This window comes from Rana temporaria, chromosome 9 (genome assembly GCF_905171775.1).
Source record: "Rana temporaria chromosome 9, aRanTem1.1, whole genome shotgun sequence".
Lineage (NCBI taxonomy): Eukaryota > Metazoa > Chordata > Amphibia > Anura > Ranidae > Rana > Rana temporaria.
The window spans coordinates 170,896,402-171,034,298 of record NC_053497.1 but is presented as its reverse complement, the minus strand read 5'-3'; the positions used below and the strand labels follow the sequence as shown (position 1 = coordinate 171,034,298).

General features: G+C 46.8%; 3 protein-coding genes across 4 annotated transcripts; 1 reads left to right on the top strand and 2 right to left on the bottom strand.

Moving 5' to 3' along the window:
• Positions 1–35,934: 35,934 nt before the first annotated feature.
• On the bottom strand, positions 35,935–53,496 carry PPP1R11 (protein phosphatase 1 regulatory inhibitor subunit 11). Its single transcript, XM_040325005.1, has 3 exons — positions 53,294–53,496; positions 47,617–47,725; positions 35,935–36,809 (listed from the first exon to the last, which is right to left on the bottom strand). Exons 1-3 carry the CDS (start codon positions 53,372–53,374, stop codon positions 36,640–36,642), a joined length of 360 nt encoding a protein of 119 aa, XP_040180939.1. The 5' UTR covers positions 53,375–53,496; the 3' UTR covers positions 35,935–36,639.
• Positions 53,497–54,223: 727 nt separating this feature from the next.
• MGAT1 (alpha-1,3-mannosyl-glycoprotein 2-beta-N-acetylglucosaminyltransferase) lies at positions 54,224–106,606 on the top strand. 2 transcript variants are annotated; one of them, XM_040325003.1, is made up of 4 exons: positions 54,224–54,329; positions 66,467–66,530; positions 100,951–101,774; positions 105,468–106,606. In XM_040325003.1, the coding sequence occupies exons 3-4, from the start codon at positions 101,181–101,183 to the stop codon at positions 106,218–106,220; spliced, it is 1,347 nt and encodes a 448-aa protein (XP_040180937.1). In that variant the 5' UTR covers positions 54,224–54,329; positions 66,467–66,530; positions 100,951–101,180; the 3' UTR covers positions 106,221–106,606. The 2 variants fall into 2 exon arrangements, with proteins under 2 accessions (XP_040180937.1, XP_040180938.1); XM_040325004.1 differs by lacking the exons at positions 54,224–54,329; positions 66,467–66,530 and adding an exon at positions 88,616–88,722.
• A 5,795-nt stretch (positions 106,607–112,401) lies between these two features.
• On the bottom strand, positions 112,402–113,691 carry LOC120914502 (carbohydrate sulfotransferase 6-like). Its single transcript, XM_040325178.1, has one exon. It carries the CDS (start codon positions 113,651–113,653, stop codon positions 112,520–112,522), a length of 1,134 nt encoding a protein of 377 aa, XP_040181112.1. The 5' UTR covers positions 113,654–113,691; the 3' UTR covers positions 112,402–112,519.
• Between the last annotated feature and the right edge of the window lie 24,206 nt (positions 113,692–137,897).

Below are 137,897 nucleotides of genomic sequence, written 5' to 3'. Positions count from 1 at the left end.
TTTATTTTATCACTATTCACAGTATTGTATACTGCTTAGAGGAGCAGCTGTCAAATTATATTCCTATATATATAGGTTGTGTATATACATTTTATATCTTAAATTTAATTTAATTTGGCGCGGAATTTACATTTTTTCACAGTGCCCATCAATGCATTCTCACCTGTGCCCATTAATGCAGCATGACCAGTGTCCATCAATGCAGCCTCACCTGTCCCCATCAATGCAGCCTCACCTGTGCCCATCAATGCAGTGTGAACAGTGCCCATCAATGCAGAATGACCAGTGCCCATCAATGCAATCTGACATGTGCCCATCAATTCAGCCTGACCTGTGCCCATTCTAGTTTGTTCTGTTTTATATTCTTTTCTATTCTATCCCTTTATTTTGTTTTATTTTCTTTCTATTATGTTCTGTTTTACTCTATTATATTCTATTGTTTGTTTTTTCTATTATATTCTATTCCTTTATTTTGTATTATATTTTATTCTGAAAATTCAAATTCGATGAAAAAATTATTCTAATTCGAAAAACGATTTGAATTAAAATTCCATAACCATTCAAATTCGATTTGAAAACAATCCCAATTGCAATTTCGCTCGAAATGTTGCCTCGTCATTTCGGATCTGTTTACATGCGTTACTATTGTGATTCGAAAAATTCGGAAACATCCAAATTTCCGAAAAACTAAAAATACATCCGAATTTCAATTTGGAAGGAAACGAACTGCACATGTCTAGAAACAAGTAGCCGGATTCAGGTACAGTTCCGACGGCGCATCAGTAGATACACCGTCGTAACTCCGAATCCGCGCCGTCGTAACATTAAGCGTATGCTCAAACTGAGATACGCTTAAATGTTGCTAAGATACGACCGGCGTAAGTCTCCTACGCCGTCGTATCTTTTTTTTTTTACAGTATAAGTACGCTGTCGTATCTTAGCTGCCTATTTACGCTGGCCGCTAGGGGCGTGTATGCTGATTTACGCCTAGAATATGTAAATCAGCGAGATACGCCTATTCACGAACGTACGCACGTCCGTCGCAGTAAAGATACGCTGTTTACGTAAGGCGTTTTCAGGCGTAAAGATAAACCACCAAAAAGATGGCGCAGCCAATGTTAAGTATGGACGTCGGAACCGCGTCAAATTTTTCACGTTTTACGTTGTTTGCGTAAGTCGTTCGTAATTGGGGCTGGGAGTAATTTACGTTCACGTCGATAGCATGAAGTGTTTGCGGCGTAATTTTGAGCGTGCGCACTGGGATCCGTCGACGTACGGCGCATGCGCCGTTCGGAAAGCGCGTCATTTACGCGGGGTCACAATTAATTTACATAAAACACGCCCACCTCTTCCACATTTGAATTAGGCGGCCTTACGCCGGCCAATTTAAGCTACGCCGCCGCAACTTACGGAGCAAGTGCTTTGTGAATACTGCACTTGCCTCTCTAACTTGCGGCGGCGTAACGTAAATAACATACGCTACGCTCCCGCACAAACTTACGCCGTACCTGAATCTGGCCATAGCATTTTCAGAGGGAGGTCACCAACAGCTGCTTATATATTTCTTTCCTCGTAACCTTCCATTGCACCAGGAATTAAAAGCTGTTTATACCTTTGGTATGATTGCTCTACTATGAGTAATATATTTAGCTTATTTTATCAACTTTGAACGCCCAACAAAAATAAGGTGACGGCTAGGTGATTTGTAATGTCTGTGACATGTAATTTACTCCACCCATTCTTTGGAAACCAGGCCAAGTCTTATCTAGGTAGATAAACAGTCTGCAATTTAGTGAAGAGGGGGACGGGATTTGGAGGTAAAAATGTTAGGGTGTTAGGGTGACATACTTTATTTACAAGGTTCAGGATCAGGGGGACACTTAGGATTAGGAAGGCTGGAAACTCTTGGGATGGGGTCAAGGGAACCCTAAGAGCAAAAACATGTGTAAGCTAAAGGATTTCGGGGCTAGGGACAGAGCAGGTTTTAGGACCAGGAGGTCATATAGCGACCAGACAAGAGATGGGGCTCAGACACTGATGTAGCATGGCCCCCTAGGGGACTGCTGAGAATTACTTGCATATCTGCATGGCCATGACCTGGTAAAACCTTCCATCCCACCTGACACTCTGGGTTCGGACATCCTTGTAGCACTGTGTGCTAATGATCACACGACTAAGTATAATTAGGTTCTGAAATACTTTACTTGAACCAATGAGGCCCCGTACACACGAGAGGATCCATCCGCTGGAATTGATCCGCGGACCGGCTCCAGCGGATAGATCCCCTGGTGTGTACAATCCAGCGGATCTGTTTCCGCGGATTTTTATCCCCTGGGATGGATTTCCAGCGGATAAAAATTTGAAGACATGCTTTCAAATCTATCCGCTTGAATCCATCCCAACGGATTGATCCGCTGGTCTGTACAGACTCACCGGATCAATCCGTCCGAAGGGATCCCCCGAATGCGTCGTAATGATTCGACGCATGCGTGGAATTTCTTATAATGACAGCGTCGCGCACGTCGCCGCGGCATCATCGCGGCGACGGCGCGACACGTCATCGCGATGGGATTTCGGTGCGGATTTCGATCCGATGGTGAGTACACTCCATCGGATCAAAATCCTCGCAAATCCTCAAGAGGATTTATCCGCGGAAACGGTCCGGTGGACCGTATCCGCGGATAAATCCTCTTGTGTGTACGGGGCCTGAGAGGAGGTTATTTAACCACTTAACCCTGAAACATATTGCTGGTCAAAGACCAGAGCACTTTTTGCGATCCGGTACTGCGTCGCTTTAACTGACAATTGCGCGGTCGTGCGACGTGGCTCCCAAACAAAATTGGCGTCCTTTTTTTCCCACAAATAGAGCTTTCTTTTGATCACCTCTGCGGTTTTTAGTTTTTGCGCTATAAACAAAAATAGAGCGACAATTTTGAAAAAAAATGAATATTTTTTACTTTTTGCTATAATAAATATCCCCCAAAAATATATTAAAAAAAACGATTTTTTTTCCCTCAGTTTAGGCCGATACGTATTCTTCTACATATTTTTCGTAAAAAAAAAAAAAAATCGCAATAATCGTTTATTGATTGGTTTGCGCAAAATTTATAGTGTTTACAAAATAGGGGGTAGTTTTATGGCATTTTTTTTTTATATTTTTTTTTACTAGTAATGGCGGCGATCATCGATTTTTTTTCGGTACTGTGACATTTTGGCGGACACTTTTGACACATTTTTGGGACCATTGGCATTTTTATAGCGATCAGTGCTATAAAAATGCATTGGATTACTATAAAAATGCCACTGGCAGTGAAGGGGTTAAGTATGTTCCCTGGGTGTGTTCTAATTGTAGGGTGGGTGGCCTCACTAGGGGAAATGACTGATCGCTGTTCATACATTGTATGAACAGACGGTCAGGCATTTCTCCCTCTGACAGGACCGGGAGCTGTAATGAGCGATCGCGGGTGCCCGGCGGCGATCGCGCCCGCGAGTCGGGGAGAACGGGGGCGCACGCTCCTATTGGCTGCTGAGCGAGGTGACGTATAGCTACGTGCTCTCGCCCAGCAGAGCCAACCTGCCGCCGTATAACTGCAAGCAGTTAAGAAAAGGAGGTAATAATCTGCTGAGCCAAGACAACAGCGCCAACTCAGCAAACCAGACCCTTCCAAAGACACAAAACAATGCTCAGCAACAACACTATTATATATATATATATATATATATATATATATACCCCCTGTTGGATGTTTCAGTTAACTTCTGCTGCCACACAGAGAAAGATGTAATCTGTCCAGTCTATACTAAGGGATAAAGAGGGTCTATCGCAGAGAAGTATAGGGGGTCCTCTAAGTAATGACAAAGAAAGTTCCACGTTGCAGATCTGATGTTCTTCGATAGCTCGTTGGAGCTTATTAACTTAATCCGTTTGGGTTTTGATGAAGAAGTATGTTCCTAGTAAAGAAGGTCTAAAGCAATGCAATAAAGTTTTCTTGGGGTAAAGATGTCTGTGCACAGTGGGCCAGATTCACATACATTTCCGCTACGCAGCGGCGGCGTAACGTAATCCATTTACGTTACACCGCCGCAAGTTTGTAGCGTAAGTGCCTGATTCACAAAGCACTTACCTGTAAACTTGCGGCGGTGTAACGTAAATGCGCTCGGCGCAAGCCCGCCCAATTCAAATGGGGCGGGCACCATTTAAATTAGGCGTGTTCCCGCTCCGAATGTACTGCGCATGCTCCGTCGGGAAAATTACCCGACGTGCATTGCGCTAAATGACGTCGCACAGACGTCATTTGTTTAGACGTTAACGTAAATGGCGTCCAGCGCCATTCACGGATGACTTACGCAAACAACGTGATTTTTTAAATTGCTTAGGACACCTAGGAGGTAGCCCTAATTTTACGCGGCGTATCTCAACGGAAACAACGTAAAGTTAGATCGACGGGCAATGGGGACGTTCGGGAATCGCCGTAACTAGTCATTTGCATATTCTACGCCGACCGCAATGGCCTCGCCACCTAGCGGCCGGCATAGCATTGCATCCTAAGATCCGACAGTGTAAGTCAATTACACCTGTCGGATCTTAGGGCTATCTATGCGGAACTGATTCTATGAATCAGCCGCATAGTTAGGACGGGCGGATCACAGAGATACGACGTTGTATCAGGAGATACGCCGTCGTATCTCTTTTGTGAATCTGGCCCAGTGTCTGTTATAATGGCAATGGAAAGATAAAGGTTAAACTATTTGCCCTCTCACCAACGACTAGATCACTCCGATGTCTTCGGGACTGGAACTCGTGTAGCGACACTTGTGAAGTGGGTCCGCTGTCTCGGTCTTCCAAAGTGAAGCTTGTCACAAGCACACACACCGACAGGCAGGTGATCCAAGTAGAGTTGATGATAGGATGTCCAACAGTGGGATAACAGAGCTAGGGCCTTTGGGCCTCAGGTTGGAAGTGAGGCTCATCGTGGTAGGCCGCAACCTCTCTCCCTGTTACATTGAGAGGTCCGTCTTGCGTCAGGCCCAGGAGGAAGAGACCTCCGTGTGCGCTTCCGGCTCCCTTTATTGTCACTCCCAGCAATTTTCATGTTACAGCAAGGATCCCTGGAATGTGTAGTCTTAGGGTACTGTGACCCGATCGCGGGACACCGGCGGACATTGAGTCCGCAGGTCCCGTGGGCACGGTCACGGAGCTCGCGGCAGCCCGCGTGGAGGGAATTTTAAAGTGACGTAAATATACGTCACTTTGCCCAGCCGTGCCATTCTGCCGACGTATATCGGCGTGAGCCGGTCGTTAACCGGTTAACTGACAATCGCGCGGTCCCAAATAAAACTGTTGTGTTTTTTTCCCCACAAATAGAGCTTTCTTTTGTGGTATTTAATCACCTCTGCTTATTTTTATTTTTTGCACTATAAATAAAAAGAGCGACAATTTTAATTAAAATATATATATATATATATATTTTTTTCCTGCTATAATACATATGCAAAAAAGAAATATAAAAAAATTAATTTCTTTACCAATTTAGGCCAATATGTATTCTTTCTACATATTTTTGGTATATATAAAAAAAAAAAAGCGTATATAGATTGGTTTGCGCAAAAGTTATAGAGTCTACAAACTATGTGATAGATTTAGGGACTCTTATTTTATTTTTATTTTTTTAATAGTAATGTCGGCGATCTGCGATTTTTAGCGGGACTGCGGCGGACAAATCTGACACTGAGTGCCACTTTTTGGAACCAGTGACACCAATACAGTGATCAGGGAGGTGTTTACTAACTATGTGGGGCAGTGTCACACTGAAGGAAAAGAGAGATCCATGTTTCAGCTTAGCTGAATCACAAGATCTCGGCGGGTCTCGCTGATTGGCTCCCGCTGTGTCCAAACCGCGTGCACGAAATAATGTACAGGCCTCCCTGCAGCAGTAAATGTACATTAAGCAGTTAAAGAAAAGTTATACAAAAAATAAAACTACGTACTTTGTTTTTTTACCCATATTATTCCTTTGCTTTTGAAATTTACAAATGCAGAAATTTTGAAATTGGATGAAAGGTTTAGCGCTAGTAAACACTATTTTAAAGATAAAAGGCTAATTTTATATACAACAATAAAGATCAGACCAAAATGAGGGACAAATGAGTAAGAAAAAGGGGACCTTATTCCAAATTAGGGACAGTTCATCGAAACCAGGGACAGTTGGCAGCTACGGGCAATGAGTAGGGCTGCCATCAGGAATTTTGGGGCCCCTTACAAAGTCTCAGGCATGGTGGAGCAGAGAACCGGGGAGGGGGGGGGGTGCCAACGCGAATTGAGAAGTGGGGGGCCCATGAATTAAGGGCTTTGAGTGCTGACGTACAGAAAAAAAAAAAGATTACAAAAAAAGGGGGGGTTGCCATCCAAGGCCCCTTACAGGTCGGGGGGGGGGGGCTTTGGGAGCTGAGAAAAAAAGGGGGGTTGCCATCCAGGCCCCTGGGGACCACCGGGCCCCTTACAGGTCGGGGGGGGGGGAGCTTTGGGTGCTGACGGAAAAAAAAAATTCGAAAAAATAAATAAAAATAGGGGGTTGCCATCTGGGCCCCTGGGGACCCCCGGGCCCCTTTCAGGTGTACTGCCTGTACCCCCCTGATGGTGGCCATGGCAATGAGATACATACAGGGGGTAATAAAAAGCACTGAAATTAGATTGACGTGTACAAGCAGGATACACTAGGGGTTACTAGTACAGACTGATTAACCAAGCCGGAATGCAGCGAGTGTAGCGACAGACATCGCACTGGGTGGAGCAAAGCAATCAGAATTTCAGAAACAAAAGCATGATTAGCGCTCAACAGAGATAAAGCTCGAGCAAACCTGCAAGATTTTTTTGGATTCCTAGTTTATAAGCCTGCAAAATGGCATGGCGACGTGCAGGATGCCAGACTGTGCCCTCCTGTTAGGGTCAGGGCACCCCCATCCCTGCAATAAACCATTGCACCCAGGACGGCCGTCCCTCCTGCCCACCCCTTGTCCAGGCCCTGGCAACAGGACACAAGGCAAAGATACTAATCATAAGCCCTTGTTCACATTTGGCATGTGATTCAACACGTGCGCTCCAGTTATCCTTCTTGCATGGACATGCCGCAGTATATCTGCGTGAGCTGGTCGGCTACTGGTTAAAGAAATACAGTCAAGATAAAAAGATAAATTCACTTATGGCCCGTACACACGACCCGAAAATTGGACGACAAATCATCCCTTTTTTTTGCATGCTAGTCGCATATCAAAAGTAGAGAGGCTAATAAAGTTACGAAAATTCTCATACGACAGAATAAAAAAATCGAAAGTGATGTCACGTGTTGTAGGGTATTTCTATTGTATTTTCGGACGTCAACTGTGCTGATTAACCACTTGCCTACCGAGGACGTCATATGACGTCCTCGACTTTGTGCGGTGATATCTGAATGATGGGTGCAGCTACAGGCATCATTCAGATATCACCGTCTTCTGCCGGCGATTCTCTGCACAATAAGAACGATCATAGCGGCAGTTCCGCCGCTTGATCGTTCTTATAGGCAGCGGGAAGGGACGTCCCCTCCTCCCGCTGCCATCCGGTGCTTCTCCGGGCTCTCCCGTGCCATCAGGGGCCCGGAGAACGAATCGGCCGGTGCTGGCTGGGAAGCATAGAGATGACTGGTGACCAGATGGTCACCAGTCATCTCTATGACCGTCGGAGGCCCGGGCGCGACGTTGTGACGTCATGCCCGGGTACCCGGAAGTAAACAAAGCTGGAGGAGAGATGTGGAGTCTTATTGACCCCGCCTCTCTCCATAAAGAGGACCTGTGATTCCTATTACAAGGGATGTTTACATCCCTTGTAATAGGAATAAAAGTGATCAAAAATATATATTTTTTTTAAAGTGTAAAAAATGTTTTTTTTTAACCACTTGCTTACTGGGCACATAAACCCCCTTCGTTCCCAGGCGAAATCTCAGCGTCCGGCACTGCGTCGCTTTAACTGACAATTGCGCGGTCGTGCGACGTGGCTCCCAAACAAAATTGGCGTCCTTTTTTCCCCACAAATAGAGCTTTCTTTTGGTGGTATTTGATCACCTCTGCGGTTTTTATTTTTGGCGCTATAAACAAAAAAAGAGCAACAATTTAAAAAAAATATATATTTTTTTTACTTGTTGCTATAATAAATATCCCAATTTTTTTTTAAAAAACTATTTTTTTTCTCAGTTAAGGCCGATACGTATTTTTCGACGTATTTTTGTAAAAAAAAAAAAAAAAATCGCAATAAGCGACTGGTTTGCGCAAAAGTTATAGCGCCTACAAAATGGGGAACAGAATTATGATTTTTTTTATTTTTTTTTTTTACTAGTAATCGCGGCGATCTGCGATTTTTATTGGGAATGGATTATTGCGGCGGACGTATCGGACACTTTTGACACAAATTTGGCGCCATTCACATTTATACAGCGATCAGTGCTATAAAAATGCACGAATTACTGTATAAATGTGACTGGCAGTGAAGGGGTTAACACTAGGGGGTGAGGAAGGGGTTAACTGTGTAGCCTGGGTGTGTTATAACTGTGTGGGGGGAGGGGGGTGACTGGGGGAGGGGACCGATGCTGTGTCCCTATGTACAAGAGACACAGATCGGTCTCCTCTCCTCTGACAGCACGTGGAGCTCTGTGTTTACACACAGAGCTCCACGTCCCTGCTGTCACCTGCCGTGTCACCGACGATCGCGTGTACCCGGCGGACATCGCGGCCGCCAGGTACACGCATCGGGTCTTCGGCGATGCGTCGGGACAGTTTTTACCCGCCGCGCGCCACCCAGTGGCGCGCGCGGGTAATGCACATAAAAGGCCGTTTTTAAACGGCCACTTGGCACTTGAGAGCCGCGCTGCGGACGTATTTCGTCTATAGCGCGGATCTCAAGTGGTTAAAACACCCCTGTCCCCGGTAGCTCGCGCTCAGAAGCGTACACGCATGTAAGTCCCGCCCACTTATGTAAACGCCGTTCAAACCCCACATGTGAGGTTTAGCCGCATGCGTTAGAGAGTGAGCAACAATTCTAGCACTAGAGCATTCAATGCATGAATCTATCTATTGGTGATAGAGGTGTGGCAAGAGAGAAGGGGCGGCGCCCGTGCATCCCCTAAAGGAACGCACCGCCACTGCCCCTTAGCGTAGTAAAAGGTGCCACTGGTCAGCTGATTCTGGCTTTTGAAGGTCAGATTTCTTTACCAGAGATTAATTTGCCTATAGGCAAAGTTGTTATGGTCAACTGAGCTAATTCAGGAGAACCCAACTCCAGAAGCACAATGCTGTTATGCCATGAGCATAAATACGAATCCCCCCTACCCTCATCTGCCTTTGCAGCCTTCACTCTTCAGCCTTCCACTATATTTTGAAGGCTGTGTGTTGGAATGTGTGCCCATTCCAAAAAAAAAAAAAATTGTAGGCTCGGGTACTGATTTTGGACCCGGCATTCAATAGGCATTCCAATTTGAAAGAGGGGAATACTACTGACCACCAACGGTGATGAAGGCTATTGTGAGATATGTAGTCTAGGCCCCCAGCGAAAAAAAGGAGCAGAAAACAACATATTCCTTTACAGACTGTAGAAAAGGACAATTGTTTTAATACCAGCAGAGCAGAGTGTGCAGAAGGCTGGGCAGGCTGGCAGAGAACTATATCAGCTGGGCAGAGTATATAAACAATTGTGCAATTGTAATATCAGATAGGCACCGTGTGCAATAGGCTGGGCTGAAAGTAAAATTATTGTTTTTTGAACAGCTGTGCTGTAACAGTTGATGCGTTTTTTTCCCGGTGCATTCTGCATTTTTGGATGCGTTTTTTGCTCTTCACTTTTTTTGGGGGGGGGGGGCTAGTGTGACAGTTATGTTCAAGGAGTGTGACTTTGATGTGACTTTGATTCTAGTTGAGTGCCAGAGAGTGTAAAGTCACATCAAAGCCACACTCCAATAACAGAACTGTCATACTTTCCTATAAGCAAAAAAAAACACAAAAAACAAAGTATGCATCAAAAACGCAATACTTGCGTTTTTGGTGCGGGTCCATTGAAGTCTAATACACATAAAATGCAGTCTGCTGCGGTGAAAAAAGTCCCTGACCCTTTCCAAAAATCGTGCAGGCTCAAAACTCACAGATGTGAACTAGATCCATAAGAAACCATGTTAAGTGGACTGTTAAATGTTAGGATTAGGATTAAATGTTAGGGTTAAAGGCTAGAGTTAGGGTTAAATGCTGGAGTTGGGCTTAGAGATAGAGTTAGAGTTAGAGATACACACGGTCGGTCCAAACCGATGAGAATGGTCCGACGGACCGCTTTCATCGGTTCACCGCTGAAGTGGCCTGACGGTCTGATGTGCGTACACACCATCAGTTCAAAATCCAATCGTGTCAGAACGCGGTGATGTAAAACACACGACGTGCTGAAAAAAACGAAGTTCAATTCTTCCAAGCATGCGCGGGTTTTAAACCGATGCTTTTGTGTACTAACCATCGGTTTGGACCTATCGGTCAGCGGTCCATCGGTTCGATTTTATAGCAAGTTCTAAAATTTTTGTCCGACGGACAACAGGCCGATGGGGCGTACACACGGTCGGTTTGGACCGATGAAACTGGACTTCAGGCCGTTTTCATCGGTTTAGACCGACAGTGTGTACGCGGCCTTAGGGATAAGGTTAGTGGAAATTCCGATTGTGTATGTATACAATTCTGACGCACAAAAATCCACGCATTCTCGGAATCAAGCAGAAGAGCCGCACTGCCTATTGAACTTCATTTTTCTTGGCTCGTCGTACGTGTTGACGTTCGAAATTTCCGACATTTGTGTGACCGTGTGTATGCAGGACAAGTTTGAGCCAACATTCCGTTGGAAAAAAATCCACGGTTTTGTTCTCGGAATGTCCAATCGTGTGTACGCGGCATAACTCTAAGGCCGCGTACACACGGTTGGTCCAAACTGATGAAAACGGACTGAAGGTCCGTTTCATCGGTCCAAACTGATGGTGTGTGGGCGCCATCAGTCAGTTATCCTTCGGTCAAAAAAAAGAGAACTTGCTTTAAAATTGAACTGATGGACTGATAACCGATAGGTCAAAACCGATGGTTAGTACGCAAAAGCATTGGTTAAAAACCCGCGCATGCTCACAATCAAGTCGACGCATGCTTGGAAGTATTGAACTTCGATTTTTTCAGCACGTCGTTGTGTTTTACGTCACCGCGTTCTGACATGATCGTTTTTATAACTGATGGTGTGTAAGCACATCAGACCATCAGTCAGCTTCATCGGTGAACCGATGAAACGGACCTTCAGTCCGTTTTACATCAGTTTTGACTGATCGTGTGTACAGGGCCTGACCCTAACATTTAACCCTAGCCCTTAACTCCAACCCTAACATGCAACTTTGGACACATAAAGGTTCTTTCACTACTTTGATGTGACTTTGATGCTACTTGAGTGCCAGAGAGTGTAAAGTCACATCAAAGTCGCACTCCATGAACAAAACTGTCATACTTCCCTATAAGCAAAAAATAAATAAAAAAAAAAAACGCATCAAAAACACAACACTTGTGTTATTGGTGCAGGTTCATTGAAGTCTATTACACGCAAAATGCAATCTGCTGCAGGGGAAAAAAGTCCCAACCCTTTCCAAAAAATGCACCAGCACAAAACGCACAGATATGAACTAGATCCATAGGAAACCATGTTAAATGGGCTGTTAAATGTCAGAGTTAGGGTTAAATGTTAGGTTTAGGGTTAGAGTAAGGGTTAAAGTTAGGGTTACAGATAGAGTTACGGTTAGCAGTAGGGATGTCCCGATACCGATACTAGTATCGGTATCGGTACTGATACCGAGCATTTTCCCGAGTACTTGTACTTGGGAAAATGCTCCGATGCTTCACCCAATACCTGGGCAGTCAGGGTGATCGGTGCGGCAGGGGGAGTTACAAGCACTGATCTGCCCCCTTTTTAGCTGTTTTGGTTAATACATCAGTGATCGGTGCTTGTAACTCCCCCCAAAGCCGGACCGATCACAGCTGACTGTCCCCCTCCGTGCTGTCTTCTCCCCTCCATGCTCTGTGCTGTCTTCCCCCCTCCGTGTGCTGTCTTCCCCCCTCCGTTCTCTGCACTGTCTTCCCCCCTTCGTGCTCCATGCTGTCTTCCCCCCTTCGTGCTCCGTGCTGTCTTCCCCCCTCCGTTCTCTGCGCTGTCTTCCCCCCTTCTTGCTCCGTGCTGTCTTCCCCCCTCCGTTCTCTGCGCTGTCTTCCCCCCTTCTTGCTCCGTGCTGTCTTCCCCCCTTCGTGCTCCGTGCTGTCTTCCCCCCTCCGTTCTCTGCGCTGTCTTCCCCCCTCCGTTCTCTGCGCTGTCTTCCCCCCTTCTTGCTCCGTGCTGTCTTCCCCCCTTAGTGCTGTCTTCACCCCTCCTTTCTCTGCGCTGTCTTCCCCCCTTCGTGCTCCGTGCTGTCTTCCCCTCTCCGTGCTCTGCGCTGTCTTCCCCCCTCCGTGCTCCGCGCTGTCTTCCCCCCCTCTGCGCTGTCTTCCCCCCTCTGTGCTCCGCGCTGTCTTCCCCTCTCCGTGCTCTGCGCTGTCTTCCCCCCTCCGTGCTCTGCGCTGTCTTCCCCCCCTCCGCGCTGTCTTCCCCCCTCCGTGCTCCGTGCTGTCTTCCCCTCTCCGTGCTCTGCGCTGTCTTCCCCCCTCCGTGCTCCGCGCTGTCTTCCCCCCCTCCGCGCTGTCTTCCCCCCTCCGTGCTCCGCGCTGTCTTCCCCCCTCTGTGCCCCTTTCCCTTCTCCGTGCTGCTCTCCCCCCTCAATTTGTCAGGACGGCTCCTACCTTTTCAGAATGAACAGAGTCCGTGACCACTGACTCTGTCCATTCACATAACTGAGCATCGTAACCTCCTGTGTTTACGATGCTTTGAATGGAGAGGAGCTTCCCTCCATTCATTTCAACTGAGGCTGCAGAGAAAGGGACTGGGGAATCTGTGTCCTTAGTCCCTTTCTCTGTCTTAAAGGGGAGATGTCAGAGGTATGTCAAGACCCCTGATATCTCTCCAAAGACCCCCAGGGCTGATTAAAAAAAAAAAAAAATTGCAATAAATATATATATATATATTTTAAATAATAAAAATGTAAATAAGAAAAACACACTCCACTCCACCCCCCCCCCAAAAAAAAATCACTGTAAAAAAAATATATACGGCCACTGTCACATGACATTAAAAAAAAGTATCGGTAATCGGTATCGGCGAGTACTTGAAAAAAAGTATCGGTACTTGTACTCGGTCTCAAAAAAGTGGTATCGGACAACCCTAGTTAGCAGTATTAAAGGGGTTGTAAAGGTACAATTTTTTTTCCTAAATAACTTCCTTTACCTTAGTGCAGTCCTCTTTCACTTACCTCATCCTTCCATTTTGCTTTTAACCACTTAAGGACCGCCTAACGCCGATATACGTCGGCAGAATGGCACGGCTGGGCACAATCACGGCACGGCTGGGCACAAGTCCCGTGACCGCGGGACCCGATCACCGCCGGAGTCCCGCGATCGGTCCTCGGAGCTGAAGAACGGGGAGAGGTGAGTGTAAACACACATTCCCCGTTCTTCACAGTGGCGCTGTCATTGATCATCTGTTCCCTGATATAGGGAAACACGATCAATGACGTCACACATCCAGCCCCACCCCCTACAGTTAGAAACACTTATGAGGTCACACTTAACCCCTTCAGCAGCCACTAGTGGTTAACTCCCAAACTGCAATTGTCATTTTCACAATAAACAATGCATTTTTATAGCATTTTTCGCTGTGAAAATGACAATGGTCCCAAAAATGTGTCAAAATTGTCCGATGTGTCCACCATAATGTCGCAGTCACGAAAAAAATCGCTGATCGCCGCCATTAGTAGTAAAAAAAAAAAAATTCAGGCAAAAATTTGGGCCTGATTCGCCCCTGAAACGGAGAACAGGGACGCACCGGACCCCCTGCTGTGAGCCGCATCTGTCAGCAGTGTGAATGCGGCTTCAAGGTGGATGATGGCACAGGGAGTCCTCAGCATTGGTGTATTGGATTAGAGTGCTCCGTAGACTATAGAACCTTGAAAGCCACCAGTCTACTCTACCATGTATGGTGCATCCCAGTATGTTATACAGTAAAACCTTGGTTTGAGAGCGTTTTGAAAGACAAGCAAAATGTTTTAATACATTTGCCTTAATATACAAGCGATGTCTTGATATAAGAGTAGCGTCATGTCACAACTGAGTATAAAAAAGAAGAGAGGCGCCTCTAAGTGTAGCAATATGGTTACATTTAACCACTTAAGGACCGCCTCCTGCACATATATGTCAGCAGAATGGCACGGATGGGCACATGTACGTACAGGTACGTCCTGTACATGTACCCAGCCGTGGGTCCGAAGCTCCGGGACCACGGACCCGATCGCTGCTGGGGTCCTGCGATCGGTCCCCGGAGCTGAAGAACGTGGAGAGCCGTATGTAAACACAGCTTCCCCGTGCTTCACTATGGCGGCGCATCGATCGTGTCATCCCCTTTATAGGGGAGACACAATCGATGACGTCACTCCTACAGCCACACCCCCCTACAGTTGTAAACACACATTAGGTGAAACATAACTCCTACAGCGCCCCCTGTGGTTAACTCCCAAACTGCAACTGTCATTTTCACAATAAACAATGCATTTTAAATGCATTTTTTGCTGTGAAAATGACAATGGTCCCAAAAATGTGTCAAAATTGTCCGATGTGTCCGCCATAATGTCGCAATCACGATAAAAATCACTGATTGCCGCCATTACTAGAAAAAAAAATATTAATAAAAATGCCATAAAAACTATCCACTATTTGGTAGATGCTATAAATTTTGCGCAAACCAATCAATATACGCTTATTGCGTGTAGAAGAATACGTATCGGCCTAAACTGAGGAAAAAAAATGTTTTTTTATATATTTTTTGGGGATATTTATTATAGCAAAAAGTAAAAAATATTTCTTTTTTTCCCCCCAAAATTGTCGCTCTATTCTATAAAATAAAAACCGCAGAGGGGATCAAATACCACCAAAAGAAAGCTCTATTTGTGGGGGGGGGGGGGGAAATAGGTAGAAGAATACGTATCGGCCTAAACTGAGGGAAAAAAACTTTTTTTATGTATTTTTGGGGGATATTTATTACAGCAAAAGGTAAAAAATATTCATTTTTTTCAAAATTGTCGCTCTATTTTTGTTTAAAAGCGCAAAAAATAAAAACCGCAGAGGTGATCAAATACCACCAAAAGAAAGCTCTATTTGTGGGGAAAAAAGGACGCCAATTTTGTTTGGGAGCCACGTCGCACGACCGCACAATTGTCAGTTAAAGCGACGCAGTACCGAATCGCAAAAAGTGCTCTGGTGTTTGGGCAGCAATATGGTTCGGGGGTTAAGTGGTTAAAGCGACGCAGTGCCGAATCGCAAAAAGGGGCCAGGTCCTTTAGCTGCATAATGGTCGGGGGCTTAAGTGGTTAATGAAAACCCCGAACCAAAATTAAAAAAAAAAAAAATTGTGTGGGTGTCCCCCCAAATTCCATATCAGGTCTAATTATTACACACAGTCCAGCATACTGCATACGTTTTTATGCAATGTACAGAAAGGTTCCCTGCAAGCAGAACTTTCCCTAACTTGGACTTTCAGAACAAAGGGCCAGATTCGGATACATTTACGTTGCTCCACGGCAGCGTAACGTATCCCATTTACGTTACACCGCCGCAGGTTTACAGCGTAAGTGCGTGATTCACAAAGCTCTTACCTGTAAACTTGCGGCAGTGTAACATAAATCCGCTCGGCGCAAGCCCGCCTAATTCAAATGGGGCGGGCACCATTTAAATTAGGCGCGTTCCCGCGCCGAACGTACTGCGCATGCTCCGTCGGGAAAATTACCCGACGTGCATTACGCTAAATGACGTCGCACGGACGTCATTTGTTTAGACGTTAACATAAATGGCGTCCAGCGCCATTCACGGACGACTTACGCAAACGACGTGATTTTTTTTAAATTTCGACGCGGGAACAACGGCCATACTTAACATTGCTTAGAACACCTAGGGCTCAGCCCTAATTTTACGACGCGTATCTCGACGGAAACAACGTAAAGTTAGAGCGACGGGTAACGCAGACGTTCGTGGATCGCCGTAACTAGTCATTTGCATATTCTACGCCGACCGCAATGGAATCGCCACCTAGCGGCCGGCCTAGAATTGCATCCTAAGATCCGACGGTGTAAGTCAATTACACCTGTCGGATCTTAGGGCTATCTATGCGGAACTGATTCTATGAATCAGGCGCATAGTTAGGACGGGCGGATCGCAGAGATACGACGGCGTATCAGGAGATACGCCGTCGTATCTCATTTGTGAATCTGGCCCAAACTTCCTCTCCATTGGTTGGGAGCCCATCGTGCCCAAATCCTTCTGGTGAAGACCCTCAAACAGACGCCATAAGAAAAATCCATAATACATCATAAATGACATTTTTACTTACTGGAGGAATCGTATAAATAAAACACTCCGAGAAGCAACAGACCTCCTCCGCAGGCGGCAGTTCCCCAGAACCCCATTGCGCTGTCATGAGATTCTCCTTGGCTGGGAAAATCGCACGGGTGGAAAAATAATCCTCAGATTTCCAGTACGAGGAAATGTATCAGTCTTTATAATTAAGACTCCATAAACCCCACCCTATCGCATATTACAGGTGTAATTTTAGGGAGGGATCCTTTGATAAGGGCATGGTATCGTCATTGAGTCAATACAATACAATGGCTTTGTATGTATAATCAGTGTTTATTAGGTATTTACAGATAGAGTTTTTTTTCCCCAACGGTGCAAAAGAGTAAAGAGGTAAGAGTAAAGTACATAAGAGATGATATACAATAGAAGGTATTACGAAATATACATGCACGAGTTACATTGCAACATCAAACATCATTATAATATGTAATAATATAACAAAATGACACACATTCTAAATATTGGTATAAAATAACCATTCTTCTGCGGTTTAGTAGATATGATTAGGTAAAACTCTACACTCCCAACATGGTAGTATCCAGGGGCGGACTGACAACTCATGGGGCCCCCGGGCAATAGGAGATTATGGGGCCCCCGGGCAATAGGAGATTATGGGGCCCCCGGGCAATAGAAGATTATGGGGCCCCCGAGCAATAGGAGATTATGGGGCCCCCGGGCAATATGAGATTATGGGGCTCCCGGGCAATAGGAGATTATGGGGCCCCCGGGCAATAGGAGATTATGGGGGCCCCCAGGCAATATGAGATTATGGGGCTCCCGGGCAATAGGAGATTATGGGGCCCCCGAGCAATAGGAGATTATGGGGGCCCCCAGGCAATATGAGATTATGGGGCTCCCGGGCAATAGGAGATTATGGGGCCCCCGGCAATAGGAGATTATGGGGCCCCCGGGCAATAGGAGATTATGGGACCCCCGGGCAATAGGAGATTATGAGCCCTCGGCCAATAGGAGATTATGGGGCCCCCGGCAATAGGAGATTATGGGGGCCCCCGGGCAATAGGAGATTATGGGACCCCCGGGCAATAGGAGATTATGAGCCCTCGGCCAATAGGAGATTATGGGGCCCCCGGGCAATAGGAGATTATGGGGCCCCCGGGCAATAGGAGATTATGGGGCTCCCGGGCAATAGGAGATTATGGGGCCCCCGGGCAATAGGAGATTATGGGGCCCCCGGGCAATAGGAGATTATGGGGCCCTCGGCCAATAGGGGATTATGGGGCCCCCGGGCAATAGGAGATTATGGGGCCCCCGGGCAATAGATTTTGGGGCCACACAGCACTATATACACACACACATACAGTATTCATACACTGTATACATACACAGACAACCAATATACACACACAGTATATATTCACACAGAATACACATACAGACACATACTATACATACACAGTACACACACAATATACATACACAGTACATACCTCCCAACTGTCCCTGATTTCGAGGGACTGTCCCTGATTTGGAGCAATGTCCCTCATTCTCCTCATTTGTCCCTCATTTTGGTCTGATCTATACAGTTGTATATAAAATGCATTTTTTATCTATCAAAAAGTGTTTCCCAACGCTAAACCTTTCATCTGATTTCTAAATTGCTGCATTTGTAAATTCCAAAAGCCAATATAAAGGAATAGTAGTGGTAAAAAAAGCACTTGTGGGTTTAACCAATCTTATTTTTTTGTACAATTCTCCTTTAAGGGGGCGTGGCAAGGGGTGTGTCTTATGCCTGCATACTTTTGCTGATAGGTGTCCCTCATTCCCATCTCAGAAAGTTGGGAGGTATGCACAGTATACACATACAGACACACACAGTATACACACACAGTATACACACACTAGGGTGACCACGTGTCCCGGATTGCCCGGGACAGTCCCTCATTTTGCAGGTCTGTCCCGGGCACCTTCATTCCAGGACAATACAGTGTCCCAGAATGAAACTGACACAGCTACCTCTCGGGCCAAACTAATGCCCCCAAAAAAGGCCGCCACATCACCGCTTTAGTCACTGACAGTACTCGTCCTGGCCGGGAATGCCTGGAGGAGCACAATCCTGCTTGTGATTGGAGAAATCATAAATCCCGTCTCTTGTGTCCAATCACTGTGCTGTGATTCGTTACACCACAAGCTGATTTTTGAGAAGGGAGGGTGTCCCTGAATGGTAGTTTGGAAATGTGGTCACCCTAACACACACACAGTATACACACACACAGTATAAATACACACAGAATACACACACACACACACAGTATAAATACACACAGAATACACACACACATACAGTATACACACACACAGTATACACACATACAGTATACACACACACAGTATAAACACACACAGTATACACACACAGTATAAACACACACAGTATACATACACACACAGTATACATACACACAGAATACACATACACACAGTATACACGCACACAGTATAAATACACACAGAATACACACACACAGTATACACACACAGTATAAACACACACAGTATACATACACACAGAACACACAGTATACACACACAGTATAAACACACACAGAATACACACACAGAATAAATACACACAGAATACAAACACACACAGTACACACACACACACACACACACACAGTATAAATACACACAGAATACACACACACACAGTATACACATACACACAGTATAAATACACACAGAATACACACACACACACACACACACAGTATAAATAAACACAAATACACACACACAGTATACACACACAGTATACATACACACAGAATACACATACACACAGTATACATACACAGTATACACACACACAGTACACACACACACACACACACACAGTATACATACACACATTATACATACACACAGTATACATACACAGTACACATACACACACTGAGAAGGTACTGGATAGGCGGAGCAGCTATAATCTTGGGATTTTTAGACCAAAAGGATGTCAGTAAGTAGGGGTGTAACGGATCGTCACCGATCCGTGATCCGAACGGGCCACCCCGTTCGGATCGGCACACCCCGCGATCCGCGGAGCGCTTCGGAGCCTAGGCCTAGGAAAGTCCCCGGCTTCGGCCTAGCTCCAGAGCGGCGGCCAGTCTGCTTGCCAGAGCCCAGCGTGACACGCCTCCCCGGGGAGGCGTGTCACGCTGTGCACTGGGCTCTAGCAAGCTGAATGGGAATGTTAGCAGTGAAGCACTGGTGTGAGAGGAGGGGGGGGAAAGGGGGAAAAAAGAGCACAATAGCAATTCACAGGGGTGGATTAAAGAGGAAGCAGGTGAGGCTGTTTGGGACTTAAAGTACAATCTTGATGTTTTTACAGCAAAAAAAAAAAAAAATATATATATATATATATATATATATATATATATATATATATATTTTGCTGTAAAAACATCAAGATTGTACTTTAAGTCCCAAACAGCCTCACCTGCTTCCTCTTTAATCCACCCCTGTGAATTGCTATTGTGCTATTTTTTCGGATCAGCAAAAAAAAAAAAAGGTTCCTTTTTTTAATTGGTCCAAAAAAATAAAATATATTTTATTATATATATATATATATATATATATATATATATATATATATATATATATATATATATAATATATATATATATATATATTTTTTTTTTTGGACCAATGAAAAAACGGACCCTTTTTTTTTTTTTTGCTGATCCGAAAATGATCCGATCCGTGACTCCTGATCCGAGGATCGATCCGATCCGTGAGTTTTTTGATCCGTTGCACCCCTATCAGTAAGGGACATTTCAGGGACAGATGTAAAAAAACACAGATTTTTACATGAATATTGGTGGGTGTAATGGCGCTAAAAACACTATAAAAACTTAAAAACAATAAGTGATCATCATCACTCGACCCATAAAATAATGGAGAAAGTTTCTTGGTAAATGCTCCAATGAATATGAATAAATGTGTCCCACTCTTGGCGAATCCTGGAATACCATCCAAACATCAACAAAAAATGTGGAGGGTATTAATAGTGGCAAATAATAACAATTGATAAGTGAACAAAATGTGCCAAGCCAATGCACAATGTTGCATCAATACAATCAAAAGTGAAATATTTGGGTAACCAAATAAACATCAATATTAGTGAAAAAAAGGGGGGGATCCAATATACAAAAACACCAAAAAACAATGGTCCAATAAAGTGCAACGTGCAATAATTATAGTGTAACAAATTCCAAAGTGATCCGAAGTATTTTAAAACAACATGCAAAAATTAAGCATGAAAATAAATCTAATTGTGAAAAAATGTCCAGTGAAATGAATAATGTTACATTAGTAACAATGTCTCTAAAATTCACCAATAAAAGTTAAAAATAAAAACACAGTGATATTAATAAGGTGTCACAGTGCATATATGAATGAAGAAAAAACAATCATAAAGAGATGTTCAGTGAAAAGGATAGTGCTCCAAATCGCAAAATCTTTAAAGTTCACGGCGTTCAGTGATCAATCCTGGATGTGCATGCAAGCTTAAAACTTCCACCATCAGGATTCCCAGAAGTGTCCAGCAAACTAAGTGTTCCAGCCTCTTACCTCAGAGCGGCTTGTAATTGAGCCTATATAGATGTCTCACAAGCAGTCAGCTGTTCATCCAGCTCCACAGTCCCACGACCCAGTCACGGATGGTTGCAGTCTCTCAGAGGGAACATAAAGCAAGGGGAGCCTCCATGGTGTAGTAACATCAATGCATTTTAATGAAAAAACAAATAGACACTCACATTTCTAGTAGTACAAAATCAGCGTGTGTAAATCTTTGTGTCTCCCGCTCTGCGGCCGCGAGCGGGTGACGTCACCAGCAGCTCCTCCACGTCCTCACGCGTATCGCAACTGATTCACGTTGCTTACTCATAGGATGGAGAGCGGCTGGCATACAGGTGACTTTTATAGCGCCGGGCGGCGCCCTAATACATACAAGTTACAGTAGTTTAATGCTCAAATTCCTGATGTGAAGTGCAAGGACTTCTAACAATAATGATAAACTACAAATACATATTAAATAAAATGAATACTAATGAAACCACGCTCAGAGTGCTCCCCCTGGTGGTCAATAAATAGTATTACAAGATATATTCAACACAAGCAGAAGATAAAGACAACCTCTGATTGAGCTTTAAAATAAACAATTCGCATCTGTAGCCAAGGAAGAAAAAACAAGGAGTTTGACCAATCTGTCCAGATAATATATTAAACATCATGTCTGAGCTAGTTTGGACACCATGTCTAAACAAATCCTGGTTGGTAGGAACAATAACCACGCATAGAAGTTACTGAAAACTAATGCTTGTGGACCAATGATCTAATATAATAAAAGGATAAATAATATACTGATGTATACAAAAATCCAATTAAAATCAGATAATAAAAATATGGAGAATGGGGATCGGAATCAGTGATGCTAAAATATATGTCAACTACTTCATTAAAATCGTTAAAAATGATAAAATGATCTAAAAAATGGAAATGGAGATAAATTTCTAATAATTGGATATAAAACAATTTAAGTCAAATTCCACATTATGTCCATGAGGTGTTAAAGTGCATAATTCGTGTATCCAGCGGGATTCTGCCTGGCTGATTTTTTGCACTTTATTGTCCCCTCTCCAGTGTGGTTTATATTTCTCAATGCCCCATACCATTAAAGAGGAGGGATCTTTATTATGGTAACGTTCATAGTGGCGGGACAAACTGTGTTTGGGGTACCCATTTTTTATGTTTTGTGTATGTTCACGTAATCTTTTCCATAAATTTCTTTTAGTTCTGCCAACATATTGTATTTTACATGGACATTCAAGGAGGTACACTACCCCTTCCGTGTCACAGGAAATAAAATCTTTAATTTTGTATTCTCTACCTGTGACACTGGATTTAAAACCTTCCTTTTTCTTTTTGCTCTCTTTCGTATGTTTGCATGTATAACATCTCTTGCAGGGGTAGTATCCCTTCTCATTAAAAAATGAGAAGCTCTTTTTCTCCGGTGGATCCAATACATTCTTAGCTATCATGTCTCTTAGAGTGGGGGCCCTTCTGTATGTAAATATTGGTTTTTCTGGTAAAATTGATGACAAATGTCGATCGGCTTTCACGATATGCCAATATTTTTTACAAATTGCTTCAAGCTGCTTATGCTGGACACTATAGTCCATTATCAGTGGTACTTTTCCGGCAAAGGCATTATTCTTTACAGAGTCCTGGATAAGGGTAACTCTGTCTAGGGCGGCGACATCTTTAATTTTTTTCTCAATATAGTCCTCTTTATAGCCCTTTTCAACAAATCTTTTGCCAATAAAGTTAGCTTGTTCCAGAAATACCTCAGTCTTTGTGCAATTTCTCCTTAATCTTAAAAACTGCCCCTTGGGGATGTTCTCCAACCAGGGGGTGTGGTGACAGCTATCCAAGGGTAAATAGCTATTTCGGTCCACAGTTTTAAAATGCGTTTTCGTTACTAGCTTATTCCCTTCTCTGGCTATTTCCAGGTCCAGAAAGCTAATTTTCTCGTCACTAATCTCCCAAGTTAACTTGATATTTTTGTCATTGGAGTTCAAATAAAAGCCGAAATCTAAAAGGCTCTCCCTATCTCCTGACCAAATAATTAAAATATCATCAATAAAACGCCGATATAAAAGTAGTTGTTCTGGTTTTCTGTTATATAAAACTTCTGCTTCCCACTCCGCCATATAGAGGTTTGCCACACTGGGAGCATACTTGGCTCCCATCGCTATCCCGCAGATTTGCTTAAAATAATCATCACAGTACCAGAAATAATTGTGATCAAGACTATATTCCAAGCACTTAAGTATAAAATTCTTTTGTGTATTTTTTAGGTCACTAAGACCAGTTAGCGCCCAGTTTGTGGCTTGGATTGCTTCTTCATGGTTGATGATGGTATACAGAGATGAAACATCAGCTGTAGCCATATAAATAGAACTTCCGTCAACAGAGATAGTGTCAAGCAGCTGGATCAAATGTTTTGTATCCCTAAGGTACGATTCAGTTTTCTTCACTAGGGGTTGCAAAAACCAGTCTATATATTCACCGATTCTTGCACCCACGGAGTTAATGCCATTCACAATCGGCCTACCAGGTGGGTCATCTCTAGATTTGTGAATTTTGGGAAGTGTATATAGAACTGGAATCTTACATCCTACTGGTTGTAGATATTTAGCTTCCTTTTTGTTTAAAAGTCCTTTTTTCGTACCCCTTTTAACCAGGTTTGCTAAATCGTCCTTATAACGTACAATAGGGTTTCCTGGAAGTTTTAGGTAAGTAGTGGTGTCATTAAGTTGGCGCTCAATTTCCTTCTTGTAGGCCACCTTAGATTGAATGACAATGGCCCCTCCCTTGTCAGCTTGCCTGACCACCACATCTTTCCTTTCTTCTAATTTGCGTATCCCATTCTTAAAATCTCCTGGATCAGATATTTTCTTTATCTTAAGATCATGTAAATCTTTCAGTACCATTCGCCTGAATGCTTCAATGTGTCCATCATTACTAATAGGTGGATTGAACACCGATTTATTTCTTAGATTACTATACACAATGTCATTTTCTTCAGTAGTTATTCTTGATATCCCATCTCCTGGTTTGTTCATCATGTACTTCTTGATATGTAGGTTCCTAGCAAATTTGTTGATGTCCACATATGCATCGAACTTATTAAAGTTTTTCTTTGGAGCATATTTTAAGCCTTTATCCAGTACTTTAATTTCCTCTTTGGTAAGTTCTACTCCGCTGATGTTAATAATTCCTTCTCCTATTGGTTTCATCTTCTTCTGCTTCTTCTTTCCCGCTCTGCATCCTCTCCTTGGTTTCCGTGCCTTCCAGATTGATTTTCCTGGGTTCTTTGTGGTGTTCTCCTCGTTTTCTCCTCTCTGTCCCGATTCTTCTGAGTATCCTGATTCCTGGGATCTCCTTTCCTCATTTCCCACGGTCTTGGTTCTGGACTCCAATTCCTGGATCTCTGTACCCCATTCTCTCGATGACGCCTCGGGGATTCTTGGCGTCTCTGCTCTAAAAAACGCCGGGGGGATGCATTTCTAATTTCTCTCCCATAGGAGAAATGCCGATTAGGTGATCTCCTATTTTCGTAATGTCTTGGAGTTCTTCCTCCTCCCCCATCTTCCCTTCTGAGCTGGTCATAATGGTTATGCACAGGTACATTATATGAATAATCATACCCTCTTCTGTCATCATATTGGTAATAATTTCCTTCCCGTCTCTGATTTCCATAATAATTACCATCTTGATGTATTTGGTTTCTCCATGGAGGTGTCCGTGATCTTCCCCTATTTGGTAAATGTTGGAAAGGTCTTGGGGCATTATGGGCGTTTTGGTTTTGCCCATTCTTCTTCCAAAAGGGTTTCCAACCATTATTCCCATTTTTTTGGGGTTTTTGATTTGGGGTGTTGGTCTCTTGATTTAACTCCACGGCTTTCGATTTCTGATTAATTTCTTTTCTACTATTTGGATTCTCTCCTGTATCCTGCTCGGGTGTGCTTCTATTTGAAACAGTCCCAGATTCATCCAATTTATTTTGCCATTTAAATACTAGGTCATCCTCATAGTCTTTCATGTCCCTTTGGTATTTTCTTTTTTTCCTAGCTACTGTCTCCTTGTCTTTTTGTTCCATATCGCGCTGCAATTGTTTTGACAGGGCTATAAACTCTGGTTTTTCCTCGCTACCCTTTAGATTATTTTTTATCTCAAGTAGCGTGCGATCTATTGCTCTGATTTTACGCTGTTTTCTTTTTATCAATAGTCCTAGTAGCTCCAGCCCTTTATCATTAAAAAACTTGAACCATTCATCAGTGGCTTCTTTATCTATTAGGCCATCATTGATGGGTACATCCCACCTGAGTCTCCTAGGGATCAATCTATCCTTAATATACTTTTCGTGGGTAGCAATATCCCACCAGGCATTGATCTTTTTCTCCATTAGATGTCCCATTTTTCTAAAAGAATGTTCAATATTTCCTAATGGATTCTCTTCAGGTTTCTCAAAAATATTTTCTAGGTTGATTTCTCTATCCTCAAGAAAACTAAAAACCTCCATGATTTGCTGCACAGGTAATGTAGATCTAAAAGCAAATATAATGAGAGGGGGAACCAATGCGCAAATCAACCTAATAAAGAATAATTCTGAACTAAAAGGAAACTAAAATAAAATTAAAATAAAATAGCAGCCACGACGAAAAGTGTTCTCACACTCAAAACAGATATGAATATTGGTGGGTGTAATGGCGCTAAAAACACTATAAAAACTTAAAAACAATAAGTGATCATCATCACTCGACCCATAAAATAATGGAGAAAGTTTCTTGGTAAATGCTCCAATGAATATGAATAAATGTGTCCCACTCTTGGCGAATCCTGGAATACCATCCAAACATCAACAAAAAATGTGGAGGGTATTAATAGTGGCAAATAATAACAATTGATAAGTGAACAAAATGTGCCAAGCCAATGCACAATGTTGCATCAATACAATCAAAAGTGAAATATTTGGGTAACCAAATAAACATCAATATTAGTGAAAAAAAGGGGGGGATCCAATATACAAAAACACCAAAAAACAATGGTCCAATAAAGTGCAACGTGCAATAATTATAGTGTAACAAATTCCAAAGTGATCCGAAGTATTTTAAAACAACATGCAAAAATTAAGCATGAAAATAAATCTAATTGTGAAAAAATGTCCAGTGAAATGAATAATGTTACATTAGTAACAATGTCTCTAAAATTCACCAATAAAAGTTAAAAATAAAAACACAGTGATATTAATAAGGTGTCACAGTGCATATATGAATGAAGAAAAAACAATCATAAAGAGATGTTCAGTGAAAAGGATAGTGCTCCAAATCGCAAAATCTTTAAAGTTCACGGCGTTCAGTGATCAATCCTGGATGTGCATGCAAGCTTAAAACTTCCACCATCAGGATTCCCAGAAGTGTCCAGCAAACTAAGTGTTCCAGCCTCTTACCTCAGAGCGGCTTGTAATTGAGCCTATATAGATGTCTCACAAGCAGTCAGCTGTTCATCCAGCTCCACAGTCCCACGACCCAGTCACGGATGGTTGCAGTCTCTCAGAGGGAACATAAAGCAAGGGGAGCCTCCATGGTGTAGTAACATCAATGCATTTTAATGAAAAAACAAATAGACACTCACATTTCTAGTAGTACAAAATCAGCGTGTGTAAATCTTTGTGTCTCCCGCTCTGCGGCCGCGAGCGGGTGACGTCACCAGCAGCTCCTCCACGTCCTCACGCGTATCGCAACTGATTCACGTTGCTTACTCATAGGATGGAGAGCGGCTGGCATACAGGTGACTTTTATAGCGCCGGGCGGCGCCCTAATACATACAAGTTACAGTAGTTTAATGCTCAAATTCCTGATGTGAAGTGCAAGGACTTCTAACAATAATGATAAACTACAAATACATATTAAATAAAATGAATACTAATGAAACCACCGTTTAATATATTATCTGGACAGATTGGTCAAACTCCTTGTTTTTTCTTCCTTGGCTACAGATGCGAATTGTTTATTTTAAAGCTCAATCAGAGGTTGTCTTTATCTTCTGCTTGTGTTGAATATATCTTGTAATACTATTTATTGACCACCAGGGGGAGCACTCTGAGCGTGGTTTCATTAGTATTCATTTTATTTAATATGTATTTGTAGTTTATCATTATTGTTAGAAGTCCTTGCACTTCACATCAGGAATTTGAGCATTAAACTACTGTAACTTGTATGTATTAGGGCGCCGCCCGGCGCTATAAAAGTCACCTGTATGCCAGCCGCTCTCCATCCTATGAGTAAGCAACGTGAATCAGTTGCGATACGCGTGAGGACGTGGAGGAGCTGCTGGTGACGTCACCCGCTCGCGGCCGCAGAGCGGGAGACACAAAGATTTACACACGCTGATTTTGTACTACTAGAAATGTGAGTGTCTATTTGTTTTTTCATTAAAATGCATTGATGTTACTACACCATGGAGGCTCCCCTTGCTTTATGTTCCCTCTGAGAGACTGCAACCATCCGTGACTGGGTCGTGGGACTGTGGAGCTGGATGAACAGCTGACTGCTTGTGAGACATCTATATAGGCTCAATTACAAGCCGCTCTGAGGTAAGAGGCTGGAACACTTAGTTTGCTGGACACTTCTGGGAATCCTGATGGTGGAAGTTTTAAGCTTGCATGCACATCCAGGATTGATCACTGAACGCCGTGAACTTTAAAGATTTTGCGATTTGGAGCACTATCCTTTTCACTGAACATCTCTTTATGATTGTTTTTTCTTCATTCATATATGCACTGTGACACCTTATTAATATCACTGTGTTTTTATTTTTAACTTTTATTGGTGAATTTTAGAGACATTGTTACTAATGTAACATTATTCATTTCACTGGACATTTTTTCACAATTAGATTTATTTTCATGCTTAATTTTTGCATGTTGTTTTAAAATACTTCGGATCACTTTGGAATTTGTTACACTATAATTATTGCACGTTGCACTTTATTGGACCATTGTTTTTTGGTGTTTTTGTATATTGGATCCCCCCCTTTTTTTCACTAATATTGATGTTTATTTGGTTACCCAAATATTTCACTTTTGATTGTATTGATGCAACATTGTGCATTGGCTTGGCACATTTTGTTCACTTATCAATTGTTATTATTTGCCACTATTAATACCCTCCACATTTTTTGTTGATGTTTGGATGGTATTCCAGGATTCGCCAAGAGTGGGACACATTTATTCATATTCATTGGAGCATTTACCAAGAAACTTTCTCCATTATTTTATGGGTCGAGTGATGATGATCACTTATTGTTTTTAAGTTTTTATAGTGTTTTTAGCGCCATTACACCCACCAATATTCATATCTGTTTTGAGTGTGAGAACACTTTTCGTCGTGGCTGCTATTTTATTTTAATTTTATTTTAGTTTCCTTTTAGTTCAGAATTATTCTTTATTAGGTTGATTTGCGCATTGGTTCCCCCTCTCATTACAGATTTTTACATACTGTCCCTGGTTTAACTGAGGCTGGCAACCCTGATGGGGCCCCCTAGTGGCATGGGGCCCTCGGGCAGTGCATTTTGGCATTTAGACGTGGTGAAGGTGACTTGCTGAAGTTCAAACCGAGTATCAGATGAGGAAGAAATTTAAGTGACTTTGACCGTGGTGTTCAGGTCAAATGCTTCCCTGCGGGCCATATCTCTGAGGGTGGTGATTCAGCCTGATCTCGGTATGCCCTGGTGATCATATGGACGCTCAAGGGCGTTCCAGCCGTGTGGCTGGACGCCCGATTTCCTGGCCGTTTAATGAACCTGCTCGCCGCTCTCCATCCCTCCTGAGAGGTCACCCTTTTTATATTGGGTGTTTTTTCCTTTTTCATCGCTAGAGGGCACTCTTGTGTAATTTTCTGCTGCTGTGTTCACCACACAGCGGAGAGACACGGAGTGACGTCAGCGGCGTCTTTCGCGCATGCGTGGTACAGCTTGCGTCCACTTCCAGTCTACGGACCGGATGGGGGGTATAAAAAGCCACTGGCTCAGGTGCTTAGACGCTGCTGAGCCCCTGGGACTACACACGCTGTCACAACTTTACAGGTAACCACAATTGACTTGATGCTGGTCTTTTTATCTTAAAGGGGTTGTAAAGGATTTTTTTCCCCCTAAATAGCTTCCTTTACCTTAGTGCAGTCCTCCTTCACTTACCTCATCCTTCCATTTTGCTTTTAAATGTCCTTATTTCTTCTGAGAAATCTTCACTTCCTGTTCTTCTGTCTGTAACTCCACACAGTAATGCAACACTTTCTCCCTGGTGTGGAGAAAGTCTCTTGAGGGGGGAGGGGGCAAGCAGGAGTGTCAGGACACTCTCTACTTTGCAGATAGAGAAAGGAGCTGTGTGTTAGTGGGCGTCCTGACACTCCTGCTCGCTACACACGATATCCGATCGTGTGTACAGGGCTTTAGAAATATGTTTTTGTGCCCTAATATCTACTTTAAATCACATTGCTGATTGTATATCATACTTATTTGTAGACTAAATACTGAAATTTGCACTTAAAACTTTATTTTTGTCATTTTTGGAAATTTCAGTAAAAACGTGGCTGTGCCAGTAAATTTTGGGTGTCAGTAAATGTCAATCTGGTAGGTTGGCAACACTGGTGGCGTGGTTGTTGGTGCCAGACAGGCTGGTCTGAGTGTTCCAAAAACTGCTGATTTACTGGGATTTTCACGCACAACCGTCTCTCTGGGTTTACAGAGAATGATCCGAAAAAGAGAAAATATCCAGTGTGGAGGAAAATGCCTTGCTGACATCAGATGAGAATGGGCAGACTAGTTCCAGATGATAGAAAGGCAACAGTAACTCGAATAACCACTTGTTACATCCAAGATACGTAGAATACCATCTCTGAATGCACAACACATCCAACCTTGAAGCAGATTGGCTACAGCAGCAGAAGACCACAGCGGGGTGCCACTCCTGTCAGCTAATCAGTCACATCTCATCCAATAGAACACGTTTGGGATGTGGTGGAACGTGAGATTCGCATCATGGATATGCAGCCGACAAATCTGCAGCAACTGTGTGATGTTATCGTGTCACTGTGGAGGGAAATCTCTGAGGAATGTTTCCAACACCTTGTTGAATCCAGTAGCGGCTGGCGGTAATGTTTTTTTTTTGGGGGGGGCAAACAGTGCACCTGCAGCCCATCCATGCTGGGCAATCACCGGTGGCTTCCCCTGCTCTCCTCCGCGTCCATCATCATGAGCAGCTTCTCCTTCCCTTGCTTGGTGGCTTCCGTCTCCTCCCTCCTCCTCGGCGGCCAATCAGAATGCTTCTCCTTTCGGCCAATCTGGAAACGGGTCTCAGACCCACTCCCTGGTTGGCGGGGAGATTCAGTGTAAGAATAGTGAATATTAATTTGCTATTCTCACACACCTGGGTGGGCTCTGAATGCATTCTCTGCGCCCCGAGCCCACCCTACTTCGAAGCCTATTAGAGCATCTGGCTCTAATTGGTGCTTCAAAAAACACCCCCCCCCCCCAATTGCAATCCATACCCTCCGAGGGCCTGGAAGGAGCAGGGTGCATGGCTGGGGGGGGGGGGGGGGCGATGCCCGTGCCGCCCCTGGTTGTATTTCTGCCACGAAGAATGAAGGAAGTTCTGAAGGCAAAAGGGGGTTCAACTAGGGTGACCACATTTCAAAACTACCATTCAGGGACACCCTCCCTGCGCCCAAACAAAATTGGCGTCCTTTTTTTCCCACAAATAGAGCTTTCTTTTGGTGGTTTTTGATCACCTCTGCGGTTTTTATTTTTTGCGTTATAAACAAAAATAGAGCGACAATTTTGGAAAAAGAGAGAAGGGGGGGGGGAGAGAAGGGGGGGAAAGGGGGCTTGAGAAAGGAGAAAAAAAAATAAGAGAAAGAGAGAAAAAGAATGAGATAGATAAATAAATAAATATATATATATATATATATATAAATATAATCAGGGCTCCATGTCTAAATAGACATGCAAAGCTACGGCTCGGGTGCCCCCATAGCAAGCTGCTTTCTCTAGGGGCACTGGCGAGGGACCCGAGAAGAGGAGGATCGGAGCTGCTCTGTGCAAAACCAACTACACAGAGCAGGCAAGTATAACATTTAATTTTTTTTTGTTAAAAATAACAAAGGAGACTTTAGTATCACTTTAATTGCAGCACAGAAGTAAGTTAACAGTCACATGATCTCTCATCAACTGCCACCTAAAAAATACAAATCCTGTGTAGTATAAAAAACAAATTTATAGACACAGATACCAAACAAAAATAGTTTAATTCTCAAAAGAAAAAACACACAATATACAGATTCTATAAAGAGCAAACTGAACAATCATATAGGACCCATGCGAATAGGGTCATTAAAGCCCAACTTTACGTTATCTGCCGTGCATCTCACAATATCTGCCCAATGACACTTGTACAGAGCGCGGGGAGGAGGAAAAGTGTCCAAATCAAAAGGATAATCATAAAACAAAGCCAATGAAATGGTTATTTGTATGCATTTTATGTGGTTATGATACAGAGCACACACTATGGCTTGCTAAAATATATTAAAGGCCCAGTGTTCAAAACAAATAGTATCTGCATTGCATCCAACACCCAGGATGCATTGGCTGAATCTGATTGGCTGCCACAGACAACTCACTTTTCATACAAGAGATCTACCCCACAGGTCCTTCACCCAGGTTTAGTTTTAGTATAAAAGGCATGGAAAGGGTTCCTATAAAATGATAATGTACCCCAAAAAGTAAGTCCCAGTTAGCTTAGGGTTAGGAGCTTTTCTCATTAACCGGTGCGGCTTTGAAATCATGCTATTGACATAATGAAAAAATAAAATAAAAAAATGGATAAAAAAAATGTACTACAAAACAAGCAGAAAACATCCTACGCGTTTCACACTCCGATTAGTCATGACTAAGCACTAATCGGAGTGTGAAACGCGTAAGCTGTTTTCCCTGTGTTCTGCTTGTTTTGTAGTGCATTTTTTTATCCATTTTTTTTACAATAAAGACAACCTTATTGTTTTTTCGAAGTGCGACTGTTCATCCCGTCTTTCCTTCTATCAATTGCTTTGTGCATTGCCAGCACCCTTGATTTCCTCAACCGTTGCTGATTTTTCCAACACACCCACCTGGAACGGTTACTCCCTTCCCGATTTCAAAGCTGTCCACCGGTGCGATCTGCGCTGCCAATTTCATTGCGGGTCGCGACCTCCACAGAACAGAACTTTATGCATGTCACAATGATATCGGCAAAACGTAGTGCATGAACCCGTTTCTGAGTTGCGGTCATTTGAACGGTTCGGCTTGTTATGCGATTTGGAACAGTCAAGTCGTATGACAAAATCACAGCAGTGTAAATGGGTGGGAGGTGGGGGGGGGGGTCTAAAGCAGAACTGCCATCAAAATCCAAGGTTCATTTACTCCTTACAGCCTGGCACCACGTTGAAAAATAAATCAGCATTCAGTGGAACCTCGGATTAGGAGCATAAACCGTTCCAGGAGAATGCTCGTAATCCAAAAGTACTTGCATATCAAAGCGAGTTTCCCCATAGAAGTCAATGGAAATGAAAATAATGTGTTCCGCATTGACTTCTATGGCATGCAATAGTGCATGCGGCCAGAGGCGGGGGGCGCTGGAGAGCCTTCGGAAACGGCCGAGGACACTTCGGCTGATCTCGGAAAGACTTTCTACCCGAGATTTGCAGAGGTCAGGCGTGCTGTCTTTGGGCCTTTTCAAACAGCTGCGATTGGCTACATTCGGCTCTGGCACCCCACCTCAGGCCAAAAGCGGTACTGCACACCACTTTGGCCTGAATCGTGATTGTTTTGGGAGACAACACTCGCAAACAGTCACAATTTTTTTTAAATACAGTGCTCGTATTGCGAAACGCTCGTTAACCGAAATCCGAGGTTCCACTGTATACACAAATATACCTTGCTCCTACCCTCTGTGCCTAGGCAAGAGTGGCATCATGGGCCCTCCAGATGGATTGGGAGAAAGCAGGGGATCCCAAATCTTGAAAGATGATAGATGTTCTATAGATGTAATACCACATTTTTACATAGGGGGGGCTGATTAAGCAGACTTTGCTTTTTGATGGAAAGCCCTCTTTAAAGCAAAACTCCAGGATTCCCCCCGCCAATTTTTTTTAGACCCTTATACATACTTCTATATATCTTAAAGACTTTTTGCCAGCCCCGTTACATCAACCCCTAGCTTATTCTGCTTTTCATCCGGTAACAGGGTAAGCATTCTTCCAGGACTGAGCAACACCTCTGTCCTGGAGTATTGTGAGCCTAAGCAGCGTGATGGTGCGCCCCCTAGGGGGGGGTAGTTGTGTTTAGCATAGGTTGGGCTCAATGAACAGAATGACAAAGGTGTTCTGCTCCAAAGAAGACCTCGGGCATTGGGCTAAGCAGGAAGTCTGGGTCATCGGTGGAGCGTAAAGAAGGTAAGTGAAGCTTGGCATTTTTTTTTTTTAAATACAGGAGGAGAGGGGGGTGGGGGATCTAATAATGGAGAATAGAAAAAAAAAACTCTGGGAGATAAACTTTAAAGAGGATCTTTACCCTCCATGACATGTTGACTCCCATCCTCCCTTCCTTCCTCTGCACACACTGGGCATTCATTTTTTCCCTTTATTTACATTTTTTAATAAAGCTCTGGCCAGCTTTCTCAATTATGAAGTCTGATTGGCTGAGCTGGAACCTATCTCCTTGTGCTGTACTGTCAACAACAGATTTCGTATGGTGATCAACCAATGGAACCATGTAGCAGGTGTAAGCACCTTATCCCATTCTGTGGGGAAGGTCGTCGTCCTATCCCTCCCCCCCCCCCCCCCCCAACATCAGAAAGTACATATGTATTCTTCACAGCTAATGTAAGGCTCCTCAGAGGGACTATGCTTTCACCTGGTTTACACTTTGAATCACATTAGAATCGCACAGGACACAGTGCACCACATTACTGTGGAATTCACATGCGATTCAGTATGGCGAAATTCAAATCGCATTGCATCAAAAGTAGTGCATGCAGTTAAAATGAGAAGTACAGCCAAAGCTCCTTTGGCTGTAATTCTCCTATGGATCACAGTGTGTTCTGCACTTATGTGACCCGTTTTCAGCCGACAGCGGGCGTAAGTCTGCTGCTCCCGGCTGACAGCACAGAGCCGGTCCAGGCTCGGGAAAAATGGCAACCATAGGATCCGCCCACATGCCTGGACCGGTGATCTGACGATATGGTTCCGGCTAACGGGAAAGTTCCTGCGCAGGCGCAATCTGATCTGCCGATATGGTTCCGGCTAACGAGAACATTCCTTTAAGGACTGCGCAGGCGCAAACTTGCTGATGGAAATCTCTGAACCTTGGCCGGCATCCAGGGCGACGTGGATTTTGAGGAAAGTGGCCAGTCGGTCGCTCCGTTCGCTCGGCCTCCTGGCTCTTTTTTTAACATCCTCCAATCCACGGGGATGTTAAAGAATGAGCCTGGATGCCGGGCGAGGTTCGGAGATTTCCGTCGGCAAGTTTGCGCCTGCGCAGTCCTTGAAGGATCTTTCACCTTAGGGGAACCTTAAGGACAAGTCACCGGCACCCGGCTCAGCTTTTCAGCAAGCTGCTAAGAGCCCGAGCCAACTGCTGCTGCCCCTTTCACAGCCTAGTGCTCCATTGAGCATGGGGAAGCAGAGCAGACAGGAGGCTGAAGTCTGCTGACAGCACAGAGCCAGTCCAAGCTTGGGAAAGATAGCAACCACAGTGGGGATCCGCCCACAAGCCTGGACCGACACTCGCCTCAGCCTCTCAGCAAGCCGCTAAGAGCCCGAGCCAACCGCTGCTGCCCCCGTCACACCCTAGCGCTCCATTGAGCACGGGGGAGCAGAGCAGACAGCTGGTGACTGACAGTCACTAGCTCTCTGAGCGATCGGCGGTGTTTGATTGCTCGGCTCTCAGTCGTAGAGCTGGTGGAGGACAGATGCTGCATCCACCTGGGGAAGTATGATGCCAAAGAATAAAAAAAATCATTCCCATACTTCTCTTTAATAGATCACACGGACAGGGCGATTTTGAACGCAGCGTGGGAAACGCACGGATCGTGGGTTTCCAGCACTGCATTCTAGTGTGAACCAGGGCTTACTAGGAGGCTACTCCAGATCCAAACCCAATACTAAAACTCAACCTGTGGGTGAAAAAACATTTGACCTCAACACGTGACAAACAGGCACAAAAAGATGGCATTGGTGGCCTTGCCCTTCGCATCCATGTTTGCCGTTTCCAATCGGACCTACAGAATTGGCAGCATCCATTCGAGTTCTACACTTCAACTTATTTATAGTTGCCAACATTCTCCTAAAAAATTATAGGGACACATTTGTCTGTAGGCGCAGTCTTATTATAATTAGGGGGCGTGGCATTCATTTGTAGGCATGGTGTAGCTGGGGGGGGGGGGGGGGATGCGGCATGTGAATCAGTGATTCATTCTCCGCACCATTTACAGAAAACCAGCTCTCGTGGAGGTTGAAAAAAAGAGGCGGCGCCCGAGTCGGCCGCCAATAGAAATGGAGTAGCCACCCGGGCTCCGCCTCTTCTTTCTTCCTCATTGGAGCTGGTCTTCTAGAAAATGGCGGCGGAGAAAATTCACTAGTGGGGAAGAAAGAAAAACAAAAAAGGGAAACCGACAATTTCCTGGGACAAGTGTCTAAATACCGGGAATGTCCCGGGAAATTCGGGACTGTTGCCAACCAGGTCTTATTCTGCACTATTTTTCATAGAATATATTACATTTTATTTATCTACAGGATACTGCACTTCCATACTGGCGATAATACAGTATGCAACACGAGCAAGCCTTTCACGCTTTAATAAATTATACTGATTCTGGTGCATACGCTAAATCAACAGGGCATTTCCCTCCCCCTGGGGAATCTCTTTGACAAAATACATTCATTAGATTATATCTTACGGGGAAGAGGAATGGTAATATCGAGGGGAAGACACGAGAGGTGGCTGGATGAGGTTTATCATGAGACTGGGAGGGCGGCCAGTGACTAGACAAGAGAAAGATAGCAGCATTGGAGGAAGAGGGGCTTCTATGCATGTACATTCATGGAGATACGGCTCCTGGTGGAGGAGGACATGTTAGGCCAGTACAGAAGAAGAGAGGACTGTGCATTAAACATGGAGTAGCGGTAAGCCTGAGCTCAACAGCGGTCGGCCCGCTAAGCAGAGAACAGAGTGAATATGAGCGCCATCTCATGAGGCGCTAGGATGAACGCACCATCTTCCCCCCTGGTGTCATAGCCCCGGTATTCCTCAATGGTGACCCCGATACAAAACACTTAACCGGAAACTCGCTGCTTTGACTCTCCCACCCTGGAAGAGATGGGAGTGGGCAGCTGAGATATTACAATGATGTTTCTGAGTGTTTAAGAGGCACGCCGTCACTCCTTCTCGGCCTTCTCAGTGCTGCATGGCGCCGGCGGTTTTGTGGCTTGGCGCCCCCTCTTCGGACCCGGGTGTCTTCTTCTTGTGGCCTCGGATGCAGTGGGAGCTGTTGCAGCCGTCATCGTCATCTTCGCTCTCTGTGGAGCTTTCCCCAAAAGCCCTCGGCTTCTCGTAGACGCAACAGCCTGTGGAATAAAAGGAGATATTTAGCCAGGGGTGTCAACGTCCAAGAACTCAACCAAGGACAGAAGGGGGAGTCACTCTGAAGAAGAACACCAGCATTCTCTTCAGGGAACGTATTACCCCCAACACTCTATATGCCTGATATGTGCCTGCTGTACCATGTATATGTGTGAAAAAGTCTGTTTTCTTTGTTTTGCTTCCTTTGTGTGAAATCCCCGGCGTTCCAGCCAGTCCCTCTGCTTTTCTATTAAAAACTGACCACGCTAGATACAAGAGTGCAGTGTGGTCCGTTCTATAGCTGATCTGGGAACTCAGCCTGCTCTCTTCTAATGATCAGACTTGTGCCAATTATCTGTGTACACGTCCCCTGTCAGGATTGTCAGTTACCGGCTCGGCTCTCGTCATGCTGTGACTGCCAATAACCGTCAATTCTGTTTACACTGCGATTGGATACAGCTGATCACATGGTAAAGGTCGGCTGTGACCCGCCATTTACCCCGACCTGTGATCTGGTGTGTCCGAAGCACACAACGTTCAAAGAGTGCGCTGTATGCATGCCCCAAGGGGACGTCCATGAACAGCAGAACCATGCTGTAGCCATCTTTCGGCTATGGCGCGGTAAGGAAGTTGTTACTTATGGAGGCTCAGCATCACGTGCGGGCAGGGCTGCCAACAGGGGGTACAGGCAGTACACCTGTAAGGGGCCCGGAGGTCCCCAGGGGCCCGGATGGCAACCCCCTTAATCTTTTTTTTATATATCTACCCCCCCCCCCATTTTTATATATATTTTTCTTTATTTCTTATTTTATTTGTAAAGGGCCCCCGCTTCTCAATTTCAGGCGGCAGCACCCGCCCCCCCCGGTTCTCTTCTCCAGGGGGCCCATGCCTGAAGCTGTGTAAGGGGCCCCATAATTAAATTCCTCATGGCGGCCCTGCATGCAGGCTTTACCTAGGGCAAACTACATGCCAATGCCTAGGAGCGCCCACTCTACCAGAGCGATATCCACTCATCAAGGAATTTCTGATATTTTGCATAACCCGCGAACCAGCTACATACAACACCCTGCTGGCCCCTCCTGCTAGCCATAATCTGCTTGCATTGCATAGAGAGGCACAAAGACAGAAAAATGTAACGCTTTGCCGCCGAGCGTACACAGATATGCGTCCTCTGCTTTTGAGGGTTATACCGGGATAATGCCCGCAGCTGCAGGCATCATCCCCAGGGCTGTGGAGTCGGTAGATAAATGTTCCGACTCCGACTCCTCAGTTTTATGTACTTCCGACTCCGACTCCTCTGTATTAATATGCGAATGTATTTTATACATTCCTTGAGGGAAAGAAACGCAACCTACCACAGGACTACTGGCTGGGAAGCCAACAGTCTACTGCAGGGGTCTCAAACTCAAATTACCTGAGGGCCACAAGACAAGTTTCCATATCCCATGGGGGGCCGCATGCAAACTTTCAAACTTCAAAAACAGTACTGGTGTCAGCGAACGCATTATTAACACTGACCACTACACTGCACACTGACCACTACACTACACACTGACTACTCACCATCAGGGTACAGCACATCAGGGCACAGGGCACAGCACACATGAGTGCACAGCGCACATCAGGGTACAAAGCCCAGCACATCAGGGTACAAAGCCCAGCACATCAGGGTACAGGGCACATCAGAGCACAGCACATAGGGGTACAGCACAACAGGCCACATCAGGGCAGGGCATATCAGGACAGGGCACATGGCACAGTGCAGGACATGGCACATCAGGGCACAGCACATCAGGACAGGGCACAGCACATCAGGACAGGGCACAGCACATCAGGACAGGGCACATGGCACATCAGGGTACAGGGCACATGAAACAGCACATCAGGGTACAAAGCCCAGCACATCAGGGTACATGGGGCACACCCGGGTACATGGGGCACATGGCACATCAGGGTACATGGGCCACATGGGGCATATCAGGGCACATGGGGCACATACGGGCACACCAGGGCACATGAGAGCATATCAGGGCACAATCAGGGAACATGGGGCACACCAGGGAACATGGGGCACATGAGAGCACATCAGGGCACAGCACATCAGGACAGGGCACATGGCACATCAGGGTACAGGACATGGCACATCAGGGCACAGCACATCAGGACAGGGCACATGGCACATCAGGGTACAGGGCACATGAAACAGCACATCAGGGTACAAAGCCCAGCACATCAGGGTACCCCATGTACCCTGATGTGCTGGGCTTTGTACCCTGATGTGCCGTTTCATGTGCCCTGTACCCTGATGTGCCATGTGCCCTGATGTGCTACTCCCCGGCAGCCCCCCTCTCTTCTTGTCCATCTCAGATGATGTCACAAGCAAATGGGGATGGACGAGAAGAGAGAAGGGGCCGCCGGGGAGTAGCAGTGTGACATGAGAGACAAGTGAACTTATGACAGACGCTTCCTGCGCTACTCTTCATGCACCTCGATCTACACTTCCGCGGTACACGCCCTGCATGCGGGCCATTTAAAACCGCTCCGCGGGCCGCAAATGGCCCACGGGCCGGTACTTTGAGACCCCTGGTCTACTGTATTGCACAGTTTAAGCAAAAGACAAACACAATGAAAACAAAGTTTTTTTATTCTAAAACATGATTTTCCTAGGAGAATCCCATAGTCATGTTTAAAGTTTAAGCTACCAATCGGAGTTTACAAGTTTTTATAGCCTTAGCTAAATGACAGCAGTTTTTCCAATGGTTTACAGCTTCAGTCTTGAACTATTGGCCCTCCATTCCCTTCACTTATACAAGTGTCTCACTCTCTAGTCCTGCAAAAAACATATTTATTTAAAGCGGATCTCCACTCTAAAGTGGAGTCCCGCTGATCGGAACCCTCCCCCCCTCCGGTGTCACATTTGACACCTTTCAGGGGGGAGGGGGGTGCAGATACCTGTCTACAGACAGGTATCTGCACCCACTTCTGGCCCTACGATACGGGCAAAGGACGGGTTTTTCCTCCGCTTCCCGTCGCCCCCCCCCCGTTGTATGCTGGGAACACTCGGCTCCCAGCACACAGCGGGAGCCAATCGGCGGGCGCAGTGCGACTCGCGCATGCGCCGTAGGGAACCGGGCAGTGAAGCCGGAGCGCTTCACTTCCTGGTTCCCTCACCGTGGATGGAGGGGGGAGCAGCAGGGTGACGAGCGATCGGCTCGTCATCTGCTGCGATCACCGCTGGACTCCAGGACAGGTAAGTGTCCTTATATTAAAAGTCAGCAGCTGCAGTATTTGTAGCTGCTTGCTTTTAATATAGTTTTTTAGTGGCACATCCGCTTTAATCCCTTATCAGTGAGAGGCTAGGTTACACATGGACGCTGCGTTCCCTGTAAAAGCAGAACACAACACTATGGAAAGTATAAGTATTGCAGCTCCTAAATGTGCGTTGCGTGCCATATAGTGAAGCACATGAAAAGCATGCTTCTTCACGGTCACCTAACGTGTTCGTTTTGCGGTTACGTGAGGCACTGCATGCATTGGTCTTTATTCTTACAGTAGAGAAGTCATTAATTATAACTTTTTGTGAATTGGGACATTTAAACTTGCTTTTTTTTTTTTTTATTCCAATCTAAATTTAGTAGGAGTCGGAGTCGGTGCATTGTTTGCCGACTCCGACTCCAGGTACCCAAAATTTCCCCCCGACTCCGACTCCTCGACTCCGACTCCACAGCCCTGATCATCCCGGTATAATTTTTTAGAGCCGGCGATGGACTTTCCAGGGATAACAACCAACGCAGCTAAAAGCCGCTCGGTTGTTATCCCAGAGGAGCGGGAGGGGGCATCCCCCCTTCCACCTCTCTGACCGGTCCTCCCATCCCACCGGAAAACCCGATCCATGATCCGTCGCCTCCAGTGCCCAGCTAGAAACTGAAATAAAGCCATGAACGGCTTTAAACCAGTCTCTTCAGTGTAAACACGGAAGCGACGTCACTTCCAGGTTACTTGGCTGCCAATGGCGCTGTTTAAAAAAAAAAAAAAAATACACATTATTCAAAACTCGCCGGTTTTGGCGATTCTGAATACTTTAAAGTGCAAAGGAGGGATTGGGGGTCTTTTAGACTGCCAATCTCTCCATAAAGAGTACCTGTCACCACCTATTACTGTCACAAGGGATGTTTACATTCATTGTGACTAGGGTTGTCCCGATACCAGTATCGGGGCCGATACAGAGTATTTGCGGGAGTACTTGTACTCCCGCAAATGCCCCCGATGCCTGAATAGAATACTTGCCCCGCCGCCGCATACCGCAAAGCCGCCGCTGCCGCGTTAATCAGTGTGCGGGGAACATTACAGGCAGCTTTCGTTTGAATAGCTGTATTCCCCGCCGTGTATAGACACTCCCCCTTGCTCGGGATTGGACAGATCCGTCCAATCCCGAGCAAGGGGGAGTGTCTATACACAGTGCGGCAAGGAATGGACAGCTATTCAAACGAAAGTTGCCTGTAATGTTCCCCGCACGCTGATTAATGCGGCAGCGGCATCATCTACTAGGTATGGGGGACATGGCTGCAATATATGGGGGGGGACACGGCTGCAATATATGGGGGGGGACACGGCTGCAATATATGGGGGGGGACACGGCTGCAATATATGGGGGGGGGACACGGCTGCAATATATGGGGGGGGACATTTAAAAAAAAAAAGTATCGGTATCGGCGAGTAAGGGCTCTTTCACACGTCCGTTCCGTTCGTCCGTTTTTTGGACGTCCGTTAACGGACCGCAATGCTTCCCTATGGGCTAGCGTCCGTTAGCAGATGAGCATCCGCTAACGTCCGTTAGCATCCGTCTGCGTTCAGTTCCGTTTTTTTGGACGGAAGAAAACCCTATTTTTCTTCCGTCTAAAAAACGGAACGGACAAAAAACGGATGTTAACGGATGATCCGTTTATCATCCGTTCCGCTAACATCCGTTTTTCTATGTAAAAAGCCCCCCAAAAAAAAAAAAAAAAAACGGATGCAAAAACTGATGCAAAAACTGATGCAAAAACTGATGCAAAAACTGATGGAAAAACGGATCAACTGATGAAAAAAAAACTGATCTGAAAAACTGAACGGACGTGTGAAAGAGCCCTTAATGGAAAAAAGTATCGGTACTTGTACTCAGTCCCTAAAAAAGTAGTATCGGGACAACCCTAATTGTGACAGCAGTAAAAGTGATCAAAAATGATATATATTTTTTTTTTTTAAAAAACACAATTTTATATTATAAAAAAAAAATAAGAAAAAATATCAAATGTTTAAAGCGCCCCCGTGAGCTCGCGCAGCAAAGAAACCGCAAACGGAAGTCGGGCCCGCATATGTAAACGGTGTACAAATCACACATGTGAGGTATGGTCAGAGCGAGAGCAATAATTCTACCACTAGACCTCCTCTGTAACTCTAACCTGGTAACCGTAAAAAAAAAAAAAAAATTTAAAGCGTCGCCTATGGAGATTTTTTAGGTACAGTAGTTTGTCGCCATTCCATAAGTGCGTGAAATTATAAAGTGTGACATGTTTGGCATCTACTCAGCGTAACATCTTTCACATTATACAAAAAAATTGGGCTAACTTTACTTTTTCATTTTTTTCCCCAAAAAGTTACGTTTAAAAACACTGCTGCACAAATACAATGTGACATAAAATATTGCAACAATCGCCATTTTATTCTCTAGATTCTCTGCTAAATTATATATATATATATATTACCATTTCTCCCCCCCCCCCCTAAATGGCTTCCTTTACCTTAGTGCCGTCCTCCTTCACTTACCTCATCCTTCCATTTTGCTTTTAAATGTCCTTATTTCTTCTGAGAAATCCTCACTTCCTGTTCTTCTGTCTGTAACTCCACACAGTAATGCAAGGCTTTCTTCCTGGTGTGGAGTGTCGTGCTCGCCCCCTCCCTTGGACTACAGGAGAGTCAGGACGCTCTCTACGTTGCAGATAGAGAAAGGAGCTGTGTGTTAGTGGGTGTCCTGACTCTCCTGTAGTCCAAGGGAGGGGGCAAGCACGATTTTAAATTTTTTAATGCATAAAATACCTTCTGCCTTTACAATCACTTTAAGGTTAGCCTTGTAAATCTGTATAAAGAAAGCCTAGAGCGCCACCTGCTGCTTTAAAGTTGTAAAGATGAAGTGATCCACTTACAATACTTTGACATTTTTAATAGGGTTGTCCCGATACCGATACCAGTATCGGTATCAGGACCGATACCCTGTATTAGCGGGAGTACTCGTACTCCCGCTAATACCCCCGATGCCAAAATAGAATACTTCCCCCCCTACCCCACGCCGCAACCGCCGCCGTCGTGTGTTGCAAAGCCGCCGCGTTTATCACCGCGGCACGGTACAGTCAGCTTTCGTTTGAATAGCTGTTTTCCCCGCCGCGTATAGACACTCCCCCTTGGACGGATCTGTCCAATCGCGAGCAAGGTGGAGTGTCTCTATACACAGCGCGGCGGGGAAAACAGCTATTCAAACGAAAGCTGACTGTAATGTTCCCCGCGCGGTGATTAACGCGGCGGCGGCATCATTTACAGTAGGTACGGGGGACATGGCTGGATATGTGGGGGACATGGCTGGATATGGGGGGGACATGGCTGGATATGGGGGGGACATGGCTGGATATGGGGGGGACATGGCTGGATATGGGGGGGACATGGCTGGATATGGGGGGGACATGGCGGGATATGGGGGGGACATGGCGGGATATGGGGGGGACATGGCTGCATATGGGGGGGACATGGCTGCATATGGGGGGGACATGGCTGCATATGTGGGGGGACATTTAAAAAAAAGTATCGGTATTCGGTATCGGCGAGTACATAAAAAAAAGTATCGGTACTCGTACTCAGTCCTAAAAAAGTGGTATCGGGACAACCCTAATTTTTAACACCATTTCTTCTGGTGGAAGCTGGTCCTTTAACCACTTCAGCCCCAGAAAATGTACCCCCCTTCATGACCAGGCCATTGTTTTGCAATACGGCACTGCGTTATTTTAACTGACAATTGCGCGATGTTGCAGCGCTGTACCCAAAAATAAAATTGAAGTTCTTTTTTCCCCCCCACAAATAGAGCTTTTGGTGGTATTCGATCACCTCTGCGGTTTTTATTTTTTGCGCTATAAACAAAAAAAAGAGCGACAATTTTAAAATGATTGCTATAAAACATCCAAAAAAACAACCCAATGACCGATTTGTGCAAAAGTTATTGTATCTACAAACTGGGATATTTGTAGGATTTTTCTTTTTTACTAGGAGTGGCGGCGATCAGCGACTTATAGCGGCAGACAAACCTGACACGGACACTATTTTTGGGGACCAGTGACACGAATACAGTAATCGGTGATAAAAAATATGCACAGTCACTGTACTAATGACACTTACAGGGAAGGGGTTAACATCAGGGGCAATTGAAGGGTTAAATGTGTCCCCAGGGCATGGGTGCTCAACCTGTGGCCCTCCAGCTGTTGCGGACCTACAAGTCCCATCATGCCTCTGCCTTCGAGAGTCATGCTTGTAACTGTCAGTGGCTTCCAATGCCTCATGGGAATTGTAGTTTCGCAACAGCTGGAGGGCCACAGGCTGAGCACCCATGCCCTAGGGGGTGCTTCCTGTATGGGGGTGCACGTACTGTAAGAAAACAGAGATCGGTCTTCCTGCTCAGCAGAAACACAGGATCTGTCTTCTTCTGTCAAAGAACGGCAATCTGTGGCTATGGATCCCGAGTGTATGACACAGGAGCGTGCCTGTAAAGTAGCCCTCTTGGGAGAGAGCTTCCCAGAGGGGGTTATCTAGTAGAGAAAGGGGAGTCACCGCACAAGGCAGAAATGAAGAACCTCCTCACCGGATCTGAAGCCACGGGTGCTGGCAATGCATGCAATAATGAAAGGGGATGTCTGGACAGCCGCACTCCAAAAAATATATTGCTTTATTGTAAAAGTAAAAACACAGGATACATGCCACAGCAAACAGGCTGACGAGTTTCACACTAGAACTTCGTGCTTAATCATGATCAAGCACCAAGTTCTAGTGTGAAACGCATCAGCCTGTATCCTGTGATTTTACTTTTACAATAAAGCAATATATTTTTTGGAGTGCAGCTGTCCAGACATCCCCTTTCATTTTTGGGGTTATCTAATACGGGGAGGAGCCGTGGGACCCCAGAACAGGAGGATCGGGGCCACTCTGTGCAAAAAAAACTGCACATTGGAGGCAAGCATGACATGTTTGTTATTTTAAAAAATAAAACTTGAAACTTTAGTGTCACTTTAAGGCTCGGTTCACCCTTGTGCGATTTGGGAACCAGCGCGATTCCTGTGCGGGTTCTCGCATCAAACCAACAAAGACGAATATCTTCCTCACATCCTATGAGAAGTGGAGATTTGATTCTCTGCACTGCGATATCAAGTCCTGGCCATGAAATGATAATCACCATGATGGCCTCAATACTTCTAATGAGCGCTGACAACCTAACACACGGAAGATCCAAGTCCGGTTACCATGGTAACGTTATGGAGATCTGTCACTACCACCCACTATCAGATGTCGCTCTGCGCTCCCAAATATCCACGTGCCCAATATAGCCCAGAGGAGTGAGTCATAGGGGATGAGCGACTAGGAGAGGAGAATTCAGGATGTTATTGCCATTTAAATGGCCCCTCTGACATATTTGGCAGGAGAAGAAAGGCAAGTTACCATAGCAACAGACCACGTGCTTAAAAAAAAGAAAAAAAAAAAAAAAAAAAGTGTCAGTCTTTGCTGTGTTCTCCTTAACCACTTGCCGACCGCCGCATGTATATGTACGTCCACAGAATGGCATGTACAGGCATATGGGCGTACATGTACGTCCCCGCCTTTCCGCGGGTCGGGGGTCCGATCGGGACCCCCCCAGTACATGCAGCGGTCGGAAACCGGCGGGGAGCAATCCGGGACGAGGGCGCAGCTATTCGTTTCTAGCCGCCCCATTGCGATCGCTCCCCGGGGCTGAAGAACGGGGAGAGCCGTATGTAAACACGGCTTCCCCGTGCTTCACTGTGGCGGCTGCATCGATCGAGTGATCCCCTTTATAGGGAGACTCGATCGATGACGTCACTCCTACAGCCACACCCCCCTACAGTTGTAACCACACACTAGGTGTACCCTAACTCCTACAGCGCCCCCTGTGGTTAACTCCCAAACTGCAACTGTCATTTTCACAATAAACAATGCAATTTAAATGCATTTTTTGCTGTGAAAATGACAATGGTCCCAAAAATGTGTCAAAATTGTCCGAAGTGTCCGCCATAATGTCGCAGTCACGGAAAAAAAAAAAAAAAATAGCTGATCGCCGCCATTAGTAGTAAAAAAAAAAAAAATTAATAAAAATGCAAAAAAAATATCCCCTATTTTGTAAACGCTATAAATTTTGCGCAAACCAATCGCCAAACGCTAATTGCCATTTTGTTTACCAAAAATATGTAGAAGAATACGTATCGGCCTAAACGGAGGAAATTTTTTTTTTTTTTATATATGTTTTTGGGGGATATTTATTATAGCAAAAAGTAAAAAATATTGCATTTTTTTCAAAATTGTCGCTCTATTTTTGTTTATAGCGTAAAAAATAAAAACCGCAGAGGTGATCAAATACCACCAAAAGAAAGCTCTATTTGTGGGGAAAAAAGGACGCCAATTTTGTTTGGGAGTCACGTCGCACGACCGCGCAATTGTCCGTTAAAGCGACGCAGTGCCAAATCTCAAAACCTGGCCTGGGCATTTAGCTGCCTAAAGGTCCGGGGCTTAACCAGTTAAAAATAAAAAAAATGAGATGGCCCCTATCCATCTATATACAATATGGATAAGTGATCGCCACTCGCTTCTGGGTCCGGTGCCAAGCAGCTGCCCTGCTTCGTTCTGAACACAGGGGCCATTCAGAGAAGGCTTTTCATTTTCTCAACTGATGCACTTTTCTCTGATTGGACGAGGTGGCGACCATGAGGTCACTGGCCCGCCTCTCCCCTTTCATCCAACCAGGCCTTGCATTCATTGGGAAAATGTAACATCCAAAACAGAGATAGCCATCCGGCTCGCAGCCGAGATCAGCAGGAAAAAAATAAATGGATTAGTGGTCGCACACTCCGGGAGACAGCAAAAACGTTATTGTTGCATAAAAAAAAAAAAAACAATAATAAAAACAGCACAAGGCGATAAAAAGTTATTCTATATGTTAATTTTTATCTCCTTGTGCTGTTTTTTTGTGATATGGAACAACAATGTTTTGACGTCCATCTGGAGAAAGTGGCCATTCATCCATCCCCCCCCCCCCTAGTGTTTATCATTGGATGGAGGATGCATGATGAGATCAGCAGCATATTCACAGGGAGGGGTGTGTGTGTGTGTGTGTATATATATATATATATATATATATATATCTCTCTCTCTCTCTCTCTCTCTATCTCCTCTCTGCCCCCTCCCCCCCCCAATAGCTCAGGTAAGCTTTATAAAAATTCTGCTGTAAAGAAAACAGCAGATAAACAGATACAACTTATGTTGGAGGATTTGTTTCATCTCAGCGTATCAGCGTTTACATCCACTTTAACCCATTGGCGCAGGCTGCGTGAATTGGATTGAATACAGCACTGCCGAGAGAGCGCGCTCCCAGCACAGTTACCTGCCCCTGGCTAATGGAATCACGACAGTCACACAATTATAAACCTCCCCCGTCTCCCGGCATCTGAAACCTCTTAAAGGAATCAATGAGGATCTTTAAAAAAATAAGATAAATAAAGCCAGGGTCCTCACATTTGGAAGAGCGCCTCCCCAGGTTCTCATTGTCCACGGTGTCACACGTCCACTCCACCTTCTTATCCGGCTTCCTCTTCCTGAGCTTCAGTGTCAGCGAGCGCGGCTCCTGCAACAACAACAACAAGCTGCAATCAGACATTGAATGAGACGCCATTTTCTTATGTCCTCTGCGACCGAGGATGAGAGGAGAACACACGGCTGAGACTGACCGGACAGAACCACCCGCCCACCAACCACAGAACCGCCCCCAAACTGCCCACCAACCACAGAACCGACCCCAAACCGCCCACCAACCACAGAACCGCCCCTAAACCACCCACAGAACCACCAATTATCTGCCCCACCACAGTTTTATTTATATATATATATCAGGGTTTGACAAATTTGCTTGGAATATAGGAGCCAGCTAAAAAAGTTCGGAGCCAGAAAACGCACCCCGTCCCGCCAAGCTCGCCCGCAGAAGCGAACACATACGTGAGCAGCGCCCGCATATATAAACGGTGTTCAAACCACACATGTGAGGTATCGCCGCGATCGTTAGAGCGAGAGCAATAATTCTAGCCCTAGACCTCCTCTGTAACTCAAAACATGCAACCTGTAGAATTTTTTTTAAACGTCGCCTATGAAGATTTTAAAGGGTAAAAGTTTGTCGGCATTCCACGAGCGGACGCAATTTTGAAGCGTTACATGTTGGGTATCAATTTACTCGGCGTAACATTATCTTTCATAATATTAAAAAAAATGGGGATAACTTTACTGTTGTCTTATTTTTTTATTAAAAAAAGTGTATTTTTTTCCCAAGAAAGTGCGCTTGTAAGACGGCTGCGCAAATACGGCGTGACAAAGTATTGCAACAATCGCCATTTTATTTTCTAGGGTGTTAGGATAAAAAATATATCTAATGTTTGGGGGTTCTAATTAGAGGGAAGAAGATGGCAGTGAAAATAGTGAAAAATTACATTAGAATTGCTGTTTAAAGCGGTCCTCCACCCTAAAGTGGAGTCCCGCTGATCGGAACCCTCCCCCCCTCCGATGTCACATTTGACACCTTTCAGGGGGGAGGGGGGTGCAGACACCTGTCTAAAGACAGGTATTTGCACCCACTTCCGGCCACACGCTACGGGCGAAAGACGGGCATTCCGTCACATCCCGTCTGTCGCCCGTTGTGTGCTGGGAACACTCGGCTCCCAGCACACAGCGTGTGAGCCAATCGGCGGGCGCAGCGCGACTCGCGCATGCGCCGTAGGGAACCGGGCAGTGAAGCCGCAGCGCTTCACTTCCTGGTTCCCTCAGCGTGGATGGAGGGGGGAGCAGCAGAGTGACGAGCGATCGCTTGTGCTCTGCTGCGATCGGCGCTGGACTCCAGGACAGGTAAGTGTCCTAATATTAAAAGTCAGCAGCTGCAGTATTTGTAGCTGCTGGCTTTTAATATTTTGTTCCCATGGCACATCCGCTTTAACTTGTAATGCTTAACTTGTAATACCAACGGCCACCACCAGATGGCGCCAGCTCACAAAGCCAAGTCGCCAGGACCCTATTTCTAGTCACCATGGCGACGTCGAGCCCCGATATAAATAACAGTAGGGTTGTCCCAATACCACTTGATTGAGAGAGTACAAGTACTGATACTTTTTTTTCAAGTCCCCGCCGATACCGATTTTTTTTTTTAATGTCATGTGACAGTATTTTTTTTTTTTTATTTATTTTTTTTACAGTGCTTTCTTCTTTTTTTTGGGGGGGGGGGGGGGGGATTGTCAGTGTGTTTGTTTTATTTACATTTTTATTATTTTTTTAAACATTTTTTTTTATTTATTGCATTTTTTTCCCCTTTTTATCAGCCCTGTTGGGGGTCTTTGTTGAGATATCAGGGGTCTTAACAGACCTCTGACATCTCCCCTTTAAGACAGAGAAAGAAACTAAGCAAACAGATTCCCCAGTCCCTTTCTCTGCAGCCTCAGCTGAAATGAATGGAGGGAAGACAGAAGCTCCTCTCCATTCATAAACTGAAGCATCCTAAACACAGGTTACGATGCTCAGCTATGTGAATGGACAGAGTCAGTGATCACGGACTCTGTATATTCTGAAAAGGTAGGAGCCGGGTTTACTACCTCCACTCTCCATCCTGACAGATTGAGGGGGGAGAGGAGCACGGAGGGGGACAGCCAGCGGTGATCGGTGCGGCTTTGGGGGGAGTTACAAGCACCGATCACTGATGTATAACTTTAACTAAAATAGCGGAAAAGGGGCCAGATCAGTGCTTGTATCTCCCCTGCCGCACCGATCACCCCTGACTACCCAGGTATCGGATGAAACATCGGAGCATCCCCCCCCCCATCCGGAGAGATATAGATAGATATATACACACACACACACACACACACACACACACACACACAGTGGGGTGTACTGGGATGGGAGGGGTGTACTGGAATTGAGATGTACAGGTCAGTGGGGTGTACTGGGATGGGGGAGGGGTGTACTGGGATGTGTATGTTAGTGGGGTGTACTGGGATGGGGGAGGGGTGTACAGGTCAGTGGGGTGTACTGGGATGGGTGGACTGGGATTGGGGTGTATATGCCAGTGGGGTGTACTGGGATTGGGGGATGAATGTATAGGTCAGTGGGGTGTACTGGGATGTGTATGTTAGTGGGGTGGACTGGGATGGGGGAGGCTTGTACTGGGATTGGGGTGTATATGCCAGTGGGGTGTACTGCTGGGATGGGTGGATTGGGGTGGGGGGGGGGGGTTGTACCAGGATTGGGGGAGGAGCGTATAGGTCAGGGGGGTGTACTTGGATATATATGTCAGTGGGATGTACTGGGATTGGGGGAGGAGTGTATATGTCAGTGGGATGTACTGGGATGGGGGGGGAGGAGTGTATATGTCAGTGGGATGTACTGGGATGTACTGGGATGGGGGGGGAGGAGTGTATATGTCAGTGGGATGTACTGGGATGGGGGGGGGGAGGAGTGTATATGTCAGTGGGATGTACTGGGATGGGGGGGAGGAGTGTATATGTCAGTGGGATGTACTGGGATGGGGGGGGAGGAGTGTATATGTCAGTGGGATGTACTGGGATGTACTGGGATGGGGGGGGGGGGGAGGAGTGTATATGTCAGTGGGATGTACTGGGATGGGGGGGGAGGAGTGTATATGTCAGTGGGATGTATATGTCAGTGGGGTGTACTGGGATGGGGGGGAGGAGTGTATATGTCAGTGGGGTGTACTGGGACGGGGGGAGGAGTGTATATGTCAGTGGGGTGTACTGGGATGGGGGGGGGGGGGGGAGTGTATATGTCAGTGGGGTGTACTGGGATGGGGGGGGGGGGGGGGAGGAGTGTATATGTCAGTGGGGTGTACTGGGATGGGGGGGAGGAGTGTATATGTCAGTGGGGTGTACTGGGATGGGGGGGAGGAGTGTATATGTCAGTGGGGTGTACTGGGATGGGGGGGAGGAGTGTATATGTCAGTGGGGTGTACTGGGACGGGGGGGAGGAGTGTATATGTCAGTGGGGTGTACTGGGACGGGGGGGAGGAGTGTATATGTCAGTGGGGTGTACTGGGATGGGGGGGAGGAGTGTATATGTCAGTGGGGTGTACTGGGATGGGGGGGAGGAGTGTATATGTCAGTGGGGTGTACTGGGATGGGGGGAGGAGTGTATATGTCAGTGGGGTGTACTGGGATGGGGGGGAGGAGTGTATATGTCAGTGGGGTGTACTGGGATTGGGGGAGGGGTGTATATGTCAGTGGGGTGTACTGGGATGGGGGGGGAGGAGTGTATATGTCAGTGGGGTGTACTGGGATTGGGGGAGGGGTGTATATGTCAGTGGGGTGTACTGGGATGGGGGGGTGGAGGAGTGCATATGTCAGTGGGGTGTTCTGGAATGGGGGGAGGAGTGTATATGTCAGTGGGGTGTACTGGGATGGGGGAGGGGTGTATAGGTCAGTGGGTGTACTGGGATGGGGGAGGGGTGTACTGGGATGGGGGAGGGGTGTATATGTCAGTGGGGTGTACTGGGATGTATATGTCAGTGGGGTGTACTGGGATGAGGGAGGGGTGTACTGGGATGGGTGTATAGGTCAGTGGGTGTACTGGGATGTATATGTCAGTGGGGTGTACTGGGATGTATATGTCAGTGGGGTGTACTGGGATGAGGGAGGGGTGTACTGGGATGGGTGTATAGGTCAGTGGGTGTACTGGGATGTATATGTCAGTGGGGTGTACTGGGATGTATATGTCAGTGGGGTGTACTGGGATGAGGGAGGGGTGTACTGGGATGGGTGTATAGGTCAGTGGGTGTACTGGGATGTATATGTCAGTGGGGTGTACTGGGATGTATATGTCAGTGGGGTGTACTGGGATGAGGGAGGGGTGTACTGGGATGGGTGTATAGGTCAGTGGGTGTACTGGGATGTATATGTCAGTGGGGTGTACTGGGATGTATATGTCAGTGGGGTGTACTGGGATGTATATGTCAGTGGGGTGTACTGGGATGAGGGAGGGGTGTACTGGGATGGGTGTATAGGTCAGTGGGTGTACTGGGATGTATATGTCAGTGGGGTGTACTGGGATGTATATGTCAGTGGGGTGTACTGGGATGAGGGAGGGGTGTACTGGGATGGGTGTATAGGTCAGTGGGTGTACTGGGATGTATATGTCAGTGGGGTGTACTGGGATGTATATGTCAGTGGGGTGTACTGGGATGAGGGAGGGGTGTACTGGGATGGGTGTATAGGTCAGTGGGTGTACTGGGATGTATATGTCAGTGGGGTGTACTGGGATGTATATGTCAGTGGGGTGTACTGGGATGAGGGAGGGGTGTACTGGGATGGGTGTATAGGTCAGTGGGTGTACTGGGATGTATATGTCAGTGGGGTGTACTGGGATGTATATGTCAGTGGGGTGCACTGGGATGGGTGATTATGTCAGTGGGGTGTACTGGGATGGGTGATTATGTCAGTGGGGTGTACTGGGATGGGGGGGAGGAGTGTATATGTCAGTGGGGTGTACTGGGATGGGGGGAGGAGTGTATATGTCAGTGGGGTGTACTGGGATGGGGGGGAGGAGTGTATATGTCAGTGGGGTGTACTGGGATTGGGGGAGGGGTGTATATGTCAGTGGGGTGTACTGGGATGGGGGGGGGGAGGAGTGTATATGTCAGTGGGGTGTACTGGGATTGGGGGAGGGGTGTATATGTCAGTGGGGTGTACTGGGATGGGGGGGTGGAGGAGTGCATATGTCAGTGGGGTGTTCTGGAATGGGGGGAGGAGTGTATATGTCAGTGGGGTGTACTGGGATGGGGGAGGGGTGTATAGGTCAGTGGGTGTACTGGGATGGGGGAGGGGTGTACTGGGATGGGGGAGGGGTGTATATGTCAGTGGGGTGTACTGGGATGTATATGTCAGTGGGGTGTACTGGGATGAGGGAGGGGTGTACTGGGATGGGTGTATAGGTCAGTGGGTGTACTGGGATGTATATGTCAGTGGGGTGTACTGGGATGTATATGTCAGTGGGGTGTACTGGGATGAGGGAGGGGTGTACTGGGATGGGTGTATAGGTCAGTGGGTGTACTGGGATGTATATGTCAGTGGGGTGTACTGGGATGTATATGTCAGTGGGGTGCACTGGGATGGGTGATTATGTCAGTGGGGTGTCAGGTGACGTCACTCACCGGCTGGACCTCGCTCTCGGTGGTCACCGTACTGGACGCGGCTCCTCCCACCACTACCGCCGTCGCGGAAGATTCGGCCATGTCACGTGACGTTACGCTCCCCCCGGGGCACAGCACGACACCCAGGATCCGTCCGCTCTCCTGTGTGTGAGGACAGAGCGTCCAATCAACCGCTTCCGGCGCTCTATCCCACCACTTCCGCCCGCCTCTGTGATATAGATGAAGGAGTCTTCCGGTTATTGTTGAATTTAAAAATATATATATGTATTTTTATTGTGTCATTCTGACATAATATAAATAAATAATTAAAGAACGGTTCAACTGTTAAAACGAGAAAAGAGACTGGAAATTCTATTTACTTCCGCCATGAAGAAAAATGGACGCTACTATATAACTATATCAACCGATTGACAAATGTAAAAATATTGTTCTTATTTATTAATGGTACACGTTACCAACACTGTTGTAAGATTACATTTTATACAACGATAATACAATGTAGCATTGGTAGTCAGGCATTAGAGAAGAAATATATATGTCGTCAATTACTCTTTAGTAAGCGAGGAGTGTCAGCCATGTTATTAGAGACAAACAAGCAGTAAAATGACCAGTCAGACTCAGGGAAAATGTCCGCCTACAGAAGACACCCAGAGGATCGGAACTCGCGCTCTAGCGAACAGTCAGCGACAAAGGGACAGGCCAATGACGGGTCCCCGGCTTCTCACGTGACACCCCCTTCCACCAATCAGCGTCCCTTCGGCTCTTTCCCAGCAACATGTGTCTCCTGTGTTGATGAATTCGCGCCGAGTTGCCTGGAAGGTGGCGGAGGTGTCGGCGGCCGGTGCGGGGAGCCTGCCGGACTCTCTGTCAGAGAGTGCGGGTGTCAGTTGCTATGGCGACGGCGTCCCAATAGTGGCTTCCGGCGGAAGTGGAAGCGGGGAGGAAGAAGGGGGGGCGAGTAGAAAGAGAGGGGGAGGCAGAGGCTGCAGAGACCTGAGACAGGGAAGGAAGAGACTGACAGTCACGTGACGGCAGGGTAGGTGCTGTTGATGTCATTGACCGACGTGTTACGTCATCACCCGGTCCATGACACTCCTTGTGAGGCCATTCTGTGTTATGTGACGTCATCACCCCTCTGTCTGTTTGTCTGGAGTCCATCATCACCTGTCAGAGCATCCTTGTGTGTGAGACCGCTGTGTCCCCATCAAAGTGTCCCCAATATAATGGGCCCCTGATCTCAGGAGGCGTCCCCGTCATTGTATGTAGCCGTGTCCCCCAATATAATGGGCCCCTGATCTCAGGAGGTGTCATTGTATGTAGCCGGTGTCCCCCCAATATAATGGCCCCCTGATCTCAAGAGGTGTCCCCGTCATTGTATGTAGCCGTGTCCCCCAATATAATGGGCCCCTGATCTCAGGAGGTGTCCCCGTCATTGTATGTAGCCGTGTCCCCAATATAATGGGCCCCTGATCTCAGGAGGTGTCATTGTATGTAGCCGGTGTCCCCCAATATAATGGGCCCCTGATCTCAAGAGGTGTCCCCGTCATTGTATGTAGCCGTGTCCCCCAATATAATGGGCCCCTGATCTCAGGAGGTGTCCCCGTCATTGTATGTAGCCGTGTCCCCCAATATAATGGCCCCCTGATCTCAAGAGGTGTCCCCGTCATTGTATGTAGCCGTGTCCCCCAATATAATGGGCCCCTGATCTCAGGAGGTGTCATCATTGTATGCAGCTGGTGTCCCCCAATATAATGGGCCCCCGATCTCAGGAGGTGTCCCCGTCATTGTATGTAGCCAGTGTCCCCCAATATAATGGGCCCCTGATCTCAGGATGTGTCCCCGTCATTGTATGTAGCCGTGTCCCCCAATATAATGGGCCCCTGATCTCAGGATGTGTCCCCGTCATTGTATGTAGCCGTGTCCCCCAATATAATGGCACCCTGATCTCAAGAGGTGTCCCCGTCATTGTATGTAGCCGTGTCCCCCAATATAATGGGCCCCTGATCTCAGGATGTGTCCCCGTCATTGTATGTAGCCGTGTCCCCCAATATAATGGCCCCCTGATCTCAAGAGGTGTCCCCGTCATTGTATGTAGCCGTGTCCCCCAATATAATGGGCCCCTGATCTCAGGAGGTGTCATCATTGTATGCAGCTGGTGTCCCCCAATATAATGGGCCCCTGATCTCAGGAGGTGTCCCCGTCATTGTATGTAGCCGTGTCCCCCAATATAATGGCCCCCTGATCTCAAGAGGTGTCCCCGTCATTGTATGTAGCCGTGTCCCCCAATATAATGGGCCCCTGATCTCAGGAGGTGTCATCATTGTATGCAGCTGGTGTCCCCCAATATAATGGGCCCCCGATCTCAGGAGGTGTCCCCGTCATTGTATGTAGCCAGTGTCCCCCAATATAATGGGCCCCTGATCTCAGGATGTGTCCCCGTCATTGTATGTAGCCGTGTCCCCCAATATAATGGGCCCCTGATCTCAGGATGTGTCCCCGTCATTGTATGTAGCCGTGTCCCCCACTATAATGGCCCCCTGATCTCAAGAGGTGTCCCCGTCATTGTATGTAGCCGTGTCCCCCAATATAATGGGCCCCTGATCTCAGGATGTGTCCCCGTCATTGTATGTAGCCGTGTCCCCCAATATAATGGCCCCCTGATCTCAAGAGGTGTCCCCGTCATTGTATGTAGCCGTGTCCCCCAATATAATGGGCCCCTGATCTCAGGATGTGTCCCCGTCATTGTATGTAGCCGTGTCCCCCAATATAATGGCCCCCTGATCTCAAGAGGTGTCCCCGTCATTGTATGTAGCCGTGTCCCCCAATATAATGGGCCCCTGATCTCAGGAGGTGTCATCATTGTATGCAGCTGGTGTCCCCCAATATAATGGGCCCCCGATCTCAGGAGGTGTCCCCGTCATTGTATGTAGCCAGTGTCCCCCAATATAATGGGCCCCTGATCTCAGGATGTGTCCCCGTCATTGTATGTAGCCGTGTCCCCCAATATAATGGGCCCCTGATCTCAGGATGTGTCCCCGTCATTGTATGTAGCCGTGTCCCCCAATATAATGGCCCCCTGATCTCAAGAGGTGTCCCCGTCATTGTATGTAGCCGTGTCCCCCAATATAATGGGCCCCTGATCTCAGGAGGTGTCCCCGTCATTGTATGTAGCCGGTGTCCCCCAATATAATGGGCCCCTGATCCCAGGCGGTGTCCCCGTCATTTTATGTAGCCGTGTCCCCCAATATAATGGGCCCCTGATCTCAGGAGGTGTCCCCGTCATTGTATGTAGCCGTGTCCCCCAATATAATGGGCCCCTGATCTCAGGAGGTGTCCCCGTCATTGTATGTAGCCGTGTCCCCCAATATAATGGGCCCCTGATCTCAGGAGGTGTCCCCGTCATTGTATGTACCCGTGTCCCCCAATATAATGGGCCCCTGATCTCAGGAGGTGTCCCCGTCTTTGTATGTAGCCGTGTCCCCCAATATAATGGGTCCCTGATCTCAGGAGGTGTCCCCGTCATTGTATGCAGCCGGTGTCCCCCAATATAATGGGCCCCTGATCTCAGGAGGTGTCCCCGTCATTGTATGCAGCCGGTGTCACCCAATATAATGGGCCCCTGATCTCAAGAGGTGCCCCCGTCATTGTATGTAGCCGGTGTGTCCCACAATATAATGGGCCCCTGATCTCAGGAGGTGTCCCCGTCATTGTATGTAGCCGGTGTCCCCCAATATAATGGGCCCCTGATTTCAGGAGGTGTCCCCGTCATTGTATGTAGCCGGTGTCCCCCAATATATTGGGCCCCTGATCTCAAGGGGTGTACCCGTCATTGTATGTAGCCGTGTCCCCCAATATAATGGGCCCCTGATCTCAAGAGGTGTCCCCGTCATTGTATGTAGCTGGTGTCCCCCAATATAATGGGCCCCTGATCTCAGGAGGTGTCCCCGTCATTGTATGTAGCCGTGTCCCCCAATATAATGGGTCCCTGATCTCAGGATGTGTCCCCGTCATTGTATGTAGCCGTGTCCCCCAATATAATGGGCCCCTGATCTCAGGAGGTGTCCCCGTCATTGTATGTAGCCGTGTCCCCCAATATAATGGGCCCCTGATCTCAGGAGGTGTCCCCGTCATTGTATGTAGCCGTGTCCCCCAATATAATGGGTCCCTGATCTCAGGAGGTGTCCCCGTCATTGTATGTAGCCGTGTCCCCCAATATAATGGGTCCCTGATCTCAAGAGGTGTCCCTGTCATTGTATGCAGCCTTGTCCCCCAATATAATGGGCCCCTGATCTCAGGCGGTGTCCCTGCCATTGTATGCAGCTGGTGTCCCCCAATATAATGGGTCCCTGATCTCAGGCGGTGTCCCCGTCATTGTATGCACCCGGTCCCCCCGAATATAATGGGTCCCTGATTTCAGGAGTTGTCCCCGTCATTGTATGTAGCCGTGTCCCCCAATATAATGGGCCCCTGATCTCAAGAGGTGTCCCCGTCGTATGTAGCCGGTGTCCCCCAATATAATGAGCCCCTGATCTCAGGAGGTGTCACCGTCATTGTATGTAGCCGTGTCCCCCAATATAATGGGCCCCTGGTCTCAGGAGGTGTCCCCGTCATTGTATGTAGCCGTGTCCCCCAATATAATGGGCCCCTGATCTCAAGAGGTGTCCCCGTCATTGTATGTAGCCGGTGTCCCCCAATATAATGGGCCCCTGATTTCAGGAGGTGTCCCCGTCATTGTATGTAGCCGGTGTCCCCCAATATATTGGGCCCCTGATCTCAAGAGGTGTACCCGTCATTGTATGTAGCCGTGTCCCCCAATATAATGGGCCCCTGATCTCAAGAGGTGTCCCCGTCATTGTATGTAGCTGGTGTCCCCCAATATAATGGGCCCCTGATCTCAGGAGGTGTCCTCGTCATTGTATGTAGCCGGTGTCCCCCAATATAATGGGCCCCTGATCTCAGGAGGTGTCCCCGTCATTGTATGTAGCCGGTGTCCCCCAATATAATGGGCCCCTGATCTCAGGTGGTGTCCCTGTCATTGTATGCAGCCGGTGTCCCCCAATATAATGGGTCCCTGATCTCAGGAGGTGTCCTCGTCATTGTATGTTGCCGGTGTCCCCCAATATAATGGGCCCCTGATCTCTGGAGGTGTCTCCGTCGTATGTAGCCGGTCCCCGCAAATATAATGGTCCCCTGATCTCAGGAGGTGTCCCCCAATATATTGGGCCCCTGATCTCAGGAGGTGTCCCCGTCATTGTATGTAGCCGGTGTCCCCCAATATAATGGGCCCCTGATCTCAAGAGGTGATTTGTATACTCAACGCGGATTTCGACGGTAACGCCACCTAGCGGCCGTCGAAATATTGCACCTTAAGGTCCGACGGTGTACTAAGACGTACGCCTGTCGGATCCCTCCGAGATGCCGTCGTATCTTGTTTTGTAGATACAAAACAAAGATACGACGCGGGAATTTTAAAATTACGCCGGCGTATCAATAGATACGCCGGCATAATCCTTTTGTAGATCTGCCTCGTAACCTGTAAATAAATTGAGGATTTTTAATTTCTGAAGTTTGGCGCAATTTTGAAGCATGACATGTTAGGTATCTATTTACTCGGCATAACATCATCTTTCACATTATGCCAAAAAATTGGGCTAACTTTAATGTTTTGTTATTTTTTTAATTCATGAAACCGTTTTTTTTCCCCCCAAAAAAAAAGGCGTTTGAAAAATTATTGCGCAAATACCGTGCGAGATAAAAAGTTGCAATGACCGCCATTTTATTCCCTAGGGCAGTGATGGCGAAGCTTGGCACCCCACATGTTTTGGAACTACATTTCCCATGATGCTCATGCACTCTGCAGTGTAGGTGAGCATCATGGGAATGTAGTTCCAAAACATCTGGTGTGCCGAGGTTCTCCATCACTGCCCTAGGGTGTCTGCTAAAAAAGCATATATAGTGTTTGGGGGTTCTAAGTAGAGCTGGGCGATTAAAAAAAAAAAACTTGATTCACGTTTCGAATCAAGTTTTTTTTTTTTCTGATAGACACCACGCCGGTCCTAAGTTTTTAGGTGAGGTCGCGACTTCGGCCTAGTCCGCCGCGATCGTGAAAAAGGGCCGCGGACTAGGCTGAAGCCGTGGCCTCGCCTAAAAACTTAGGACCAGCACTCCGAGGACTAGGCCGAAGCCGCGGCCTCGCCTAAAACATCCTGCACGCAGCTCGCCACGATCCTGGGAAAAGGCCGCGAGTGGCGTCCGGCCTCGCGGCCTTTTCCTAGGATCCTAGCGAGCTGGGGGAAGGATGTCTTAGGCGAGGCCGCGGCTTCGGCCTAGTCCTCGGAGTGCTGGTCCTACGTTTTTAGGCGAGGCCACGGCTTCAGCCTAGACCGCGGAGCGCCGGTCCTATGGGAAAAAAATATAGATTTGGTCAAAATCTGTCTCGATTTGCCCTCGCAACTCGATTCAAGATTCAAATTCGATTTTCTTCTTCCCCAGCTTTAGTTTTGAGTAATTGTCTAGTAATTGTATTTTTGTAGGAGAGGAGTGCCAGAATAAGCCCGGCAAGGAAGTGGTTAATAACGCTGCTGAGCGGGTCGCAGGCCTCCATTGCTCTCACAGCTGCTCGGTTTGTCTGGCGAGGTGTCAGAAACTCATTGGAAAGCAGACAGTTGCTGATGCCAGCCGGTGTTTGCTGATCGAACTGAGGAGCGTCACCCAGGGAACTGCAAATCGGCACTGGGAATCGAGGACTTCCAGGCAAGCAACCTCTGATATCTAGTAGTCATTGGTCACATTCATTGTGAACATTGCAGAACAAGTCCAGTTCATTGTATATCTAGTAGTAGTTAGTGACAATGTCCCGGATCAATGAGAACCTTCACATACTATTGTCGTCCTACAAACACTGCAACTGTGCAAAAATTCTGGAAGGTCACCCAGGCTACCCTAATCTAAGGTTTGCTTAATTCACACATCATCTCACAGGGTCCCTGGGAGTGTACTTCCTGAAGATTACGCCGGGTTACTCCCTCTTTTTTCCTGGACACAGAGGGCTAGATTCAGCAAGAATTTACGCCGGCGTATCTATAGATACGCCGGCGTAAATTCAAAAATTCGAAATTAGGCTAAGATCCGACTGGCGTAAGTCTCTTATGCCGTCGTATCTTAGGGTGCATATTTACGCTGGCCGCTAGGTGGCACTGCCGTCGATTTCAGCGTAGAAGATGCAAATGACCTGAATACGCCGGTTCAGAAACGTACGTGCGCTCGGTGGATTTTTTTACGTCGTTTGCGTAAGGCTTTTTCCGGCGTAATGTTACTCCTGCTATATGAGGCATAGCCAATGTTAAGTATGGACGTCGTTCCCGCGTCGAATTTTGACATTTTTACGTCGTTTGCGTAAGTCGTTCGCGAATAGGGCTTTGCGTAAATTACGTTCACGTCCAAAGCATTGACTATTTGCAACGTGATTAGGAGCATGCGCACTGGGATACGTTCACGGCCGGCGCATGCGCCGTTTGTGAGAAACGTCATTTATGTGGGGGTCATGTTTTATTTACATAAAACACGCCCACCTCTTGACAATTTGAATTTGGCGCGCTTACGCCGGCAGATTTACGCTACGCCGCAACTTACGGAGCAAGTGCTTTGTGAATACTGCACTTGCCCCTCTAAGTTGTGGAGGCGTAGCGTAAATAGGATACGCTACGCCTGCACAAACTTGCGTTCCCCTACGTGAATCTAGTCCAGAGCCTCTTGGGGTTGCGGTTTGGAATGGCTGCCCTGCAGCATAAACTGGGGTTTTCATATCTTCCCACGGCGTGCGTTAGAAGCTGCAGCAAGTCGGCTAGAGCCCCCTCATCTGGCTGGAGGACACCTAGTCTAATGCCGCGTACACACAGCCGGAATTTCCGACAACAAATGTTCGATATGAGCTTTTGGTCGGATATTCCGACAGTGTGTACACTCCATTGGACATTTGTTGTCGGAATTTCCGACAACAAATGTTTGAGGGCTGGTTCTCAATTTTTCCGACAACAAAAATTCTTGTGGGAAATTCCGATCGTCTGTATGCAATTGCGACGCACAAAAATCCTACGCATGCTAGGAATCATTGAACTTCATTTTTCTCGGGTCGTCGTAGCGTTGTACGTCACCGCATTCTTGACGTTCGGAATTTCCGACAAAATTTGTGTGACCGTGTGTATGCAAGGCAAGTTTGAGCGAACGATCCGTCGGATAAAAATCCGCAGTTTTGTTGTCGGAATGTCCGATCGTGTGTACGCGGCATTACTGTCCATGGCCCACTGCTTTCATTCATTGGATTTCAGTTCTATTTATCACTGGCCGACCACCCGCTGCAGTTTTAGAGCTGGTCGAGACAACGTCATGTTGCGTCGCTTCGCCCTGTGGCTACTAGGGGCGCCGCCGGAGGCACACGCCCGCTGCTCGCCCCTGGAGCCGATGCGAGTGTCCGGCGCGATGAACACCGGGCACCCGCGATCGCTTGTGACACAGCGAGAACCGGGATCTGTGTGTGTGTAAACGCACAAATCCGAGTTCTCTAATGCCCCGTACACACGACCGGTTTTCCCGTCGGAAAAACTGCGATGAGAGCATTTGGTCGGGAATCCCGACGGCGTGGATGCTCCATCTGACTTTTACCTACAGGAAAACTGCTGGGGGGAAAAAAAAGGGAAGAATCTTTTTTCCTATTAGGAAATAATCCTTGCGGGAAAACCATTTGTATGGAATTCCTACAAGGAAAAAAAAACATGCATGCTCGGAAACAATTCAACGCATGCTCGGAAGCATCAAACTTATTTTTCTCACCTCGTCGTAGTGTTGTACGTCACTACGTTCTTAACGCTCGAAAGTTCCGATGAACTTTTGTGTGACTGTGTGTATGCAAAGCAGGCTTGAGAGGAATTCCGTTGGGAAAACCATTGTTTTTTTTTTTTTCGATGGGAAAACCGCTCGTGTGCACGGGGCATTAGGAGAGAAATTAATGATCATCTGTTCATAGAATGAACAACGATCGGTCATTTCCCCTAGTAAGTCCCATCTCCCCTTCAGTTAGAACATGCAGAGGAAACCCAGTTAACCCCTTGATCGCCCCCTAGTGTTAACTCCTTCCCTGACATTGAAATTTTGACAGTAATCAGAGCATATTTATAGCACTGATCGCTGTATAAATGTGAATGGTTCCAAAAATGTGTCAAAAGTGTCCGATGTGTCCGCCATAATTTCGCAGTCCGATAAAAATCACAGATCGCCGCCAGTACTAATAAAAAAAAAATAATAATAATAAAAATTGCATAATTCTATCCCCTATTTTGTAAACACTATAACTTTCGTGTAAACCAATCAATATATGTTAATTGCGTTTCTTTCTTTTTTTTTTCTTTACCAAAAACATGTAGAAGAATACATATCGGGCTAAACTGAGGAAAAAGTTATTTTTTTTTATTTTTATTTTTTTAAATTTGGGGATATTTAGTTAAGAAGAAAAGTTAAAGAGATTGTGTTTTTGTTTTTTCAAAATTGTCGCTGTTCTTTTGTTTATAGCGCAAAAATAAAAACCGCAGAGGTGATCAAATACCACCAAAAGAAAGCTCTACTTGTGGGGAAGACTCAAGACTCAAATTTTGTTTGGGTACAACGTCGCACGACCGCGCACTTGTCAGCAGTGGCGTATCTAGGGTATGGCATCCATGGCAAGTGCCATGAGGGGGGGGGGCAGACAAAAAAGCCCCATGATACTCTCCTGGTCCCCCCACAGTGTTCCCGTGTCCCCACACCCATAGGGTGCCCCCCGGTATCCCTGTTTCCTCTGTCTGCACTGCATCCCTCTCTGTCCTCCTCATCACACTGTGTCCCTCTGTCTGTCCCCAGTGTCCCTCCCTGTCCCTGGCATCCCTCTCTGTCTGTCCCCAGTGTCCCTCCCTGTCATCCCTCTCTGTACTCGTCACACTGCATCCCTCTCTGTCCTCCTCATCACACTGTGTCCCTCTGTCTGTCCCCAGTGTCCCTCCCTGTGATACCTCTCTGTACTCCCCGCGCTGCGTCCCTCTCTATCCTCATCACACTGTGTCCCTCCCTGGCATCCATCTCTGTCTGTCCCCAGTGTCCCTCCCTATCATCCCTCTCTGTACTTGTCGTGCTGCGTCCCTCTCTGTTCTCATCACACTGTGTCCCTCTGTTTGTTCGTAGGCGTCCCTCTCTGTTCTCATCACATTGCGTCCCTCTGTCTGTCCCCGGTGTCCCTCTCTGTTCTCATCACATTGCGTCCCTCTGTCTGTCCCCGGTGTCCCTCTCTGTCCTCATCACACTGCGTCCCTCTCTGTCCCCGGTGTCCCTCTCTGTCCTCATCACACTGCGTCCCTCTCTGTCCCCGGTGTCCCTCTCTGTTCTCATCACACTGTGTCCCTCTATCTGTCCCCAGCATCCCACTCTGTCCTCATCACACTGGTTCCCTCTCTGTCTGTCCCCAGTGTCCCTCCCTGGCATCCCTCTCTGTACTCGTCGCACTGCATGGCTCTCTGTCCCCAGTGTCCCTCCCTGTCCCTTGATTGTGTGTTAGTGTGTCATAGATTTTGTCTGAGTTACAGTGTGCACCAATGTATTTTGATGAGTGTGCCAGTGTGTTGGCATCATCAGTGATATATGTATCAGTGTGTGCCCGCGGGCCATTGTTAGCTGGTTTTTGTTAAGGTTATCTGAAAGATGGGTTTTGAATGTTTTGAAAGGGGCGTAATTTCAGTGCTTGCCATAGGCGCCATTTTCACTAGATACGCCTCTGCTTGTCAGTTAAAGCGACGCAGTGCCGAATTGTAAAAAGTGCTCTGGTCAGGAAGGGGGTACAATCTTCCGGGGCTAAAGCGGTTAATCATGGAGGTTCAGCATCATCACATGTAGGCAGGGCCGATCCGCCCTATAGGCTCACTATGCAAGCCGCTTAGGGCCCCTGCAAGGCTGCGGAGGGCCCCCCAAATTACTAGAGGCCCCGCCTGATGAGAACTCATTTTCGGCCCCTCACTCCGACAGCAGAACGCCCCCTCCCCCCGCTTCCCAACTATAATCTTTAATGTGACGTGTCACTGTCAGAAGCGCCCCCCCCCCCCGACTTCTCAACTTTAACCACTTAACGCCCGCTGCACGCCTATTTACGTCCACAGAATGGCACGTACAGGCAGATGGGCGTATATATACGTCCCTGCCTTCTAGCCGGTCGGGGGTCCAATCGGCACCCCCTCCGCTGCGTGCGGCTGTCGGATTCCCGCGGGGAGCGATCCGGGACGACTGCGCGGCTATTCGTTTCTAGCCGCCCCGACGCGATCGCTCCCCGGAGCTGAAGAACGGGGAGAGCCGTATGTAAACACGGCTTCCCCGTGCTTCACTGTGGCGGCGTATCGATCGAGTGATCCTTTTTATAGGGGAGACTCAATCGATGACATCAGACCTACAGCCACACCCCCCTACAGTTGTAAACACACACTAGGTGAACATTAAATCCTACAGTGCCCCATGTGGTTAACTCCCAAACTGCAACTGTCATTTTCACAATAAACAATGCAATTTAAATGCAGTTTTTGCTGTGAAAATGACAATGGTCCCAAAAATGTGTCAAAATTGTCCGAAGTGTCCGCCATAATGTCGCAGTCACGAAAAAAATCGCTGATCGCCGCCATTAGTAGTAAAAAAAAAATAATAAGAATGCAAAAAAAACTATCCCCTATTTTGTTAACGCTATAAATTTTGCGCAAACCAATCGATAAACACTTATTGCGATAGGTAGAAGAATACGTATCGGCCTAAACTGAGGAAAAAAATAAATGTTATATATGTTTTTGGGGGATATTTATTATAGCAAAAAGTAAAAAATATTCATTTTTTTTTTTCAAAATTGTCGCTCTATTTTTGTTTATAGTGCAAAAAATAAAAACCGCAGAGGTGATCAAATACCACCAAAAGAAAGCTCTATTTGTGGGGAAAAAAGGACGCCAATTTTGTTTGGGAGCCACGTCGCACGACCGCGCAATTGTCTGTTAAAGCGACGCAGTGCCGAATCGCAAAACCTGGCCTGGGCATTTAGCAACAAAATGGTCCGGGGCTTAAGTGGTTAATATGACATGTAATTTTGCTTAGGGCCCCAGGGAGGTCAGGATCGGCACTGCATGTAGGTGTTACCTCGGGTGGTCTGCATGAAAATACAGCCTGCCTAGGACCGTCCGCTCCTCCAAGACTGACACAAGCCCATCATGGCATTTTGGTATTTCCATAACTCCTCCCATAAGCCGGCCCACTGATGACATCAAAGCTGAGGGCTCCAGAGAGGACTACTGAGGACTGGGTGTAGTCACATCTTCATGAAGTCATATACAGCACTCTGTTGGCCCCTCCCACCAGCCATGATCTGCCTGCATTGCATAGAAACCTGAATCTGAATTAAGTTCTATAATAAAAACGGATTTTTAAAAATAAATGTACTGTATTTATTGCGGTATAACGCGCTCCCGCGTATACCGCGCACCCCTAAAGTGGCCACCAATCCTGTGGGGAAAAAAAGTTTTTTTGTTTTTTTTGTACTTACAGTTTTGGTGTCTTGCGCGGCGGCCTCGTCGGGTCCGGCGTCCTTCTGCGGCTTCGGGTGTCCTCTTCGGCGGGTCCGGGCTCCGTCTTCGCCGGGTCGTGTGTCCTCTTCCGCGGGTCCGGTGTCCTCTTCTGCGGCGTCCTCCCCGCTCGTTTCCCGCGCCGAGTTTGAATACTGCGCCGACATATACAGAGCGCAGTACACTCGTGTATTGTCGGCAATGCTCGGCTACCCGCGCTGACGTCCTGTACGTCCAGGACGTGAGCGCGGAAGGAGCCGAGACTGCCCGACTATACCCGAGTGTACTGCGCTCGGTATATGTCGGCGCAGTATTCAAAACTTGGCGCGGGAAAGCGGATATCGGCGTATACCGCGCACCCACGATTTTGCCCTGAAAAAGTGCACGCTATACGCCGATAAATACGGTATATAGCATGCGCATGCTGCTACATGGGCAATGGAGGAAGCGGGAAGGACAAAATATACACGGATTTAACGTCGGCTTTAATATCGCCCATTTTAATGCATCCGTATAATGGATGGACATCGCACAATGACGTCAAGCTTTCTTCTTTCTTGCACAGATATATGAAGGTGAAGTTCGAAATAAATTACACAGGCGGCTGTCAAGATGGAAGCCTGGAGCAAGTGAGTATTAGAATGGAAAGTGTGATATTGTGTAATGAATTATTCTATATATGTGTGTGTGTGTGTATATATATATATATATGTATGTATATATATATATATATATATATATATATATATATATATACAATCAGGGCTCGACAAATCCCGGTCGCCATGGCGACTAGAAATAGTGTCCTGGCGACTTGGCTTGAAAGGTGGGCGCCATCTGGTGGTGAGCTGTTGGTATTACAAGTTATTACCAACAGATGTGAGCTGGCGCCATCTGGTGGTGGCCGTTGGTATTACAAGTTAAGCATTACAAGTTAAACAGCAATTCTAATGTCATTTTTCACTATTTTCACTGCCATCTTCTTCCCTCTAATTAGAACCCCCAAACATTATATATATTTTTTATCCTAACACCCTAGAGAATAAAATGGCGATCGTTGCAATACTTTCTGTCGCCGCCGTATTTGCGCAGCGGTCTTACAAGCGCAGTTTTTTGGTAAAAAATTACACTTTTTTTTAATTAACCACTTAAGCCCCGGACCAATATGCAGCCTAAAGACCCAAGGTGTTTTTACAGTTCGGGACTGCGTCGCTTTAACAGACAATTGCGCGGTCGTGCGACGTGGCTCCCAAACAAAATTGGCGTCCTTTTTTCCCCACAAATAGAGCTTTCTTTTGGTGGTATTTGATCACATCTGCGGTTTTTAGTTTTTGCGCTATAAACAAAAATAGAGCGACAATTTTGAAAAAAAAGCAATATTTTTAACTTTTTGCTGTAATAAATATCCCCCAAAAACATATATAAAAACATTTTTTTTCCTCAGTTTAGGCCGATACGTATTCTTCTACCTATTTTTAGTAAAAAAAATCGCAATAAGCGTTTATCGGTTGGTTTGCGCAAAATTTATAGTGTTTACAAAATAGGGGATAGTTTTATTGCATTTTTATTTTTTATTTTTTTTTTACTACTAATGGCGGCGATCAGCAATTTTTTTCGTGACTGCGACATTATGGCGGACACTTCGGACAATTTTGACACATTTTTGGGACCATTGTCATTTTCACAGCAAAAAATGCATTTAAATTGCATTGTTTATTGTGAAAATGACAGTTGCCGTTTGGGAGTTAACCACAGGTGGCGCTGTAGGAGTTAGGGTGCACCTAGTATGTGTTTACAACTGTTTGGGGGTGTGGCTGTAGGAATGACGTCATCGATCGTGTCTTCCCTATAAAGGGAATGACGCGATCGATGCGCCGCCATAGTGAAGGACGGGGAAGCCGTGTTTACACACGGCTCTCCTCGTTCTTCAGCTCCGGGGAGCGATCGCGACGGAGCGGCTATAAACAAATAGCCGCGCCGTGGTCCCGGATCGCTCCCCGAGCGGACCCGACCTCCGCATGTAGCGGGGGGGTCCCGATCGGACCCCCCACCCGCTAATAGGCGAGGACGTACGTGTACGCCCATGTGCCTGTACGTGAAATATTGTGGACGTATATGTACATGCGGGGGTCGGGAACTGGTTAAAAAATAAGACGACAGTAAAGTTATCCCCATTTTTTTTAATATTATGAAAGATAATGTTACGCCGAGTAAATTGATACCCAACATGTCACGCTTCAAAATTGCGTCCGCTTGTGGAATGCCGACAAACTTTTACCCTTTAAAATCTTCATAGGCGACGTTTAAAAAATTCTACAGGTTGCATGTTTTGAGTTACAGAGGAGGTCTAGGGCTAGAATTATTGCTCTCGCTCTACCAATCGCGGCGATACCTCACATGTGTGGTTTGAACACTGTTTACATATGCGGGCGCTGTTCACGTATGTGTTCGCTTCTGCGCGCAAGCTCGTCGGGACGGGGTGCGTTTTCTGCCTCCTAACTTTTTTAGCTGGCTCCTAGATACCAAGCAAATTTGTCAAACCCTGCTGTAAAGGATATGGAGGGTTTATTTTCACTTTAAGCTGGAAAAACGCACACAGAAGTGCGCAAACACCTAGCACAATAGCACCATAGACATGTATTTAATCTCCTAGACAATTACATACTCGCAAATAAAAACAGGCATATCAAACAACATCTCCAGCCGTAGGCGATGTTATTTGCTCATATACCGCACGGTTGGAAGGCTTACATGTTTCGGGGGACAAGCCCCCTTCCTCTGATCTCAGAACTTTAGTGTTTTTTTTTTTTGACTTGTATTTTCCTTTGCGGTAATATCATGTGACATGGAACTACCTCTATTTTATTCTCTGGGTTTGACATGCTGGGTATCTATATACTCAGTGCAGCCTCGTCTTTTTTATATTTTGACCAAAAATGTTTGTAGTTGCATTTGTTTGCTCTAAAATTTACTTTACTGAGTTTTTTTGCTGAAATTTTGTGTTACCTAGACCAGGGGTCTCTAAACTGCGGCCTGGGGCCGGATGTGGCCCTCTGCTAGCTTTTATCCAGCCTTTGGGACACCATTCCTTCTACTGATACCAATGATGGGACACTATTCCTCCTACTGATACCAATGATGGGACACTATTCCTCCTACTGATACCAATGATGGCACACTATTCCTCCTACTGATACCAATGATGGGACACTATTCCTCCTCCTGACACCAATGATGGGACACTATTCCTCCTCCTGACACCAATGATGGGACACTATTCCTCCTCCTGACACCAATGATGGGACACTATTCCTCCTCCTGACACCAATGATGGGACACTATTCCTCCTACTGATACCAATGATGGGACACTTTTCCTCCTACTGATTTTAATGATGGGACACTTTTCCTCCTACTGATTTTAATGATGGGACACTATTCCTCCTCCTGATACCAATGATGGGGCACTATTCCTCCTACTGATACCAATGATGGGACACTATTCCTCCTACTGATACCAATGATGGGACACTATTCCTCCCACTGATTTCAATGATGGGACACTATTCCTCCTACTGATACCAATGATGGGACACTATTCCTTCCACTGACACCAATGATGGGGCACTATTCCTTCCACTGACACCAATGATGGGACACTATTTCTCCCTATGATACCAATGATGGAACACTATTCCTCCTACTGATTTCAATGACTGGACACTATTCCTCCTCCTGATACCAATGATGGGACACTATTCCTCCTCCTGATACCAATGATGGGACACTATTCCTCCCACTGACACCAATGATGGGACACTATTCTTCCCACTGATACCAATGATGGGACACTATTTCTCCCTATGATACCAATGATGGGACACTATTCCTCCTACTGATTTCAATAATGGGAAACTATTCCTCCTACTGATTTCAATGACGGGACACTATTCCTCCTCCTGATACCAATGATGGGACACTATTCCTCCTACTGATACCAATGATGGGACACTATTAATTTCACTGATACCAATGATGGGACACTTTTCCTTCTACTGATACCAATGATGGGACACTTTTCCTTCTACTGATACCAATGATGGGACACTAGTCCTCCTCATGATACCAATGATGGGACACTATTCCTCCTACTGATACCAATGATGGGACACTATTCTTCCAACTGATAGCAATGATGGGATACTATTCCTCCCACTGATACCAATGATTGGACACTTTTCCTTCTACTGATACCAATGATGGGACACTATTCCTCCTACTGATTTCAATGACGGGACACTATTCCTTCTCCTGATACCAATGATGGGACACTATTCCTCCTACTGATACCAATGATGGGACACTATTCCTCCTACTGATACCAATGATGGGACACTATTCCTCCTACTGATACCAATGATGGGACACTATTCCTCCTACTGATTTCAATGATGGGACACTATTCCTCCTCCTGATACCAATGATGGGACACTATTCCTCCCACTGATACCAATGATGGGACACTATTCCTCCCACTGATACCAATGATGGAACACTATTTCTCCCTATGATACCAATGATGGGACACTATTCCTCCTACTGATTTCAATGACGGGACACTATTCCTCCTCCTGATACCAATGATGGGACACTATTCATTTCACTGATACCAATGATGGGACACTATTCCTCCCACTGACACCAATGATGGGACACTTTTCCTTCTACTGATACCAATGATGGCACACTATTCCTCCTACTGATACCAATGATGGGACACTATTCCTCCTCCTGATACCAATGATGGCACACTATTCTTCCTACTGATACCAATGATGGCACACTATTCTTCCTACTGATACCAATGATGGGACACTATTCCTCCTACTGATACCAATGATGGGACACTATTCTTCCAACTGATAGCAATGATGGGATACTATTCCTCCCACTGATACCAATGATTGGACACTTTTCCTTCTACTGATACCAATGATGGGACACTATTCCTCCTACTGATTTCAATGACGGGACACTATTCCTCCTCCTGATACCAATGATGGGACACTATTCCTCCTACTGATACCAATGATGGGACACTATTCCTCCTACTGATACCAATGATGGGACACTATTCCTCCTACTGATACCAATGATGGGACACTATTCCTCCTACTGATTTCAATGATGGGACACTATTCCTCCTCCTGATACCAATGATGGGACACTATTCCTCCCACTGATACCAATGATGGGACACTATTCCTCCCACTGATACCAATGATGGAACACTATTTCTCCCTATGATACCAATGATGGGACACTATTCCTCCTACTGATTTCAATGACGGGACACTATTCCTCCTCCTGATACCAATGATGGGACACTATTCATTTCACTGATACCAATGATGGGACACTATTCCTCCCACTGACACCAATGATGGGACACTTTTCCTTCTACTGATACCAATGATGGGACACTATTCCTCCTCATGATACCAATGATGGGACACTATTCCTCCTACTGATACCAATGATGGGACACTATTCATTTCACTGATACCAATGATGGGACACTATTCCTCCCACTGACACCAATGATGGGACACTTTTCCTTCTACTGATACCAATGATGGCACACTATTCCTCCTACTGATACCAATGATGGGACACTATTCCTCCTCCTGATACCAATGATGGCACACTATTCTTCCTACTGATACCAATGATGGGACACTATTCCTCCTCCTGACACCAATGATGGGACACTATTCCTCCTCCTGACACCAATGATGGGACACTATTCCTCCTCCTGACACCAATGATGGGACACTATTCCTCCTCCTGACACCAATGATGGGACACTATTCCTCCTACTGATACCAATGATGGGACACTTTTCCTCCTACTGATTTTAATGATGGGACACTATTCCTTCTACTGATACCAATGATGGGACACTTGTCCTCCTAATGATACCAATGATGGGACACTTGTCCTCCTACTGATACCAATGATGGGACACTATTCCTCCCACTGACACCAATGATGGGACACTATTCCTCCCACTGATACCAATGATGGGACACTATTCCTCCTCCTGATACCAATGATGGGGCACTATTCCTCCTACTGATACCAATGATGGGACACTATTCCTCCCACTGACACCAATGATGGAGCGCTATTCCTCCTACTGATACCAATCATGGGGCACTATTCCTCCTACTGATACCAATGATGGGACACTGTTCCTCCAACTGATACCAATGATGGGACACTATTCCTCCTCCTGAAATCAATAATGGGACACTATTCCTCCTACTGATACCAATGATGGGGCACTGTTCTTCCCACTGATACCAATGATGGGACACTATTCCTCCCACTGACACCAATGATGGGACACTTTTCCTTCTACTGATACCAATGATGGGACACTATTCCTCCTCCTGATACCAATGATGGGACACTATTCCTCCTCCTGATACCAATGATGGGACACTATTCCTCTTCCTGATACCAATGATGGGACACTATTCCTCCTACTGATACCAATGAAGGGACACTATTCCTCCTCCTGATACCAATGATTGGACACTATTCCTCCTCCTGATACCAAGGACGGGACACTATTCCTCCTACTGATACCAATGATGGGACACTATTCCTCCTCCTGATACCAAGGATGGGACACTATTCCTCCTACTGATACCAATGATGGGACACTATTCCTCCCACTGATACCAATAATGGGACACTATTCCTCCTCCTGATACCAATGATGGGACACTATTCCTTCCACTGACACCAATGATGGGACACTATTCCTTCCACTGACACCAATGATGGGACACTTTTCCTCCTACTATTTTCAATGATGGGACACTATTCCACTGACAGAGTGTGTGGCAAGGAGAGCCGATCAGCGGCATCTCCTCATAGGGGGGCAACAAAACATGCAATCAGGTCACTGATCATCAGTGCCCTCATTCCAATATAGCGCCAACAATGCCAGCAATCGGTGCCCACAAGTGCCAGCAATCGGCACCCATTAGTGATGTCAGTCAGTGCTGGCTATCAGTCCTATCATCAATGCCCATCACTGCTGTCCATCAGAGCCACCCATCTGTACTGCCTATCCATACCCACCAGTGCTGCCTATCGATGCCCATCAGTGCCACTGCCACCTAACAGTGCCCAAAAGTGTGGCATATTAGTACCTCCTCATCAGTGCCCACCAGTTCAGACTATCAGTGCCGCCTAATCAACGCACATCTGTGAAGGAGAAAAATGACTTACCGTTTTTATCTTGCTATAACGCGCCCCAGCGTATAGTGCGCACCCCCGAACTTGAAGGAAAATTCCTGGAAAAATACTTACAGATTGGATGCCCCTCGTCGGTGTCTTGCCCGTCTTCCATCGCGTCCATCGGCGGCAAGCAGAGCCCAGAAAGCATGGCAGCGCGCCGGTACCGGGGGTGAGTGTGGATAATCCGGAGGCAGCGCAGTCGCCCAAATGCTTTCACCTGACCGGCAACAGTCTGCCTGTCAGTTTTACACACAATCCCGACAACTGCAGCCATCGAATTGTGTGTGAAAACCCCCAACTGTCAGGTCTGTACGATGTACCCTACATTTTTTTTTTTTTACAGAAACTTTGCATTTCCTAGACCTTTGCGGTAATAACGTTTGACATAAAAAAAATTGGAACTACCACTATTTTATTCTCTAGGGCAGGGGTGTGCAAACTTTTTTCAAAGAGGGCCAGATTTGATGAAGTGAACATGCGTGAGGGTCGCGTTGCCCTGAATGCAGCACCCCCCGTTGCCCTGAATGCAGCACCCCCCGTTGCCCTGAATGCAGCACCCCCCTTGCCCTGAATGCAGCACCCCCCTTGCCATGAATGCAGCACCCCCCTTGCCCTGAATGCAGCACCCCCCGTTGCCCTGAATGCAGCACCCCCCTTGCCCTGAATGCAGCACCCCCCTTGCCATGAATGCAGACTCACTATTACAGCCTGATTCATGGACATCTACAGCCTTGGAGGAGACGGGGAGGGGGCGGGACGAGCGCCGACAAACATACAGGAGAATTTCATGTTTTATCGGCTGCCTCTTTAATCAAAAGTCCTGCCTCCTGTGATGGACAGAAAAGTCGTCCAATGGCAGCGCAGGAGACAGGACTTCCTGTCGCTGTGTAAACAGGAAATGCTCCTGTATGCACGGCGCTCATTCCACCTCCTCCAAGGCAGCCAGCATGTATTTCTTTTGTGGTCCCCATCGCTCTGGGATTCGTTGGGGGCCACAAAAGACATGCATGTCAAAATGACTAGACGGGCCGTCCGAAACCGGAACGCGGGCCGGACTTTGGACATGCCTGCTCTAGGGTGTCTGCTTTCAGAAAATATATAGGCCCGGATTCACATACATCGGTGCATATTTATGCCGCCGTAGCGTATCTCCTTTACGCTACGCCGACGCAGCGCAGAGAGGCAAGCACTGGATTCACAAAGCCAGTGCTGCCAAATCTGCGCTGGGTTTCCTAGGTGTAAGCCGGCGTATGTGGGAGTGAGTCATGCAAATGAGGCGTGACCCCTTGCAAATGATGGGCTGAGTCTCAGACAGATACGTATAATGAACGGCGCATGCGCCGTCCCGTGGACGCATCCCAGTGCGCATGCTCAGAATCACGTCGGAACTACTCCCTAAGATACGACGGATCACTGCCTACGCCTAGTCATATTCACGTCCTACGTAAACGACGTAAAATATGCCGGCTTGTGTTCCCTGGTGCAGCTTTTTGCATGGATGCTGCTGAGTTACACCTCCTTTATGGGGCATAACTTTACGCCGGATGTATGACTTTACGCGCACTGCGACGGACGGACGTTCGTGAATCGGCGTATCTCCCTCATTTGCATATGTGAATAGAAAATCAATGGGTGCGCCAAATACGTCCAACGTACCGTATTTATCGGCGTATATCGCACACTATTTTCCCCTTAAAATAGGGGGAAAATCGTGGGTGCGCGATATACGCCGATAGCCGCTTCCCGCGCTCAGTTTGAAATCCTGCGCCGGCATATACCGAGTGCAGTACACTCGAGTACATTCGGCTAGTCTCGGCTTCTCTCGTGCTCACGCATAAACGTCACAGAGCGTGAGCGCGAGCGACGCCGAGCCTTGCCGAATGTACCCGAGTGTACTGCACTCGGTATATGTCAGCGGAGGCATTCGAACTGAGCGCGGGTAGCGGGGACTCCATTTGAGGCGCGCGCTGGAGAAGCCGGGAGGACACCATCGAGGCCGGAGACGGACGCCGGACCGGACGATGGACGCTGGGAAGACACCAAAACTGTAAGTAATAAAATCATATAAATTTTTTTTTTTACAGGAATTTCGGGGGGGAAACTTTAGGGGTGCGCGGTATACGCGGGAGCGCGGTATACCGCGATAAATACAGTAAATATGCGCCCACTCTACTCCGGCGTAGGAAAGTTACGTCAGTCAGATAAGGCCTATTTTCAGGCGTATCTTAGTTTCCGAGTCCGGCGCATAGATACGACGGCGCATATTTGCACTTACGCGGCGTATCTCGAGATACGTCAGCGCAAGTGCTTTGTGAATCCGGGCCATAATGTTTGCGGGTTTTGTGTCATTTTCAGGCCTAAAATTATTTTTTAAATGCGTGCAAAAAAAGCGCCAAAAAAGCCCTGGTAGCGAAAGGGTTAAAAACGATGGAGCTTCCAATGCTTTTTATTACGGAATTCATTAATAAGAGCTTGATTCATCGGCTTTTACATCATTTGTTTTGCAGGAAAACACTCACTCCTTATAAATACTTCTCTTCTATGCCGGCTTGTTAAGGATGTAGCTGGCCGGGTTATAAGGGGCGGGGTGAAGCACGGAACTCTTTATTGTCCTCTACGTTAATCATTGTACGAGATTCATGTCAGGGTCACCAGAACGGCAAATTAAAAGCAAACAATTCTTCCAGCTGAACTCGCAAAAACTTTCTGTTAACATACAGGTGCATCTCATAAAGTTAGAACGAGGAGAGCTGTGGGAGGGGCCCAACAGGCTCCACCCACTACATAAAAACTACAGGAGGGGGCGGAGACCAGACCAGTCACCCTGCACAAGGAGGGAGAGCAGCAGTGAGCGGTCTTTATTACAGGAAGTCTCACACTGGATGACTGCACAGATCTGGAGGAAATACACAAAGCACACCGAGATTCAGCAAGAATACACACGAGGAATGAATTTAGATATTGTCCCAGATTCAGGTACGACTTGCGCATTATTTTGCCCTACGCCCCCATCGATTTTGCCCTACGCCCCCGCAAATAATTTGCGCTGCCCTCGATTCACGGAGCAGTAGCTCCGTAAATTGCGAGGGCGCGCCGGCAAAATTGCCCGGCGTAAGCGCGCGCAATGTAAATGATCCCGCGGGGCGGGAATCATTTAAATTAGGCTCGCTCCCGCGCCGAGCGTACAGCGCATGCTCCGTCTGGAAACTTTCCCGACGTGCATTGCGGCAAATGACATCGCAAGGACGTCATTTGCTTCAAAGTGAACGTGAATGGCGTCCAGCGCCATTCACAAATCACTTACGCAAACGACGTCAAATTCGACCGACGCGACGCGGGAACGACGGGTATCCTTTAGCATTGGCTGCCCCTGCTTTTAGAAGGGGCAGCCTTACGCTAAAGACGACGTACGGAACCGACGTAACTTGCGTACGCAGGGGGCACGCAACATTGTGAATCGGCGTAAGTATGCAATTTGCATACTATACGCTGACCACAATGGGAGCGCCCCCTAGCGGTCATCGCAAGAATGCAGCCTAAAATCTGCGTGGCATAAGAGCCTTATGCCACGCAGATTTTAGGCTGCAGTCGGCGTTACGATGTTCCTGAATCAGGAGAACTCATTACGCCGGCGCAAGTCAGCAATTGCGCTGCGTAACTATGGTTATGCAGGCGCAATTGCTTACTGAATCTGGGCCAATATTTACTTATCCTGGAGTTCAACCTTCAAGTTTTGAGCATTGCTTACCCACTTGCCGGCCGTATACTGTATATATTAGGGGTCGGCCGATTATCGGTGCGGCCAATGTTTACTTATTTTTTCTTAAAGAATCGGCATCGGTTACAAATTTCCCAATGTTACCGATATTGATCTCCCCCTGCCGCGGCGGCCATCTTTTTTGGACCCACTATGTTATCGGCCCGGGTAGAAGAAGCCAGGTCTCTGAAGGTTTTGCACTGCAGGCCCAGTGTGCGGAGTCCACTGAGCCTGCAAACGTTCTGACAGTCTGACTGGCTTCTTCTACACGGATAGGGCAAAGGCCGCCGCCTACCTCCCCTCGGATACTGCACGCCACGGAAGAGACTGCCGACATGATACAAGAGATCAATGCAGCCTCACCAGTGTCCATCAAATATAGCAGCCTGCCTGTGCTGGTCATGCAGCCTCACCTATGCCCATCAGATGCGGCAGCCTGCCCGTGCCCATCAGATGCAACAGCCCGCCAGTGCCCATGACATGCAGCCCGCCAGTGCCCATGACATGCAGCCCGCCAGTGCCCATGACATGCAGCCCGCCAGTGCCCATGACATGCAGCCTGCCAGTGTCCATCATGTACAGCCTGCCAGTGCCCATGACATGCAGCCTGCCAGTGCCCATGACATGCAGCCTGCCAGTGCCCATGACATGCAGCCTGCCAGTGCCCATGACATGCAGCCTGCCAGTGTCCATCATGTACAGCCTGCCAGTGCCCATGACATGCAGCCTGCCAGTGCCCATGACATGCAGCCTGCCAGTGCCCATGACATGCAGCCTGCCAGTGCCCATGACATGCAGCCTGCCAGTGCCCATGACATGCAGCCTGCCAGTGCCCATGACATGCAGCCCGCCAGTGCCCATCATGTACAACCTGCCAGTGTCCATGACATGCAGCCTGCCGGTGCCCATGACATGCAGCCCGCCAGTGCCCATCATGTACAACCTGCCAGTGTCCATGACATGCAGCCTGCCGGTGCCCATGACATGCAGCCTGCCAGTGCCCATCACCTACAGCCTGCCAGTGCCCATCATGTACAGCCTGCCAGTGCCCATCATGTACAGCCTTCCAGTGTCCATGACATGCAGCCTGCCAGTGCCCATCATGTACAGCCTGCCAGTGCCCATCATGTACAGCCTGCCAGTGCCCATCATGTGCAGCCTGCCAGTGTCCATGACATGCAGCCTGCCAGTGCCCATGAGGTACAGCCTGCCATTGCCTGGTAATACGATGTCACGCTGTGTGTCGGAGTTGGATCTGAATCGCCGTGCAGCCGCTGTAATGATGTCCCACCTCCTATGACACATGTCACAATGATTCCTAGCGTTGGATCAGTGTGCCGTCTATCATAGGAGGCGGGATGTCGTTACATCAGCTGCACGGTGATTCAGATATCTGACACATAGTGTGAGATTGTGCTACCAGGCACTGGGGAGGCTGTGTATCATGACAGGAGGGAGGAGAGTAAGAATGAGCTCCAGCATGTTCGCATAGTACACGTGCAGAGCCCGCCAGGAGGTCGGCACTTGCGCTGCGCTAATCACAGCCAGGGAGACATTTCCCGATGCTCGGCTGCAGAGATCAGGAAATGTCTGCCTGGCTGTGATTAGCGCAGTGCGGGTGCCGACTTCCTGGCGGGCTCTGCACGTGTTCTATGCGAACATGCCGGAGCTCATCCTTAGAGGAGAGACTCTAAGGGGTGCGCCGGGATGATACATGTACGGAACCCAGCGGGATGGCCCCGCCCCTTTTCCGGTTCCATTATCTGCGGGGTTTTTTCGGTCGCCTGCCGAAAACACAATTTTCAACCGATATGTTTCGGCAGCCAAAATTTTGGTGCAACACTATTTTACATTGAAAAGGAAAAAACAATACAATGGGCCGAATTCTCGTCTTTCTTAGTTGTCGGTCGTCCAGCGTGTCAAACAGTAACTTGTGCGATCTGCAATCTGTCACCTTTGATCGATGAGCTGTTGTGCTGCACAGACAGGAGTGATCCGCCCCCTCATTACCCCGCCCCCTCATTACCTCCTACAGATGATGTATTGTATGTGTATAGCAGGGATATGCAATTAGCAGACCTCCAGCTGTTGCAGAACTACAAGTCCCATGAGGCATAGCAAGACTCTGACAGCCACAAGCATGACACCCAGAGGCAGAGGCATGAAGGGGCTTGTAGTTTTGCAACAGCTGGAGGTCCGCTAATTGCATATCCCTGGTGTATAGGATAGGAAGGCAGCATGTGACCAGCCATAAAACATAATGGCAGACGTCCTGCGGCTGTGATCATACACAAGCCCCCCCCCCCCCCGAGCAGGCCATTATTTGTGACACAGCACTGCGGTTCTTTAACCACTTAAGCCTTTATGCAGCTAAAGGACCAGGCCCCTTTTTGCGATTCGCCACTGCGTCGCTTTAACTGACAATTGCGCTGTCTTGCGACGTGGCTCCCAAACAAAATTGGCGTCCTTTTTTCCCCACAAATAGAGCTTTCTTTTGGTGGTATTTGATCACCTCTGCGGTTTTTAATTTTTTACGCTGTAAACAAAAATAGAGCGACAATTGTGAAAAAAACAATATTTTTTACTTTTTGCTATAATAAATATCCCACAAAAAAGATATAAAAAAACATATGTTTTTCCTCAGTTTAGGCCGATACGTATTCTTCTACATATTTTTGGTTAAAAAAAATCGCAATAAGCGTTTATCGATTGATTTTGCGCCAAATTTATAGCGTTTACAAAATAGGGGATAGTTTTATTGCATTTTTATTAATATTTTTTTTTTTTTACTAGTAATGGCGGCGATCTGCAAATTTTATCGTGACTGCGACATTATAGCGGACACATCGGACACTTTAGACACTTTGGGAGCAAGCATTGTCATTTTTACAGCGATCACTGCTTTAAAAATGCACTGCTTACTGTACAAAATGGCAGTGAAGGGGTTAACCGGGGGGGAGGGGGTGCTGTAGGGGTTAAGTGTGCCCTAAGGGAGCAATTCTTACTGTGGGGGGGCGTGGCTGTGCGGGTGACGCCACTGATGGTCGTTTGCTTACACAGGGAACAGACAATCAGTGACAGGCTCACTAGGAAGCACGGGGAGAGGTTTGTTTACACTTACATCCCTGTTCTCTGTGACCTGATCGCGGGACACCGGCAGCGATCGGGTCCGCTGTTCCCGCGGGGACGGTCACAGAGAAGAGGACCGGGTCGCGAGTGCGCCGCCAGCGGCGCCCTCGCAGATCATGGCTGGGATCTTAAAAGGGAAGTACATGTACGCCCTTGTGCCCAGCCGTGTCATTTTGTCGACGTATATCGTCGTGCGACGGTCCTCAAGCGGTTAACTGACAATTATGTGGTCGTGCAACGTGGCTCCCAAACAAAATGGACGTCCTTTGTTTCTCACAAATAGAGCTTTCTTATAGTGGTATTTGACCTATCACCTTGAAAACTATGGGATATATACTTGAATTTTTATTTATTTATTTAACCTCTTCAATACCGAGCACTCCCCCAACCACCCCCCCCCCCCCTTCCCCCGTTTCCTGCCCAGGACAATTTTTGCAATAAAACTATCCCCTATTTTGTAAACGCTATACATTTAGCGCAAACCAATCGATAAACACTTATTGCAATATTTTTTTTTTATTTCTTTTTTTTTTACCAAAAATGGGTAGAAGAATACCTAAACTGAGGGAAAAACTCTTTTTTTTTTTTCTTTGGGGATATTTATTATAGCAAAAAGTAAAAAATATTGGGCCAGATCCACGTACCTCGGCGCATATATAGGCCGGCGTAGTGTATTTCAGATACACTACGCCGCCGTAACTTAGAGCGGAGGTTCCTTATCAACAAAGAATTTGCGCCGTAAGTTACGGCGGCTTAGTGTAAATGTGTCGGGCTAAGGGAGCGAAATTCAAATGACTAAGATGTGGGCGTGTTTTATGGTAATTCAACTTGACCCCACGTAAATGACGACTTTTTTTGAACGGCGCATGCGCTGTCTGTGGGGGTATCCCAGTGCGCATGCTCGAAATCACGTCGCAAATAGTCAATGCTTTCGACGTGAACGTAACTTACGTACAGCCCTACTTGCGATCGACTTACGCAAACAACGTAATCAACGGAAAATTTGACGCTGGCCCGACGTCCATACTTAACATAGGATACGCTTCATATAGCAGGGGTAACTTTACGCCGGAAAAAGCCTAACGTAAACGACGTAAAAAAATGCGCCGGGTGGACGTACGTTTCTGAATCGGCGTATCTACCTAATTTGCATATTCCTTGCGTAAATCTACGAAAGTGCCACCTAGCGGCCAGCATAAATATGCAACTAAGATACGACGGCGTAAGAGACTTACGCCAGTCGGATCTTAGCCAATTTTCGGCGTATCTTGTTTTCTGAATACAGAAAAAAGATACGCCGGAGCATCCTAGAAGTTACGCGGCGTATCAACAGATACGCCAGCGTAACTTCTTTCTGAATCTACCTCATTGATTTTTTTTTTTCAAAACTGTCGCTCTATTTTTGTTTATAGCGCAAAAAATAAAAACCGCAGAGGTGATCAAATACCACCAAAATAAAGCTCTATTTGAAGGGAAAATAAGGACGCCAATTTTGTTTGGGAGCAAAGTCGCACGACCGCGCAATTGTCAGTTAAAGCGACGCAGTGCCGAATCGCAAAAAGGGGCCTGGTCCTTTACCTGCATAATGGTCCGGGTCTTAGGTGGTTAAGTTGGGCTCAGCTGCAGTCCCAGGGGACGGTGGGCCTGTCAGTAACGCATGGAAGGAATGATGAAACGTGCCGCCATTTGCCTGAAGCCGTTCTCCGTGACACCAGTGATTGTCTCGTGGTGCTGGTATTGTTGGTGTCATTACAGAGAAGCCCTGCGAATGCTGGTAGCCGGCCAAACTGGCTTTTCCGGATCTGATGTGGTATTTGTACTCTGGGAGTTTCTATGAAAAGAGTAGAAGGGATTTTTGGAGTGTTTGTTCTGGAACGGACTCTGCAGACATATTTGCTTACACTTTACAATCATTTCTAAAAACCTTGTGGGTGATGGTAAAATTAAAGTGATTCTAAACGCAGAAAATCTTTTTACTTAACCTCTTCAATACCGGGCACTTTGCCCCTTCCTGCCCAGGACAATGTTCAGCTTTCAGCGCTGTTGCACTTTGAATGACAATTGCGCGGTCATGCAACACTGTACACAAATGATATCATAGAACTTTCTTTTGGTGCCTTTTGATCGCCTCTGCGCTTTTTATTTTTTGTTAAACTAAAAAAACGATTTTTTTTGAAAAAAAATTTTTTGTCTTTGTTTCTGTCATAAAATGTTGTTTTCCCCTTCACTGATGGGCACCGATAAGGCGGTACTGATCAGGTGGTACTGATGAGGCACTGATATGTAGAATTGATGGGCACTGATTGGTGGCATTTATGGACACTGATTGGCAGCTGTGATGGGCACTGATTGGAGGCTGTGATGGGCACTGATTGGAGGCTGTGATGGGCACTGATTGGTGGCTGTGATGGGCACTGATTGGTGGCTGTGATGGGCACTGATTGGCGGGTGTGATGGGCACTGATTGGCGGGTGTGATGGGCACTGATTGGCGGCTGTGATGGGCACTGATTGGCGGCTGTGATGGGCACTGATTGGCGGCTGTGATGGGCACTGATTGGCGGCATTGATGGGCACTGATTGGCGGCATTGATGGGCACTGATTGGCGACACTGGCACTGACAGGTGGCACTGATGGGCAGCACTGTTGATGGGGTACTGATGTGTAACTGACAGGTGTTACTGCTGGGCACTGATTGGCACTGTGGTGGGCACTTGCTAACTTTATTATTGTGGCACTGATTGGTACTGTGGTGGGCACTTGCTAACTTTATTATTGTGGCACTGCTGGGCACTGATTGGCACTGTGGTGGGCACTTGCTAACTTTACTATTGTGGCACTGATTGGCACTGTGGTGGGCACTTGCTTACTTTATTATTGTGGCACTGCTGGGCACTGATTGGCAGGCGATTGACACATTTGAGGGGGCTGTGCTGTTAATCAATGTGCGGATTATCAGCACAGACCCCCCCCCGACAGGGAGAGCTGCCAATCGGCGCAACCAAGGAATTTCAAGGTTCATGCGATGATCAGCTGTGATTGGTCACAGCTGATCACGTGATAAGAAGCCTCTGACAGGGGGGGGGGGGGGGGGGCGAGCAACACCTGTAAAAGCTCTCCAGCGGCTAATTAGTCGCTAGGATTGCATTGGCGGCTGTGGGTAGAAAAAAACATTACCAGGTTGAGGCCTATAGCTGCAGGCATGATCACGGTACAGCCACTTGCATTAAAACTTTCAAAAGGGGAAGACGGGGACAGTCTGCAACTACGGGTCCAGCTGTGGCCCCACTATGCCCTTTCAGCCACTGGTTGTCGGTCACGCTGGGACTTGTAGTTCATCACAGCTGAAAATTGTCCGTCTCTTTGCTGGTAGTTGACCTTCATTACATGGCCGGAGCGTTGTACGGCGTGTTCAGCGCAGTGCTGGCAAGTCTCTACTAACGGGGTAAAGATCAGGAGAAAGTAAACATGTTTCCAAAAAGTATGTGTTGCGTCACCCAACGTCTGATGAGCCAGATCTCCCAATCCCGAGTACAACCAACCGCGCTTGTCTGCTATTTCGGAGGCCTGATTTTGAGGTAGACGTGGTGTCGGCGGGTGATTAGACACGCACAGCTGTTTATAATAGAGCGGCTTTACACGCCGGGCGGCATCGGCTCTTCCTAGGGAGTATGAACGGCTCTCTTTGGACATGAATAGGAATCGACCAGCAACGCTACAAATGTCCGATATCTCCTGTGCCGTTTACAAATCCAAATAGTCACGTGTGTATTCAGGGATGTTACTTATAACCGTTTGATAACCATTGTTCTTTAACCACTTCCATACCAGGCACTTACGCACCTTCCTGCCCAGGCCAATTTTCAGCTTTCAGTGCTGTCGCACTTTGAATGACAATTGCGCGGTCGTGCTACACTGTACCCAAACTATTATTTTATCATTTTGTTCCCACAAATAGAGCTTTCTGTTGGTGGTATTTGATCACCTCTGCGTTTTTTATTTTTTGCGCAACAACTAAAAAAAGACCGAAAATTTTGAAAAAAATAAAGTTTTTATTTTTTTCTGTTATTTTTTTTGTGAATAAGTACGTTTTCTTCTTCGATTACGGGCACTGATATGGCGGCACTGGTGAGGCGGCACTGATGGACACTGATAGGCGGCACTGATAGGCAACGCTGGTATGCGGCACTGATGGGCACTCATAGGCAGCACTGATGTGCACTCATAGGCGGCACTGATGGGCACTCATAGGCGGCACTGATGGGCACTCATAGGCGGCACTGATGGGTACTTATGGGTGGCACAGATGGGCACTGAGGGGTGGCACTGATGGACACTGAGGGGTGGCACTGATGGCATTGCTGGGCATCACTTGTGCCCATGTTGCCAGTCAGTGCCCATTTGTGGGCACTGATTGGCATCTTTCTAATTTATTTTTATTTTTCCTGCCCCTTTCCTGGTGGTCCAGTGTTGGCATCCGAGGGGGGGCTGCGCTGATAAACAATCAGTACGAACCCCCCCTGTCAGGAGAGCCGCCGATCGGCTCTCCTCTACTCACGTCTGTCAGACGCGAGTGAGGAAGAGCCATCAACGGCTCTTCCTGTTTACATCGTGATCAGCCGTGATTGGACACGGCTGATCACGTGGTAAAGAGCCTTCGCTGTCAGACTGACACCCCACATCACCAATCGTCGTGCTACGCGCCCCCACGGGCACTCGCCGGCATGAAATCCTGCAGGACGTCAATAGACGTCCAGTCAGGATTTCACAACCACTTCCCGGACGTCAATTGTATATTGACCGGGCGGGAAGTGGTTAACAAAATAACATACATTCCACATTAATAATTATGCCGCCAAAATTAGCGTGTTCTGTAAATTGCCTCCAGTGTTGCTTCTGTTTCTTCTTGCCAGAGGGCGCCATTTTGTTGAAGTCCAGACCAGTCACTTCCTTATTGGAAACTCTCCTCAATACCTCTCTATTTGTGGGGAAAAAGGACATACATTTTGTTTTGGTACAGCGCACACCATATCGCAAACAATGGCCCGGTCATTAAGGGGGGAAATCTGTCCGCCCTTGACCACCTCAGCCCCGGGGGATTTGGCTGCCAAATGACAGGAGACCTTTTTGCGATTCCGCACTGCGTCGATTTGCATCGTGGCTCCCAAACAAAATTGACATCCTTTTTTCCCCACAAATAGAGCTTTCTTTTGGTGGTATTTTATCACCTCTGCGGTTTTTATTTTTTTGCGGTAGCTGCAAGTAGTCACAGGCAGCTGCCCACTATGCATGCGCAAAGCATGCTGCGCTTTGTGAATGGTCCCGCAGCCTTCTTGTCTTGAACCTTTGACGTGTCCCAGAAGAGTGGGGAAGGGTGGTGGGGGAAGAACTTCCGCTCAGATAGTTGGAATGAGTACCTGTCAAAACTAGGTACCCACTATATTCATCACCCCCCCAAATAATGTAATGCAAATGTGGAAGAGGAGGGGAAGAGAGAGAGAGAGCATGACTTCCCCTTTTGAAGCTTCAAGAGTCTTTCCTATCCCCCCGGTCACGGCCCCTGGCTTAGGTGGCTTAGGCAGCTGCCGAAGGGCGCGGGGATGGGTAAAATCTGCATTCCCAGCCACTTGAAAAATTCACCTTCGCCTGAGTAGACAAAAATCCTTGCACCGGCCCTGCCCCCCCCCCCCCCCCCCCACACTCTGTGTGAATGGAAAAGCAGCAGACTAATCTGTCTGTCACTCTGCTCTTTCCTCCTATCAGCATGCTGCTTTCTGCTCTCCCAGTCTGAGCTTTGCAGTACATCACATGCTCATTTGACCACATTTTATCCCTTTTGTAGACCCCCAAATATAGCGGTTGATCTGCCAGAAATGCTCTCGGCTCCTAATTTCCCCGATGTGAGCTGATATCACATGGCCTTTGCTGGACTGAAAATGGAAGAAATGGTTTCAGCCCCGCCCGCTTGTCTTTTGTTAAATGAATGAATCCCCCCCCTACACCCCCCCACACACCCGCTTTGAGATAATAAAGGGCGGGACGGTGACGCGGGCGGAGTGAACAGAAAAGCTCAGAATTTCTGACCAGATAAACCCGTATAACCCGCAGTCATCATGTACAGGGAGAGGTCGGCTGCACTTTGAGGCCCGGATTCACAAAGCACATACGCCGACGTATAACAAGTTACGCCGACGTAAGTGCAAATGTGTGCCGTCCTATCTGTGCGCCTGTGCGCCTAAGATGCGCCTAAAAACAGGCTTCATCCCGCCGACGTAACTTGCCTACGCCGGCGTAGGGTGGGCGCACATTTAGGCTGGCCGCATGGTGGCGCGCTCCCATTGATTAGCCATTCAAATATGCAAACGAGGGAAGTACGGCGATTCACGAACGTACGTGTGCCCGACGCAGGCTACGAGAGGTGCGCGTAAGTTGTACGTCCGGCGTAAAGTTATTCCACATAAAGGAGGCGTAACCCAGCAGCAGACTTGCAAAGGTCTGCACCAGGGAACACAAGCCGGCGCATTTTACGTTGGACGTGTGTCTGGCTGGGCGTAGGTTACGTTCACGCCGTACGCAGTGATCCGGCGTAGTTTAGGCAGTTGTTCCGACGTGGTTGTGAGCAGGCGCAAGGGGATGTGTCCACGTCACGGCGCATGCGCAGTTCGTAATACGTATCTGTCTAGCGCTCGGCCCATCATTTGCATGGGGTCACGCCTCATTTGCATGGGTCACGCGCACTTCCACCTACGCCGGCGTACGCCTTCGAAAACCCACGCTGGCGCAGCGTTGGGAGCACTGGCTTGCTGAATTCCATGCTTGCCTCTCTGTGCTATGCCGGCGTGGCGTATGGCGTTGATAGGCGGCAGTCATTGGCACTGATGGCACTGACAGGTGGCTAGCACTGATAGGCGGCAGTTATGGGCACTGACAGGTGGCTGGCACTTATGGGCAGGCACTGAAATGCAGCAATAAATGACATGAGGAAATGCTATGCTATGCTGCAGCGCCCATCTTGGTACACCCTGCGCTCGGCATCAGTAAGTATCAGCAGACATCTTGTTACACCCAGCGCAAACTATATGGGCTGGGTGTAACAAGATGCCAGCTGCTGGCTTACTGCGGCCAAGTGCAGGGTGTGCCAAGATGATGGCGACCGATCCGCCTACTGACGCCAGACCGCCCCACTGAGGCTGCCCGCCCGATCCACCTACTGAATCCATTCGCCTGCCTACTGGCGCCACCCACCCTCTCCGCCGAGAGTCCGCTTGCCGCCGACCAACTATTGGGTCAGACATCGGGAGCAAGTACTCGCACAAATGCTCGGTATCGGTCCCGATACTAGTATTGGTATCGGGACAACCCTAGTATTTATTTGTATCATTTTCCTTCCACTTCACAATTATGTGCCACACTGGCCCAGATTCTTAAAGGAGATACGTTTGGCGTAACTCTGAGTCCGAGCCGTCGTATCTATGCACCTGATTCTTAGAATCAGTTACGCATAGATTTGTATTAGATCGGACCGGCGCAAGTCTCTTACGCCGTCGGATCTTAACTGCATATTTACGCTGGCCGCTAGGGGCGTGTACGCTGATTTACGCCTAGAAATATGTAAATCAGCTAGATACGCGAATTCACGAACGTACGCCCGGCCGACGCAGTACAGATACGCCGTTTACGTTAGGCTTTTCCCGGCATAAAGTTACCCCTGCTATATGAGGCGTACATGCGGCGTACCAATGTTAAGTATGGACGTCGTTCCCGCGTTGAATTTCGAAAATTTTACGTTGTTTGCGTAAGTCTTTCCGTGAATGGGGCTGGACGTAATTTACGTTCACGTCAAAACCAATACGTCCTTGCGGCGTATTTGGAGCAATGCACACTCGGATATGTCCACGGACGGCGCATGCGCCGTTCGTTAAAAACGTCAATCACGTCAGGTCACATAACATTTACATAAAACACGCCCCCCTGAATTCCACATTTGAATTAGGCGGGCTTACGCCGGCCTATTTACGCTACGCCGCCGCAACTTACGGAGCAAGTGCTTTGAGAATACTACTGCACTTGACCGTCTAAGTTGCGGAGGCGTAACGTAAATAGGATACGTTACGCCTGCTCAAAGATGCGCTGATCTACGTGGATCTGGGCCTTTGTGTTGGTCTATCACATAAAATCCCAATAAAATACATTTACGTTTCTGGTCGTAACATAACAAATATGGAAATTTCAAGGGGTACGAATACTTTTTCAAGGCCCTGTAAGTCATTTTCTAGCAGATAATACAGATTAGTGTGGAATAGGTCCGGTTAAGGAGACGTCCGGGTTCAATGAGCAGCCTCGGCGGGCGTCCCGTGTCGCTCGGGTGTCACACGTGTTCCCAGCTCGCAGTCACACAGGTTTTGTTTTGCATGTGGCTCGTGGTGTCGCTGTGCGTGTTCTTCTCGGAATGGCTCATTATTCTCTCCTCCCCCCCTGGAGGGCAGGCTCCTCTCTTCTCTCTCCTCTCTGTGTAATCTAATACTTCTTCAGCTGACTTCCTGAACAGAGCAGGAAGAAGCCGGCGGCTGGGCAGTTGGTGAGAAGTCTGTGGAGGAGAGAGGGGGATCTCAGGGGACCTGGGTGAGTGCTGGGAGAAGGATGGATAAAGACGGAGGAGGGGGCGATCCTTTGTCTGGGGGATGGGGGACCTTCTGGGGGCACCAGGAAAAGTTTCCGGAAAGTTTGATGGAAACTTTGGAGAAGTTTGTCCCCGGCATTGATTGCCGGAGACCTCGCCAGCTGTTGATTGTTCGTCTTTTTCCTTTTCGTAGTCGTCCTCTTTAACCACTTAAGCCCCGGACCATTTTGCAGCTAAATGCCCAGGCCAGGTTTTGCGATTCGGCACTGCATCGCTTTAACAGACAATTGCGCGGTCGTGCGACGTGGCTCCCAAACAAAATTGGCGTCCTTTTTTCCCCACAAATAGAGCTTTCTTTTGGTGGTATTTGATCACCTCTGCGGTTTTTATTTTTTGCGCTATAAACAAAAATAGAGCGACAATTTTGAAAAAAATGCAATATTTTTTACTTTTTGCTATAATAAATATCCCCCAAAAACATATATAAAAAGATTTTTTTTCCTCAGTTTAGGCCGATACGTATTCTTCTACATATTTTTGGTAAAAAAAAATCGCAATAAGCGTTTATCGGTTGGTTTGCGCAAAATTTATAGCGTTTACAAAATAGGTGATAGTTTTATTGCATTTTTATTAATTATTATTTTTTTACTACTATTGGCGGCGATCAGCGATTTTTTTCGTGACTGCGACATTATGGCGGACACTTCGGACAATTTTGACACATTTTTGGGACCATTGTCATTTTCACAGCAAAAAACGCATTTAAATTGCATTGTTTATTGTGGAAATGACAGTTGCAGTTTGGGAGTTAAACACAGGGGGCGCTGTAGGAGCTATGTTTCACTGTGTGTGTGTTTACAACTGTAGGGGCTGTAGGACTGCCGTCATCGATCGAGTCTCCCTATAAAAGGGATCACTCGATCGATGCAGCCGCCACAGTGAAGCACGGGGAAGCCGTATAAACGAATAGCCGCGCCGTCGTCCCGGATTGCTCCCCGAGGGAATCCGCCCGCCGCACGCAGCGGGGGGGGGGTCCCGATCGAACCCCCCACCCGCTAGAAGGCAAAGACGTATATATACGCCCATCTGCCTGTCCGTGCCATTTTGCGGACGTAAATAGTCGTGCGGCGGGCGTTAAGGGGTTAATTTAAGCTGTCTAGGAAGTTCACCGTCAACATGTTTTCCAACGTCTGCAGAAGATACGGGTTCCAACAGGTTGGTGCTTCGGGTCCACTGGGACCTTTAATTCCATAGCACTGGAAGGATCACATGTGTCCTACCTGTACGATGTGGGAGGCAGTTGGGGATTTGTTGTTCCTCCCAGGAGTCTGCTGGTACTTGTAGTTCCTTTTGTACAGTTCAGAAGATTAAGGTACAGGGCGGAGGTTAAGGTTTTTTTTCTTTCGTCCTTATAATCTTGACTGTAGGGTTATGTTCCGTCTATCAGGGGAGGATCCTCTTCTAATAGACGGAACATAACCCTAATGTCAAGATTTAAGGAAGTTGTGTCCGTCCATGGACGAAAGAGAAAATAGGATTTTTGTACTCACCGTAAGTCCATGGACTTCAGAGAAAAGGATTTTACGGTGAGTACAAAAATTATATTTTCTCTTTCATCCATGGACGGACACAGCTTCCTTAACCACTTCAATACCGGGCACTTGCGCACCTTCCTGCCCAGGCCAATTTTCAGCTTTCAGCGCTGTCGCAATTTGAATGACAATTGCGCGATCATGCTACACTGTACCCAAATTTGTATCATTTTGTTCACAGAAATAGAGCTTTCTTTTGGTGGTATTTGATCACCTCTGCGATTTAAAATGTTTTGTGCAACAACTAAAAAAAGACCGAAAATTTGGAAAAAAAACGTTTTTTATTTTTTTCTGTTATTTTTTTGGGTAAATAAGTAAGTTTTCTTCTTCAATTACGGGCACTGATATGGCTGCACTGATAAGGCGGCACCGATGAGGTGGCACTGATGATGGTCACTGATGGGTGGCGCTGGTATGTGGCACTGATGGGCACTCATAGGCGTCACTGATGGGCACTTATGGGTGGCACTGATAGGCATGGAGGGGCACTGAGAGGTAGCACTGATGGACACAGGGGTGGCACTGATACTGATGGTGGCATTGCTGGGCATCACTTTTTTATGTTGTGCCCATGTTGCCAGTCAGTGCCCAGGCGGGGACACACGTGTCCTACTTGTAGAATGCGGTAGGCATTCAGGGATTTGTTGTTCTACCCAGGAGTCTGCTGATACTTGTAGTTCTTTCGTATAATTCAAAAGATACAGGGCTGGGCAGACCCTGAAGTTGGTTATACACGGTAAGGCCACACATCGGCTATACACGACCACACATCCTCGGTTTGATGTTTTGATTGATGATGTAACACTTTGCTTTGTGATTGCTTGTAGCTAGACCAATCACAAAATGATATGTGTATGGCCAGCTTTAGCAGTGCACACCCTAGTGGTTAGACAGGAGAAGTACAAGTAGAATGGTGAGTTCAGTGCGTGTGCGCTCTTTAAAATTGCGCTGCGTAAGGGCGCCTAATGTAAATGATCCCGTAGGGGGCGGGAATCATTTAAATTAGGCGCGCTCCCGCGCCGAGCGTAGAGCACATGCTCCGTCGGGAAACTTTCCCGACGTGCATTGCGGCAAATGACGTCGCAAGGACGTCATTTGCTTCCAAGTGAATGTGAATGGCGTCCAGCGCCATTCACAAATCACTTACGCAAACGACGTGAAATTCAAATTTGGCGACGCGGGAACGACGGGTATCCTTTAGCATTGGCTGCCCCTACTATTAGAAGGGGCAGCCTTACGCTAAACACGCCGTACGGAAACGACGTAACTTGCGTTTGCAGGGCTCGCGCAACATTGTGAATCGATGTTAGTATGCAATTTGCATACTATACACTGAGCACAATGGGAGCGCCCCCTAGCGGCCATCGCAAGAATGCAGCCTAAAATATGCGTGGCATAAGAGCCACGCAGATTTTAGGCTGCAGTCGGCGTTACGATGTTCCTGAATCAGGAGCATTCGTAAAGCCGGCGCAAGTCAGCAATTGCGCTGTGTAACTATGGTTACGCAGGCGCAATTGCTCTCTGAATCCGGGCCAATGTATAGATCCATCCTGCACTTCTGGGTAGCGGGTGCGAGTGTGCGCCACTGCCGACTTGCTCCCGCTGTGATTATACACAGCGGGAGCTGATGGGCCGGTACCGTGGATCTGATGTCCGCCGGCACCCGCCAATCATTCGTTACACTGGCAGAACGGCAGTCTTCCTATGTAAACAAGGCAGATCGCCGTTCTGTCAGTAGGGAAGACATGGATCCTGTGTTCCTGCAAAGCAGGGAATAAATTCCATCACTTCCCCTAGTAAAAACAGAACATACAGTACACCAAAACACTGGCTAGGCACACAGTTAACCCTTTGATTGCTCCTGATGTTAACCCCTTCCCAGCCAATGTCATTAGTACAGTGACAGTGTATATTTTTAGCAGTGATGAATGTATTCGTGTCACTGGTTCCCACAAGTCTCAGTTAGTGTCAGAATGTTCGCCACAATATCGCTATAAGTCGCTGATTGCTGTCATTACTAATAAAAAAAAATTCAAATTAATAAAAATATCCCATAGTTTGTAGACTCTATTGGCCAGATTCAGATACAGTTACGCCGGCGTATCAGTAGATACGTCGACGTAACTCTAAATCTGCGCCGTCCTAAATTTAAACGTATTCTGGAAACCAGATACGCTTAAATTAGGCTAAGATACGAGCGGCGTAAGTCTCCTACGCCGTCGTATCTTAGGGTGCAATATTTAGGCTGGCCGCTAGGTGGCGCTTCCGTTGAGTTCGGCGTAGAATATGTAAATGCCTAGATACGCCGATTCACGAACGTACGTGTGCCCGTCGCAGTAAAGATACGCTGTTTATGTAAGCCATTTTCCGGCGTAAAGTTATCCCAACAAATAGCTGGCCTAGTCAATGTTAAGTATGGCCGTCGTTCCCGCGCCAAAATTTGAAATTTTTACGTCGTTTGCGTAAGTCGTCCGTGAATGGGGCTGGACGTAATTTACGTTCACGTTGAAACCAATACGTCCTTGCGGCGTAGTTTGGAGCAATGCACACTGGGATATGTCCACGGACGGCGCATGCGCCGTTCGTAAAAAACGTCAATCACGTCGGGTCACCACCCATTAACATAAAACACGCCCCCCCATCCTCATTTGAATTAGGCGTGCTTACGCCGGCCCCATTTACGCTACGCCGCCGTAAGTTAGGAGGCAAGTGCTTTGTGAATACAGTACTTGCCTCTCTGACTTAAGGTGGCGTAGCGTAAATACGATACGCTACGCCGCCTTAAAGATGCGCGCCCCTACCTGAATCTGGCTATATAACTTTTGCGCAAACCGCACAATATGCTTATTGAGATTTTTTTTTTTTTAACCGAAAACATGTAGCGGAATAAATGTTGCCCTAAATTTATGAAGAAATGTTAAAAAAAAAATTTATTGGATATGTTTTATAGCAGAAAGTAAGAAATATTGGCCCAGATTCAGTAAGCAATTGCGCCTGCGTAACCATAGTTACGCAGCGCAATTGCTGACTTGTGCCGGCGTAACGAGTTCTCCTGATTCAGAGAACTCATTACGCCGACTGCAGCCTAAAATCTGCGTGGCATAAGGCTCTTATGCCACGCATATCTAGGCTGCATTCTTGCGTTGACCGCTAGGGGGCGCTCCCATTGTGGTCAGCGTATAGTATGCAAATTGCATACTTACGCCGATTCACAATGTTGCGCGCCCCCTGCGTACGCAAGTTACGTCGGTTGCGTACGGCGTCTTTAGCGTAAGGCTGCCCATGCTAAAAGCAGGGGCAGCCAATGCTAAAGGATACCTGGCGTTCCCGCGTCGCGACGTTCGAATTTTACGTCGTTTGCGTAAGTAAATCGTGAATGGCGCTGGACGCCATTCACGTTCACTTTGAAGCAAATGACGTCCTTGCGACGTCATTTGCCGCAATGCACATCGGGAAAGTTTCCCGACGGAGCATGCGCTGTACGCTCGGCGCGGGAACGCGCCTAATTTAAATGATTCCCACCCCCGGCGGGATCATTTACATTGCGCGCGCTTAGGCCGGGCAATTTTGCCGGCGCGCCCTCACAATTTACGGAGCTATTGCTCCGTGAATCGAGGGCAGCGCAAATTATTTGCGGGGCGTAGGGCAAAATCGTTGCCCTGTGCCTCCGCAAATAATGCGCAAATCGTACCTGAATCCGGGCCATTGTGTTTTTTTTTTCTTTTTTTAAACATGTCAGTCTTTATAGCGCAAAAAATAAAAACCGCAGAGGTGATCAAATACCACCAAAAGAAAGCTCTATTTGTGGGGAGGAAAATGACGTCAATTTTATTTTTGTACAGCGTCGCACAACCGCGCAATTGTCAGTTAAAGTAACGCAGTGCCGTATCACAAAAATGGCCTGGTCATTAAGGGGGGTAAGTCTTCCGGGGGGGGGGGGGGCGAGTGGATAAACTAACAAAGTCTCCGCTTTCACTTTCTTCCCTTTTAGTGTTTTTATTCCTGTTTTTTCTTCTTTTTTTTGTTCCTCTGCCCTCCAGATTCTCCTGCGTCCGTCCGATCGCTCGCCGTCTCCTAATCCTGCTTATTTTGAACATGTAATCTCCTTAGCGGGTAATCTGGGTGGGGTGATGGGTCAGGAAGTGAGCGAGGTACAATGCCAGGAAGAGGGCAGACAATACGACCTATAGGAAGCCTGGCTCACAGCACCGATCACGAGGGGGGGGGGGGAGGGGAGGTGTTCAAAAAGGAAACGAAAGCCGCTATGTGATCGCCGTACAATCACTTCTGTAAAGTTCACTGACCTGAGATATTTAAAGCGGTATTAACCACTTGCTTACCGGGCACTTCAACCCCCCTCCTGCCCAGACCAATTTTCAGCTTTCAGCGCTCTCACACTTTGAATGACAATTGCGCGGTCATACAACACTGTACACAAATGAAATTTTTATATATTTTTTCCCACAAATAGAACTTTCTTTTGGTGGTATTTGCTCACTGATAAAAAAAAAAAAATACAAAACTGTTTTATATTTTGTTAAAAAAAATGTTTGTCCTTCATTGATGTACATTGATGAGGCTGCACTGGTGGGCATTGAGAGGTAGCACTGGTGGGCACTGAGAGGTGGCACTGGTGGGCATTGATAGGTGGCACTCGGCACTGATGGGTGGCAGTGATGGGCACTGATCGGCACTGGTAAGTTACACTGATAGGTATCACTGCTAGGTGGCACTGATGAGCCACTGATTGTCACCACTGATGGGCATTGATAGGTGGCACTGATGGGTGGGCACAGGGTGGCAGTGATGGGCACTGGTAGGTTACACTGATAGGTATCACTGCTAGGTGGGACTGATTGGCACCACTGGTGGGCATTGATGGGTGGCACTGGTGGGCACTGGTAGGTTACCCTGATAGGTAGCACTGATGGGCATTGATAGGTGGCACTGATGAGTGGCATTGGTAGGCACTGGGAGGCAGTGATGGGCACTGGTAGGTTACACTGATGGGTATCACTGCTAGGTGGCACTGATGAGGCACTGATTGGCACCACTGGTGGGCATTGATGGGTGGCACTGAGAGGTGGCACTGGTGAGCATTGATAGGTGGCACTGGTGGGCACTGATGAGTGGCAATGGTAAGCACTGATGGGTGGCAGTGATGGGCTCTGATCGGCACTGGTAGGTTACACTGATAGATGGTGCTGCTAGGTGGCACTGATGAGGCACTGATTGGCACCACTGGTGGGCATTGATAGGTGGCACTTTTTTGCACAGGCAGGTGGCATTGGCTAGCGGCACTGGCAGGCAGTACTAGTGGGCACAGATGAGGTGCCTGTGTTCCTTCCTCTTTGGTCCCTTTCACAAGAGCCGGTGATCGGCTTTTTTTTTCTCCTCACACTGTCAGCGTGAAGAGAAAAAAAAACGATTACTGAGCTTTTGTTTACATCACGTGATCAGCTGTGATTGGCTGACAGCTGATCACGTGGTAAGGGGCAGGGGCCTCCCGGCAATTCAGGTCTGCGCTGTAGCCGTCATTCAGGTATAGCGCGGACGCGAGCGAAGTGGTTAAAGCCAAAAGCAAACATTTATCACATCACAGCCTACCAATTCCTAGAAGTGGCGACTGCATTCGTTTTCTATTTTTATTTTTTTTTTCTTACTTTTATTTCCATCTGGTGATCCAGCCAGCGAGTCTGACGTTTTTCAAAAGCTCAAGCTCTCCAGCATCATTTATAAGTTTACAGAGATGAGACGAACCATTTACCACTGGCAGGGGGTGCATATCAGGAGCCGCTTTTATTTAGTCATGTAACCTTAAACTAATTTAAGCTTAACCACTTGCTTACCGGGCACTTATACCCCCCTTCCTGCCCAGGCCAATTTTCAGCTTTCAGCACTGTCGCGCTTTGAATGACAATTGCGCGGTCATACAACACTGTTTTTATTTTTTTTACAAATAAATACAGTAAAACCTTGGATTGCAAGCATAATCCGGAAACATGCTTGTTATCCAAAGCGCTTGTATATCAAAGCAAATAATGGAAACTCAGATGATTCGTTCCACAACCATTTATTCACAAGTCCTTCCGTTTTATAGTCCGTATCCACTTCCCGACCTCCTCATGTACATTTACGTCGGCAGAATGGCACGGACAGGCACATGTACGTCCTCTGCTTGACGTGGGTCGGGGGTCCGATCGGTCGGTAAGCCTCGGGGAGCGATCCGGGACGACGGCGCGGCTATTCGTTTATAGTGAAAGGCTATTCGTTTATAGCCGCTCCGTCGCGATCGGTCCCCGGAGCTGAAGGACGGGGAGAGCCGTATGTAAACACGGCTTTCCCGTGCTTCACTGTGGCGGCGTCATCGATCGTGTCATCCCTTTTATAGGGAGACTCGATCAATGTCAGTCCTACAGCCACACCCCCCTACAGTTGTAAACACACACAAAGTGAACACTAAATGTTACAGCGCCCCCTTGTGGTTAACTCCCAACCTGCAACTGTCATTTTCACAATAAAGAATGCAATTTAAATGCATTTTTTGCTGTGAAAATGACGATGGTCCCAAAAATGTGTCAAAATTGTCCGAAGTGTCCGCCATAATGTCGCAGTCACGAAAAAAATCGCTGATCGCCGCCATTAGTAGTAAAAAAAATAAAAAAAATAAAAATGCAATAAAACTATCCCCTATTTTGTAAACGCTATAAATTTTGCGCAAATCAACCGATAAACGATTATTGCGATAGTTTTTTTTACCATAAATTGGTAGAAGAATACGTATCGGCCTAAACTGAGGAAAAAAAAAATTATATATGTTTTTGGGGGATATTTATTATAGCAAATAGTAAAAAATATAGCATTTTTTTCAAAATTGTCGCTCTATTTTTTTTTATAGCGCAAAAAATAAAAACCGCAGAGGTGATGAAATACCACCAAAATAAAGCTCTATTTGTGGGAAAAAAATGACGCCAATTTTGTTTTAGAGCCACGTCGCACGACCGCGCAATTGTCAGTTAAAGCGACGCAGTGCCGAATCGCAAAAAGTGCTCTGGTCTTTGACCAGCAATATGGTCCGGGGGTTAAGTGGTTAAAGTGGTTGTATCCCCATTTTTTTTTAGAACTTGTACCTATAAGAAAGCCTAGAATAAAGCTTGCCCTATAGGTGCAGTAAATATCTCCTAAACGTGCGCCGTTTAGAAGACATTTACCTTTGTAGCGCTCCGATGACGTCATCCGCGCATTCACTGTGAAGAAAGAGCCCTCTGTGCCGCTTCTTCCAGAGCTAGTGCCGTGACTGGCGGCGCAGGCGCCGGAGTGGAAGCGGGGCGAAAATGGATGCAGCCTGCAGCGGGGGACATTGCAGGCTTCGATTGCAGGTAAGTGGCACTTAATGGGCTGGTATATGATGCATACTAGCCCATTATGCTTTTACTTTGCAGGGGAATAAAAAGGAAGTAAAACCCATCAGAGTTTATTTCCTCTTTTTATTGTATTATTTATTTATTTATTTTTATATATAAATATGTCCCAATTCACTGTCTTTTCCCCCTCGGATCGCCGTGTGCTGCGTGGGGAGTCTGCAGATTGTCAGATGGAAAACGTCTGTTTGTGTTGTTGCCGGTAATTGCTGATTCTGTCCGGAGAGTCGGAGGTCAGAGACAAGAGCCCGGCTACAGGACAATTAGTGCGCCTCTCATCCTGCTCTGTGTCCTTTCATCATTCTCTAATCCCTTTACATTCTTCTGATACTTTTGGCTGCTTTTGGCATTTTGGCTCTTCAGGAATTTTAATGTCGTACTGGGGGGGGGGGGAGGGGGGGTTACCAAGTGTCATGTCTAAAAATAGCCCAAGATCCAAAAACCACGAGAACCACGCTAAGGTAACCCAAGGATAAAAAAATCCATTACAACAGGGTTTGACAAATTTGCTTGGAATCTAGGAGCCAGCTAATAAAGTTAGGAGCCAGAAAACGCACCCCGTCCCGACGAGCTTGCGCGCAGAAGCGAACACATACGTGTGCAGCGCCCGCATATGAAAACGGTGTTCAAACCACACATGTGAGGTATCGCCGCGATTGTTAGAGCGAGAGCAATAATTCTAGCCCTAGACCTCCTCTGTAACTGAAAACATGCAACCTGTAGATTTTTTTTTAAACGTCGCCTATGAAGATTTTAAAGGGTAAAAGTTTGTCGGCATTCCACGAGCGGACGCAATTTTGAAGCGTGACATGTTGGGTATCAATTTACTCAGCGTAACATTATCTTTCGTAATATAAAAAAAAAAATGGGGATAACTTTACTGTTGTCTTATTTTTTATTTAACCAGTTCCCGACCCCCGCATGTACATATACGTCCACAATATGGCACGTACAGGCACATGGGCGTACACGTACGTCCTCGCCTATTAGCGGGTGGGGGGTCCGATCGGGACCCCCCCCCGCTACATGCGGAGGTCGGGTCCGCTCGGGGAGCGATCCGGGACCACGGCGCGGCTATTTGTTTATAGCCGCTCCGTCGCGATCGCTCCCCGGAGCTAAAGAACGGGGAGAGCCGTGTGTAAACACGGCTTCCCCGTCCTTCACTATGGCGGCGCATCGATCGCGTCATTCCCTTTATAGGGAAGACACGATCGATGACGTCATTCCTACAGCCACACCCCCAAACAGTTGTAAACACATACTAGGTGCACCCCAACTCCTACAGCGCCACCTGTGGTTAACTCCCAAACTGCAACTGTCATTTTCACAATAAAGAATGCAATTTAAATGCATTTTTTGCTGTGAAAATGACAATGGTCCCAAAAATGTGTCAAAATTGTCCGAAGTGTCCGCCATAATGTCGCAGTCACGAAAAAAATTGCTGATCGCCGCCATTAGTAGTAAAAAAAAAAAAAATAATAAAAATGCAATAAAACTATCCCCTATTTTGTAAACACTATAAATTTTGCGCAAACCAATCGATAAACGCTTATTGCGATTTTTTTTTACTAAAAATAGGTAGAAGAATACGTATCGGCCTAAACTGAGGAAAAAAAATGTTTTTATATATGTTTTTGGGGGATATTTATTACAGCAAAAAGTAAAAAATATTGCTTTTTTTTCAAAATTGTCGCTCTATTTTTGTTTATAGCGCAAAAACAAAAAACCGCAGATGTGATCAAATACCACCAAAAGAAAGCTCTATTTGTGGGGAAAAAAGGACGCCAATTTTGTTTGGGAGCCACGTCGCACGACCGCGCAATTGTCTGTTAAAGCGACGCAGTCCCGAACTGTAAAAACACCTTGGGTCTTTAGGCTGCATATTGGTCCGGGGCTTAAGTGGTTAAAAAAAGTGTAATTTTTTCCCAAAAAAGTGAGCTTGTAAGATCGCTGCGCAAATACGGCATGACAGAAAGTATTGCAACGATCGCCATTTTATTCTCTAGGGTGTTAGGATAAAAAAATATATATATAATGTTTGGGGGTTCTAATTGGAGGGAAGAAGATGGCAGTGAAAATAGTGAAAAATGACATTAGAATTGCTGTTTAACTTGTAATGCTTAACTTGTAATACCAACGGCCACCACCAGATGGCGCCAGCTCACACATCTGGTGGTAATAACTTGTAATACCAACAGCTCACCACCAGATGGCGCCAGCTTACACATCTGGTAGTAATAACTTGTAATACCAACGGCTCACCACAAGATGGCAGCAGCTCACCAAAAAAAATGGCGACCGGGATTTGTCGAGCCCTGCATTACAATAAATAGAAAAAAAAAAAACAACGTTATCATTTATTCCTAGGGTTGCACCAATACTGCTTTTTTTATTTTATTTTAACGGCGAGTACGAATACCGATACTTTTGGTCAAGCACTCGCCAATACCGAGTACCGATACTTTGCAGTGCAATTTGCATCAATACAAAATAAACAGGCACAAATCAAACTGCAATGAATCGCATGCGATTTGAACAGCAATGTGGTGCGATTCCTGTGTGAAATCGCATGCATTCCCCCCACTGCTCCTGTGTGTGTAAAGATATGTAGAATAATTGAAGAAGAAATTCCATTTTTGTTTATTTTTTTTTCTATTTTTTTTGCTGCATATGTTTTATAGCAGAAAGTAAAAAAAATAATAATAATAAATTATGTATATAATTTTTTTTTTTCAAAATGATGTTGTTTTGTTTATAGCGAAAAAAATAAAAACCTCAGAGGTGATCAAATACCACCAAAAGGACGTCAATTTTATTTGAGTAAAACGTCGCACGACCGCGCAATTGTCAGTTAACCACTTAAGACCCGGACCATTATGCAGATTAAGGACCTTGCCCCTCTTTGCGATTCGGTACTGCGTCGCACTGACAATTGCGCGGTCGTGCGACCTGGCTCCCAAACACAATTGACGTCCTTTTTTCCCCACAAATAGAGCTTTCTTTTGGTGATATTTGATCACCTCTGCGGGTTTTATTTTTTGCGCTATAAACAAAAATAGAGCGACAATTTTGAAGAAAAAAAAAAAAGCAAATTTGTCAAGCCCTGGTATAAAATACCTGACAGAAGTTCTAGAAGTGCAACGTTTTGGCTTTAGATACATTTCTGTATTTTGTGTGTGTATTATTAATAATTTGCCTATTTTATGTCTCTTGCCAGGTTGGTGAAGGAAAAGAATGATACTGGCCGAAGCAGATCTGTTAATCTGATGTTGGACCAGCCGATGTTGCCTAGAGATCTGCAATGTTTTTGGTGAAGTGTGGAGAACCGACGTGTAGCCTTATCTATTGAGAGTGTTTGGTCGCTGTAAGACCGCGCCTTTCCGCTTTTAATTTTGCAAGACCGCTTGTTCAGAGGGTCCGGGAACTAAGCTGGGACCCCCCAGGGGAATGCCGCGCAAGGTTCGCGTGGCGGCCTGGGGGGCGGCCCTCTTTATCTCATGGAATGCCATTCTCCTCCTCTACCTCATGAGCCGACCAAAGGGTCCCGATGCCGCGGACCTCACAGCGCACGTCATCCGACTGGCAGAAGAAGCCGAAACAGAGTTGGAGAAGCAGAAGGGACTTCTTCAACAAATCCACCACTACAGTGGTCTTCTCAAACGTCTCCCGGCTCGTCCAGATGCTGCAGGTGGTCTCGAATTACCCCAGAGACTTGCTAACGTTTCCATTCCTTCGCCAACGCCTTTGGCCTCTGACCCGGAAGCGGTGGTCATTCCCATCCTCGTGGTAGCATGCGATCGTCCTTCCGTCAGAAAGTGTTTGGACTCTCTGCTTAAATATCGCCCCTCCGCGGAGCAGTTCCCCATCATCGTTAGCCAAGATTGTGGCCATGCTGAGACGGCCAGGATCATTGACTCGTATGGAGACGCCATCACTCATATCAATCAGCCGGACCTGTCTGAGGTGCCTGCCCCGCTAGAACATAGGAAGTTTCAAGGCTACTACAAGATTTCCAGGCACTATCGATGGGCACTTAACCAGGTAAGTGACTGTGAGATGGTGCTAGATCCAGGGGTTTTCACTTCTTTTTATGGTGCTTCAATATAGAATGCCTCATTGGCATGGGCGTCTGCTCCATAGGGCACCGTGCATCACTGATCAGGGTAAAGAGCTTATGTCGTAGACTCTTTACCATGTGATCAGATGTGTCTAATCACAGCTCATCACATGTAAACAAATGCCGGCTATCGGCATTTCGTTTCCTCAGCGCTGTCAGTATCTAAGGAAAGGAAAGCGATGAGCGGCTTTCCGTGGTGATGGGGGCATTTACACTGATCAGCAGCGCCCTGATTATCAGTACTGAATATCATCCATTGTCCATCAGTGCCCATCAGTAAAGAAGAAAAAGGTAGGTTTAAAAAAAAACCTTTTTTTCATTTGTTTTTAGCAAAAAATAAAAGCCCAGTGGTGATTTACCACTTAAGGACCGGAAGATTTGCCCCCTTAATGACCAGGCCATTCTTTGCGATGTAGCACTGCGTTACTTTAACTGACAATTGCTCGGTCATGTGACGCCGTTCCCAAACAAAAATTATGCCTTTTTTCCCCCCCAACAAATAGAGATTTCTTTTGGTGGGATTTGATCTCCTCTGCGGTTTTTATTTTTTGTGCTATAAACACAAATAGAGCGACAATTTTTGAAAAAAAGAAAAACAATATTTTTTTACTTTTTGCTATAATAAATATCCCCAACATTTTTTAAAAATAAATAAAAATTTAAGTGTGTCCTAGGGGGGGATTCTAACTGTAGGGGGGATGGGCTGATCACCGCTCCCGATTACAGGGAGCTTTGATCAGTGTCCTCTCGCTAGGAAGAGTGGGGAAATGCCTTGTTTACATCAGCATTTCCCCGTTCTTCCTCTGCGTTAGACAATCACGGGTATCCGCGTGGACGTAGAGTCCGTGGGACCCGCGGTTGGACTCACGGAACTTGCAGGGCGCGCCCACAATGCCACATCTTAAAGGAGACGTATATATATGTCGACCTGCCCACAGAAGGCATTATGTCGACGTGTATATATATATATACGTAAGACGGTCGTTAAGCGGTTAAGGGACAGCTACGGAGATTCGTGGGAATGAGCTGACCTGCCGCCGTATAATCGACAAGTGGTTAAATACCGCCAAAAGAAAGCTCTATTTGTCTCAAAAAAATTATAAAATTTCTTATGGGTGCAGTGTTGCATGACCACGCAATTGTCATTCAAAGTGTGACGGAAATTTGGCCTGGGCTGGAAGGGGGTAAAAGTGTGCCCAGTATTGAATCCGTTAAATGCAACTAGTACAAGCAAGTACCTGAATTTGCTTGGTTTCAGCCTATTGTAATCAACTGTACAGCAGCACTCAGAATAGTAGAGGGAGAACTAGGAGCCAATCACATGTGCTGACAAAGAATGTGATGATATAAGGCTAGAGCAGAGTGACGAAGGGGTGAGCTACTGCTTAGTCCAATCACAGGTTGGGGGCGGGCATTTCAAGTAAGGGAGATAGGAAATGAAGCCTTGCGCCTGCACAGCCGGTTTCCTACTGCACATGTGCGAGCCGCGCTGTGCCTTGTGAATGATCCCATAGTCCTTTAGGACCTGTGATGTGTCTCAGAACACTGCGGGGAAAGGATGGGGGTGGGGTGAACTTGTGCCTCCAGATCACCGCAGCGTAACTGACGGGAAGTGTCAAAACCAGGTACCAGTCATCTCCGCTTTGCTCTTTGCCCCTCCAGCACTCACTGGCTGTGGAAGGGGGCGTGAGCGGCTGGCTCAGGATCTCAGTGGCCCACTGAAAAGCCAAGCTGCTATCCTCCTCGGTTCTGCTCTCCCCCTACGTGCCGCTGCTCTCCCCCTCCGTGCCGCTGCTGTCCCATTCCGTGCCGCTGTTGTCCCCCTCCGTGCCGCTGCTGTCCCCCTATGTGCCGCTGCTGTCCCCCTCCGTGCCGCTGCTGTCCCCCTCCGTGCCGCTGCTGTCCCCCCTCCGTGCCGCTGCTGTCCCCCCTCCGTGCCGCTGCTGTCCCCCCTCCGTGCCGCTGCTGTCCCCCCTCCGTGCCGCTGCTGTCCCCCCTCCATGCCGCTGCTGTCCCCCCTCCGTGCCGCTGCTGTCCCCCCTCCGTGCCGCTGCTGTCCCCCCTCCGTGCCGCTGCTGTCCCCCCTCCGTGCCGCTGCTGTCCCCCCTCCGTGCCGCTGCTGTCCCCCTCCGTGCCGCTGCTGTCCCCCTCCGTGCCGCTGCTGTCCCCCTCCGTGCCGCTGCTGTCCCCCTCCGTGCCGCTGCTGTCCCCCTCCGTGCCGCTGCTGTCCCCCTCCGTGCCGCAGCTGTCCCCCTCCGTGCCGCAGCTGTCCTACTTCATGCTCCGCTCTCCCCCTCCGAGCTGCTTCCCCCCTCTGTGGTGTCACTCTCCAAGTCCTCCTCCTCCACCCCCTCTGTCAGGATGGAGAGCGGCGGTAGGAGCCGCTGAACCCGGCTCCTACCTTTTCCGAATGAACAGAGTCCGTGATCACTGACTCTGTTCATTCATATAACTGAAACATTGTAACCTGTGTTTACAATGTTTCAGTTTATGAATGGATAGGAGCCTCTGTCTTCTCTCCATTTATTTTCAGTGCAGCTGAGAAAGGGACTGGGGAATCTGTGTCCTTAGTCCCTTTCTCTGTCTCAAAGGGGAGATGTCAGAGGTCTGTTAAGACCCCCTGATATGTCACCAAAGCCCCCTAACAGGGCTAAGAAAAAAAAAATTAGCAATAAATAAAAATAATTAATTGTAAAAAATAATACATATTAAAATAAAAAAAAACACACTGACACCAAATGATTCGTTTGTAGGTCCTAGCACAAAAAATAAAAACCGCAGAGGTGATCAAATACCACCAAAAGACAGCTCTATTTCTGGGGAAAAAAGGACGCCAATTTTGTTTGGGTGCCACATCGAACGACCGCACAATTGTCCGTTAAAGCGACGCAGTGCCGAATTGCAAAAAGTGCTTTGGTCTTTGGCCAACCAAATGGTCCGGGGCTTAAGGGGTTAAGAGAACCTTTTGCTTTGCATTGTGTGGACTTAAAGCGGATGTGCCACGGGAAAATAATATTAAAAGCCAGCAGCTACAAATACTGCAGCTGCTGACTTTTAATATTAGGACACTTACCTGTCCTGGAGTCCAGCGCCGATCGCAGCAGAGCACGAGCGATCGCTCGTCTCTCTGCTGCTTCCCCCGCCATCCACGCTCAGGGAACCAGGAATGAAGCGCTGCGGCTTCACTGCCCGGTTCCCTACGGCGCATTCGCGAGTCGCGCCGCGCCAGCCGATTGGCTCCCGCTGTGTGCTGGGAGCCGAGTGTTCCCAGCACACAACGGGCGACAGACGGGATGTGACGAAATGCCCGTCTTTTGCCCGTATCGTGTGGCCGGAAGTGGGTGCAAATACCTGTCTTTAGACAGGTATCTGCACCCCCCTCCCCCCTGAAAGGTGTCAAATGTGACACCGGAGGGAGGGAGGGTTCCGATCAGCGGGACTCCACTTTAGGGTGGAGAACCGCTTTAACATTTAAAAGGTTCACTCTACATGTATTATTAGAGCATTGAGTGTCCAGTTGTTGTACCTTATCCACTGCCATATGTTATGATTCTCCTGCTTTGCATGGCTAAATATTTAGGCTAATGTCCTCTAATAATGTTTCCTTCTCCTCTTAGGTCTTCAGAGTGTTGGGTTACAAGGCGGCCATTGTAGTAGAAGACGATTTGGAAGTAGCTCCAGACTTCTATGAATACTTCTCAGCCACCCATTCCCTCCTCCGCAAGGACCCCACGTTGTGGTGCGTCTCTGCCTGGAATGACAACGGCAAGGAGAACTTGGTGGAGCCCAAGGGCAATTCCATTCTTCATCGTTCTGACTTCTTCCCAGGGCTTGGCTGGCTGCTGCTTCAGGAACTTTGGGAGGAACTGGAGCCAAAGTGGCCAGCTGCCTTCTGGGATGACTGGGTGAGGCGCCCAGAGCAGAGACTTGGGAGGGCATGCCTGAGACCAGAGTTGCCTCGCACTCGAACATTTGGAAGGAAGGGGGTTAGCCAGGGCCAGTTTTTTGACCAGCATCTGAGGTTTATCAAACTGAATCAGGACCCAGTATCCTTCACTAAGATGGATCTTTCATATCTTCTAAAAGACAAATATGATCCCTGGTTTCTGGGAGAAGTTTATGAAGCGCCCAAAGCCCGTGCAGAAGAGGTGCTTCAAGGGAAAGTGCCCGGAGGAAGGACGGTGAGGGTCGAATACTCAACCAGAGACACTTTTAAGGCCATGGCCAGGTCCTTTGGTGTTATGGATGACCTGAAGTCTGGTGTGGCTCGAGTTGCCTATAAGGGCGTTGTAACTTTTACACATAGGGGGAGAAGGGTGTTTTTAGCTCCCCCTAAAGACTGGGCAGGCTATGACCCATCATGGAGTTAAGGTGAGCTATTGTTCCTCCGGATTTAGGGGAGGACATGTAGCAGATAAGGAAATTTTCTCTGTGAGAGGTTCAGAGGGTCCAATATGTTTAGGTGCTATCTAATGCCAGGTCTCTGCAAAAATTTACGCGTTCTAGGTTCCAAGGGACCAGGTTGGAGGTCAGAAGCCACTGACTTTGGCGCAACATGAGGATTGTCAGAAACCACTTTGGAGTTGCTGGGAGATGACCAGGAGCCTTTGAACCTCAAGAACTGTGTGGTATGATAGAGCTACACCTACGCACTCAGGAAGAGATCATCTCAGCCAACTATGTTTCACGGCACGGGGGAAGCAAGTCTCTTCCCCTTTTATTAATTCACCTCAATAAAGTGACCTTTATAGCCAAACAAGTCTGATTCCTGATAACCATGTAATGCAAGCTGCTTTGGGTTTTTCTCATCCAATTATTTGCATAATCGGTATCGGATGTCCTCAGACAGGACAAAGGGTTGTTTACTTCCACTGAGCTTGTTTTACCGTAATTTACCGTATTTATCGGCGTATAACACACACTTTTCCCCCTGAAAATAGGGGGAAAATCACGGGTGCGTGTTATACACCAATAGCGTACCTCGGAGGAGAAGGAAGGGGACGAGCGCCGCCGGAATCACCAAGCTGTCATGTCCTGTTTACTCGGCTCTGATGTCACACACACGTCCTGCCACCGGCATTGGACCAGTGTTCTGTCAATCACAGGAGCTGATCCAATAGCGATGGCGGAGGCGGGACTGTTTATGTGACTGTCGACTGAGAGCCGAGTACTGTAAACAGAAGATGACGGCTTAGTGATTCTGGCGGCGCTCGCCCCCCTCCTGATTTCCTGCACTGCATGAGATATGGTGAGGCTGCAGATAGGCATCAGGCTGCATTGGATGGGCGCAGATCAGGCTGCAGATGAGCACAGAGGCTGCATTGTGGCTGCAGATGGGCATCAGGCTGCATTGGCTGGGTGCAGATCAGGCTGCAGATGGGCACAGAGGCTGCATTGAGGCTGCAGATGGGCACAGATCAGGCTGCATTGAGGCTGCAGATGAGCACAGAGGCTGCAGATGGGCACAGATCAGGCTGCAGATGGGCACAGATCAGGCTGCATTGAGGCTGTAGATGGGCACTAATCAGGCTGCATTGAGGCTGCAGATGGGCACAGATCAGGCTGCATTGAGGCTGCAGATGGGCACTAATCAGGCTGCCTTGATTGGCACTGACCATTATTTTGCTTCAAAGTGGTTTCTTTGAAAAACAATTTTTTTCCCCCGAAACTTCTCTCTTAAATTGGGGCGCGTGTTATACGCCGATAAATATGGTAATAAATAGGAAATATTGAATCCCTACAGCTGTGGATCATAACATACCTCAATTCATTCCTATTGAGTGCAGATCTTCTCACTGGATAGGTGTAATTTAATGTGTCATATATTGTATTGTAAAATTGAATATATTGCAGCTTACTGGTCCCTGGATGTGGTGGCTGCATTTTCTTTTTCCAGGCAAAAAATATTTTCAGCAAGTACAGACGATACTGGTTGATCTTGCCAGAAATGCACTCTCCTTGGAACTACCTGTGAGCTGAAATGAGAGCATAAAATCCTTATCTTTATTGTGTAAACGACTAGTCCCATCAATCCACCAGGTAAAAAAAAGGGCATTTATTATTTTTTGTTGCAGGAGCCTGAAAAGCATTGCCCCCATGATCAGCAGATCGCTGATGCAATACATAGTAGGTGGGTTGAAAAAAGACACAAGTCCATCAAGTCCAATCTATGTGTGTGACTATATGTCAGTATTACATTGTATATCCCTGTATGTTGCGGTCGTTTAGATGCTTATCTAATAGTTTCTTGAAAGCATCGATGCCCCCCCGCTGAGACCACACCCTTACCGCTCTTACAGTAAAGAACCCTCTACATAGTTTAAGGTTAAACCTCTTTTCCTCCAATTTTAATGAGTGGCCATGTGTCTTGTTAAAGTTTTATCCCTATTGGGTCACCACTACGGTATTTGTAAATTGAAATCATATCCCCTCTCAAGCGTCTCTTCTCCACAGAGAATAAGTTCAGTGCTCGCAACCTTTCCTCATAACTAATATCCACCAGTCCCTTTATTAGCTTTGTTGCCCTTCTCTGTACTCGCTCCATTTCCAGTACATCCTTCCTGAGGACTGGTGCCCAGAACTGGACGGCATACTCCAGGTGCAGCCGGACCAGAGTCTTGTAGAGCAGAAGAATTATCGTTTTATCTCTGGAGTTAATCCCTTTTTAATACATGCCAATATTATGTTTGCTTTGTTACCAGCAGCTTGGAATTGCATGCCATTGCTGAGCCTATCATCTGCTAGAACCCCCTGGGCCTTTTCCATCCTAGTTTCCCCCAGAGGTCCCCCCCCCTCGTGTAAAGATTGCATTCGTATTTTTGCTGCCCAAATGCTTTATTTTACATTTTTCTACATTGAACCTCATTTGCCATGTAGTTGCCCACCCCATTAATTTGTTCAGATCATTTTGCAAGGTTTCCACATCCTGGGGAGAAGTTATTACCCTGCTTAGCTTATTATTGTTCTCAAATACAGAGATTGCACCGTTTACCCCCATCCTCCAGGTCGTCTATGCATAAATTAAATAGGATTGGTCCCAGAACAGAATCCTGGGGGACCCCACTACCCACCCCTGACCATTCGAGTACTCCCCATTTATCACCACCCTCTGAACTCGCCACTGTTTCCACATCCTGGGGAGAAGTTATTACCCTGCTTAGCTTAGTATAGTCTGCAAATACAGAGATTGCACCGTTTACCCCCATCCTCCAGGTCGTCTATGCATAAATTAAATAGGATTGGTCCCAGAACAGAATCCTGGGGGACCCCACTACCCACCCCTGACCATTCAAGTACTCCCCATTTATCACCACCCTCTGAACTCGCCACTGTTTCCACATCCTGGGGAGAAGTTATTACCCTGCTTAGCTTAGTATTGTCCTCAAATACAGAGATTGCACCGTTTACCCCCATCCTCCAGGTCGTCTATGCATAAATTAAACAGGATTGGTCCCAGCACAGTCTACCATGTTACCCGTACATCCCATACTGCCTCACAGGAACACTCAATCAACTACCACAGTGCTCCACAGCACCATAGTAATTCATTGAGAACTGCAACCCAAAAGCCACTAAGGATGTTGGGGCTTGTAGTCAATTCAGACACCTGGAGCTGTGTGTCTGAATGACGTGGGCGGAGCCCCGAACGGCCGTGCTATTTTTCAAACAATGACAGCTAGTACGTGGAACTTCTCCCCATACTGCTGCCACAGGGAGGGGAGGAGGAGTCATTGGGCGGTGGCTGCTGTTACATGTTCCACCCTAAATGTAACAAGTTCCCAAAGGTAAACTTATCCTTTCATTTTTTTTTATATTATTATTATTATATAGGACATATGCAAATTTGTGACCCCGCTGAAAATAGCCCAGTCTAATGGGGCCGCATATTTGCGTACAGTCGGTGTAAAGGGGTTAAAGAGCAACAGCATAGGTTAATAGTCTAAATATACATTTATTCCAATGTAAAACGAAATGGATGACTTCACAAAAGAGACAGCAGGTTTCAGAGGTCAAAACTCACCCTTTATCAGGACTACAAGAATACAACAAAAAAGGACGCATAGATTTATCTCTTATATGTTTGTTTGACATTGAAGGTATACAAAATTATGCAACTGCGCTTGATTTTACATTGGTGTAAATTTCTTAATCGTACAGTACAGGACTTGGGCTCCTTTTAACCACTTAACCCCCGGACCATATTGCTGGTCAAAGACCAGAGCACTTTTTGCGTTTCGGCACTGCGTCGCTTTAACTGACAATTGCGTGGTCGTGCGACGTGGCTCCCAAACAAAATTGGCATCCTTTTTTCCCCACAAATAGAGCTTTCTTTTGGTGGTATTTGATCACCTCTGCGGTTTTTAGTTTTTTGCGCTATAAACAAAAATAGAGCGTAAATTTTGAAAAAAAAGCAATATTTTTTACTTTTTGACTGCGACATTATGGCGGACACATCGGACACTTGACGACTTTTTGGGACCATTGTCATTGATACAGCGATCAGTGCTATAAAAATGTATTACTGTAAAAATTACACTGGCAGTGGAGGGGTTGTAAAGGTACAAATTTTTTCCCCCTAAATAGCTTCCTTTACCCTAGTGCAGTCCTCCTTCCTTTACCTCCTTTTTTCGATTTTTTTATTTCTTCTGAGAAATTCTCACTTCCCGTTCTTCTGTCTGTAACTCCACACAGTAATGTGAGGCTTTCTCCCTGGTGTGGAGTGTCGTGCTCACCCCCTCCCTTGGACTACAGGAGAGTCAGGACGCCCACTAACACACAGCTCCTTTCTCTATCTGCAATGTAGAGAGCATTTTTGTTTTCTAAATGTATAATTAGTGGACTTCTGTAGCCCAGGGTACATATTGAAGTAGAAGAAGACTATTATATTGTAATAGAGTGTGGGAAATTCCTCTTAATATTGCTAGCGTGGTGATTTTTTATGTTCTTTTCCTTTCAAATTCTGGGAAAGCTGACTATTACATTTTAATGTTTTTCCTTCCTCAACTCAAAAACAGCTGTAAGTAATGTAATGTTAGGATAACAGCCAAAAATACCAATCCCCCCAGCCCCCCCCCCTCGCCACACCATCCCCGTCCTACTCAGGAACGTTACATACGTGGCATTGTCACACCACAGCCCAATGGCCACTTCCCCTTTTCATACTTTTACATTGGATTTAACTACTTGACCTCGGGAAGAGTTACCCCCCTTCGTGACCAGTCCATTTTTTGCATTACTTAACCACTGCAGCCCTGAAAGAATCGGCTGCTCAATGACCAGAGCATTTTTTTACAATGCGGCACTGCGTCACTTTGACAATTGCGAGGCCGTGCGACGCTGCACCCAAACAAAATTGACGTCCTTTTTTCCCCACAAATAGAGCTTTCTTTTGGTGGTATTTGATCACCGCTGCGGTTTTTAATTTTTTGCGCTTTAAACAAAAAAGAGCGTCAATTTTGAAAAAGAAAGCAATATTTTTTACTTTTTGCACTCTCAATCTGGGAAGACGTCATATAATGTCCTTGCATTCTTGCCACGCATGCACGCCCAGGCAATCAGTGGTGCGTTGTGTCCCTCTGATGTAGGCTCTTTACCATGTGATCCGCTGTGTCCAATAACAGCTGATCACAAAGTAAACAGGAAATACCAGTTATCGGCAGTCCTCTGTCCACGCTGACAGCACGTGAAGACAGGAGAGCCGGTAAGCGGAATTCCTCAGCAGGGGCATCAGCATCGACATTCAGGGGACTGATGATCAGTTTAGCCCCATCAGTGCCCATGAGTGCTGCCTATCAGCGCCCATCAGCACTGCATATCAGTGCCTCCTCATCAGTGCACATCAGTGAAGGAGAAAAATTACTTATTTACAAAGTTTTATAACAAAAACAAAAAAAAAACGAAATTGTTTAAATTTTTAACCCCAGTGGTAATTAAATACCACCAAAAGAAAGTCTTTGGGTACCATTGGACAAAAGCAATAATCAGAACATATCTAAGCAGGCTTGTTTTTTTGCATTCTGTGTACAGTATATACTCGAGTATAAGCCGAGTTTTTCAGCACTTTTTTTGTGTGCTGAAAATGCCCCCCTCGGCTTATACTCGAGTCACCTTTTTGCGCCTGATCTCCTGGACTTTGGGGACCCGGCACCGGCCGGTAGCCCTACTCTTCCTCTACAAGTGTGCAAGTTTGTTGGCCGGGGAGCACCGATTTTTCAAAGCCGGGCACCCCTTCCATAGACTCCTATGTTAAATGGTCATTTCTCCGGTGACTTTGGGGACCCGGTACCGTCCGGTCGTAGGTTCCCTGGACCCGGAACTTGGCACACATGTAGCCCGATTTCTCCTCTACAAGTGTGCAAAGTTTGTTGTCTGGGGGACCTACGTCTGGGGAGCACCGATTTTTCAAAGCCGGGCACCCCTTTCATAGACTCCCATGTTAAACGTCAGTCTAGTCATGGACACAGTGAGTCATGGGCACAGTGAGTCATGGGCACAGTGAGGCATGCAGGTAAACACCCTAGGCTTATACTCGAGTCAATACGTTTCCCAGTTTTTTTGTGGTAAAATTAGGTGCCTCAGCTTATATTCTGGTTGGCTTATACTCGAGTATATATACAGTAAAACTTTTTTAGGCCACAAAAGGGCGGCATCTATTAGGTACACACAAGTGCTAATTAATGCCTTTTAAATCTGTCATTACATTGAAGTTTAGATCACGCTGCTCTTTCATAGTCCTGACTGGTATGTATCCAAAAACTTCCATGGCCTTCTTACATTGTTCTTGAATTTCCAACACTACATTGTGTTTGAGGCCACCTCTCCATTTTTGAATGACCTGTTTGGAGTTTGCAGCGAAGTTCATGAAGCTACCTTGTTTGGGTTGGCTTTGGTGAGTGACATTGTACAACCAATTCTTCATTTTTTCCGTAAGGCTGAGACCCGCAAAGTTGTAAATCTTCTCAACCGTTGACAAGGGTTCTCTTGCCAGATCTTCATACCGTACCAACATATAAAATCCTGACAAGGATATGTCCGCTTTTTTGCTAAACTCATTAATCGCAACCTGAGCCGTGCAGATATTGGCCATAACATCGGTGACATTGGGCACACCTAGTTTGTTTTTCCAGTTTTCTGTGTCTCTGACCACTATGAGATCCTCATTCCTTAAAAGGTTAAAGTTTAGCCTTGAAAAAGCCACAGCTCGAGGGTCTCTTACTAGGTGGACAATCCTAAGGTCAAGCTTATCATCCTGGAGGAGCGGAAGAAGAACACCAAGGTCTAATACTCGAACAGTTTTTAGTACTACGTGTTTGTGGATTTTACAGGATTGGGTCATGTTTTCCAAGGGAACATAACCGCACCGTTGGAAACACGAGGGTCGATCATACTCTGCATCCACGGTAAACGCTTTGCAGGCTGGTGGTGAACATAAAGCCCGACTCTCTGACCAAAAGGGAAGATCGGTTATGTATCGCCCATTTCTGGGAAGGTATTCGTGTAGAGGAGACATTTCACAGTTAAAAAGTGAGTGGAGAAGATCTCGTACGGGGAAGTGGAGAAGACTTGCTTTCCCCTGAGGAAATGTAACCCAAACCATCCTTGCTGGCTCATAGACATAGAAAACATTAGGGTGATGGTTTAAGATCTGGCCAAGGAAAGAAGAGCCAGAGCGCCAAGATGTTAGGATGAGTATGTGGATTTGTTTCTCCTTTCCGTCATCCATGTTTGATCTCAGATATAAAAGCCAGGTGAACACAAGAACGGAACCAATCATAAGTCGATGGAGTCTGATCCGAAGGGCCATTCTATAAGAAATAAGAGAAGATGTTAAAAACACATTCAAATAAAATACGATTAGCACACATATCAGTGGTCCGAAAACCCAACAATAATCCTTCCTTGTGCTCAAGCTACAGGTCCAGTTCGCTACTCAATACCGACTTTACATTTTTCCCATATCATCCATCTTGATCAAGTGGGCTTTATGCATGGTAGAGAGGCTAGGGACAATACCAGTAGAGCGTTTAACCACTTAAGACCCAGACCTTTAGGCAGCTAAAGGACCCGGACAGTTTTTGCGATTGCGCCGCTTTAACTGACAATTGCGTGGTCATGCGACGTGGCTCCCAAACAAAATTGGCGTCCTTTGTTTCCCACAAATAGAGCTTTCTTTTGGTGGTATTTGATCACCTCTGCGGTTTTTATTTTTTGCGCTATAAACAAAAATAGAGCGACAATTTTGAAAAAAAAATGCAATATTTTTTACTTTTTGCTGTAATAAATATCCCCCCAAAAAATATATAAACATTTTTTTTCCCTCAGTTTAGGCCAATACGTATTCTTCTACCTATTTTTGGTAAAAAAAAATCGCAATAAGCGTTTATCAGTTGGTTTGCGCAAAATTTATAGCATTTACAAAATAGGGGATTGTTTTATTGCATTTTTCTAAAAAAAAAAATGTTTTACTACTAATGGCGGCGATCAGCGATTTTTTTCCGTGACTGCGACATTATGGCGGACACTTCAGACAATTTTGACACATTTTTGGGACCATTGTCATTTTCACAGCAAAAAATGCATTTAAAATGCATTGTTTACTGTAAAAATGACAATTGCAGCTTGGGAGTTAACCACAAGGGGGCGCTGAAGGGGTTAAGTGTGACCTCATCTGTGTTTCTAACTGTAGGGGGGTGTGGCTGTAGGTGTGACGTCATTGATTGTGGTTCCCTATATAAGGGAACACACGATCGATGACGGCGCCACAGGGAAGAACGAGGAAGCTGTGTTTACACACAGCTCTCCCCGTTCTTCAGCTCCGGGGATCGATCGTGGGACTCCAGCGGTGATCGGGTCCCACGGTCACGGAGCTTCGGACAGGGTCGCGGGAGCGCGCCGCAGGGCCCGCGACCCACGGCTGGGCACTTAAAGAGGACGAACCTGTACGTGCTTGTGCCCAGCCGTGCCATTCTGCCGACGTATATGTGCAGGAGGCGGTCCTTAAGCGGTTAATCTCATGCATTACTGCTCTACTTCCTCAACTCCATTACTCCTGTTGTCCCCAGACGCAGACAAAGCATTTGATAGGGTCAACTGGAGCTTTCTGATACTCGCACTACAACACGTTGGAATAGGCAAAAGTATGCTACACTGACTGTCTTATACTCCGGCTCGACCGTTTGTTTGAAAGTAAATAGGACCCTTTCCCAACCACTTAAGGACCGCCGCACGCCTATATACGTCCTGACTTTGAAGAGGGACATCTCGGTAATGGCAGCAGCTGCTGCCACAACCGTGGTATCCATCCCTTCCGGCCGGCGGTCCGGTTAACGATAATGGTGGTCTCTGCGGGAGATTCGCCGCAAGATCACCGTTATTGGTGGCGGGAGAGGGGCCCATCCGTGGCTTGGTATTGATACGAATGAGGGTAAGATGGTCCCCCACCCATCTCCATACCATAGTAGGGCGGAAGCAACTTCAAAACTTCACTTCCGTCCATACGTCTTAAATGGCCATTTTATTTTTGTCTTTTTTTTTTTTTTTTTTTCATTTTTTTTTTTTTTTTTTCATTTTAGTCTAAATATGAGATGTGAGATCTTTTTGACCCCAGATCTCATATTTAAGAGGGCCTGTCATGCTTATTTCTATTACAAGGGATGTTTACATTCCTTGTAATAGGAATAAAAGTGACCCAAATTTGTAAAAAGAAATAAAATCAAGTAAAATAAATAAGAAAAAAAAATTGCAGAAGCGAACGCCAACACGTGAGTAGCGCCCGCATATGAAAACAGTGTTCAAACCACACATGTGAGGTATCGCCGCGATCGTTAAAGCGAGAGCAATAATTCTATCCCTATACCTCCTCTGTACCTCAAAACATGCAACCGTTAGAATTTTTTAAACGTCGCCTATGGAGATTTTTAAGGGTAAAAGTTTGACGCCATTCCACGAGCGAGCGCAATTTTGAAGCGTGACATGTTGGGTATCAATTTACTCGGCGTAACATTATCTTTAACAATATAAACAAAAATTTGGCTAACTTTACTGTTGTCTTATTTTTTAATTAAATCCAGCAGCCTACCTCCTGGATTGAAGTACTTCCTTAAAGCAGAAATACAAAAAATCTCTAACGATCCACCTCTTAAATGCAGAAAAATCTTATATATCCTACTACTGGAAGTCACCTCGGACTCCGCCTATTAATCAATGGATAAATACAGTAAGCGAGGCCCAGAGTATGGAAGACCTCACCTTGTCTTTGCGCAACCAGGAAGAGCTTTTCCGTAAGACATGGTTCTATTGGCTCTCTATAAAGACCTCTTATTGTAAGACCCTCACAGGCAGCGGGATAGGAGACCCCCTTTCTCCTTTTCCCCCCATGCCTTCCTACTCCCTCCCCCTTTTGTTTTTGTTTTTTGCTCTCTCTTGTTGCTTTTTTGTTTTTGCAGTATTAAAAAAAACTTTTTTTTAGCTGGGTTTTTTATTTGTTTGCTCCAAAATTATCGTATCATCTTTCGGAGCCACCCTCCTTGCTATATTTTGTATTCTGGCTCTTTCTCCCAGTGATACCAGACTATAGCCCAGATGACAGCCCCTCAGTCAGCTTCAGCAAAGTAGGTTTCCAGCTAGCCCAACTAAGGCATTGATGAGCCACAGACACATGGCAGAATTGCCTAGCCAAATTGCCTAACCTAGGCTCTGATCCCCTCCTCAGGGAAAAAGTCCCCTCTGTCTCAGTATGTATGCACACTCCCAGCCACCATCTGGGCACACCTGCCCAGGGATTGGCCAGGGCTGCATAAATATTCAGCTGTTGATTAGACTCTTCCTGCCCACTATCTTCCAGAACATTTCTTGACAAACAGGGGGAAGAAGCTAGTCCTACAACCACTGAACACAGAGTATACTGAAACAATCAAACACGCTACTCTAATTACAGTGAGCCAGAATTAAATTTGCCTAGCAATTAAAAAAAGCTCCACTGCATACAGTGGGCCAGAAGTAAATTAACCTAACCAGGGACCTATAGAGGAGGGTGCTACTTATGGACAACAGGTTTATTATGGGAGCAAGCTTAATAGCTTGTAGGAGACTACCACAGCTAGAATGCAAAGCTTTCAAAAGTTCCAGGGTCTTCTCAAAAAGTGAGGTTTCAGAGACTGGGTCACGCCACAGAAATTAAGGTTTGGAAAGCACCACAATACAGAGCTACATAGTACCAGAAGAGGACATACCAGGTTCATCCTCACCATGACCTATAGTTTTATTTACAATGTGAGTTTTCAGAAACTGACTGAGGCTATGCTATGGTTTAGGACAGTGGTCTCCAAACTGCGGCCCGAGGGCCGGATGCGGCCCTTTGCTTGCCTTTATTTGGCCCTTGGGGCACTATCACTCCCACTGATACACAACTAATAGAGCACTATTCCTCCCCCTAATACCAGATGTTTAGTCCCACTGATGCCAGGAAAATGTCTACTCCCGCTGGCCAAAGTCCGGCCCTCCAAGAGTCTGAAGGACAATAAAACGGCCCTTTGTTTAGAATGTTTGGAGACCCCTGGTTTAGGACATGGAGAATGCTTTGCAGCCTATACAGTACTATGGGCTGGAGAGTGCAACTGGCAGAGCTGCATTCTGTGACGTCACCACGCATCAGCCAGCAGGACAAGGTCTGTGGCTGTGTTTGAGTATCTTCTATAGTTTAAATTTTTGTTTGTGCAAAGATACTTTTTCAATAAATGCCTACTTTTCCATACTACACTATGAAGTTTCTCTTTCCTTAATATCTTCATATGGCAGGGAGCATTTACAGCAGGATTATTCGTGGAGCTGGGAATATGAGCGATGACATTTCCATATCCAGGCAAAGTAAATACTGCAACTAAAGGGAGCCTTCTTGCTGAAGCTGGAGGAGTGGAACATCGTAGGTGGTTTCAACCACAACTAAGCGTGTTTGATCTCTATCATCTGGGATCCATCCCTTCTGGTAAGAGGCTTATGATTCTTTTTGTCTAAGAGATAACATCACAGAAATCACAGAATTGGTCTATATAGTTTGCTACACTTTGTTACCCAGACCTGTTTTTGCATTATTCACCTCTCCCTTTATAGTTTTCACCGTATCTATTTATATATTTATTTTGTCACACAAGGGTCGGCTTACTCATTTTTGGGCTTTGTCCGCGGTTCCTTGTCTTAGTTCATAGTTTCACAGCGCTTCACTATAACTCTGTCACATTTGTACTTTTTCTGTTTAAGGCAGACTACCAGGTGATTGCAGCAGTGCCCCCTAGTGTTTAGTACAGATAGCGCAAGCGTTCTACCTTTACATAGATGTATGTTTGTCCCAAGCATGTTGGAGTCAACTTACTGTTAAATCACTCACTACTTCTGCTGGAAGTCTGTTCCAAGTATCAACCACTCTTTTGGTAAAATAATACCTTCTAAGGCTGCATTAAGGTAAAAAAAACTTCAGCCTTTACAACCACTTTAATGAACGATAATACATAGGAGGGTCACTAACTCGCACTTAAATGAACCGCAGCAATGTTAAATTAAACTAGAACAGATGCAACTAGAGTCTCTAGAATGACATCAACTAAGAGTCATTGTGTGCACACTATGTATTCAACCCAATTGCAGTTGGACTTTTGTGTTTTTAGTGTATGGGGTATTCCTGAAGTGGCTGAAAGTATCTGGCCCCTGATATTCAACGCTGGATGGCTTTTGGTGGGGCCCTTCCTTAGGTGGTGCACATAAACTGTTCCTTCAAGAGTGGCAGATTGGCTGCTAAGTAGGAACAGTTTTTTAAGTGTTAACAGTGTGTAGTGAGACTTTAGAACATACAGTTTAGCTCCCTGCCCCTGGCAGGTGACTTTTCTGGTCCCAATGGCTTGGGGATTGGCAGGTTCCAGCAATCAGGTCCCAGGGGTTCAGTCTGTTGGCCTGGATCCTCACATAGGGTGCAGTCTCTCCCAGAGATGCAGCAGCTGTCTCTGTCTCTGAAGCCAGAGACAGCTGTGTATTTTAAGGTTGTGTATTTTTTTTTTAATAAAATAATTTATTTGTTCTAGATAAGAGATTTGTAATTTTTGCGAAAATTTGTTTTTGCACAAATTGCCACTATTATATTTCAGTCCCTCTTTACTGCTTGCTTGTTCTGATCCCATTACACAGCTAGTTTTGCCAATAGAAATAATTCAATTAAAATGTAATATATATATATATATATATATATATATATATATATATATATATATATATATATATATATATATATACATATATATATATATACATATATATATATATATATATATATATATATATATATATATATATATATATATATATATATATAAGCATGTTCAAAGCGCATATGGCATTGCACAGGGGGATTTTTTGGAAAATCTTGCTGACTTGAGCTTACACTTTAGAATTCATGCACCTGGAAGATTCATCTGCAGTGACTGTTGATTGAATGTCAGATTCACAGCTTGAGAAATGCGTCCCTTGTTGTATATCTTCTATCGTTCAAAGAAATAAACGAATATAGAAATATAATTTTTTGTTAAATAATAAGGTGAAGAGACACATCTTACCCCTACTGCCGGTTTGTATATTTATCTTAGGACGGGTCTATCTCTTCTGTTCTGGGAGTGTACCGGATCTTCTTTCTGGTAACATCCCATCTACCATATGGTGGTACAAAGTACAAACACTCAGTTTTGCAATGCTGAATTCAGAGACGGCAACTAAGATAAGCACAGTGCTTTCCATTATTAGAATCATCCTGCAGTGAGGCTGTGACTGCATTGCAAGGGCCAACGGCTTGCTTATGTAGCGCCCTGCTCCTGTTGAACTGGCGCTGCTGTAAATTTAGAGGGGGTCTGAGTCGTTATTTGAATCAGACATGTGTAATTATGGCCAATTTAGCCTCTGTTCCAGCCATGGCTGTGCTGGGAGTATCCACCATTGTTCGCCTGGGGGTGTTATTACCGTGCCAGGCCAAGGGTGGCAGTAGCAAAGTCAGGGTGTATGCTAATGAGGCGTGACCCCATGTAAATGATGGACTGAGCGTCATAAAGATACGAATAATGTACGGCGCATGCGCCGTCCCGTGGCCGCATCCCAGTGCGCATGCTCAGAATCACGTCGAAACAACTGCCTGAGATACGTCGAATCACTGCCTACGACGTGAACGTAACCTACGCCTAGTCCTATTCACGTACAACGTAAACGACAAAAGATACGACGGCTTGTGTTCCCTGGTCCATACCTTTGCATGAGTTGCGCCTCCTATATGGGGAATAACTTTACGCCGGACGTACGACTTTCGTAAACCGCATATATTATGCGCCGAGTGCAACTACGTTCGTGAATCGGCGTATCTAGCTCATTTGCATATGTGCATAGAAAATCAATGGGAGCGGCAAATGCGCCCAGCGTAAATATGCGCCTACGATACCCCGGCGTAGGAAAGTTACGTTGGTCGTAGGAAGCCTATTTTCAGGCGTATCTAGTTTTTTGAGCACGGCGCACAGATATGACGGCGCATATTTACACTTACACGGCGTATCTCGAGATACGTCGGCGTAAGTGCTTTGTGAATCCGGGCACTACTGTTTATGCCCTTGGGGTCACATTATATGCTGGAGTCATGGAGTCTGAAGCTTCTTCAAGGGGACCTGTGAGGTTAACCATACAGTTGTTGTTGTCATGCTGATTGAATTAACGGGACTCAATGTACTCCAATTTATGATCCTAACCTGCCAACACAGTCAGTTTACCTTTTATAGAGCAATTGTTAACCACTTCAGCCTCGGACCATTTGGCTGGCCAAAGACCAGAGCATTTTTTTCGATTTGTCACTGCGTCGCTTTAACTGACAATTGCGCGGTCGTGCGACGTGGCTCCCAAACAAAATTGACGTTCTTTTTCCCCCACAAATAGAGCTTTTTTTTTGTGGTATTTGACCACCTCTGCGGTTTTTATTTTTTGCGCTATAAACAAAAATAGAGCGACAATTTTGAAAAAAAATGCAATATTTTTTACTTTTTGTCCCCAAAAAATATATAAAAAAATGTTTTTCCCTCAGTTTAGGCCGATACATATTCTTCTACCTATTTTTGGTAAAAAAAAATCGCAATAAGCGTTTATGGATTGGTTTGCGCAAAAGTTATAGCGTTTACAAAATATAAACAAAAAAAGTCAGTGCTACTACCCATCTTTTTCCTCATAGCGTCTACAAAATAGGTGATAGTTTTATGGCATTTTTATTTATATATATATATTTTTTTAATACTAATGGTGGCGATCAGTGATTTTTATCATGACTGCGACATTATGACGGACACATCGGACACTTTTGGCGCTATTTGGGGACCATTCACATTTATACAGCGATCAGTGCTATACAAATGCACTGATTACTGTGTAAATGTGACTGGCAGTGAAGGGGTTAACCACTAGGGGGCGGGGAAGTTGTTAAGTGTGTCCTATGGAGTGATTCTAACTGTTAGGGGGCATAGCTATGAGTGACACGTCACTGATCGCTGTTCCTGATGAGAGGGAGCAGACGATTAGTGTCCTGTCACTAGGAAGAATGGGGAGATGTTGGCCCGGATTCACATAGATCGGCGCATCTTTAGAGCGGCGTAGCGCATCTCATATGCGCTGCGCCGACGTAACATAGAGAGGCAAGAACAGTATTCACAAAGCACTTGCTCCATTTGTTGCGCCGGCGTAACGTAAATTGGCCGACGTAAGCCTGCCTAATTCAAAGTAGGAAGGTAGTGGGGGGCGTGATCTATTAAAATGAAGCGTGACCCCATGTAAATGAAGGGACGAACGAACGGCGCATGCGCGCGCATGCTCAGAATCACGTCGCATATACTCCCTAAGATACAACAGCTCATTGCCTACGACGTGAACGTAACCTACGCCCAGCCCCATTCACGTACGACTTACGTAAATTACGTAAAATACAACGGCTGTTCCCTGGTCTATACCCTAACATGACTTACAAACGTCAGTGCGCAGGCGCCGTATAGAGCCGCACCGACGTTCGGCTTCTTTCGGCTACTCGTGACGCGATGGATGCGACCATCGGAAGCCTGTCGGAAGCCTGTCAATCAAGAAGGAACGCCCAGACCCGAAGACCCATACCCGGAAGCGGCGGAGAAGATCGCTCTCTAAAACGGTAAGTACTGCTTTGTTTTTAAAAAAACTACCCGATTCCCCTTCACAAAATGAGCATCAATCTAATGTTAAAAAAAAAAAATTCGGGTGAACTCCCGCTTTAAAGGGGTTGTAAAGGTACATATTTGTTCACCTTAATGCATTCTATGCCGCCGCGCCCGCAACAACTTACCACCATGCGAGAGAGCTTGCATGAAGGTGGAAAGTTCTTGCGGGGGGAGCCAAGACAGCCGCCGAGGGACCCCAGAAGACAGGATTAGGGGACACTCTGTGCAAAACGAGCTGCACAGTGGAGGAAAGTATAACATGTTTGTTATTTAAAAAAATAAAATAAAATTCTCTTTAGTGTTCCTTTAAGTCAGGGGTGTCCAAACTTGTTTCAAAGAGGGCCAGATTTGATGAAGTGAACATGTGTGAGGGCCGACCATTTTGCCTGACATTCTTTGAACCATTATAATTAAATGCAATTAAACACTGCCCAACAAGAATTCTCATGCCTTTTTGGCTGTGTGTGGTCAAGATTCTATGGATGAGCTTGGGCGTGTTATTTGGATATACCGTATTTATCGGTGTATAACACACACCTTAATTGTAAGAAGGAGGTTTCAGGATTTTTTTTAAATTTTAAATAAAGAATTGTGACGCAAAATAAGGGTCATTGCCCATCTGTCAGCCTCACCATTGCCTCTGGATGCAGCCTCACAAGTGCCATGAATGCAGTCTCTGAATGCAGCCTCACAGGTGCCATGAATGCAGCCTCTGAATGCAGCCTCACTATTGCCATGAATGCAGCCTCACTATTGCAATGAATGCAGTCTCTGAATGCAGCCTCACAAGTGCCTGAATGCAGCCTCTGAATGCAGCCTCACTATTGCCATGAATGCAGCCTCACTATTGCAATGAATGCAGCCTCTGAATGCACGATGCTCTGGGATTCGTTGGGGGCTACAAAAGAGATATACCGTATTTATCGGCGTATATCGCGCACTTTTTTGCCCTGAAAATCAGGGCAAAATCGTGGGTGCGCGATATACGCCGATACCTGCTTCCCGCACTGTGTTTGAACCACTGCGCCGACATATACCGAGCGCAGTACACTCTGATATAGCCGGGCAAGCTCGGCTCCTCTCGCGGTCACGTCCTGTGCGTCCTGTACGTCCTTTACGCGAGAGGAGACGAGCCTGCCCGACTATACACGAGTGTACTGCGCTCGGTATATGTCGGCGCAGTGGTTCGAACACAGCGGGGATCGAGCGGGGAGGACACCACGATGGCCGCAGAAGGACGCCGGACCGGATGGACGACGGGCAAGACACAGACGAGGGGCATCCAAACTGTAAGTATTTTTTTTTTTCAGGAATTTTCCTTCAAGTTCAGGGGTGCGCGCTATACGCCGGGGCGCGTTATAGCAAGATAAATACGGTATATCCAAATTACCAGTGGGGCCGCATTAAATTGGAACGCTGGCCGCAATTGGCCCCCGGGCTGGACTTTTGACATGCCTGCTTTAACCCCTTAACGCCCGCCGCACGACTATTTACGCCCGCAAAATGGCACGGACAGGCAGAAGGACGTATATATACGTCCCTGCCTTCTAGCGGGTGGGGGGTCCGATCGGGACCCCCTCCGCTGCGTGCGGCGGGCGGAATCCCTCGGGGAGCGATCCGGGACAACGGCGCGGCTATTCGTTTATAGCCGCTCCGTCGCGATCGCTCCCCGGAGCTGAAGAACGGGGAGAGCCGTATGTAAACACAGCTTCCCCGTGCTTCACTGTGGCGGCGTATCGATCGAGTGATCCTTTTTATAAGGGAGACTTGATCGATGACGACGGTCCTACAGCCACACCCCCCTACAGTTGTAAACACACACTAGGTGAACCCTAACTCCTACAGCGCCCCCTGTGGTTAACTCCAAAACTGCAACTGTCATTTTCACAATAAACAATGCAATTTAAATGCATTTTTTGCTGTGAAAATGACAATGGTCCCAAAAATGTGTCAAAATTGTCCGAAGTGTCCGCCATAATGTCGCAGTCACGAAAAAAATCGCTGATCGCCGCCAATAATAGTAAAAAAAAAAAATTAATAAAAATGCAATAAAACTATCCCCTATTTTGTAAACGCTATAAATTTTGCGCAAACCAATCGATAAACGCTTATTGCGATTTTTTTTACCAAAAATAGGTAGAAGAATACGTATTGGCCTAAACTGAGGGACAAAAAAAATGTTTATATATATGTTTTTGGGGGATATTTATTATAGCAAAAAGTAAAAAATATTACATTTTTTTCAAAATTGTCGCTCTATTTTTGTTTATAGCGCAAAAAATAAAAACCGCAGAGGTGATCAAATACCACCAAAAGAAAGCTCTATTTGTGGGGAAAAAGGGACGCCAATTTTGTTTGGGAGCCACGTCGCACGACCGCGCAATTGTCTGTTAAAGCGACGCAGTGCCGAATCGCAAAACCTGGCCTGGGCATTTAGCTGCAAAATGGTCCGGGGCTTAAGTGGTTAAAAAAATAAATAGCTTGTATTGCGAAACGCTCGTAAACCGTTTAACTCGCAATCCGCCGTTTCAGTGTATGCTTTTGCTAGGTGCTGTAACATGTTACAACACATTATAGCTCATCGCAAAACTCTGTGCATGAAGGCAGCCAGTCCTTTTCAGTGAACATCAATGCAATATTAAACATAGGAAATTAGGTTGCTGCAGCCAGGCACTGCCGTGTGATCGAGTCCTTAGGAAAGTCAAAAATAGGTACTTACTGAAGAGAGTCAGCTAATTCCAAACTCCTGATGGTTTTAAATCCTTGCTCTTCTGTCCTGATGTACCCACAATAAGTAAACTCCACGTGTACTATACTACATAAGACATGAATTATGAGAAAAGATTACCTCCCTTTTATATGCTAAGTCGTGCATTGACTAGACAATCAACAATACCAGCAACCCAACAACAACCACCAAACACGAAGCACAAGAACGACAAAAACACTGGGCTAGATTCAGGTACCTTTTGCGCTTTTTTTACGGAGGCGCAGGGCAACGTTTTTGCCCTGCGCCCCCGCGAATTTTCTGCGCTACCCGCGATTCACGGAGCAGTAACTCCGTAAATTGCGTGTGCGCTCCGGCAAAATGCCCGGCGTAAGCGCGCGCAATTTAAATGATCCCGTAGGGGGCGGGAATCATTTAAATTAGGCGCGTTCCCGCGCCGAGCGTAGAGCGCATGCTCCGTCGGGAAACTTTCCCGACGTGCATTGCGGTAAATGACGTTGCAAGGACGTCATTTGCTTCAAAGTGAACGTGAATGGCGTCCAGCGGCATTCACCATTCACTTACGCAAACTACGTAAATTTAAAATTTCGCACCGCGGGAACGACGGGTATACGTAACATTGGCTGCCCCTGCTAATAGCAGGGGCAGCCTTACGCGAAAACCACCGTACGCAAACGACGTAAACTGCGTATGCAGGGCTCGCGTAACGTTGTGAATCGGCGTTAGTATGCAATTTGCATACTATACGCAGAGCACAACGGGAACGCCACCTAGCGGCCATCGCAAGAATGCAGCCTAAGATATGCGGGCATAAGAGTCTTATGCCACGCATATCTTAGGCTGCAGTCGGCGTAACGAGGTTCCTGAATCAGGAGCATTCGTTACGCCGGCGCAAGTAAGCAATTGCACTGCGTAACTATGGTTACGCAGGCGCAATTGCTCTCTGAATCCGGGCCACTGGTTCCAAATTTGAAGGTAAAAAGAAACCAGGGATGCTTTGTTGCTTACCTTATCTGGATACTGGTTGAACTGGATGGACGTATTCAGTTGAATGGACTTGGGATTTGTTTGTGTCCATTGACTAATTGTCTAACTGTCCTGAATCCTGATGGACTCACACTGTGTTACCATGCTACCAGGTTATGATGCTGAACACACGGCCGCTTTTTTTCCCCTAATGCCTAGTACTAGGGTTGTCCCGATACCACTTTTTTGAGACCGAGTACAAGTACCGATACTTTTTTTCAAGTACTCGCCGATACCGAATACCGATACTTTTTTATTTTTTTATTTAAAGTTTATTTTATTGAGTTATAAAAAGTTATTTCCACCGTACAAAAATGCGTATTTATACAAAACAGTACTTTACATAACATCCATAATATTTTATCCCAACCCGCCCCCCCTGATACTTTTTTCATAATGTCATGTGACAGTGGCAGTATATATATATATATATATTTTTAACAGTGCTTTATTCTTCTTCTTTTTTTTAGGGGGGGGGGGGGGAGTGGATTGTCAGTGTGTTTTTTTTTTATTTACATTTTTATTATTTAAAAAATATATATATTTATTGCAATTTTTTTTCTTTTTTATCAGCCCTGTTGGGGGGTCTTTGTTGAGATATCAGGTGTCTTAACAGACCCATGATATCTCCCCTTTGAGACAGAGAAAGGGACTAAGGACACAGATTCCCCAGTCCCTTGTCCCTTCCCCAGTCCCTTTCTCTGCAGCCTCAGCTAAAATGTATGGAGAGAAGACAGTGGCTCCTCTCCATTCATAAACTGAAGCATCGTAAACACAGGTTACGATGCTCAGTTATGTGAATGGACAGAGTCAGTGATCACTGACTGTTCATTTGGAAAAGGTAGGAGCCGGATTTAGCGGCTCCTACCTCCGCTGTCCATCCTGACAGATTGAGGGGGGAGAGCTGCACGGAAGGGGGAGAGCTGCACGGAGGGGGAAGAGCAGCACGGAGGGGGGAGAGCAGCACAGAGGGGGACAGCACTGAGGACGGAGGGGGACAGCACAGAGGGGGACAGCACAGAGGGGGACAGCACTGAGGAAAGAGGGGGACAGCACGGGGACAGTCAGCTGTGATCGGTGCGGCTTTGGGGGAAGTTCCAATACCGATCACCGCTGTATAACTTTAACTAAAGCAGCTGAAAAGGGGGCAGATCAGTGCTTGTAACTCCCCTGCCGCATCGATCACCCCTAACTGTCCAGGTATCGGGTGAAGCATCGGAGCATTTCCCCAAATACCCGGGGAAATGCTCGGTATCGGTACTGTTACCAATACTAGTATCGGTATCGGGACATCCCTACCTAATACACACGACCGGGATTCCCGACGGGAAAAGCTCAGTCGGAAATCCCGAGTGGAAAACCGAGAACCTGCTCTCTACTTTTCCCCCTATACAAACGATCGGTTTTCCGTTGGGAAAAACTCAGATGAGAGCTTTTCCTCGGGTTTAGGCTCCATCTGAGTTTTTCCCCCACAGGAAAACTGTAAAAAAATGGCCGGTTTCTGCTACACACGGCTGGGTTTTCTGACGGGAAAAAGTCTGTCGGGAATCCTGGTGGGAGAAAAGAGAGCTGGTTCTCTTTTTTGTCCGGCGGGTTTTGCAGTTTTCCCTTCGGAAAAATTGCGAGGGACCATACACATGGCCGAGATTCCCGGCCAAAAGCTCTCCTAACAGCTTTCCCGTCGGAAAACACGAACGTGTGTACGGGGCATTAGAATGAAACATCAAATTGTCATGTGGTGGCTTGAGTTGCAATGCACTGCGCTGAAAAAAAGCATGCAGTCATTTTTTTTTAACCCACGCTACTGCAGTGCCAACAGTGTGAACAAATTGCATTGACTTTGCATTGGGAATTTGTTGCCCAGAACAGCACAACGCAAATTGGCAAATTATGTGGCGTAATATGCAATCAGAACATGAGCAAACAATGTGGCCAGCCAGTGGGAAAAGTGAATAGTATCCTAGGATGCATCGCTAGCGGGTTCACCAGCAGGAGGAAGGAGGTCCTGATTCCTCTATATAGTTCTTTATATCACTAGAGGGGTCACCTGGAGGAGAAGGAGGTCCTGATTCCTCTATATAGATCTTTATATCACTAGAGGGGTCACCAGCAGGAGGAAGGAGGTCCTGATTCCTCTATATAGATCTTTATATTACTAGAGGGGTCACCAGCAGAAGGAAGGAGGTCCTGATTCCTCTATATAGATCTTTATATCACTAGAGGGGTCACCTGGAGGAGAAGGAGGTCCTGATTCCTCTATATAGATCTTTATATCACTAGAGGGGTCACCAGCAGGAGGAAGGAGGTCCTGATTCCTCTATATAGATCTTTATATTACTAGAGGGATCACCAGCAGAAGGAAGGAGGTCCTGATTGCTCTATATAGATCTTTATATTACTAGAGGGGTCACCAGCAAGAGGAAAGAGGTCCTGATTCCTCTATATAGATCTTTATATCACTAGAGGGGTCACCAGCAGGAGGAAGGAGGTCCAGATCCCTCTATATAGATCTTTATAACACTAGAGGGATCACCAGCAGGAGGAAGGAGGTCCTGATTGCTCTATATAGATCTTTATATTACTAGAGGGGTCGCCAGTAGGGATGAGCTTCGTGTTCGAGTCGAACCCATGTTCGAGTCGAACATTGTATGTTCGACCGTTCGTCGAAAAACGAACGTTACGGGTCGTTTGCGCCAAATTAGAGTGGCGCATCACGGCCCATAATTCACTGAGGCATTGCTGGCTGATGATTGGCCAAGCATGCACTATGACCCGCATGCTTGGCCAATCACAGCGCGCAAAAAACAGAGAGCCATAATAATTATGGCTCAGGGGGTTTAGTACACGCCCCACACTATAAAAGGCCGCCTGCAGGTTGGCCTTGTGTAGTGTGTTACGGCGGTGGTTAGAGAGAGATTGAGAGAGAGAGAGAGAGAGAGAGAGAGAGAGAGTGTCATTTTTTCTAGGTAGATAGAGCAGGCAGGCTAGTCAGTTAAAGTTACAGTGTGTAGAGGATATATATGCATCCCAGGTATAGTTTAGCTAGATCAGCTCTTCCTAATTTACTGGCAGGCAGATGATTGTGCTAGCTGCAGTATTCTCACGTGGTGTACTGCCTGTGTCCTCTGCAGTGTGTACCATAAAGCTACGTGGTGTGTGTACTGCTTTTTTCCTCTGCAGTTTGCACCTAAAGCTACTTGGTGTGTACTGCCCGTATCCTCTGCAGTTTGCACCTAAAGCTACTTGGTGTGTACTGCCCGTGTCCTCTGCAGTGTGCACCATTTAAGCTACGTGGTGTGTACTGCCTGTGTCCTCTGCAGTTTGCACCATAAAGCTACGTGGTGTGTACTGCCTGTGTCCTCTGTAGTTTGCACCTAAAGCTACTTGGTGTGTACTGCCCGTGTCCTCTGCAGTGTGCACCATAAAGCTACGTGGTGTGTGTACTGCCTGTGTCCTCTGTAGTTTGCACCTAAAGCTACGTGGTGTGTACTGCCTGTGTCCTCTGCAGTTTGCACCTAAAGCTACGTGGTGTGTACTGCCTTTGTCCTCTGTAGTTTGCACCTAAAGCTACTTGGTGTGTACTACCTGTGTCCTCTGCAGTTTGCTCCAGAAAAAAATACCGTTTTTAAAACTTTTACTAAAAGAGTAGTTAGTGCTTGGAATAGAATTCCAGGTGAAATATGGAGTCCATCAACAGTAAGTGTATGCAAACATGCTTGGGACCAGTGGTGTCACTAGGGGGTGGCTTCTGGGGCTATAGCCCCAAACCTCTCCAGTGGTCCTCTCTGCAGCCAGGCCGCATGACAGAGCCGGCAGGCGGGACGGGAGAGCGGAAGGGGCATCACGTGAGAGCTGGCTGACAGGCGGGCGAGAGAGCAGAGAGATCACATTATCTCTCACTGCCTGCCCTCTCGGGGGGTTCTCTGGAGACCTTGATGTAAGAGGGAGGCTCTCTGGGGACCCTGATGTAATATGGAGGCTCTCTAGGGACCCTGATGTAAGGGGGGATCTCTGGGGACCCTGTTGTAAGAGGAGGCTCTCTGGGGACCCTGCTATAAGAGAAGGCTCTCTGGGGACCCTGATGTAAGGAGGGGGGTCTCTGAGGACCCTGATGTAAGGGGTGGTTCTCTGGGGACCCTGATGTAAGAGAAGGCTCTTTGGGGACCCTGATGTAAAGGAGACTCTCTGGGGACCCTGATGTAAGGGGTGGTTCTCTGGGGACCCTGATGTAAGAGAAGGCTCTTTGGGGACCCTGATGTAAAGGAGACTCTCTGGGGACCCTGATGTAAGGGGTGGTTCTCTGGGGACCCTGATGTAAGAGAAGGCTCTTTGGGGACCCTGATGTAAAGGAGACTCTCTGGGGACCCTGATGTAAGGGGTGGTTCTCTGGGGAACCTGATGTATGGGGAGGCTCTCTGGGAAACCTGGTGTAAGGGGGATGCTCTCTGGGGACCCTGATATAATGAGGGGGGCTCTCTGGGGACCCTGATGTAATGAGGGGGCTCTCTGGGGACCCTGATGTAAGGAGGAGGCTATCGAACTATCTAGGGAAAATTTCTGCCATGACCCTTCTAGGTTTCTATAAAAAATATATATAAGATAAGATGGGAGGTCTGAGCAGGCGCAGATGAAAAGTGTAACCTTATGACTGTTTACTATAAACATTTTATTATTTATTCTCACACCTGATAGGGCTCACTCACAGTCTCTCCTCCAATCCCAGATATCTTTGGCATCCCAGTTATACCCTTCATGTACTTAGTTCCGTTTATACAATTTTCAGGACCTGACAGTAGAGGGCGCCGATGTATTACTTCAAGCATGTAATAGAGGCAGCTCTTCAAGTTATCATACAGACAGTAAATACATTGTTACAAGCAGGAGAGAACCTATGTATCATTGTTGCAGTTCTCTGAATCCTCTGATTTGTAGCTCTGAGTTCGCAGGGCTAGGCCTGTCGCTACAGGACAGGCAAAGCAAACAATTGCTTGGGGCCCCGAGCTGGCCTGGGGCCCCCAACTTCCCCTTTCCAGGCTGTAGCGTGGCCGAGCTCCTCTTCTTTCCTCCTGTCAGTCCGGCCGAGTACCGCGCGGTACAAGAGATTCAGTGTCCTGTTCCCGACCAGACTGACAGGAAGTGCACACTGAGTGCTCACTCAGTGTGCAGCAGCAGCAGCAGAGAGCAGCAGCACTCACCGCTGACTCTGAGTCCTCCCTCCGACCTCCTGTCCAGTCAGTGCGGCGGGCGGCGGCGGCATTCTGCCATGCCAGACCAGTGCCTTAGAGCCAGCTGTTCCCTTCCCGAGGACCTCCGCTGCAGCCCAGGGTCGCAAATCTCCGACGCAACCTCCTCCAGGCTCCTCCTCCTCCCGCCCGAGCGGCCCGGCTGACTGCCTGCCTGGACCAGGGAACCAGGAAGAGAAGACCGGTGCTGAAGTTTGCCCCACCAGACCAGACTGGATGACAGAGAGTCCAGGCAGATAAAAAGGTGAGCAAAGCAAATGAAAAACAGTAGCGGCAATTGATGGGCACACTGGCAGCATTTGATGGGGCACAGTAGCGACAATTGATGGGCACACTGGCAGCATTTCATGGGGTACAGTAGCGACAATTGATGGGCACACTGGCAGCATTTGATGGGGCACAGTAGCGAGAATTGATTGGCACACTGGTAGCATCTGATGGGGCACAGTAGCGACAATTGATAGGCACACGGGCAGCATTTGATGGGGCACAGTAGCGGGAATTGATTGGCACACTGGCAGCATCTGATGGGGCACAGTAGCTACAATTCATGGGCACACTGGCAGCATTTGATGGGGCACAGTAGCGACAATTGATGGACACACTGGCATCATTTGATGGGGCACAGTAGCGACAATTGATGGGCACACTGGCAGCATTTCATGGGGTACAGTAGCTACAATTCATGGGCACACTGGCAGCATTTGATGGGGCACAGTAGCGACAATTGATGGGCACACTGGCAGCATTTGATGGGGCACAGTAGCGACAATTGATGGGCACACTGGCAGCATTTCATGGGGTACAGTAGCGACAATTGATGGGCACACTGGCAGCATTTGATGGGGCACAGTAGCGAGAATTGATTGGCACACTGGTAGCATCTGATGGGGCACAGTAGCGACAATTGATAGGCACACGGGCAGCATTTGATGGGGCACAGTAGCGGGAATTGATTGGCACACTGGCAGCATCTGATGGGGCACAGTAGCTACAATTCATGGGCACACTGGCAGCATTTGATGGGGCACAGTAGCGACAATTGATGGACACACTGGCATCATTTGATGGGGCACAGTAGCGACAATTGATAGGCACACTGGCAGCATTTGATGGGGCACAGTAGCGGGAATTGATTGGCACACTGGCAGCATCTGATGGGGCACAGTAGCGACAATTTATGGGCACACTGGCAGCATTTGATGGGGCACAGTAGCGGCAATTGATAGGCACACTGGCAGCATTTGATGTTTGTTTGTTTGTATAGTGGCCCTTAAGGGCCATGTCTACTGCAATTATTTATTTATTTTTACTGCACATTTGCATGCCCCATCTGTGGCATCTTCTCCTTCCCCTTCTCTCCTCCTTGGCATCATGGGCGGCTTCCCCTGCTCTCCTCTGTGGGCATCACGGGCAGCTTCCGTCTCCTCAGCCCTCCTTGCCGGCCAATAGGAATGCTTCTTTTTTTCGGCCAATCTGGAAACGGGTCTCAGACCCGCTTCCTGATTGGTAGGGAGGAGAATCAGTGTGACAATAGCCTATTAGAGCCTTTGGCTCTAATCACGTGCTTCAAAAAAAACACCCCCGCCATTGGAATCCATGTGTCCGATGCCCTGTATGTAGCTCAGGGGGCCAGACACATGGGGGGGAGGGGGCGGCACCAGTGCACCCCTAATGGACAGGTCGCCACTGCTGTCTATGCAGTTGGAGTTCAGTCAAAAATGCATCCCTCTGCATCTTGTTTGAATGGGCCCTAACTGTCTGCAGCAACGTTCTCAATAAATGCTTTTTTTTGTGAAGCTGGCGACATCTAGTGGTGAGAAAGGAGTGCTGTAGGTGTGGTTGGTAAGGATGGTGTCTGGAAGGATATACGTCAGCAGAATGGCACAGCTGGGCACAGGCACGTACAGGCACGTCGCCTTTAACCACTTAACCACTTAAGCCCCGGACCAATATGCAGCCTAAAGACCCAAGGGGTTTTTACAGTTCGGGACTGCGTCGCTTTAACAGACAATTGCGCGGTCGTGCGACGTGGCTCCCAAACAAAATTGGCGTCCTTTTTTCCCCACAAATAGAGCTTTCTTTTGGTGGTATTTGATCACATCTGCGGTTTTTAGTTTTTGCGCTATAAACAAAAATAGAGCGACAATTTTGAAAAAAAAGCAATATTTTTTACTTTTTGCTGTAATAAATATCCCCCAAAAACATATATAAAAACATTTTTTTTCCTCAGTTTAAGCCGATACGTATTCTTCTACCTATTTTTAGTAAAAAAAATCGCAATAAGCGTTTATCGATTGGTTTGCGCAAAATTTATAGTGTTTACAAAATAGGGGATAGTTTTATTGCATTTTTATTTTTTTTTATTTTTTTACTACTAATGGCGGCGATCAGCAATTTTTTTCGTGACTGCGACATTATGGCGGACACTTCGGACAATTTTGACACATTTTTGGGACCATTGTCATTTTCACAGCAAAAAATGCATTTAAATTGCATTCTTTATTGTGAAAATGACAGTTGCAGTTTGGGAGTTAACCACAGGGGGCGCTGTAGGAGTTAGGGTGCACCTAGTATGTGTTTACAACTGTTTGGGGGTGTGGCTGTAGGAATGACGTCATCGATCGTGTCTTCCCTATAAAGGGAATGACGCGATCGATGCGCCGCCATAGTGAAGGACGGGGAAGCCGTGTTTACACACGGCTCTCCTCGTTCTTCAGCTCCGGGGAGCGATCGCGACGGAGCGGCTATAAACAAATAGCCGCGCCGTGGTCCCGGATCGCTCCCCGAGCGGACCCGACCTCCGCATGTAGCAGGGGGGGTCCCGATCGGACCCCCCACCCGCTAATAGGCGAGGACGTACCCATACGCCCATGTGCCTGTACGTGCCATATTGTGGACGTATATGTACATGGGCTGGTCCTTAAGTGGTTAAGGACCGCCGCCTGTACATATACATCGGCAGAATGGCACGGCTGGGCAGATGGACGTACCGGCACGTCCTGTCCATCTACCCAGCTGTGGGTCGCGGGTGCGCGCCCGCGCTTCGGGACCGCGGGACCCGATCGCTGCTGGGGTCCCGCGATCGGTCCCCGGAACTGAAGAACGGGGAGAGCCGCGTCTAAACACGGCTTCCCCGTGCTTCACTGTGGCGGCTGCATCGATCGTGTCATCCCCTTTATAGGGAGACACAATCGATGACATCAGTCCTACAGCCACACCCCCCTACAGTTGTAAACACACTTCAGGGAACACATAACTCCTACAGCGCCCCCTGTGGTTAACTCCCAAACTGCAACTGTCATTTCCACAATAACGAATGCATTTTAAATGCATTTTTTGCTGTGAAAATGACAATGGTCCCAAAAATGTGTCAAAATTGTGCGAAGTGTCCGCCATAATGTCGCAGTCACGGAAAAAATCGCTGATCGCCGCCATTAGTAGTAAAAAAAAAAAAAATGCAATAAAACTATCCCCTATTTTGTAAACACTATAAATTTTGCGCAAACCAATCAATAAACGATTATTGCGATTTTTTTTACCAAAAATATGTAGAAGAATACGTATCGGCCTAAACTGAGGAAAAATTATTTTTTTTATATATTTTTGGGGGATATTTATTGTAGCAAAAAGTAAAAAATATTGAATTTTTTTCAAAATTGTCGCTCTATTTTTGTTTATAGCACAAAAAATAAAAACCTCAGAGGTGATCAAATACCACCAAAAGAAAGCTCTATTTGTGGGAAAAAAAGGACACTAATTTTGTTTGGGAGCCACGTCGCACGACCGCGCAATTGTCAGTTAAAGCGACGCAGTCCCGAATCGCAAAAAGGGGCCTGGTCCTTTACCTGCATTTTGGCCCGGGGCTTAAGTGGTTAAGAGCCCAGCCGTGGGTCGTGCGCGCGCGCCGCCAGTGCGGGCACGCGACCCGGTTTGAAGCACCGTGACTGCGCCCGCGGGACCCGCAGACCTGTTCGCCGCCGGTGTCCCGTGAACGGTCACAGGAGCTGAAGAACGGTGAGAGGTGTGTGTAAACACACCTTCCCCATTCTTCTGTGTGGCAGTGACACTGATCGTCTGTTCCCTGATATAGGGAACGACGATCAGTGACGTCACACCTACAGCCACGCCCCCCTACAGTAAGAATCACTCCCTTAGGGCACACTTAACCTCTTAGCGCCCCCTAGTGGTTAACCCCTTCACTTCCATTGTCATTTCCACAGTAATCAGTGCATTTTTATAGCACTTTTCACTGTGAAAATGACAATGGTCCCAAAAATGTGTCCGCCATAATGTCGCAGTCACAAAAAAAATTGCTGATTGCCGCCATTACTACTAAAAAAAATATTAATAAAAATGCCATAATTCTATCCCCTATTTTGTAAACGCTATAACTATTGCGCAAACCAATCAATAAACACTTATTGCATTTTTTTTTACCAAAAATATTTAGAAGAATATGTATCGGCCTAAACTGAGGCAAAAAAATGTTTTTTTTAATATATTTTTGGGGGATATTTATTATAGCAAAAAGTAAAAAATATTGATTTTTTTCAAAATTGTCGCTCTATTTTTGTTTATAGCGCAAAAAAATAAAAACCACAGAGGTGATCAATTACCACCAAAAGAAAGCTCTATTTGTGGGGAAAAAACAATGGGCCAGATTCAAGAAGCAATTGCGCCTGTGTAACCATAGGTTACACAGCGCAATTGCTTACTTGCTCTGGCGTAGCGAATGCTCCTGATTCAGGAACATCGCTACGCCGACTGCAGCCTAAAATCTGCGTGGCATAAGGCTCTTATGCCACGCAGATTTTAGGCTGCATTCTTGCGTTGGCCGCTAGGGGGCGCTCCCATTGTGATCTGTGTATAGTATGCAAATTGCATACTAACACCGATTCACAACATTGCGCGAGCCCTGCGTACGCAAATTACGTAGTTTGCGTACGTCGGGTTTCGCGTAAGGTTACACATCCTAATAGCAGGCGCAGCCAATGCTATAGGATACCCACGTTCCCGCGTCGCGATATTTAAAATCTACGTTGTTTGCGTAAGTGAATCGTGAATGGCACTGGACGCCATTCACGTTCACTTTGAAGCAAATGACGTCCTTGCGACGTCATTTGCCGCAATGCACGTCGGGAAAGTTTCCCGACCGAGCATGCGCTCTACGCTCGGCGCGGGAGCGCGCCTAATTTAAATGATTCCCGCCCCCGGCAGGATCATTTACATTGCGCGCGCTTACGGCGGGCAATTTTGCCGGCACGCCCTCGCAATTTACGGAGCTACTGCTCCGTGAATCGAGGGCAGCGCAAAATATTTGCGGGGGCGCAGGGCAAAATCGTGCCCTGTGCCTCCGCAAATAAAGCGAAAATGTACCTGAATCTGGGCCAATGTCAATTTTGTTTGGAAACCATGTCGCACGACCGCGCAATCGTCAGTTAAAGCGTCGCAGTGCGGAATCGCAAAAACTGGCCAGGTCCTTTACCTGCATAATGGTCCGGGTCTTAAGTGGTTAATCATGATCTTGTAGTGGTATATTAGCTAGATAAACTATAACTATATCCCACACAGAACCCAGACCTCAACTCTATGGGACATGACAAGGGATTCCCCCGCTGACCAGGGAGACAAGGGGTCTCCAAACTTTGTAGGCAAAGGGCCAGTTTACTGTCCATCAGGCTTTAGGGTGGCCGGACTGTGGCTATTGGGAGTAGAAAGTGCCCCATCATTGTTTTTTATGGAAGGAATAGTACCCCATTGTTGATATCAATGTAATCATCCCTTGTAATAGGAATTAGGGTGTGACGGGTCCTCTTTATGGAGAGAGGCGGGGTCAATAAGCCCCCACATCTATCCTCCAGGCTGGAAAGCATGAGATTGGGAAAAAAAATCACAGATCTCATGCTGACAGCCGCTATTGCGGCTTTGTTTACTTACGGGTACCCGGGCGTGACATCATAACATCGCGCCTGGGCCTTCCGACAGTCATAGAGATGATCGGTGACCATCTGGTCACCGGAAATCTCTATCCTCATCCGGCGCCAGCCAATTCGTTCTCCTGGCCCCCAATGGCGCGGGAGAGCCCGGTGAAGCACCGGATGGAGATGGGAAGGGGGGACGTCGTCCTGGACATCCTGGACTTTAGGCCTTTAGGCCGGCGACTTTCAGCCGGCGATTCTTTGCACCATAAGAATGATCATAGCGGCAGTTCTGCCGATTGATCATTCTTATAGGCGACGGGAGGGGATGCCCCCTCCCGCCGCCATCCGCTGCTTCTCCGGGCTCTCCCGTGCCATCGGAGACCCGGAGAAACGATCTGCCGGCGCCGGAATGGAGGCATAGAGATGAGTGGTGACCAGATGGTCACCACTCATCTCTATGATCGTTGGAGGCCCGGGCGCGATGTTGTGACGTCACACCCGGGTACCGGAATGTAAATAAAGCCGCAATCGTGGCTGGAAGCATGAGATCTGTGAATTTTTTTTTCACAATCTCATGCTTTCCAGCCTGGAGGAGAGATGTGGGGTCTTATTGACCCCCGCATCTCTCCATAAAGAGGACCTGTCACAAACCATTCCTATTACAAGGGATGTTTACATTCCTTGTAATAGGAATAAAAGTAATGTAAAAAAAAAGTATAAAAGTAAAATAAAATAATATATATATTTTTTTAAACGCCCCTATCGCCAGTAGCTCGCGCTCAGAAGCGAACACACACGTAAGTCCCACCCACATATATAAATGGCGTTCAAACCACACATGTGAGGTATCGCTGCGTGCGTTAGAGCGACAGCAACAATTCTA

Excerpts from the sequence above, each read along its gene's own strand:
- PPP1R11 (XM_040325005.1), bottom strand. The coding sequence starts at position 53,374 with ATGGCCGAATCTTCCGCGACGGCGGTAGTGGTGGGAGGAGCCGCGTCC. Across the intron at positions 47,726-53,293 it reads CCGAGAGCGAGGTCCAGCCG|GAGCCGCGCTCGCTGACACT; the intron begins GTGAGTGACGTC and ends TTGTTGTTGCAG. Across the intron at positions 36,810-47,616 it reads GGGGAGGCGCTCTTCCAAAT|GCTGTTGCGTCTACGAGAAG; the intron begins GTGAGGACCCTG and ends TTTATTCCACAG.
- LOC120914502 (XM_040325178.1), bottom strand. The coding sequence starts at position 113,653 with ATGGCCCTTCGGATCAGACTCCATCGACTTATGATTGGTTCCGTTCTT.
- MGAT1 (XM_040325003.1), top strand. The coding sequence starts at position 101,181 with ATGCCGCGCAAGGTTCGCGTGGCGGCCTGGGGGGCGGCCCTCTTTATC. Across the intron at positions 101,775-105,467 it reads ATCGATGGGCACTTAACCAG|GTCTTCAGAGTGTTGGGTTA; the intron begins GTAAGTGACTGT and ends TTCTCCTCTTAG.